General features: G+C 42.9%; 7 protein-coding genes across 8 annotated transcripts in view; 4 read left to right on the top strand and 3 right to left on the bottom strand.

The window, feature by feature from the left end:
* Positions 1-38,607: 38,607 nt before the first annotated feature.
* Positions 38,608-90,691, bottom strand: LOC117457027 (uncharacterized). The gene is made up of 34 exons (XM_034096895.2): positions 90,663-90,691; positions 90,191-90,290; positions 87,659-87,820; positions 86,882-87,061; positions 80,488-80,605; positions 80,293-80,397; positions 79,994-80,198; positions 79,733-79,895; positions 79,268-79,456; positions 79,018-79,192; positions 78,013-78,143; positions 77,030-77,206; positions 76,385-76,497; positions 76,131-76,288; positions 75,393-75,620; positions 74,488-74,826; positions 74,256-74,404; positions 73,768-74,017; positions 72,201-72,371; positions 71,924-72,081; positions 71,502-71,642; positions 70,963-71,104; positions 70,595-70,746; positions 70,204-70,329; positions 69,793-69,982; positions 68,980-69,054; positions 68,378-68,506; positions 68,022-68,084; positions 67,814-67,930; positions 67,516-67,673; positions 55,024-55,110; positions 40,220-40,366; positions 39,856-39,892; positions 38,608-39,656 (listed from the first exon to the last, which is right to left on the bottom strand). Exons 1-33 carry the CDS (start codon positions 90,689-90,691, stop codon positions 39,860-39,862), a joined length of 4,860 nt encoding a protein of 1,619 aa, XP_033952786.1. The 3' UTR covers positions 38,608-39,656; positions 39,856-39,859.
* Positions 49,013-51,488, top strand: LOC117457173 (uncharacterized). The gene is made up of 3 exons (XM_034097084.2): positions 49,013-49,677; positions 50,277-50,412; positions 50,623-51,488. Exons 1-3 carry the CDS (start codon positions 49,085-49,087, stop codon positions 51,373-51,375), a joined length of 1,482 nt encoding a protein of 493 aa, XP_033952975.1. The 5' UTR covers positions 49,013-49,084; the 3' UTR covers positions 51,376-51,488.
* On the bottom strand, positions 51,549-54,144 carry LOC117457174 (uncharacterized). The gene is made up of 4 exons (XM_034097085.2): positions 53,916-54,144; positions 52,993-53,187; positions 52,826-52,902; positions 51,549-52,708 (listed from the first exon to the last, which is right to left on the bottom strand). Exons 1-4 carry the CDS (start codon positions 54,009-54,011, stop codon positions 51,733-51,735), a joined length of 1,344 nt encoding a protein of 447 aa, XP_033952976.1. The 5' UTR covers positions 54,012-54,144; the 3' UTR covers positions 51,549-51,732.
* A 2,057-nt stretch (positions 90,692-92,748) lies between the features above and the next one.
* Positions 92,749-94,787, top strand: LOC117457075 (apolipoprotein A-IV). Its single transcript, XM_034096940.2, has 4 exons — positions 92,749-92,797; positions 92,970-93,028; positions 93,114-93,207; positions 93,352-94,787. Exons 2-4 carry the CDS (start codon positions 92,980-92,982, stop codon positions 94,220-94,222), a joined length of 1,014 nt encoding a protein of 337 aa, XP_033952831.1. The 5' UTR covers positions 92,749-92,797; positions 92,970-92,979; the 3' UTR covers positions 94,223-94,787.
* LOC117457074 (zona pellucida-like domain-containing protein 1) lies at positions 94,146-98,331 on the bottom strand. The gene is made up of 11 exons (XM_034096939.2): positions 98,300-98,331; positions 98,030-98,158; positions 97,542-97,768; positions 97,202-97,392; positions 97,029-97,101; positions 96,839-96,936; positions 96,628-96,711; positions 96,324-96,495; positions 95,527-95,626; positions 95,308-95,331; positions 94,146-95,204 (listed from the first exon to the last, which is right to left on the bottom strand). The coding sequence occupies exons 2-11, from the start codon at positions 98,121-98,123 to the stop codon at positions 95,047-95,049; spliced, it is 1,221 nt and encodes a 406-aa protein (XP_033952830.1). The 5' UTR covers positions 98,124-98,158; positions 98,300-98,331; the 3' UTR covers positions 94,146-95,046.
* Positions 98,332-102,586: 4,255 nt separating this feature from the next.
* Positions 102,587-111,172, top strand: laynb (layilin b). Its single transcript, XM_034097949.2, has 7 exons — positions 102,587-102,893; positions 103,961-104,267; positions 104,580-104,737; positions 105,282-105,326; positions 105,993-106,070; positions 106,268-106,388; positions 106,831-111,172. Exons 1-7 carry the CDS (start codon positions 102,821-102,823, stop codon positions 107,144-107,146), a joined length of 1,098 nt encoding a protein of 365 aa, XP_033953840.1. The 5' UTR covers positions 102,587-102,820; the 3' UTR covers positions 107,147-111,172.
* A 765-nt stretch (positions 111,173-111,937) lies between these two features.
* Positions 111,938-144,179, top strand: part of sik2b (salt-inducible kinase 2b) — a 46,065-nt gene continuing 13,823 nt past the window's right edge. For both annotated transcript variants that reach the window (XM_034097446.2, XM_034097445.2), the window contains exons 1-9: positions 111,938-112,440; positions 114,548-114,664; positions 119,887-119,950; positions 128,717-128,878; positions 138,493-138,617; positions 139,063-139,186; positions 142,331-142,557; positions 143,430-143,582; positions 144,007-144,165. In XM_034097446.2, coding sequence (XP_033953337.1) covers positions 112,303-112,440; positions 114,548-114,664; positions 119,887-119,950; positions 128,717-128,878; positions 138,493-138,617; positions 139,063-139,186; positions 142,331-142,557; positions 143,430-143,582; positions 144,007-144,165 — 1,269 coding nt within the window. In that variant the 5' untranslated portion in view covers positions 111,938-112,302. The remainder of the gene's footprint in view (positions 112,441-114,547; positions 114,665-119,886; positions 119,951-128,716; positions 128,879-138,492; positions 138,618-139,062; positions 139,187-142,330; positions 142,558-143,429; positions 143,583-144,006; positions 144,166-144,179) is intronic.

The raw sequence follows: 144,179 nt of genomic DNA, 5'->3' as shown, positions 1-144,179 counted from the left end.
TAGCGTGTTGTAAACTTCAAGAGCCTCCTCTCCTAGTGCATGCAGTAGTATGGCCACTTTAATCTTCCTGTCCTTACCATCTGCACCACTCGCGGTCATGTAGATTTGGAAGCGTTGTTCCCATCGTCGCCAGTTTTCTCCCAAGTTGCCAGTGAGTACCAGTGGAGATGGTAATTCGAATCGATCCATCTCTCTTTTTTTCTTTCTTCCAAAAAAAGTGCGACTCCCGCTCTCTGGGGACCGCACCTGTTAGCTTTAGGCTAACAAAACTTTCATCTGTTTAGCTCCGGCAAAGTGACGAACTGGACCGACTTCTGACACCATGTAATGGTCCTTTATGCTATATAGATGACCGCAGGTCATGGAGAGTAATGAGGTATCCGTAGACCTTTGTATGAGGTATCTTTATTGCTTGACAGGTCTACAGCCATGACACATAGATCGCTCATAGATGCGGGCTTGCATACACCAGTATCACTCCGCAGCCGCACCCCATCACTAACGTCCTGATGGTATATGTGCGCGGCACTATATACTACACACCCCAGGGTAAACGAGAGTGTTGTTGAAGCCCAACCCTGTCCTTATACCCAAGGTGGTTGGGTCATGTACCCCAATGGACATTGAGGCATTTCCTCCGCCGCTGGGTCCCTCCGGGGAACAGCAGCCGGTTTTGCTGTGTCCAGTTCGTGCTTACGCACCTGTATGGACAGATCAGGGATGCTTGTCATAATGACCAACTCCTGGTGTCCTGGGCTAACCGTTATAAGGGCAAGCCTGTTACTAAGCAACGGCTCTCCCACTGTTTTGTGGAAGCAATTGCTTTGGGGCCCATACGAGTCAGAGTTCGCAGGCACCCTCGGGTCCGCGAGGTCTTTCGACTCAGGGTCTGGCTGCATCCTGGGCTCTGTCCAGGATGCCTCCCATCCAAGACATTGGTGCAGCGGCGAGCTGGTCCTCGCCGCACATTTTTTGTCCGGCTCTTAACAGGCTGGGCGTTCTGCTCCCAGTGTGACTTAAGCAGTACTGGGCACCTGGTTGAGTCAGAGCTCTACCTGTTAAGATCTGGTTGGTTTGGTGATTTTCGAGATAAGCTCGTCTGGCAATACGGGAGCTACAATTTCCCATAGTGAGACATCGAACGAGAACTATAGGTTACTTACGTAACCCCGGGTTTCAGAGTAACATGAAGTGAGATGTCTCACCAGACGGCCCTCCTTGCTATGGTGAAGCGAGAAGAGGTGCTTATTTTGAATGACGCATGCTTCGTGGCGCAGGCTACTTATAGGGGGTGATTTCCCCTGACGTTGACGTCAAAGATCACCAGCCAATCAGGATTGGCGTAATGAGATTGATGCTTCTGTTTGCTCCGCGATGAGGCGCATCCATAGTGAGACATCTCACTTCATGTTACTCTGAGACTGGGGTTATACGTAAGTAACCTATAGTTACGCTGACATCAGGATCTAGTGATATCCAAGCAACAGAGCTTAATTTAGCATGATACTTGTGTGGGTTGTACATGAAACCACTTGGTAATATATAAAAATGTATATGTTGAAGCCTGTTATGATCAATTGTGAGTTAAAACTTTATCTAAAAAGTAAAGCTGATGATGGATTATTTCTTTTTGAAATGTGATGGAGTAAAAGGATAGTAACTTTGATTATTCATGTTAAGTAGCCCACAAGTAACTAAAACAATTGCAAGTGCAATAAGAAGCTACAGGAACGTTAATCTACGTCGGTAATATTAACTTTATTTAATACAACATTTACGGTACAAGATTTACATCATACAGCCCATGTAGTATAATATTTTACAAATGATGAATTACAGCCTACCTGCCTGTCAGCCTTCCATAGGGGCACAAACTTATCTCGTGCCCTCATTGGTCATGTGTGTGTTGGAGGAGGGGCTCTGTAAGGAAGTGGCAGATTTTCTCCGGTTGTGTATTTTCAAATTCTAGCGATCTCGAGCCGGTTTCTCAAACTTACTTACCCCACCTTTAAGCTTTCACAAGTGACCGTATTCAAACTGACAGAAAGGACCGTATTTATTTTTGCGAGCTCATTTCACACAGTGACATTTCTGCCGGTGTGGTGACATTATCCTGGGAACAGTCAGGTTTACCTCCAAACTGCACCTGCACAGTGGGAAGAGGAATCCGTCACTGGAAATCCAGTAGCACACCACAGTTTGGTGTGGAGATTGCCAGGTCCGCACACAGGTGGGGTGCATTGTCAAAGCCACATTAAGCCATGGGAGCCTGCCTGCAGACCTCCACTCTCAGGACAGTTCCGGTGCAGACCTCCACTCTCAGGACACCTCCACCATAGATATATATAAACACTAGATGGCTCATGGGAGATTTTCCAGCGTAGCTGACCGGCCGCCATCTTGCTACAGTTAACAGTTACTCTGATTCGTGTTATGGTAGCTGTTGTAAGGTGAGTGAACTGCACAAAAATACTCTTAACTCACTGAAATCTTGACTGATTTACAAACGGTTTGGTTTATTATAAACATGATTAGCATGGCTATGATACAGGATGCTTGGACATGTTGAAATTGCAGCTTTTCTTTGTGTATGTGGTTGTATTTATTAGCTGGCTAATAACAAGAGGCTGTCAGTGAGACCTAGTATTACAAAGTTGACCCAGCAACTTTACACCAGTGGGAGAGGCATAACTGCTCTTTCTTTTCAACACAACTTAAGTTACACATGATTTCTTCCAAGTGGTTTGGCTTGTTAAAAACATCTTGCATTATGATACAGGAATTTGCTGGCTTTGTGTTTACAGAAGTACCTGACTATGCCGGACTTTTGTGCAGCCTACGGATGCTCTAATCACCGCAGTCGGTCTGTCTGCAGTCTATATGAAGATCTCATGTCAAAAATAATTGTGATGAATTAGACAGAACTGGCCTGTCTGTGAGCACATTTTACGTTTGTTTGGTTCTTCTGATAAAGGTGTGAATATCTAAATAATATACTGTAGTGCCGAGAGATATGGAGTCAGAGGCGGTGCATCGAAGGTACAAAAGGGAACTTTAATCACAAGCTGCAAAGGACATGTTGTCGGGTCGCAGCCCGGGTCGACAAGAGAGAGAGCCAAGAGGGCACACCTATTTATAGGTAACCCATAACATGTCCGTGTGGGAACAATAACCGCAACTGTAGTTCCAGGTTTGAATTATGTCCCAGTGGTTAAATAGGTAGTCACCACACAAGCCCCCCCAGAATTCAAACATGGCAAAGAAAATAAAAATATATCCCCACGTCCGTGGAGGAAGCACCACAAGGGCCGAGGAGGGTGGGGCCGCAGGTGAGGACCGGGCCATGGAACGGGCCACGAAAGGGGGCCGCAGGAGAGGGCAGGGGCCCTAACGAGGGCGAGGGCACCCACACCGAGGGCGGGCCGTCGTAAGGGGGCCGCACTAGGTGTTGCGGAGAACCCAGCAGGAAAGAGGGCAACCCGGCCGCAGGCAGACGCACAACGGCGGCGGGCACGAAGTCCTCGGCAGGCGTCGAGGTATCCCCGGAAGAAAGGGCAACCCGGCCGCAGGCAGACGCACAACGGCGGCGGGCATGAAGTCCTCGGCAGGCGTCGAGGTATCCCCGGAAGAGAGGAGCAGTCCCCCCGGGAGGAAGGAGCACAACCCGGCCGCAGGCAGACGTGCCGCGGCGGCGGGCATGAAGTCCTCAGCAGGTGCTGAGGCATCACCGGGAAGCAGGAGAGGCCAGACAGGGTCCCGGAGCGCGTCACCCATGGGCCGATGGAGCATGGGCGACGTCCGGAACTGTCGAGGCGAGAGGGGGTCCAGGAGTGCGCCACCCAGGCGTCGATGAACGTGAGTGGCGTCTGGATATCCCCGGAAGGCAGGAGAGGCCAAACAGGCTCCGGAGCGCGCCACCCACGGGCCGATGGCAGCATGGGCGACGTCCAAAACCGTTGAGGCGAGACGGGGTCCAGGAGTGCACCACCCAAGCGTCGATGACACCGTGAGTGGCGTCTGGAACCGCCGTCGAGGTGGTGAAAAAAACGAGAGTGTCCACATGAGGTCAACCGGCTGGTCGAACCTCCTCTCCGGCACCGGAAAAAAAATTGTCAACAGTCAGATGTTAACAAAAATATGTCGACAGCCGTTAACAGCTAGCCGTTAGCCGCTAGCTGGCAGCCATGGGCAGCTGCTAGCTGTCGTTAGCCCCTCATGGTTAGCCGCTAGTCGTCGTCAGCTAGCGCAGCCTGGACGTGCAGCCGCACGCCCCGAAGAAACAAACCCACGAGGTAGCAATCGGGTTGCTGGTCGACCCAGCAGGTCGTGCATCGTCCTCCTGCTGGTTGGAAAGCCGATGCGGGAACGGCGAGCAACGTCCCCAGCTCTTCTGCGGGGCGCGCACCGAGCCTCAGTCCGCGTGCCGGTGGCAGCCACGGACGATTCCAAAAATCCCCGGCATTTCGAGAAAGAAACATGAGTTCCTTTTGCCGTGTTCGGGTCCGTCCCGGAAACTTCTCGAGACTTGTCAGGGTCACCAGTGTAGTGCCGAGAGATATGGAGTCAGAGGCAGTGCATCGAAGGTACAAAAGGGAACTTTAATCACAAGCTGCAAAGGACATGTTGTCGGGTCGCAGCCCGGGTCGACAAGAGAGAGAGCCAAGAGGGCACACCTATTTATAGGTAACCCATAACATGTCCGTGTGGGAACAATAACCGCAACTGTAGTTCCAGGTTTGAATTATGTCCCAGTGGTTAAATAGGTAGTCACCACAATACCAACATATGCTATTGTCATTAGTTGTGTCCCTGTTCTTAAAGCTAAGGCATTGCTAAATTAACAACTCTTGGCTTACAGAGTGGTAACATGAGACCGATTTTTATATATAAAATATAAATATTTTAATTTTATAATTTATTTTAAATATGAACAATATAATAAAATAAATGGAGATATATACACCGGCAAATATTTAATATAAATACCTTGTGTGTGTGTGTATAGCTATTGCTTTATCTGATTAATGTTATTTTCATATGAAAGTCCATGATTATAGGTATGCAGTATCATAACTACATCTTTGATGTTTATAAAAAACCAAACCGTTTGAAAATTGAGCAAGCTATGGTTATTTAAATAGTAAACCATAATGTTATGAATGAGAGAACTCCCTGTAGCAAGATGGCGGCCAAGTGGCAACGTCGGTCTCCATTGGCCAGCAGCGCGGGTGAGTCATCTAGTGTGTATATATATATATATATATCTATGCCTACAACGGCATTTAACCCTTCACATTCCAACAGAAATTGAACAGGCAGATTCGAAGGATTTATTTCTTTGGAAATATTATTTTAAATACAATTAAATCAAGTTATTTTTGTAAAACTAATGAAAAATGTAACAACAAAAACATATAAAAAAAATATTTTAATTTTTTTTTATGTTTTCAAATATTATATCTTAGAATATCTTAGGCCCTCACAGAGGGCCTAGAGGGCCCTGACGGCTCGCCACTGGATTGCACTGTATATATATGTATATATATATATATATATATATACTTATAATAATAAGTAATATTAACTTTATTTAATACAACATTTACGGTACAAGATGTAATCATACAGTCCATTTAGTATGATAATGAATTACAGCAAACATGTGCAATATATCCATTATTACAGCTCCGTGGGGTGGCAGTAAGACGATATGGGTCCGTTCTTATTGTGCATCCATGGGTAAAGATAAACGCAACTCACATTGGTTTCTCAAACAGCATCTCTGTAAACTACGTGTATAGAGAACCGCAGTGACGCGTCCTAAAACCTAGAAGTAAGTTAGCATTTTTAGCACTTCCGGTTCCTTCGTCAAAAAAGCAATGCATTTTCTCCATAAGGTTTTGGAAAATAGCTCGAAATAAGGTCTGTGGTTGACACAAATTTAAGAGATAAATCACGTTTTGTTCTACGTCATTAAATACATCAGCAGCAGTGTTGGGACTAACGCGTTACAAAGTAACGCGTTACTGTAACGCTGTTATTTTTGGCAGTAACTAGTACTCTAACGCATTACTTTTTAAATTCAGTAACTCAGTTACCGTTACTACATGGTGCGTTACTCCGTTAGTTTTTTATATAGTCAACAGCCAGGCGAACAGAGAAGAGAACTGTACTTAAGTACAGTACTTGAGTAAATGTACTTAGATACTTCCTGTGTCACATGCGGAGTCGGGCTGTGGGCGTGTTTGTGTTGTTTACTAACAAGACTATCATGGCGGCGGCGGAGCTCAAGTCTAGTTTCTCCACCTGGAGATATTCTCACTATTTCACTTTTGTCGAGCACAAAGAAAAGAAAGTTTCTGTTAAATGTAAGTTGTGTCCTGGCGGGTCCAAGAGCCTATCTACTGCCCAAACCAGTCATTCAAATCTCTTAAAATATCTGCAAACACAACATGCTGGGTCGATAAAGCCATTGCACGGTATGTTGTAGAACACATGCAGGCTATCGCTACAGTGGAGTCACCCGCGTTCAGGGAGCTAGTTAGCATGATAGCATGTCCGGGCGGCACACGGCATATGGGACGGAAAACTTTTTCCAACTACCTGGAGAAAGAATATACACAAATGTAAAGCCAGCTAATATCGATGCTATCCAGATTGCATAATGCATGTCAAGTTGATCAACAGATTGTATTATTCTCCAATGCAATAACAGTACTGACATGAAGGCTATAAGGGCATTAATATAATGGGAGCCCTTTTTTTAAGTAACTAAAAAGTTACTTTTCACAGTAACGCATTACTTTTTGGTGTAAGTAATCAGTAAAGTAACTGAGTTACTTTTGAAATGAAGTAACTAGTAATGGTAACTAGTTACTGGTTTTCAGTAACTAGCACAACACTGATCAGCAGTGACCCCACTGGTGATTTTTGAAGAGTTTACGTGTCTGAAAAACAATGGTTGTTACCGAGTGGCTGAATAGGACTACAGAAATTGTCGAGGCCGTTGTACGTCATTACGCCGAACACGTAAACAACTCCAGCTAACTTTGTTTTCCCCCGTGTTCTGCTTGAAAGCAAGTACCTGCCTATCTCTAGTATCTGTAGTATCTGTATATCTATATATCTGACCATTAGAATCTGTATTTTTTTTTAACACCGTAGTTTTACAAATTATAGAATAATTAATTACCAGTGTTTTCCAAGTTTACTCGGCAGTTTGTTTCGTTAGCTAACGTTAGCTAAAGCTAGCGCTACTAGTTAGCTACGCCAGTGGTTCCCAAACTTTTTGTGCCCAAGGCACACCAAAGGACAAGTACAAATCTCAAGGCACACCTATTGTGCAAAATAGCCCTTATAACACGTGTTATCACTCATATCATGTAAAATATCTGTAAATGTGCATAATTATTTACTAATGCCAAATAAAATGTGACAAAGACAACTATATTACTCATGAAATATTTATTAACGAAATATTTCAGAAATTAATTTGAAACGTTATCAAATTAGGCTTCATGACAGCAGCAACACACTCATTTAAACCAGACAGGTCACAACATTAAAAATGAGACAATGGAAATTCAGCACAGAGAACTGTCAATGCAAGGAAGCTGCATTGTCCATGGTCCTGAACTACAAATTATAAATGTAACATTTCAGCAGAGATGGGGTCGTTACTAAAAAAAAAGTAATATATTACACTACTTCGTTACTCTCTACATAAAGTAACTCGTTACTTTACTCGTTACTTTACTCACAGGGCCGGCCCGCCCCTCTCTGCAGGCAGATCACGCAGACTGCTAAAGTTTCCAATGTTCTCTTTAGTTCAGTTTCCATTGTCACATAAGACTGATCCAGATCCTGAATGTGTTCCTATCTGACCGTGGCTGTTCTCTGTCTCCTGCTATCTGTATATTTTTGCGCAGTCTACCTCTGCTCACTCTGTTGCGTCGGCGTGTTCTCCTGCGTGTTGGCCATGTGTTGCACTGGAACCAGACACCGCAAAGACTTCAGCCGAGCACGTACGAACTGCGCATGCGTGAGTGGCAATAACTCTCCTTACCAACAGGCGGCGGTAGTGTGTATTCGTCATTTAAAACAGGCAACAACCGGAAGACAGAGAAGAAGAACAGACTGTGATATAAACAAACAACAAATAGCGTGTGCGGTAGCTCCACCTTAGCATGTGTTCTTTGCAGGTGCTTGTTGAGGTTTGACGTGGTGTTCACAGCAGTGGATAACAGCTGGCCTGGACACAGTTTGCACCTCACCGTCACATTCCTGTCTATTCTTCGGACGAACTCAAAATAATGGGCATACCTCCACCCCTCGAGTGTTATCGCTGACTCAGCCATGTGTATGCAGCACTGCACGTGGAGATGTGGACGCGCAAGTCGCGCAGATTACGTACATATAAACCTACAAAGTACTGATATAGTAAATAAAAAAATAATTATTTTTGTGTAGTTGTATATTGCAATAATAACGTATGGTTATCACAAAATCCCACGGCACACCCGGACTTGCCTCACGGCACACCAGTGTGCCGCGGCACACCGTTTGGGAACCACTGAGCTACGCAATGGTTTTTTGCTTTGCTCCGGGTTCCAGCCACAGGTCTTCGCATGAAACGTGCTCGTTCTATCGTTTCCCGGCCAATGTTTTCCAAAGGAGAGTCTGGATTCGTGCCATGAGGTAAGCTGATGTTACATTTTTGTCCATGTCACGGTGAAATGTAAATGATGGGTAGTGACTGTATCGCCGTTTTAGAGATGGCGCTGCTGAAAAGACCGCAACATAAGTAAAGATAATGAATAAATCCTATTAAAAACCTGTGTCGCTTATATGATAAGTCTAATTAGTACAAGCAGCATAACGTTTCACCATGTAACTAAAGATTGTAGTCAGGGAAATCAGTTTGACATATTGAACTAATAACAAATCACCTCTGGCTGGCAGAGAACTCTCTGCTCCATAGCTTCTCTTGGACGTAAAATCACATGTACATTTTACATTTATATTCAATTTGATATTCCATCCCTCACATACTTTTGTATATATAATAACTTATATTTTGTTTTTCTTGTTATGCTTCTGCAACACAAAGATTTTCCAAATTGGGATCAATAAAGTAATATCTTATCTTAATTAAGAAATCTAACTATTATAATTAGTGTAGCAGCTGACACCTATTTTCAATATGGATTAATCTACCATTTATTTCTTTTAGTTCAATTTTGATCTATCAAAATAGTGAAAATGTTCACGAGACTTATCAAAGTGCAAGGTTATATCTTTAGATGTTTTGTTTTAGCCTATGTACTGTATGTCTTAATGCTCTGATATGTGACGGTGTGACTTCCATGAAACTAATATTTTATATCTTCCCAACAGACGAGCTGACAGGAAGCCCAATGCCTGTTCCCGCATCTGCAGCTGTCATTTTCTTTTACAAAAGAGAAAAAGGCCTGTTTCCTTTAAAGCACAGAATGTAGAAGAGCATACTGTCTGAGAGGGATAATTGATGGAATGGAGGAAGAAGCTGCGTGTCTAATGACTGAGGAGGAAGCAGGTCCATCAACACAGGCGGCTGCTAATGAAGATCCTCAACCACTATCTGAGAATGCCGAGGAGCAAGCAACCACGGTAGAAGAAAAACTTCAATCTCAGCAAAGACACATAATGCAGCTAGAGATCCAGCTAGAGGAGTCCAAGGCAAAGCAGAGTTACTGCCGTGACAAGTATTCTGCCTCTCAGCTGAGTGAAAAGGTTATTCGGATGGAGACAGGATTGCCAGATAGAGACACATTCAGTGCTGTGTGTGAGTATGTTGCTCGTTTTGAGGGTTCCATTACATACCCAGAAGGTTGGTTCCCCAAATCACTGAGTCTTGAAGACCAAGTTTTCATGACCCTCATGAAACTGCATCATAATTACACACACCTTCATCTGGCTGCACTCTTTCACTGCGGTGAAAGCACTGTCAGAAATGTGATTGTAACATTTATAGAGGTTCTCCATAAATTACTTTTTAAGGACATAATGAGTACTGTTCCCAGCCGGGAGAAAAATAAAACCAGCTTGCTTCATTTCGGCACATCCAAAACTGCAGAATGATAGTGGATTGTACGGACATCAAAATTGCTATCCCCAAGCAAATGGATATCCAGAAAGAGACCTACTCTGCTTACCGTGGCATGCACTCCTTCAAACTACTGCTGGGGGTAGCACCAAATGCTGTGATCACATACTGCAGCAAACTATACCCAGGATCAACAAGTGACAAAGAAATAGTATGGGATTCTGGTGTTCTTCAGCATTTCAAACCTGGAGATCTGATATTGGCTGACAAGGGATTCTTAATCCAGAACATTCTTCCTGAAGGAGTCACTGTCAACATTCCCCATTCCTCTGTCATGGCCAACTGACACACAGCGAAGCACAGGCTACAAAGCTTATCGCACAAAATAGGATTCACGTCGAGAGAGCAAATGCTCGTTTGAAAGAATTTAGGATCCTAAAGTTCATTCCATCTCACCTGAGGCACTTCGCAGATAAACTGGTGCAGGTATGTTGCGCACTAGTGAACTTCCAACGTCCTCTCATAAAAGAGGTGGCAGAAAAATAGTGTCTTTTCACATGTAAACACATATGTTTCATACACATCTTTTCAACTCTGTAAGCCCCCCTCCCCCCCTCTCAATCAACTTCCTCTTGACTGAATTTTCTGTTTATTTTATTTTACTATATTTATTTGTTTGCCTGTCCTTGTTTCTCTACCCTCCCTCATACTGTAAAGCGTCTTTGAGTTGTAGAAAAGCGCTATATAAATAAAATGTATTATTATTATTATACTTTGTTTTACATTTTGAGTTCATCATTACACTCAAACTGTCTTTTCATTGGGTGCATTTTATTTCTTTTATTTAGATTCTGCTGTTTAATCAATCCAGAAACATGTTTCATACTTTGTTTTACATTTTGAGTTCATCATTAAACTTAAACAATGTCTTTAAACTGGGTGCATTTTATTTCTTTTATTTAGGTTCTGTTTAATACACATTAATTTGACTCAGATGTGCTGATAATATCTGCAAATATAAATCTTTAAACTGTCTTTTTACCTTGAAAAGTCTGGCCTCTCGGGAAGGCTCATGTTTGTTTTCTGTATTTCTCCATCAAAAAACATTACTCCAAAGAATGGTTTGGGATTCAGAGGCAGGCTTGAATCAAGAAACCACAATAGTTTTCTGCATGGACTGCCTTTTTTTATTAAGAAATATTATTTTGTAAATATGTTATTCTCTGTAGTCAGAAACCTAACACTCTAACAACCACAACATTGCAAAGGTGAGTAAATTTAAATTAAAAACGATTCACAATTTCTTAAAATTACTATATTTGAAAATGATAGATTTATAACATATGAACGACTCAAACAAGGATCGCAGCAGCTACAAGAAAGATCTTCAAAGGGGAACCATAACATCCTGAAGATGAGTTTTCTCTAAAAAAAAAATATTTAATTTTATCAGCAGTGCTCTCTGAACTCAGAACAAGTCAATTAATATGCCTTTTTGTTTTTCTGTCTTTTTCAGAAAATAACCACAACAGTGACAAAGGTGATTATTCCGGCAGTGCCAGCTTTGGAAGCATGTGGGCCTTGAAAAAGTCCTCAAGAGCCAACAGGTTAGGCTGCCAATTGTCATCTCGGGCTATCGGAATGATGACACTGTCTTTCGTAGTCCAGACCACAAAGTAGCAAGTCTCTTGCAGTGAGGTTAAGCTGACCTTGCACTTGGTGCCAGTAAGGATGTTCCTCACGCAGGCTGAATGTTTCTCCCTCCTTACTGACACAGTGATTTGCAATGCTTCACTAAATGTCATTTCCCTGGCTCTGTAGGGACACTTTTCCTCCAGCACAGCGGAAGACCCTACCAGCAGTGATGTACCTGAACGCGTTCAATGAACGATCGCTCATGAACGCGTTCATATTTTGGGCGAACGTGAACTGAACGTACTGTATTTCCGCTAGATGAACGTAATTGAGAACGCGTTCATTCTCAGCGCTGTATAACGGCGTTCAAAAGTGCGTTCATTCTCAGCACTGTATTATAACTGCGTTCAAAAGTGTGCCAGATTTCATATGCCTTTCAGCCGAAAACCCAGTTAAAACACACCGTAAACAGGCTTCAAAATAATGCGGAAAACCACCCAATCTGGCAACAGCAATCTGCCTGTGACGCGTACGCGCCTGTCACCCCTGGCTGTCGCACTAAAATATAAATATACTAAATATATCAGACTCCTCACAACAAACAATGTGGAACCGCGGAACCGGCGAGCATGAATGAATGAATTAGTATGGACGAAGCCGAGAGCAGCTGCAGCAGCACTCGCTCAGAGTGAGACTCTACGGCAGGGGTGGGGAACCTCCGGCCGTATACGGCCCGCGAGACAATTTGGTACGGCCCTCGAGGTAATTTATAAACACACGCAAAAAATAAAAAAATGAAAGAAATCTAGACCGCAAAAAAATTAAACAAGTGAGTGCCTGTTTTTCCTGGCCAAGGTCAGGGTCCTTGAACACAACACGAGCCTAACGTGTCATCACGTGGTATATGTCTCGACTGACAGGGGTGCAGTTCTGACGGAGAGCACCAGAACGCCACTCCAGCACTTCAGAAATTGCAGTACCGATAAGTCCATACACATGCCGCAGTTTCTGCGTGTCTGTGTCTTTAGTTGAAAGCCCAGTGGCGATCTGCTCATCGGTCATACAGTCAATAACTGTGTTGTTATCATTAGCATCTGGTTAGCTAGCTATGCTAACGAATATAAGAAGCTTTGTCTACAACCAGTGAGGTAAAGGCAAATCTTTATATGATCATTATAAAAAAAATAAGAGAATAAAGTAAACAGGTATAAAATACTATATGACAGTTATTACTAAAGAAGAATACAGTTTGAAAGGGTAGTGATTTGTCAAATATCCATAAATTAAAAGAAAATCTGCTTACAGTTGTGTTTGGGTGTTGAGAGATGTGTCCATAGATCTCCTAATGTTGCTCTCAAAGTGCAACAAATCTTTCCGGGGGTGCATGCCCCCCGGACCCCTCTAGAGGAGGTTAGGCCCCCCCCCACTTAAATCATGTTCACATGGATAGGAAACTAAATACATTTGCACACATCTTGTGTCCATAAATTATCTTTCTGATTTGGTGGTCACGCCACACCCTGCACGTGCATGCATACGCGAGTCATGGTGAGAGAGGTTGTTTTTTCTTTGCACAGAATGAAATGAATGGGCTGTGATTTTAGTTTTTTTAAGCAGAGGTCAATAACGTGTACGGCCCTCTGAGTATATTGTAAACATTGAAATGGTACAGGAGACAAATAATAGCTCGCAGCAACGTATTGAAAAAATAACTATGAACTATAAATTAGTTCATTTTTGAAACCATGAACTTTAGTTCAACATTTTGAATTATGAACTATGAACTGAACTAGTTCATTTTAAAATGTGTGAACTGTGAACTGAACTAGTTCATGTAGAAAGTGAACTTTCCCAACACTGCCTACCAGACCATCTGGAGATGCCCCCAACACTCCTGACCACAAACCTGACTCATGGACCTGCATCTGGGTTGCAGTGGTGAATGCCCTGACGCCCTCACATTCATTCATAGTCCCCCACTGTACAGACAAAACACCATCAAGGGCCTGTTGTTGCCTAGTACCCTGGCAATAAGGGAAGCAGTCACACGCTTTGACCTCAGGACAGCTCCAAAGTAGCTGGCAGTCAACCTTCCTTTCCTGAACAAATGCCAGTTTGGGTTGGTTCGCTGACCAGTGGTAGCCACCTGAATTGCCCTCTGTTGCTCCTCAGACAATGCCATGCTTGCCACAATTGCCTCACGTCCCTGATGCCCAACAGATTTGATAATTTCAGAACAGTAAGTGTTTCCAAGCTGTAGTGTTCCTCTTCTGGCTCGGGGGAGAGAAGCCAAGAAATTCCTGAGAACCTGCCCCAGAGTCTGTCCCTCAGCCAGTCACGATCTTCGGAGGTGGGCTCTCTTGTCAGCGGGTTGAATGAGTTATTGGTTGGAGCTCCTCCACTGAATGCGTACGTTTAGCTGCCTTTGGCTTCTTCCACTGACAGGGGGTGTCAGTGCAGCTGAAATTGTGGATGGCAAAGATGGCTAATGCAGCTGCATGACTGCATTTCCATTCTCCACATGGGAAATCACATTTTGTGGAGAGAATTCCCTCTTCTCCTGTAGATACCTGTGGTGGTGGGATTGTTTTATTATTTAAAATATATTTACATTTGTAATGCCTTCCCAATTATCCCTTTAATTGTTTATAGCCTACTGTATGTTTATTTCATGGATATTTCTGTATTTTCTGGTGAGTAATATTTGTAATAAAGATTTCATGTGACACATAAAATGGATTTGTTGATGGGAATTAATGTCACTAATGTGAATAAATTAACTCTAGATTAACGGTACTCTTGCTATCACTACTCACCGACACTCTATAAACCTTGTCTCTCATGCTAGCCCTGACAACACCGGTAAGCACACCTTCATCTAGGCTGCACTGCTGTACGTGTCCTGACTTGTGGTTCTCTCCTCTATCTACACTCTTCTTGTCATCTTTGTAAAATGATATCAGACTGGCAATTGACACAGCCATGACTTCTAGTGAAATTCAGTGTGGCTCAAATGAAAAGCTTGGTTAAAATATGCAAGCGCGCGAAAGTCAATTGAAACGATCTAAAGTTGGCGTGACGTTGAAGTCGTGCGACCCTGCTGCTGTACTTTTTTGTAGTTCGTTTATAGCATAACGTTAGCATTTTGCTTCTGGCGACTAGATTTATGAGTCAAAAATTATAAAAGTAGGATAGACATGTGGATATTATCCGGTTGAACAAAACGTGATCCGTCTCTTAAATGTGTGTCAACCATAGACCTTATTTCGAGCTATTTTCCAAAATCCTATGGAGAAATTGCATTGCGTTTTTGACGAAGGAACCGGAAAGGAGTTTACATCCGGGTTTTAGGACGTGTAACTGCGGTTCTCTATCAATCAATCAATCAATCATCAATGTTTATTTATATAGCCCAATATCACAAATGTTACATTTGTCTCAGTGGTCTTCACAGTGTGTACAGAATATCAGTATGACAATACGACACCCTCTGTCCTTAGACCCTCACATCGTACAAGGAAAAACTTCCGAAGAAAACCCAGTTTAAAGGGAAAAATGGGAGAAACCTCAGGGAGAGCAACAGAGGAGGGATCCCTCTCCCAGGACGGACAGACGTGCAATAGATGCCGTGTGTAAATTGAAAAGATAATACATTTGCAACATAGGTAGTCCAAATGTTTGGAAATGCATGTGTGTATAATAGGAAGATGAATCCACGAGGATTTCCATCCAGGACCGATGATCCAGGACCACAGCCACGACTCGCGATCCAGGACACAGGACCGCAGGATCATCCATGACTCCGGATCCCGGCGTATATAGACACCAAAAAGAAAGAAATGTGGGGAAGCTGGGTTAATCGGAACATGAGAGTACACAGGTATAGACAGAGAGAAGGAAGAAGTAAGATGTCCCCCGACAAACTAAGCCTATATCAGCAAAACTAGGGGCTGAATCTAATCAGCCCTAACTATAAGCTTTATCAAAAAGGAAGGTCTTAAGCGCACTCTTAAAAACGGATAGGGTGTCTGCCGCCCGAACACAAACTGGAAGCTGATTCCACAAATGTGGAGCTTGATATTTCACTCTGCCTTTAACGGCTCGATGATATTCTGAAAGATAACACTTTACTACGTAAGTCTGGCGAGGAGCAAGCCCGCTACAAACGGAGGTGGAATCTGAGGATGAATGGTCTGCCTGAAAAAGAAGGAGAAAACACAAGAGAAGCTGTGATCGGGATACTCACAAGAGTTGTTCCGCTGTCTGTGGAAAAGCTGCGTGACTCAGTAGACACTGTCCATCGGCTGGGTATGAAGGGTAATGCAGCTACTTCCAACAACACACCGAGGTCAATCATCATTCAGTTCGGGATGAGGACTGTTCGTGACGAGATCTGGAAAAAGTCCAAAGATGCGAGAGTCTGCAGCGAGATGCACATTCGTTTCAAAGAGGATTTCTCCAAGGAGGACCGGGAGGCTCGCTCCAAGCTTTGGCCACTGGTTCAAGAAGCCAGGAAAAAGGGGAAGAGAGCTTTTCTGAAGGAAGGCTTCGCGCTGATTGACAACAAAAGAGTGGACCCGGAATAACGTGAAAAACACCGCAGTAATTAACTGGAGGGACAGGGAGCAGGTTTTCGGTCCTCAGTAGGTATGCAGAAGTTTTCAGTTTGAGTGTTTATTTTTATGTTTTTAGGATTGGACATGTCTCAGGTTATATTCAAAATGTTGTGAGCTATTGCACTAAATATGTTTGTTAAGGGCTACGTTACTCACTCCTGCGCATCGATATAGCATTCCTTTGCGCATTTTCTTAAGGTTTCTATCTTTGCTCTTTCAATGTTATCGTTCATATCCTTAAATGCTAGGGGGCTAAAAAAACAATGTGAAACGAAAGGCAATTTTTCTTTTTTGTAAGGAACAAAAGGCAAATTGTGTTTTTCTGCAGAGGCAGATACAAAGTTCTGGAAAGTACAATGGGGAGACAACATTTTTTTCAGCCATGGAACATCACATTCGGCTGGAGTGATGATTTTATTTAACAGGTTACCTGGAAATATAATTGACCACAGGAGTGATACAAACGGTCATTGGCTAATGGTTGTGACTGATGTTAATGGGACTAATTACATACTGGTGTGTGTTTATGGATATAACAGAAAGATTAAAAACAATAATTTTCTTTCAATCTTGTGCCAAAAATTAGAGGAATGGAAATTACTTTATATGACTGATAAGATTATAATCGGAGGGGATTTTAATGTAGTTCCTGATGAGTGGTTAGATCGTCTTCCTTTAAGGGGACATTGTCATAATTTTAATGATTCTATTATTCACTTGGCCTCTAAACTTAATTTAACTGATGTTTGGAGAATAAATAATCCCTCAAAGTCACAATATACCTGGTTTAACTCTTCTAACAATGGTCAGTGTTCTAGGCTCGATTATTGGTTAATCTCTACTAGTTTAACTAATAATGTCTCAAAGTGTGACATTTCAGCATCACCTCTGACTGATCACTGTGTCATCTCTTTGTCCTTTTTACAATGCAACTTCAGTCCCAATCTTAAACCTATATGGAAATGCAATAATAGTCTTTTGGAGAATGCAGATTTTTGTAAAAAGATCAAACAACTGATAAAAGAAACTCTGGCTTTGGATATGTCATCTCTCAGTAAATGGGAATGGTTTAAATTTAGTGTGAGACAGATTGCGATAAATTCCAGTAAATACTCCTCTAGATTAAAGAAACAAAAACAACAAGAGATGACAAGTGAAATTAATAATTTATGCCTTAAAGCTGAGTTATCATTGGATGAGCAAATTAAACTGAACAATTTAGAAACTCAATTAGACAATATGTATTTGGAAAAAGCTAAGGGCGCTTTTATTCGTTCGAGAGCCCGATGGATTGAGCAAGGAGAGAAAAACACTTCTTATTTCTTCAATCTTGAAAAGCAAAGACAAGTGAAAAAGAAAATCACAAAACTGAGTGTTAATGATGTCACTATTGAAAATCAAGACCAGATAAACGAAGAAATTAGACTTTTTTATAGCAATTTATATAACTCAAAGTTTTCTAAAGAAAACTGTGATAACTTTTTTAGTAAAATTACAGAATTCAAAAAGACAATAGATGATCCTTTTAAACAGTATATGGACGATCGACTAAAAATTGAAGAATTAGATAGTGCATTACTGCAAATGTCTGGTGGCAAATCACCAGGGCTGGACGGTATAACCATAGAGTTCTACAAATATTTTTGGTCAGATGTGCGAAAAATGCTTTATAAGGCTTTCACAGATTGCATTTCAGCAGGAAACCTTTCGCCAACCATGAAACATGGCCTTATTACCTTAATTCCAAAACCAAATAAAAATAATCATTTGTTGGATAATTGGAGACCTATTACCCTACTATGTAATGATTACAAACTGTTAGCACATGTTTATGCTAACAGGTTAAACTCAGGTCTGAGTCAACTAGTAGATGAATGTCAATCAGCCTTTATTAAGGGCAGAAGTATTCATAACCATACCAGACTGATACTGGATATGCTCGATTACCAGGAGTTTATTGATACTGAAGGTCTCGTATTATTTCTGGATTTTTATAAGGCTTTTGATACTGTTGAACATTCCTTTTTAATGGAAACTCTAACATTTCTGGGTTTTGGTGAACATTTCTGCAACATAATTAGGATGCTATATTCGGACATAGATAGTTCTGTATCTTTGAACCCTGGAATGAGCCCTAGGTTTAAGGTTTTACGTGGTATTCGACAGGGTTGCCCTATTTCCCCAAAATTATTTATTCTGACCACCCAAGTTTTAACAACGCTTATTATAAAGAATCACAAAATATTAGGCATTACCCTCTTTGACAAAGAATTTAAAATTAGTCAATTCGCGGATGACACATCCATTTTCCTAAAGAATAAATCCATGGTAAAGGAAACTCTTAACACAATTTCAATTTTTTCAAAAGCATCAGGGTTATCTCTTAATCTTTCAAAATGTGAATTACTCCCTATCCATTCATGTGATGATTCCGTTATTGACTCTATTAGAGTGGTACCTGAAGTGAAATATTTAGGAATAACATTGTCTAAAAATTATATCAGGAGAGAAGATCTTAATATTTGTAACCGTATCACAGATATGAAGAAATCTCTCAGTCGTTGGTTAACTAGAGATCTTACTATTTTTGGCAGAGTTCTTCTTACTAAAGCAGAAGGTATATCTAGACTGATTTATCCATGCCACTCATGTTTTGTCTCTTCGGCCAATATTAAAAAAAACAACTCAATTATTTTCCAATTCTTGTGGAGAAATAAAACTCACTACATTAAAAAGTCACAGCTTGTTAAAGAATATGATAAAGGTGGAATTAAAGCTTTAGACTTTGAATCAATGATTGGAACAATTAAAATAAAATGGTTGAAAGCTTTTTTGTCCCAGCCAGAATCCATGTGGTTCCATATTCCAAAGGCCATATGTAAACGTCTAGGAGGGTTTGATTTTCTTTTAAAATGTGATTTTGAGGTTAATAAGATTCCGACCAAATTGTCAAATTTTCATAAGCAGATACTTCATTATTGGAAAATGATATTTACCCACAATTTTTCTCCTCATGGATCTACTTTATGGAACAATAGAGTGATTATTATAAACAGAAAATCCTTGTTTAGGAGTGATTGGTATGAGAGGGGTATTTTGTTTGTTAGTGATTTACTAGATTGCAATGGTAAACTGCTAGATGTTTTGGCTTTTTCAACGAAATACAATATAACGTGTACTGCTAAAGATTATAACAAAATCTGTAAAGCAATTCCTCTACCACTTATTGAAATGATTCATAATACTTTACTGTACTCAAATGTTGTATCAGTTTTACCTAATTTGGAATTTATTGGCGATACTCTTAAGAATAACAAATCTATTAATGCTTCTTTGAAATCCCACTTTTTTCACAATTTGAACAGAGGCTTATTTCCACAAGGGACCGATTTAGACACTTTATCTGTAATGGAAAAAGCTCTCACTTATTTTATAAAATGGCCTATTTCTCCTAAAGCAAAAGAAACTCATTTTAAAATTGTTCATAAAATCTACCCGGTTTCTACTTTTTTAAATTCAAGATTTAAATTTGAAGTGGAACCATGTTCCTTTTGTAATCTATCTGATGAATCGTTGGAACATTTATTTTTCTCATGCCCTTTTTCCAAATTGTTTTGGTCGAATGTGAGAGATTGGTTGTTACTTAAATTAACAAACATTCCGGCCTTCAAAATATATCACATTTTATATTATATGGATAATTTGGATTCTCCCATATCTGATTTGGTAAATATAATTATTATTTTGGGTAAATATAATTTACATTGTAGTAAATGGAGAGGAGGCAAGCCCTCCTTTCACTGTTTCATAAATGAGTTCAAGTACTTTTTTCTGTCCCTTAGGAAAATACAATCTTGTAACATGTCTATAAAGATTTGCAATGACATTTCCAAATGGTTATTATTTTAAGTAAGCTTAATGCCTCTCAAATGTTTTTGTGCCTTTATGCTTTTTTCTCTCCCCATGGCTCTTATTGGATGTATTTTTTTTTTGTCTTATTGTGAATGGATGTCTTGCACTTATGTTGATAAGTTGATGATATCCTCACCGAGCTTTTGTATGTTTTAAAAATGTTCAATTAAAAAAAAAAAAAAAACACATCTGGTACCTACTGTCACTACCCGATCCGTCCCCCTGCCCGATCGGTACTGCGCATGTGCGAGATGGTCCGGAAGTCCGGACGGCAACCGAAGATGGACACTTGACACAGTGGCTTTTAGCAAAGCTCAAAAAGAAAAACCGAGAGAGATGAGTTATTGTTATTACAACGTGACTTCACTATTATTTAACAACTCTTTTTATGGGGTTCTTTTATTTAGGGTTAAGTACATTGTCAGAATAAGTGAGAAATGAATTTAAATTCTGTTAGACAGCCATATGCCATACATCTTTGTATACATTCACAGTAAATATGTATTCAGTATGATAGCTGTCTAACAGAAGTTAAATACATTTCTCACTTATTCTGACAATGTACTTAACCCCAAATAAAAGAACCCAATAAAAAGAGTTGTTAAATAATAGTGAAGTCACGTTGTAATAACAAGAACTCATATCTCTCGAGTTTCCTTTTTGAGCTTTGCTAAAAGCCACTGTGTCAAGTGTCCATCTTGGGTTGCCGTCCGGAGTTGTCCAATATGGCGGACCATCTCGCACATGCGCAGTACCGATTGGGCAGGGGGACGGATCGGGTAGTGACAACACCTACACCGGGGCTGCTTCTCAGGTCAATTAAATGAAATCCTTGCTTCCCTCACTCGCGTCGTTTCCCTGCGTTTAGTCCCTCCCACAAGGGAAGCATGGAGGGACGCAAGGAAACCACGAGAAGCAGGGAAATGAGTTTTAAGAGCAATGGGACGTCCTTTCCTCCGGAGCGTCACGTGAAGCGACGTCCGTTTGTGATGACGCTGCACAGCTGTTCGTCTGGCAGCAGCCAGCTCTGTACCCGTTATTTCCACAAACACCCCCGCCTCTGTTAGTGCACATTTACTGACATAAACATTAGTATCATCTGTTGTAGATCCAAATACATGAAATAAAATAAGAAGTCATTCTCAAAAAAGATAAACGCCATTCTTAAAATGTATTTAAACGAACAATAGTTTGATTAATGCCTCAGCTGTGATTGAATGGAAATGACAATAAATGAAACTGTAAAACGAAAAAAGCGATCATGAAAATGTTTCCAATAATGATTTTTGACCACTTTTGCTCAGATCACATATTTGTAACTAAATGATACATTAATTGAAACAAAACACGGTATAAACTGAGGAGTGAGTCCCGTGAGGTTCATGTATTTTCTTCACTCCGCTGGGGTATTGCTCTCATGTCAAGAAGCATCAGATCAGTGCATGCACTGCCTCGTCCAATCAGTGAGTGATACACAGTAAGGGGGCGGGGTGAGTATCTGAGGATTTCATCTGAGGATGGTCTGGTGGTTCCTCGGTTATCGCTCCTCCATGATCGCTCCTCGGTCCTCCGGCAGATATAAGAGCCATGGGACGGTACTCAAGATGGCGCAGGCAAATCAACTTCCGGTGAGACCGAGGAGCGAGGAAATGAAAATAGTCGACCTGAGAAGCAGCCCGGGACGCGTCTATCGTTATTCCAACCCAGTTTAGATCCCACTTCCGCATTACGCAAGCATCGACGCGGGGTTACGTCACAGCATCAACCTGGCGTTACATCTGTCACTACCCGATCCGTCACCCTGCCCGATCGGTTCTGCGCATGTGCGAGAGGGTCCGCCATGTTGGACAACTCCGGACACCAGATGGACACTTGACACAGTGGCTTTTAGCAAAGCTCAAAAAGAAAACTCGAGAGAGATGAGTTATTGTTATTACAACGTGACTTCACTATTATTTAACAACTCTTTTTATTGGGTTCTTTTATTTGGGGTTAAGTACATTGTCAGAATAAGTGAGGAATGAATTTAACTTCTGTTAGACAGCCATATGCCATACATTTTTGCATACATTCACAGTAAATATTTATTCAGTATGATAGCTGTCTAACAGAAGTTAAATCTATTTCTCACTTATTCTGACAATGTACTTAACCCCAAATAAAAGAACCCAATAAAAAGAGTTGTTAAATAATAGTGAAGTCACGTTGTAATAACAATAACTCATCTCTCTCGGTTTTTCTTTTTGAGCTTTGCTAAAAGCCACTGTGTCAAGTGTCCATCTTGGGTTGCCGTCCGGACTTCCGGACCATCTCGCACATGCACAGAACCGATCGGGTAGGGTGACGGATCGGGTAGTGACAACATCCCATATGGTTACGGCACACCCGCGAAATCTGAATCTGTACATCTGTGTGTATACATGAATAAATATGTGTGTGAGTACATATAAGTGTGTGTTTATATGTTTATAAATGTGTGTGTATATATATATATATATATATATATTAGTGCTGTCAAAATTATCGCGTTAACGGCGGTAATTAATTTTTTGAATTAATTGCGTTAAAATATTTAACGCATTTAACGCATGTGCAGAATGGCCCGCCCCATACGTGCCACCAGTGGCAGCGCCAGGGTATGGCTGGGGTAGGCTACACCCATACCAAGAAATGGCTTAGCCCCACCATGAAAAATGATGTTAAAGTAAGCAAAATAAAGTCTGCCAACTCGCGCGGAGTAAATTGCACAGACAGCAGTTAGTAAGATTGATTTCAGTCGCCACGGTTTTGAAAACTTTTGTCACGTAGTGATCGTCTTCTCAATAGAACATCTTTGATAACGGCGTGGTGTTGTTGCAGGAAGTCCCGACGGAGAATACTCTTGCTGTAGTACAGGGCAGAGCCATATAATAGTAATAATATGGCTCTGATACAGGGGTGCACATAACTGGTACGCAGGTTATGTGCGTAATCTGAAATGCGTACCGTCACTTGTGTCACAAAGCGCATTTGCGTACCGACGTACTTGTGAAGCTTTTCCAGAAGGCGGTTAGATCACCGGACGACAGAGTCGGTCTCCGTGTGCACAGACAGGGCTGCTGTTAACGTCGGTCTGTACAACGGAACTGTGCCAAAACTACGCCAACCGGCTGCGGAGGGAGACTCCCCCCCCCTTCACTGGAGAACTGCGATAAAACAGCTGATCACAACGTTCACACTCTGTGGTCACGAAGTACTCCACTAGCCGCCGCCGCCCCCCCCTCTGTCGACTTTCCTGAAGTACTCCCCCGTTGATAGAAATCAACACGTAATGAATTAAGACCCCACGGTTTGATGATTGATAGGTGTGTGGGTTGTCTTTCATTTTGACATGCAGAAAAATGTTATAATAAACATAGATACTGTATGTTAAATTGATATATCCGCCTTCTTTCATTTATCTTTCCATTCCCACAACAATATACATAAATAAATGGCATTTTTTGGACATAGTTCGAATGGTGATTAATCATGATTAATTAATTTTTAAACTGTGATTAATCTGATTAAAAATTGTAATCGTTTGACAGCCCTAATATATATATAAAACAGTATCATTAAATAATGCTGTGTGTGTATAAATGAATGAATACATCTGTGTATATTTATGAATAAATACATGTGTGAGTACATATAAGTGTATATGAATAAATGTATATATAAAATAGTATCATTAAATAAATATATAAAATAGTATCATTAAATAATGCTGTCAGATAAATGAAGTACACAGTAATAGTCAAGGTTATATTCAATATTCTGCACTTACACCAGCTGATAAGATATTTAAAACGTCTTTTGTTTGTCCTGAAAACGACATTTGAGAATACACACAGGCTATTTATAGATGATAAAACACCAGTAATACAATCTCAGGACTCTTCGATATGGCTTTGATTACAGGATCGTTTACTTTCAGTCAACAAATCCTTTGGAAAGACAAAAAACAACTATTCAATATCCTGCTCATCCTGCTTTACCGCGACCGCTATAACTGCCGAAGAAGAAATCTATGACGCTATCGCGTAGAGCTACATTCTTGCGTAATGCGGAAGTGGGCGTGGTTAAATCTAAACTGGGTTGTAATAACGATAGACGCAGCCGGCGTCCCAATACGGAAGTGCCACACACTGCAGTTCATCTAGTGGCCAGTAGGAGCAGGCTGCAGAAGGGAGCAATTTCCATAGACCCTCATGTTAAAATGCCCAACTTTACAGCAGAAATAAACATGTTTACATCGTGGTTCAAAAAACCATATTCTCTGTATAGTTAGATTCCCCCTTCATGACTACTGTGTGGGGGGTGAATTTGTTCTCAACTCATCTGTTTAATTACTATTAAGCAGTGGCGAGCCGTGACTTTTCTACCTAGGCCCTCTGACCCCACCCCCCTCTTCCCTTGAAAAAAAAAAATGTTATTACGTCACAGCCTATAGTATACTTCTTCAGCGGAATATCAAAACAGCGGCCCAGGGTGCAATACGCAAATTAACGCGTGCGCACCCACACACACACACGCACACGCACACGCACACGCACACGCACACACACACACACACACACACACACACACACACACACACACACACACACACACAGCCTTCTACTTGCTACAAACTTTAAAAAAAAGACGACGCACACACACATCATCTCGGCTCGCGCAGCACACACACAGACAGACATAGATTGCGCAATAATGTATTGCGCACCTTGGAGGTGCAGCGCAGGCAAGAGATGCGTAGTTCATTTGGAAAACATGTTTTTCTTTTAGCCTATTTACCTCGTTAACGTAAATAATACTCTTTCATGCTATCCGTCATTACACTTGCGACAGCGCTGATCAGGTCATTCTGAATCCTTGAAGATGTGCCGGTAAAGACTGTTGATGTGGCGAGGTGTGTGTGCAGGTCGCTGTCATATTCTGCCACTAAATCCAGCAACTCTATGTAATTCCCCTTGTTTGATGAAGTTACACTCTCATCGTGACCTCGGAACGGCAACTCCTGCTTGCCCAAGTACACCACACAATTTATGAGGCGTTTCAAAATTCCTCGGTTCCTCTTCACCTTTTCATTATGAATGATGACACCCCGGCGTTGTTGCTCATCCAGCTGGAGCTCTATCCTGGTGTCCCCAAATGTTTTAAGCCGAATAGTAGCTCTGAGGTGACCTGAAGCATTCTGATGGCGATGTGCTGATTTGGATAAACTTCCTAAATCAGAATATCCATCTTTGGCCCATGACCCACTGTCCGCTCCAAAAAGCAAGCAATCCCAGCAGTACAGCTTTTGTTCCCTGGTTGATCCGGTCATCCAGTTGTATCTGGCGTAATTGCCGATATTAAAATGCCTCTCGAACCGTTTGGTTTTTTGAACCAAAATAAGCTGTGGTGTTGGTCGCCCTTTGGTAATTAACTCCAATTTATCCGTGTAACTCATTCTTGAAAAAGACTCAGTTAGTAGTTTCGCAACGATGTCATCACTATCACTAACGTGAGCCATCGTGAATGAACGTATGCTAATTATCTAATTCCTAGCTTGACCCGTTGATATATCACATGCATAAACTTGGCAGCGCAGCGGGCGGAACCTGTCATAAAGTCCGCGATAATAAAGCCCTCCCATTTAGAGGGGAGATATGATTGGTCAATTGGACTGTCACTTGACATTACTCTCTCGTTGAGTTTACTATAGCGGGCCCTCTGTGAATCGCAGAGAGGGCCAGACGAGCTTTTTTCATGTAACGGTTAAGCTAACCCTTCACATTCAAACAGAAACTGAACAGGCAGATTCGAAGGATTTATTTCTTTGGAAATGTTATTTTAAATACAATTAAATCAAGTTTTTTCGGTAAAACTAATGAAAAATATAACAAAAATAATATTTAAAAAATATATATTTAAAAAAAAGATATATTTTTTAAATGTTTTTAAATATTATTTTTTAGAATATCTTAGGCCCTCACAGAGGGCCTAGAGGGCCCTGACCGCTCGCCACTGCTATTAAGCCTTAAAGCTTTTGTATAAATTAGGGCGTGGTCACTTTGATGGACACGTACATGCCTCACTGTCAGCTAACAGCAACATGTCCACTCTGCTAGCTAGGCTACAACCATAGAGGCTACAACGTTAGTTAGTTGTAGTTACTGTACTTGACCCTTTAGCCGTGTTCGTGGTGATTGTGCCTTTTAGGGAATATTGTTACAAATACCAGACAATTAAAATGTTGTGCTGTGCGCTTGAATGTACTAACAGAACTTCCAAGAAGTCTAAAATTATAATATTATACATGTTAACCCCATTCGCAGGTGTTTGTGTGCTTGGTCGCTTAGCTTTATACATACATATACATTTTAGTTTATGATTCAGCCTTGGGTAAGACTTTTACAGTCTATGGCTATGACGCCCATAATGCTAAACGGGAGCAAATGTTAAAAGGGGACCCAATTATCCCAGTGGTGGCCGCCGGAGCTAACGGAGCCGCAGGGGGCTAGCTCCAGCCGGCGTCCCGGAGCTAGCCCACTGCGGCTCCATTAGGTCCGGGCAGTGGAGTCCGTCTTTTCTCAACGTGTGAATGACAAGCATTAAGAATAACAAAATATAGCTAATTCTCTTGCAGATTGTCTCATTTGATTATGAATGTAACGTTTATATAGGGGAACTACACTGTTAGCAGTAACTTGGTATGCATGTATTTCATGTTAGCTTAGCTTCTTAGCCTGAGCTAGCTCTGTTTACTTCCAGTTCGGAGGCAGCAGGTCCCGCCTCGGCTCCGCCTCTTTGCCCTTATTTGGAGCAGGCGGGATTAGACTCGAGCCGTTGTCGGTACCAGATGTGTTCGGGTGTATTTCCGTCGCATCCGTCATATTCGTCATATTTTACGGCAACTCAAGAGGGCCATCACGGTCAAATTCCGAACATTTAAACATAGCCGACACTTCATTCTTTACTTTGTCCGTTATTATATGTAGAAGATTATACTTTTTCTCCGTCATGTTGTTTCCATAGCAACAACTTCAAACAGGCATAGCCTACACTTCATTCTTTACTTTGTCCGTTATTATATGTAGAAGATATTAATTTTTTCTCCGTCATGGTGTTTCCATAGCAACAACTTCAAACAATAACAACTAATTGCTAGCCGCAAAGCTAGCATCACAGCCGCTGCTCCGTTTTCGGAGACTTTGCACACGTTTTTCACAAACATTTTCACACGCAAGGAGTACTTCCATTCGTTCAGATACTATATAAATATACTTAAATGTAAATAAAACATTAAACATAATGACAAAATAACAACCTGAAAGATATGTATTCTCTCTACACATTTCGTAATTATCTAATCTAGTGGCCTTATAAAATGGTTGGCTAAAGTAAATATATATATTTTTTAATTGCAAATAATTAGAAACATTATGTATGTGCACATGTACATGGGACCCCACCATAGCACCCCACACATAACAAGCTGTCCCGAGTTCCTCCGGCTGCAGTTCCGCAGACGGCCAGTGTATGGCAGCAGAGCGCTGGGAGCAGAGGGAGGTTAGTATATGACGGATATGACGGATGCGACGGAAATACACCCTAACACATCTGGTACCTACACCGTTAGTGGCCGACTCCGCCTACTAAGGGCTTCTCTGCAACTCTGCAGAATCCTATGGGTGACGTCACGGACACTACGTCCATTTATAGATACAGTCTATGGTCGGGACACGTAACATGAACGTGCCGGGCGGCGCGGTCGCGTGGGTTGGATGCGCGTTCATAATGCAGAGGGAAATAACTCTCAGAATAACGTTATTAGCACATTATTACAACTTGAGGAACGAATGTTTTTTAATAAGGGCTATACAAGTGTTCATACTGGATAGTTTAAAAAAAATTATCCAACGATCTACAGACCATTCTTTCCCCATGTAAGTCAATGGGAAAAAGTGTTTCCGGGCCTGGCAACCAAACGGAAGTGTAGTACCGCCGTTTGGCCAGCACGAATATTTTCATCTGAGTCCGGCGCACTTCCTGGGGGCTTAGGAGGTATGCCCATTATTTTGAGTTCGTCCGAATAATAGACAGGAATGTGACGGTGAGGTGCACTGCAAACTGTGTCCAGGCCAGAAGCTGTTTTGTTAGTCTGTTTTTCTTCTCTGTCTTCCGGTTGTTGCCTGTTTTGAATGACGAATACACACTACCGCCACCTGCTGGTAAGGAGAGTTATTGCCACTCACGCATGCACAGTTCGTACGTGCTCGGCGAGTAAAGTAACGAGTAAAGTAACGAGTTACTTTATATATTACTTTTTTTTTTTAAAGTAATATGTAATATGTAATATATTACATTTTTTTAGTAACGACCCCATCTCTGTTCAGTACTACATGAGTTTTACCTTTACCCATGGATGCACAATAAGAACGGACACACAGTTACCTAACCCTAACCCTAACCCACAGTTACTATCCTTTTACTCCATCACATTTCAAAGAGAAATAGACTATTGTTATTTTAACTCCACCACAGTAATCCATCATCAGCTTTACTTTTTAGATAAAGATTTAACTCACAATTGATCTTAACTCAAAATAAATATATTTGTATATATTACCAAGTGGTTTCATGTACAACCCACATAAGTATCATCCTAAATTAAGCTCTGTTGCTTGGATATCACTAGATCCTGTTACATCAGCGTAATATAAAAGTGCATAACGATTGATGTATTCCAACATTAGCATAATTACTAGCTAGCCGCTAGCTGCTAACTGCTGCGGCCGCCTCGTTAATATCAAAATCCATCATTTAAAGGGGAAAGGAAACACCAATTACAGTTATAATATTCCGGTAGTTTATTCATTTTACAATGGATATTGATCGTAATATTTATTGTATATGATATTACTCGCCAAAAGAAAATTAATTATCCGCCGGCCGGGTGGGGAATTCCGGGACCAGGCCGCCGCCATTAGGGGAGTCCCAAATGGTGACGTCACTGGCTGTGTTTTCGCTCCACCGAAAGTCAACACAACGTAGCAGATATGGCAGCGATGGAGGAATTTTGCAATGAGATCGACGTTTTGAACGATGAATTTGACTATTCGTCGGGAGATGACATTGATGTGGAAGCATCTACAGTTACCAGGCATCCCATGGCCTATGCTTATGAACCGATTCGGTCGAATAGAGTGGCATACGATCCGGAATAAAAAAATTAAAAAAACACAATGCTAACAGTGAGCCTCTGAATTAGCCCCGAGCGAAAATGCTAACCTATTACTGCACCGATAGCTCCCTTATTACTTATCCTAGCCGCACATCCAACACATCGTTTATGATCGCAAGGAGACACAGAATCTAACGGTGCCCACCTCAACACTGGAAGATACAAACTCGCGAGGTTATCCACAAAAACGTACATCAAAACAAGTGGCGCTAGGTACTAACATACGCCAGGCTAACGGCTTACCTTCCTCATTGTCTGGTCTAAACTGGTCTTCAATGGCATTACAACGATAAAGACGATGATGTAGTTAATCCATAGGTTAATATCCAATGGGGCTGTGTCCCCTTTGAAATGTTCTGATAATCTATAAGCAATACAACTGCAATTCCGTTATCTGCTGTCCGCTCTGTGCTCCATGCGCTCTGGGTCCTGCAATACCATCCATCAATAGCAATACTAGCCTTTTTAGGGCTGTTTTCGACAGATGAGCGTGTGTATGCCAGTTTAATTAGTTGAGCTATAGAACACCCCCAATTCTCTATTGTGCGTCATAATAATAGCTACCATTTAGTTTGGACGCGATTGCGTTAATTAATAAGGTCACACTGTGTCAGTAAATACATGTGTGAGCTAGTAATCTGGTAGTGCTGCAATATTTACCTCTCTCTCGGCAGCTGAAGCAACTCGTTTGGTGGCTCGAACTTCACGTTTGTTGACACTGTCATTGTCTTGCGCGGCTGACGTGCTGGGACGGTCGGTGTTCCCGACTGCATACGCTGAGAAATCGAATATTGTGGGAACAGATCCTGGCTTCAAATCCAATGTTTTGTATTGAACCAGGCATCCAGACTGGACTTTGAGCAGCTTCTCATCCTTTAGTGGCAGCCTATGGAAATGTACTTCTTCCTTCTTCGTATAAAATCCATTTGTGCAGCCTGGGGCAATACAATAAACTCCTGACGACGACCGTTTTCTTGTAATGTAAACTACTGGTGCATTGCACGCCATGTTGTTTGTTATTGAGCTTTGGCCCAGGAAGCCGTACCCAATCAGTGACGTCACTGGAAAAGTCCCGGAGCAATGGAAGCGCCCATGGTCATTAGGCACGTATTTCAAAAAGTAAATTCGCGTATCTCGATCGTTTACATTGGAAATAGACTAGATAAATACATTTCCTAATGGTAATATTGTCGCATGGAAAGCAGTTTGAAAAGTGTTTCCATTTCCCTTTAACAATCCAGTACCATGCTGTCATGAATGCACGGTGCTGTCACGTGTACAAATTGACGTGCTTGATGTGAACGAGACTTTTGGGGGGCTGAACAATCGACCTATATGGTCGTTTTTTGTAGGAGGACAGGCTGGATTTAGCAGGTCGTCTGAATTGAAACAGCAGTTAATTGAACCTGGTTCTCCAGGAGTTAATAGAGGTGAGATCTTGCTGACGTTGGTGGATTTGAGCCAAGCAGTAAACGTACATAGACTCAATAACTTCTGTTAGGTCAATTAGTAGGTCTGAGTAATTTGCCGGAATAAATTATCAGCCCTCCCGACTCTAACAAAAGGCAGCACAATGCTGTCACTGAATTCTCTCTTTATCTGCCTCTGCTCATGGCTCAAGTATTTCTTCTGACTGAGGTTATCGCAAAAGATTAACCACATTACAAAACTGCACCACAAGCTAAACTTAGTTCTCATTCATAACACTCCGTTCGATGTCTCACTATGGGATGCGCCTCATCGCGGAGCAAACAGAAGCATCAATCTCATTACGCCAATCCTGATTGGCTGGTGATCTTGACGTCAACGTCAGGGGAAATCACCCCCTATAAGTAGCTTGCGCCACGACGCATGCGTCATTCAAACACCTCTTCTCGCTTCAGAGCACATCTCGAACGGTAGCCGGGCTAGCTTAACAGTCCACAGACTGAACCCAAAGCTAATTTTCGGTCGACGGGCGTTAGCCGGCTACCCTATTCTCTCACAGAAGAAGTACTATAGTCAACCTCGCCGAATTCTTCCTCCGGAAGTAAGGTAAGATTTTGACTTGCAAGTTAGCAACACACCAGTTGCTAGCTTGTGCTTTTTTCCCTCACTGCCGACACCACGGTAGCGAGGACGTTTTTTATTCTTTTTTCTTCCCCGGAGGATAAAAGGATTTAAAGAATATTGCCACACCAGGTAATATTCTTTGAGAGGAAAGGACCCACACTACCTTTTTTCTCCGGATAAAAGACAGTTTGGGACACTTTTCTCCACATACCTGTTAAGAGCGGGTCCTCTCCATGGACGCCTCTCTCCCTCACACCAGAGGAGTCAGGGACTCGAAGGCTCGGCTCTGCGGCTGCGGCTTGAAGATAGCAGGCACAGACTCACACCAGGTCTGCTCGTCCTGCCTCGGGCTGGAACACGCCCAGGAGGCTATCGACGACCCCGGCTTGTCCGGGCATTGTGCCCACCTCACCATAAAGAGCCTTCGCCGACGGTTAGCACGACAAGCTAGCCTGTCGGGACAGGATCCCCTCATGTCCACTGGTTGGCCGGCTGGCAACTAAGACACGGGGGCGTCCGCCGCAGAGACTGAGTCCCTCACCTTCACGGCCTGGGGCTCATCAACCGCGGCAGCCGCGGAGCCGGTTTCCCGCGCCATATCAGGCCGGGTCCCGGTGGCGGCAAAGGACGTGGGAACGGGACCCCACGCTATACCAAGCTGGGGCTCCCGACTGGACCTCACCATGGTTTCACCCGCGGAGGATGTCCTAGAATTGAATTACATGGAGGACGAAGAGGATGCCTCTGAGTTCCTCCTGTCTGATTCGGACGAGCAAGAAGACGACGTCTTCGTGTCACCAGCTCAGGCTGCAAAGCTTGGAGCGATGGCTGCTCTCTCGGGCGATAGCACACCAGCTTCGCCCTGTCTCAGTGTGGACCTACAAGCCGTGTGTCAACGTGCTGCGGCCAGACTAGACATCCCATGGCCCGAAGTGGCCAAGGAGACCTCCAGGTCCCGTTACGAGGGAAAACTGTTTTTCCAAACAACGAGGACAAAGAGGCAACTCCTCCCGGTCTTCCCGGAGATGTTGGATGAGGTGTCGGTCTCGTGGAGAGACCGGCCCTTTAGCAACAAGGCCCCAATCCAGGGAGCCTCCTCCCTTGACTGTGACGGTATGGAGAGGCTCGGCCTGCTCCACATACCACCTATGGAACTGCTTGTGGCAGCCCACCTCCTACCGAGGATGGGCCCGTCACCGAGCAGGAACCCCACACTGCCAGCAAAAACAGACCGATTCCAGTCGACCATGACGGAACGGGCCTACAAAGCTGCAGCATTGTCCGCCAGAGCTCTGAGCGTTTCCTCGATGCTAACCGCGTACCAAGCGGAGCTCTGTGAGGATCTGTCGAGCAATTCTGGACCGGCCACTCTGGACGAGATAGCCGCGGTCACAGACATTTGTCTCCGTGTCCAACGCTGCGCCGTCCAGGCCACGGGCAAAGTGATGGGGATCATGGTGGTGCAGGAAAGAGCTAGATGGCTCAACCTCACCAACCTCCCGGACCGAGAAAAAGAAGATGTGCTGGATATGCCCATCGTTCCTGAGGGGATTTTCGGCTCCGCTCTCGCTTCCATGCAGAGGAGGTGTGAGTCGAAAAAGAAGGAAGACGAGGCCCTCCACCTCTGTCTCCCTCGAAGGGTCCAGCCGCTGCCTCCGCAACAGCGACCCTTCGCCCAAGCTGCTCCGAACCCTGCTGGATCTAGAGTACCAGATCAGCAGAGGTCGCAGCCCGCCCCGAGTCCCCAGCCCAGGCAGGAGACGAGGGCGAGTTGGTCTAGAAAATCTCCGGTCCCGGCTGCAGCCCAGGCGCAGCCAACCCAGAATTTCGGCCAGCAATCAAGGAGGAAGAAGCGAGCGGCATGACAGCCCCTCCTTCTCCCCTCTGTGACAGAGCTGGAAGTTCCTTCTCCGGCTCGAATTGTGTTCCCGCTGCCTCGAGAGATGCCTCAACGCCATCCTCAAGTCCGCACAAAACACATGTCACATCATTATTGTTTGAATAAACCATTTTTCGCTGACGCATCCAGGCTTCGGCCAAGGGCGCAGCTCAAAAAAATGAAAAGAAAAACAATAAACAGTCCGTTAACCATAAATCCCCTTCTGAGAGCAGCTACGGCCTCTCTCAAAAGGCGGATAATAAACGGGTCTGTGAAGGCACCACCGCCACGCGCATGCGCAGTGCCGGTTGGGGCTTTAAGGGCACTACCGCCACGTGCGCACGTAGTGCCGGCTAGAGCTGTAAAGAATGGCCCGTCAATCCTTTCCCTTTCGAGAGCAGCTACGGCATCTCTCAAAGGACGGATTATTGACGGGCCCGTGAAGCCACCGCCACGTGCGTGCGCAGTGACGGTGGGGACTGTTGAAATGGGGTACCACCGTGTTCAGACACTAGAGGGCCCCATGACACAACAAACAGAGTCTCAGAGGGCAAGAGATGTGACATCTCCGCTGGCTCTAAGGAGCACACAGTGGAAGATGCTCACAACATCTGCTTGGGTTTTCAAGACAGTAACACGGGGTTACAGACTCCAATTCGCTGTCACCCCCCCTCGTTTCTCGGGCATTTTGTATTCACAAGCCCGGGGAGAGTCAGCCCATATTCTAGAGAGAGAGATCCTCTCACTTCTAGAAAAGAGAGCTATATCTGTTGTACCTGCCGAGCAGAGTCAGAGTGGTTTTTATTCCAAGTACTTCCTCGTCCCCAAACGAGGAGGGAACGGAATCCGGCCAATACTGGATTTGAGGGTTCTGAACAGATATCTAAAAAGATATAAATTCAGAATGCTCACTCACACATCTCTGCTGCGTCTCGTGCGACAAGATGATTGGTTTACATCAGTCGACCTGAAAGATGCGTATTTCCACATCCCAGTATATTATCCACACAGGAAATATCTGAGATTCGCATTTCAGGGGATCTGTTACGAATACAGAGTACTTCCCTTCGGCCTGTCTCTCAGTCCAAGAGTGTTTGTACGATGTACGGAAGCCGCGATAGCCCCGTTAAGACAACAGGGTATTCGCTTGGCGACCTACCTAGACGACTGGCTGCTTCTCGCACAGTCGGAGCACGAGGCTATTACGCAGACAAATGTTCTCGTAAAGCACCTGCTCAACCTGGGGTTCATAATAAACACAGAGAAGAGCATGTTGGGCCGCGCGCAGACTATAATCTTCCTGGGTTTACACCTGAACTCGGTGCCCTTTTCAGCTCGCCTGTCAGCGGAAAGAGTGAAAGCTTTCAGAGCTTGTCTCGCTTTATTCCAGCGTCGCAAACATGTTCTCTTCAGAACATGCCTGCGGTTGATGGGGCTCATGGCGTCAGCCATCCTGGTCGTACGACTAGGACGCTTACACATGAGGGAGTTTCAGCGCTGGGTAGCCGCCTTAAAACTAAACCCCGCGCGTCATGGCGCGCGGAGGGTAATGGTTACTGTGAAATGCGTAACGGCACTGCGCCACTGGCTGCACCCGACTTTTCTGTACGGGGCGTGCCTATGGGTGCTGTCCTTTCACGAAGGGTGGTCACCACAGACGCATGTCTGACAGGTTGGGGAGGTATTTATGAAGGCCGTCCGGTGAGGGGTCTCTGGAGCAGAGACCTCCAGCGGGCACACATAAATTACCTGGAGCTTTTAGCGGTGTGCCTCACCCTAAAGCACTTCCTGCCTTTTCTCAGAGGACACCATGTCCTCGTGAGGACAGACAATACGACGACAATATCGTATATAAACCGCCAAGGGGGTTTGCGCCACTTTAAGGTACACCACTTTATGCAGACTGGACTCTACATCCAAGGATTGTGAGCCAGCTGTGGGTGCGTTATGGCAGAGCCATGGTGGATCTGTTCGCATCAAAAGAAAATGCTCAATGTCAGCTGTTCTTTTCGATGCGCGACTTAAACGCACCGTTAGGCGTGGACGCACTCGCACACGTTTGGCCTTCGGACCTTCTGTACGCGTTCCCACCCTTGGCTCTGATTCCCCAAACTCTGGCAAGAGTGAGGGAACAACGCCACACACTTATCCTGATAGCTCCGCACTGGCCCGCTATGTACTGGCTGGCGGAGATTTATCAGCTGCTGTGCGGGCAGCCATGGCAGCTCCCACTACACAGGGGCATACTGTCGGGGGTGGGGGGTGAGATTTTTCACCCACACCCAGAGCGCTTGGCCTTATGGGCCTGGCCCGTGAGTGGTACAACCTGAATATAGTGAGACTCCCTCATAGGGTGTTAACACTATTCAGAGTGCGAGAGATTCCTACACCAGGTCTCTCTAACATAGTGCTGTTACTGACCCTGGCTTCCGCCAGGCGAGCCAGTAATGTTTTCAGACACTGTCTGTACATGTACCCAATGGATATTGAGACATTTCCTCAGCCGCTGGGTCCCTACGGGGAACAGCAGCGGGTTTTGCTGTGTCCAGTTTGTGCTTACGCACCTGTATGGACAGACCAGGGGTGCTTAATGGGTCATAATGACCAACTCCTGGTGTCCTGGGCTAACCCTTAAAGGGGGCAAGCCGGTTACTAAGCAACGGCTCTCCCACTGTCGTGTGGAGGCTATTGCTTTGAGACCCTTACGAGTCAGAGTTTGCAGGCACCTTCAGGTCCGCAAGCTCTTTCAAATCAGGGTCTGGCTGCATCCTGGGCTCTGTCCAGGATGTCTCCCATCCAAGACATCTGTGCAGCGGCAAGCGGGTCTTCGCCACTCACTTTTGTCCGCTTTTACAGGCTAGGCGTCTCCGCTCCAAGCGTGGCCCGAGCAGTGCTGGGCACCTTGTTGAGTCGGGACTCCACCTGTTAAATTCTGGTTGGTCGGTGGTCTTCGAGATAAGCTCGTCTGGCAATACGGGAGCTACAATATCCCATAGTGAGACATCGAACGGAGTGTTATGAATGAGAACTATAGGTTACTTACGTAACCCCAGTTGTCAGAGTGACATGAAGTGAGATGTCTCACCAGACGGCCCTCCTTGCTATGGTGAAGCGAGAAGAGGTGCTTATTTTGAATGACGCATGCGTCGTGGCGCAAGCTACTTATAGGGGGTGATTTCCCCTGACGTTGACGTCAAGATCACCAGCCAATCAGGATTGGCGTAATGAGATTGATGCTTCTGTTTGCTCCGCGATGAGGCGCATCCCATAGTGAGACATCGAACGGAGTGTTACTCTGAGTCCTGGGGTTACGTAGGTAACCTATAGTTTCTGGTTTGGCTAGCTAACAGTTTTCACACAAAAAAAGTAAAACACTAATGCAAGTAAAAACAAGAAAAAAACAAGATATGAAAACATAGAAATAATGTGGGATAGTTTCTCGGTCAAAGTTATATTTCTCAGGTACTGGAGTCAAACAAGAAATTGTCAAATGTAAAAAAGTGTTTCAACTGTATGTGAAGATTTAATTTCCACAGTAAAACACATTGTTTCTAGCTGATTCTTTGATGTCTCCTTTTAGAGGCACACCATGCTAATACTGTCAGAGAATCAGCTCTAGCTGTGAAAACAAGGAGCCTTCTCAGGACTAAATGCATTGCTGCATGACCTTGAACAAGGTGAATGAGCATCGCTGTTCCAGTCAGTTTATGCCAAACTCTAACTCCCCGAATGCAAACATGCGTCTCTTACAGCCCACTGTCATACATGGTTCAGATATTACCATGCACATCTGATTTACGAGCACTACAACTGAGACATGACAAATCTAGGCAGTTACCTGGTGCAGTAAGCTGTGGTGGTCTGTCAGCTGTGCTCACTCAGGGGAAGCTGATGCAGTTACTCGAGCATGGCACCTATTCTTATACACCCAAACATTAACAGCTGATTCATCAAAATATCCTAAATTGCTGTTCAGAATAATAGAATCTCTATTGTTTGCCAGCAGAATAAAATGCTCTCTAGCAGAGCAATTAATTAACTGAATTGGCCCCGATTATGTTATTTTGTTGTTGTGAAATTAGCTATGAGGTTGTTCAGATTTTATTCCAAAAACAACAGAAAACACTAATGCTTATCAAGAGATTGAATTCAGAGTGAAAAAGTTAGATCTCAAAACTGAAAAATTGAGAAAGTACAATTATTTGGTCGTTCAACTTTGCAGAAGAATGAAGGAATTCATTTTTGTGGAAATTATATTATTGGACTTGGCATGACCCAAACTTGGATTGAAAAATATATATGTTTTGCCAAGCTTTGTTCAAAATACACATTTCTTAGTTTGCAATGACCAAAGTGTTTTATGAAAGAAGTCATTGTCTGAAGGTGTTGGGTCTCATGTGGAATTACTTGCAGCTGCATGAAAATAAAAAAACATAACTGTCTACTAAACTTAACTTTTGTTATGCATTACAGTTATACAAAATTAGCTCATCTATCGTGTGTTAAGCTGAATGTAAAAGCAAGTCAAATCAAAGTTCTAAAAAAATACTTTTAGAGATGTCGTGCAGCTAACTTCCAAGCAACTAATGACTAACGCCTCTGTCACACCACAAAAACACCCATTTCCGTTGAATGTCAGATTCTTTATTTTTTCCCTCCTCTGGCTCCACACAAACAACTCTTTAAACCACACCCAAGGAGAGTAAAACGGTCTGGGTCACATCCCCCACCAGCATTTGGATCCAGGCATCAGCCAACCAACGTATAACTCTCATTTACTCAAAGAACAAGAAAGAGACACCATGGAATCAGGCCAGACCCGTGCTGCGGTTCCAACTTACCTGGGATGGTCCATTTTTAACACCATATGCTGCTGTCTGCCTCTAGGAATTGCTGCCATTGTCTGCTCCTGTAAGGTGAGTTAATTATTTTTCCTGTTTTTTCTATTGTTGGCAGGTTTGTTTTAAATGCTATGATTATTTAAACTTCAGTCAAACTACTTTTTTCTAACAAATGACTTCTGACACTTGCTTTTCAAAGGCACAAAATGCCAATGCTGTTGGAGAATCAACTGAAGCTGCAAGTGCATCAAAGACAGCCAAGACCCTAAATGTCGTCGGACTTGTCCTTGGAATAATTATGATCATCATAATCATCGCGGTCAAAGCCACGATGTGAAGACAACATTGATGAGGACTGTTTTTCCAGCACATGAGTTGGAATTTCAGCAATGCCTTTGTTACTTTAACCTTCCCATCCCCCACACACGGGACCCCCTAAGTAAAAACAGATGTAAGAGAGTGAGAGTGAGTGTGAGTGTGTGTGCGCGTGTGTATGTGTAAAAACACAGATTCTACATGCGTTTGTATTTGTATATCTTCTGATCAAGAGCCCATACAGAAATGCCACGCGTAAAATAAAAATAAAACATCAAGGAGAACACTGTTTTGTTGTCAATTTAGTTTAGTATCAATTTAAGGGTCAGGTTAGAATTAAAGTCTTCAATCAAATCAGTGAAATCTGAAAACCTTTAAAAAAGAAATAGAGTTTTTATATATGATTGAAAATAATAGTACATAGTAAAGTTTATTTCTATAACTGGTGTATTTTTAAACTTTCATATTAACATTCCACAATTGTATGGAAGCATACACGTCCTGAGTTATGTTTAACCAATTTTTTTTCTCTCTATGGCCTTTGTGGGACAAATATTACTTTGCATTCTGATTGTAACACTTTATAGAGTAAACTGTGCCTTGTTACTTATTGTCGCAATGATCAATAAGTAGATGTCAGGTCATACATTTTGGTAAAGTGACTTCATGATATGTAACATTTATGTGTTTAAACAATATTTTTAATCAAGGAGAATGCTTGCAAAAAGAGTTCTTAAAACATTGAGCACACAGTGGCATGCTTTTTTCTCCGTGGAAGGAAGGAAGTTCTTGTAATGCAAGGATGTTTATTCTGTCTTCTTGGAGATAAATGTTTGTCTGTAAAACATCTGCCAATCCTTAGGTCTTCTTCTCTTTGTGTAAAAAATGCATTTTCCTCAGCCTTCATCTCTGAAGTGCTTAAAATAAAGAATAGATGTTTTGTGAGATGTCTTTGTCTTCTTTCATAGAAGAATTTCCCTTACACTTCAGAGCTCTTGTGCCTTAAAAGTCCTTCAAGATGGGAGAGCAGTGACGCTTATCTGTGCTTCCTCTGAAGATCCTCCACTTCCTGATGCCATAATCACAAACAGACACACAAGAGACACACAAGTCAGCTCTTGTTAGCCCCCCGACACAGAAAAATGGTATACTGCAACTAGAGAACTGACAGACAATACATGAAAGAGCAATCACTCTGAGAAATCTTAAAGATACATTCTCAACGCTCAGTGGAAAACAATCAGAGGGAGGTCATATTTTGTTCTTACATTTTCAGAAAGCAATCCTCTGCTTGGTTTGGGAGACCTGTAAAGCAAGGAGGCAGCATAAACATCTGAAAGTGTTCAATTTAAGAAGGGGCCTCTTGGTCCTGAATAAACAAACTCAAATTGGCTTCCTGTCCAGTGGAAGGCAAGCCCAGTATGGCCTGAAACAACTCCCCCAGACATGCCTGCAGTATCTAAGATATACAAAAAGAGAAGACAATTAAAATGAACTTCACATCATGAAAACGTTAACCCACTCCCTGAGTTCAGCTCAATTCAAGCTACACTTGGAATCAAAATGTATTTTCAAACTACAACAGTTTCCAAAACCCTTAATTATTGAGTCACATAGAGTGTTTCTCTGTACCTTGAAGAAAAGTCTGTGGAAGGCAGGACTAGAGTCAGAGCTCATGTCTTTAATCTTGATGTGGGACAGACAGTGGAGCAGCAGCAGAGAGAATCCACCGACCGACTGTAGCCTCTGGCGGCGGATAAACAGCGTCTGCTCGGCCTCCTGTCAACAGAGCAGCCTTTCACAGTAACACATTACAGCTCTACAAAGACATCTTTCACTGATTAAAAAAAAAAGCAAGCATGGCATTCCATGTTCAATACAACACTTCTTGGCTGCTATTTGAAAAGAAATTAAAGGATTAGTTTTACATTAAGTTTTATGATTGACCTCAATATATAAATAAGGAAATGCAGCAAATGGTAGCTAAGAGGGTAAAAAGTGCCTGCCAATACAAACGTCTTTAACTTCTACTAGAATCCTTGTGTGTACCTACAAGGATATCACTTAATTTGTGTAATCAATGTACATTCTAAATGTGAAAAAGGGACAATTTTAATTATTGCAAACTCTTAATACCAGCATATGTGTACAAGGCCATCGCATAAAATGGCTACAGCTGGTTTTCCCCTTCAATTAGGGAGTATACAACAATCTGAAAGAATGTGAAACAAGCAAAAACGCCCAAGGAACAAACTTTATAACCTTGAGATCCTGCAGGAAATCTGGGGGTTGACGAATTGCTGATTATTTCCTATTTTGAGCGGCCTATTATTCTGAGCTCTCTAGCCTGTGAGCGGAGTAGGGTGAGGGCAGTCGGAGTCTTTTTGTGTCCAGATATCAGCCGGGCTAAGCAGGATGTTAGGATATAAAGCCTTTACTGTTGGGATGTTACACTTTATCGCCCCTTGGGTTACAAAAGATGTTACAGCAGATAGACAAAATAGGGTTCTGTTGCTGTCTGAGATGTTTTGCCCTAACATTCTGGTGGATACAAGTTTAGTGCAGAGGGACTGTGGTTGTTCCACTTTTGCTTACTGTCTCTTGTTTAAACACCTTTTACTATTACCTCCTTTCCTCCATGAAAGATGATCTGCATTACTTTAAACTATTTTAGGTCGCCATACTTTAATATGCTATTTAGGTCACTTTTTTCTTAAATTGCTGTCACCATGTGTACTTATTTGTCTTTTTGTATGCATCTACACTGAACAAAAATATAAATGCAACACTGTTTTTGCTCCCATTTTTCATGAGATGAACTCAAAGATCTAAAACATTTTCTATATCCTCCTGGGACCCAGCCCATTGAAAATGTCCACTGTAGTGGACATTTTGTTAACATGAATCTCCTTTTACTCTTTTGAGCTACTCTATCAATCCCTGATGTGCTGTACAGAGGACATCCTGGTATTTCCAGTGATATGTCATTGGTTAAAATTGCATGCTGGGAAGTTCCTCTTTCTTTTCATCCAAAATGGCTGGCATACGAAAAACAAAATGGTATAGAAGCAGTAGGAGAAGTCAAATATTGTTGAATAATTGAAATTTTTACGATGAAAATCATATATGTTCTTGTTTATTAACATGTGAGGAACTATATAATTAGTTCTGAAAGCAATTAAATAATTCAAGTTTTCAAATAACAGCCCTTTTATAAATGTCCATTCTAGTGGACGTCAGGACTATCTTCATGGACTTTATGACTCAATATTGTTGCAGGAGATGGAACTGAAGCAGACATTTTCTGTACCAGATAGTTAAGGGAGATTAAGATTTTGAGCTCTCAGATGATGAGAGAGATGAGACTTTCACACCTGGGATAGAAGAGGGTCAAGAATAAGGGGGGGAAAGATGCAAGATGCTCCATGAGCGCACAGATAGATAGATATAGACAGATAGGGACGAGCTGGAAAGACATGGCCCTCTGTGTGCCAAGAGTAGCACGTATGTCTTATTGTTGTTTTAATTTTAAGTGGAGCCATGAAAAATGAGAATTGTCTCAGGAATGCAAGCTTTGTTTCTATGAGCATGGTCAAATGGAGACCACATCCATAAAATTAGTCAAGATGACCCTACAGCCCGTGCTGACTGGAGTCAATGAGGTACTTTCCCACTACATTGACTACAAAGTCTTTGAAGATCTGGAAAGATTCACCAAAAACCAAGCTAGATTTGTATTGACCAAATAAACAGCAATGTTCAGATCAATTACTTATTCATGTTTTAAATAAAGGTGAATGTATTATTGCATTAATATCACTCTATAACCATAATACGTTACATAGTCCATCTGTTAATTTTGGCTGTCTTTTCAAACTAATATGTTCCCGACGTCCTCTACAGTGGACATACTGTAACATTTAAAAAAAAAAAAAAAGTCTAAATTGCAAGATGTTTTTTATAGGAAGTAAATCACAAAAAAAAGGAAATTGGAAGACACTTTTTTTCCTCGGGTCCCAGGAGGATATACACAAAATAACCATTTCTCTCAAATATTGTTCACAAATGGGGCGAAGCCTGCGAGCTAGTTCAGGCAGTCAACTCGACCACTTATGCTGCATTCATACATAACGCCCCCTTGCCGCTCTACAACCAACCAAACAGAGTCTCCTTAATATGCCGCTCTATTTAACCTGCCAGATCTCTCTCCATGCATTGCTTGCTGCTGCTATTGCTGCGTTCATTTGCTATTGCTGCGTTCATGTTCGTGCTGCTGTGTTTCATGTTGCTGCTGCTTGCCTGCCGGTGCTGTCCTTGCAAATGTCTATTGCAATCTCCGACTCCGGAACCGAATCATCATACGCAAGAAGCCGTAAGAAATGCCTCATTCCCGAAACACAGGCTAGCTCAGAGCATGGTTCAGACGCCGCTGGAACGAGCCACAGCTCCCGCACGACACACATTCAGGTGTCCCTTCCGTCCTCATCTGGAGTCACTTTTAATATCCTTTGGGCCAGAGGAAGTCCCGAGTTCTACGCCAGCTCTGGTAACAACCCTTCTCTTGTGTGTCAGCTAAGAGTCGCACTGTCTCTCGGTCGGTGGGTATTTAAACACCAAAAAAGGCAGGAGCAAGCTGACTCCTGCATTCCCAAAGTACCTGCCATCCTGTCCTACCTTCTCGAAGTAAAATCAGCGCTTGAAGCCTTTAATTGCACGATATATTCCCGTGAACAAACTCGATTTCCTCTACCTGCAATGTAAACAAATGTTTCTACTTCCGCGTTCAACCACGTTGTGCCGCTGACGTCACACTCCCAGGGACCCATGTCTGTTGAAACCTGCACTCAAGACTGAAGTTTGCACTGAAGGAGCCAGGAGTATTAAACGTGCTGCTATTTAAACGTTTAAAAACACAACAGGCCCCTAGCCTAGTGCTAGGAGGAATTATTCTAGCAACGTTTCTTTATTGAGCCGTTAGTTCCTCACAATTATTCTGTTAAGAGTATTAACTACTAAAATTGTTCCCGTTTCTTTGCTCTGTAGATGACATGGCAGGGAAAGCAGACATCCCATATGCCTTCTGTGGCATATATATTTTAAGGTTTTACAATCAAATGTGCATTTGGTTGCCATAGTAGCCCACGTTTCTTTGACACCAGAAGCATTATGCTGGTTTCTCTACGACACACATACATTGTCATCTCATTTAGAAACACCGGAAAAGTCTGCGAGAGTGTGATTTGAGCTTAAGAAGCAGTCCTGAAGAACCATCATCGCAGGAAAACAAAAAAAAGACAAACATATTTTGTCGAGCAGATTGTCTGTGACAAGGCAACCGGTAATTGTTTGAGCAACACATCCGAACCTTTGCAGGGGATGCCCACTGCGGGTGGCAGAACAGACCTGAATCCAGTAGACTTCTCAGAATGACTAGAGATCTTCTCATAGTCCAAAACAGTTAACAGGCACAGCAGAATCCCGATATGGGCCATTTTCCCAGACCAGCACACAGTATCCGCGATGTTCCTGGAGCAAAATCAGCACAGCAGCAAAGGACAGGCGAAAACAGCAGCGTGGAAGCGCTCCGGTCCCTCCGTGGTATCCCCGGGGTGAAAGCAGGCTCTGCAACAGCAGAACCAGGACAGGTGGAAAGCAGGCCCCAGCGGTGGTAAAATCCTCCTCCGTACAGCAGCACACGCCCGGTGGAAGCAGGCCAAGCCCGAAGCGTGGATCCACTCCGTCTCTCCGCGACGACTCCAGGGTAAAAACCTCTCCAGTACAGCCGTATTCTACAGGTGGGAGCAGGCCTCCGTAGATCGCAGATCACAGGCAGCAACAGGTGGAGCCGCTCCGTCTCTTCGCTCCGTCTCCGGAGGTAAAACACCTTAGTACAGCCGGCCTCGGCAGATCGCAGACAACTAAAACTACTACTTGTATAAGCAGGGATGGCCAAAAGTTTGTAAGCAGGAGAGCTAGATGCTAACAGATGCCAGATGCTAACAGGTAGTGCGAGCCTGTAGAAATTGCGACTGCCTCCAATGACGTGATGACCTTAAGGCACCATAGTCTTAGGTCACGTTCACACCTGCTTGGTTAGTACTATTGAATCGGTCCCTGTAGCGTTAACCCCTTGATGCGGTTCGTTGGATTGGTGTGGAAGCAGTCCGATACCTCTGCTCCGCCTAAAAGAGGTGGTCTCGGGTCGCTCGCTAGTAAACTCTGGAGAGGTTCATTGCTGGTGTGACGTAGTCCGCATCAAAACATGGGAAACAACTATTTGCGCGTCATCGCTTGTTTTGCTATCTATGCTGTGAACATACAGTAACCTATAGGGTCATGCATTCATTCTGGTGACTGCTTACCTCACTGGTCCCCTGTGTACAGAGAAAAGGCAGTGGTACAATCTCATCAGAGCCACCTGTCATCGGTGAAACCTCCTCACTGCATAACGTCTCATTATGGGTTATAATGTTTTTAATGCACGTTGTCTGATTTATAATCCTATGCGCTGGCCGCAGAGTCTGTTGAAGCACTCTCCAGATTAACAGCAGTATGAAAATAACCTGCCAATGATGCAGGCTACTGTAGGAATTGCTGGGATCTGCATTTTATCCGCTTAATGTCCCGCCAATTGTTGAAAAAGCATCTCTGTACAATGACTTTAGTGTACAGTTCATAGTCTGTTTGAGGTTGCCTGGGTGTACGCAAACCCAACCTTCTGCAAATGAAATTATGTAATACACTTGCGTCTGGTGTAAAGACGCGGACTATTCAGCATGAATGCAATCTTAGAGATGGCTATTGCTCAGATCTTTGGTCTTAGCCCCTCTGCGATGAGTAGAAGGTTATGTTCATTCTTTTATAATGACCTTGCGGTGTCCTCAGATCCTCTCTAGTTACTTACAGATGCTGCGCCTTCTGCTGGTTCGGGGGATTTCACAATGAGTGGTTTGCCCCACCAGCTTGCCATGCCCTCGTTCAACCAAACGACTCTGGATCTACACGTCAAGCCCTCAAGGATTTCCCATATTATGCCTCCAACCAAGAGCATGATTCAAAGCATACAATTCAGCTTGGTACTTTATCTTCTTCTGTCCCAACCTCCTCTGTGTACTTATGCAATAGATATAATAGTTGTTCATGCATTAATTGTATTTTCATTCGAATCCTGCAATCTTCAAGTGCTAAGTATTAAGCCATGCTAGAGTTAATTAATTTGCTCCTCAAGGGCCTTTAGAAGGCCACGCAATAATAAAGACTGCCTATTAACTTTGCACCCGTGCAAAGGTTAATGTATAAATTCAGGCAAAGGGGTTTCACTATATATTGATAAACGTCAGATGAAGTTGTTACAGCTTTCTATTGGTTTCTCAGGTGGCGAATATACACAGACCTCTCACCTTTTAATCCTCAGCATAATCTCTCCCATACTGAATTAACTTTGGAGATCAAATATACACACTTTTTTGAAACATTCAATGTCTGACATTTCTGATTGGGGAGTCAAGGAACCCCGAATAATCATTGCTAAAACTAACACTGTTTTCTTTGTCCTTTATCTTCCATGCTGAACTTCTCGCATCATTGCCCTCTGACACATGCGTCGGCACCCATGTGTATTCGATGGCTGCAAACCCAACGACGAGGGTTCTCCTCCAAGCTGCGTGATCTCTGCCTAAGCTGCGACCTGCCCCCAGATCGCTATTCCCACTGTTTAAGAATCTGCACAGCCACAACCGCAGCTCTATATCCGCCTACCTCAACCCTGAGTATCCTGGGCCGTCGGTCATCTTCTGCCCACCAGCGCTATATCATGCCTCACATGAATGAGATCCTTGCAGCACAAACAACCATGAGCTCTTGCACTACTCGATGATAAGTAACGTTCAAAGATGTATATCTGTAGAATCCTGTTATTGCATACCAGGTGGTTGCTGGGTTAGATTATATTTATTTCATTATAGTATATTCCCCTCATAGCTGCATGCTTGGGGGGGAAAGCTCATTGTCGCTGCCTCAAAGACCTAGACACGGCAGTCTTGATAGGTAGTATATTCCCCTCAAAGCCGCGGTGCTGGGGGGGGGGGGTCGGCACTGGTCACTTCCAGGCCTACACATAGCAGTCTCGCTAGGTAGTATATTCCCCTCAAAGCCGCGGTGCTTAAGGGGGATGGCTTTTCGGGCTGTTCCCGGGCCTTCACATAGCAGTTTCATTAGGTAGTATATTCCCCTTAAAGCCGCGGTGCTTAAGGGGGATGGCTTTTCGGGCTGTTCCCGGGCCTTCACATAGCAGTCACTAGTATATTCCCCTTAAAGCCGCGGTGCTTAATGGGGATGGCTTTTCGGGCTATTCCCGGGCCTTAACATAGCAGTCACTAGGTAGTATATTCCCCTCAAAGCCGTGGTGCTTAAGGGGGATGGCTTTTCGGCTGTTCCCGGGCCTTCACATAGCAGTTTCATTAGGTAGCATATATAGGTAGTATATTCCTCTCAAGGCCGCTGAGCTCAGGGAAGAATCGGCTCTGGGCTATTCCTCAGGCCTACACATAGCAGTCTCACTTGGTAGTATATTCCCCTTAAAGCCGCTGTGCTTAGGGGGAATGGCCACATGGCAGCTCGCCAGGCCCTCTACTTATCAGTCTCACATCACCAGCGTCAGGCTCGGGCTACGCAGTTTTGGGGGATAGTATCTAATCTCCACGCAGTTTTGGGGGTTAGTTATTTAATCATCACTCATCGTGCTATGTATATCTATGGAGTGATGATGCCCGAGCCTAGTCGCCAAACTCAACTATATGCTGCTTCTAATAAACATGTTAAAGGAACACGTGAGTTGTCTGACTGAAATGGGGCGAAGCCTGCGAGCTAGTTCAGGCAGTCAACTCGAGCACTTATGCTGCATTCATACATAACGCCCCCTTGCCGCTCTACAGCCAACCAAACAGAGTCTCCTTAATATGCCGCTCTATTTAACCTGCCAGATCTCTCTCCATGCATTGCTTGCTGCTGCTATTGCTGCAGCTACGTCGCTGCTGCTTGCCTGCCCCACCACCACCCCAGCTTCCACCTGTAGGCTCGGGGGTTAGTTATTTAATCATCACTCATCGTGCTATGTATATCTATGGAGTGATGATGCCCGAGCCTAGTCGCCAAACTCAACTATATGCTGCTTCTAATAAACATGTTAAAGGAACACGTGAGTTGTCTGACTGAAATCTGAAAAAATCTGTGATAGTGAGCACTTCTCCTTTGCCGAGATAATCCATCCCACCTCACAGGTGTGGCATATCAAGATGCTGATTAGACAGCATGATTATTGCACAGGTGTGCCTTAGGCTGGCCACAATAAAAGGCCACTCTGAAAGGTGCAGTTTTGCTTTATTGGGGGGGGGGGGTCCGAAAACCAGTCGGTATCTGGTGTGACCACCATTTGCCTCACGCAATACATCTCCTTCGCATAGAGTTGATCAGGTTGTTGATTGTGGCCTGTGGAATGTTGGTTCACTCCTCTTCAATGGCTGTGCGAAGTTGCTGGATATTGGCAGGAACTGGAACACGCTGTCGTATACGCCGATCCAGAGCATCCCAAACATGCTCAATGGGTGACATGTCCGGTGAGTATGCTGGCCATGCAAGAACTGGGATGTTTTCAGCCTCCAGGAATTGTGTACAGATCCTTGCAACATGGGGCCGTGCATTATCATGCTGCAACATGAGGTGATGGTCGTGGATGAATGGCACAACAATGGGCCTCAGGATATCGTCACGGTATCTCTGTGCATTCACAATGCCATCAATAAAATGCACCTGTGTTCGTCGTCCATAACATACGTCTGCCCATACCATAACCCCACCACCATCACCATGGGCCACTCGATTCACAACATTGACATCAGAAAACCGCTCACCCACACGACGCCACACACGCTGTCTGCCCTGAACAGTGAAAACCGGGATTCATCCGTGAAGAGAACACCTCTCCAACGTGCCAGACGCCATCGAATGTGAGCATTTGCCCACTCAAGTCGGTTACGACGACGAACCGGAGTCAGGTCGAGACCCCGATGAGGACGACGAGCATGCAGATGAGCTTCCCTGAGACGGTTTCTGACAGTTTGTGCAGAAATTCTTTGGTTATGCAAACCGATTGTTGCAGCAGCTGTCCGAGTGGCTGGTCTCAGATGATCTTGGAGGTGAACATGCTGGATGTGGAGGTCCTGGGCTGGTGTGGTTACACGTGGTCTGCGGTTGTGAGGCCAGTTGGATGTACTGCCAAATTCTCTGAAACGCCTTTGGAGACGGCTTATGGTAGAGAAATGAACATTAAATTCACGGGGAACAGCTCTGGTGGACATTCCTGCTGTCAGCATGCCAATAGGCTACATGCACTAGGGTCTGAGACGTACTTCCGCCTTAGCCGTAATACTGCTTGGGAGCTTCCGGTTTGCGTAGCTGAGCGTCCACAAATGTTTTACTGTTTAAATCTATGGTTTAAATATGAGTCGACGGAAGATTTTCAAAACGGAGCATTTGCAAAGACAAGTAAAGAACTACTCCGAGCACTGCTGTGTCCCACTTTGTACGGCATCAGCTAAATTTAACGGGGTCCTAAGTTTCCATGGCTTTCCGACCGAACTCGAGCTGCGAAGACAGTGGCTGGTTAAAATACGACGCGATAACTTCACAATCTCCTCTCACTCCAAGGTCTGCAGTCGTCACTTCGCTACGGATCAACTAATAGAGCCAAAAACCCTTGATGGCCGTAGGAGGCTTGTGAAAGGTGCTGTACCAACTTTGTTTGAGTGGAATCACTTCACTGCTCAAACACCGCGGGGTAGTGTTTGGGAGAGAAGGGAGCGGCCCACTGAACCAGTCTCTCGGGAGGAGCAGGAAGAGCACATGGATGTCCGTGACCATGATTACTGCTCAGCCCCTGAACCAGCTTCACTGGACATGTCCTCTCAAGCTACAGAAGACAACTCCAAAACAGTGGAGGATCTGCAGAAGCAACTGCAGGAGTTAAGAGTCCAGCGAGAGTTTTGCTTACAGCGGTTTGCTGGCTCCGACGACAACATCCGATTCTATACCAGGTAATGTTTTGGCTAAATTCTATCCAAGTTTTTGAGATGGGTTAGCTTATAAAGAATCCTGTTTACCTGCCGTTTGACTGCTGACTATATGCATGCAGTGTTGGAATAAGTAGGCTACTCAACTTAACTGAAGTATAAGTACAAATACTATGGTTTGAAAATACTCCTGAACTGAACATGTAGAATCATAAATCATGTGTTTTTATAAGTAACTAGAAACTATGAAGGTTAACTAAATGTGGTGGAGTAAAACATACTAATACTAACAACATACTGATAATACTTTACTACAAGTGGAAATCTTCAAAACCTTACCAAAGTAAAAGTACATGTCAATATCCACTGCGTTTCTCCCAGTTGCACACTTAAGAATGAAGAGTAAAAGTAGTCATTCTGTGTAAAATGTTCCCTTTATGTTTTAGATTATTACTGCTGCTTTAATGTAGTTGTTACTGCTGTATATTACTATACCTGCACCAAGTGCCTTCTTAATCAGGCTATTTGAATTGTAATGTATTACAGCAAACAAGAGGAAAGCATTAGCCCATGTGTGTCAGTTAACGAGTCATTAATGACTGACATGTGTCTTTTGTGTACAGATTCCCGAGCTATAACCACCTGATGGCCTTCTGGTTTCTGATTGAGCCTTCCATTTATAAAATGGTTCGTGTCACAAGAGCGATATCAGCTGCCAAGAGGAATGAAGAAGTGGTTACACACGCACGTCCATCAACGGTAGGCTACGTTTCTTTTAACACACACTCTAAACACAAACTGAAGGGAAAATGTTTCTCTGACATTTCATTGCTTTTGTGTAGGCTAAAAGGCTATAGTACTCAATCATTTTTGAATACATCAGAGAACTAAAACAACTTAATGTTTTTCCCATCGTGTGCTACTCTCATGACATTAATATAGTACCCTTTTTTTGTTTTTATCTTCCAGAGACAGCTGCTTCAGCCAATTGACGAGTTCTTCCTTTTTCTCTGCTTCCTGTCGGTGGGTTTGAAAGAAAGGGACCTTGCAAACCGCTTCAACATACACCAGTCCACTGTGAGCCGCATCATTGCAACATGGACAAGTTTTCTTACAACTTTATTGGGGTCACAGTGCATCTGGCTTACACCTGCAGAAGTTCAAGCCCACCTCCCAGAGGCCTTCAAAGATTTCCCAGACACACAGGTGATCCTGGATTGCACAGAGCTGAGGTGTCAAACACCATCCTCACTCCTCCTCCAAAGTGAAATGTATTTTACATACAAATCTCACTGCACCATGAAAGCCCTGGTTGGCATAGCCCCACATGGCGCAGTGACATTTGTTTCCAGTCTGTATGGTGGTTCTGTCAGCGACAAGGAGATTTTCAAACAGTCTGGAATAGCTGCGTTGTTGACTGAAAACATGGCAGTGATGGTAGATAAGGGCTTCCTGATCAGCGATTACTGCAAATGCAAAGTGTACTGCCCACCTTTTCTGTCGAAGCAGAAGCAAATGCCAGCCTATCAGGTGAGGGAGACACAGGCCATTGCCAGACTGAGGGTTCATGTGGAGCGTGTCATCAGGAGGATAAAAGAGAACAAACTTTTTGATGGCGTCATCCTCCTGTCCCATGCCTACAACATCACCCAGCTGTTTGCAGTAGCATGTATGCTGTCAAACTATCAGAACAAAGCACTGGTCAAGAAATGGGTGAAATAAGACAAGATGATGACACCTGTGCAGGTAGCTGTGATTAAGCTGGGTGAGCACACCGTTTTGCCTGACACACGCTAGTGTTTTGTTTGAATAAATGGTAAATAGCAAATTACAATGCGTTGATGATTTCTTACAAATGCAATGATTTACTATTCATTACAAAAAAATCACTTCACTTTATTGTCTTTTTAAATACAATTGTATATTTATTTACATATATGAAATGTGAACAAACAATATATATCAAAAACAAAATATTAAATTCACATTTTGTTGTCATTCAGAACACATGATTGAGGGATTGCCTCCTAAAAACAAGCAGCTAACTGCTCACAGAGTTATCAATGGCTGCAGTGCCCACTACTTTTGTAATGACAGGTACTTCGGCATGTATGTGTAAAAAAAAAATAAGTCTACTATTTCTCTGATTGCTCTTTGCAATTCTGGATCTGTGTATATTCTTTGCACCAGGTAGTCCTCCTGTGCCCACACTACAAAGTCACACCACTGCATCCCAGACACAAGAAGTTTACCCTGTACTTGCCAGTAATAGGCATGGCTTTTCTTGAGCTTATGGGAGCCACATTCCATCTGCACATATTTGCAGTCGACATAATTTGGGACATTGGGACATTTGAATTCAACAAGGCCAAATTGGGGATATTCTGTTGGGTCAAATACAACTCCATCAGGGGAGGCACCAAGCCAGGGCGTAGAGGGGTGAATGACAAGGCCACAAGGGGAGTAGTTCACGTTTGCCAGTCTACTGTATTCAGCTGCTACTGTGGGCTCCATCTCTGCACCTCTCCTCATTTCTGCAGTCTGCCTTGTACCTTTGAGTATTCGCTCTGCAAGAGAGTTAGCAGAGCTCTCACCTCTGACGTGACAAATCTCTCTAAACCTAGAGGCAGTAACCCTGGGTTTGCGGAGCAGATGCCACTCTGAGCTAGAGCTTTGCTCACGGATAGCCTCCTCAATTTTGTGAGACATTTCTAAATCAACAGATAAGCTGTTAATATGCAGTTGCTCCTCTTCTGAGCACACCAGCGGTAAATCACATGGCAAGATCACATACCCCTCTATGGGCAAGTGGGGTGTTGGTGGTGTGTCAGTGTGAAGTGTGGTGTACCGAGACGTCAAAGCAGGCATCTGATAGGACAGAACACTGCCCTCCTGCACAATCCCGAAGGCACTTTCCACAAGGGGCTTGTCAGGTCTCATGTTCATTGTGGTCACAAGCGGTCTGTCTTCAATGCTGAACGCTGAGTATGCCTCCGTAACTCTGAACAGGCAGGGATCTGGTAATGGCCCCACCATGCCTCTGTAGAATCCACTCCTACAAAGAATGGCAAAGACAATATAGCACATTAATGCGACAATAAAGGTTAGGAATACAGCACCAGAATTATGAATTTAAAAAACACAGGAAACACAATTTTCCAGCTAAACTGACCTTACTCCAGTCTGCACCATCCTATTTGGTACAGGCTTGGTGAAGACCATGGAGTTGATGGGCCCTGGCTTCACACCCTTAAGGAAAAGACAAGTACTGTTCGTTGAGTCACTTTAAAACAAAAACTCTGTGAAAGATTACAAGTATTTGAACCTCATTGAAATTACCATTGTTCGCGGCTTGTGCCATTGCTGTTCCGATTCAGTACAGCTATGCACAGGTGGCACAACTGACATGTTCAGTTCAGTGTAATGTGCTGTTTGGAACAGCAATGCTACTGTGTGATTGCACAAAACAGTTCCTGCAACACAGGAGCACTGGTTGTGCGTGAGCACCACTGGTGATGAGTCACGAAGCGTTATCTAAAAAAGAGAGAAGAAATACTAGTGATTAGTAACCTCACTTGTGGTAAATGAGCCAGGAGGTTATGAGTAGAATTATTGGTTATTTTTACTGACCCATTATCCTAGAAGAAGCATGTATTCCTGAATGCTTAGTGTTACCCTCTTACCCTACAATACCACAATGAACTTTCTTTGGAAACTAAGATGCCTTGAAAATGAACTGAACTGAAACTGAACTGAAACTCAATAAACAGGGGGGAACACAGTGGCAATGTTGCCTGCCTACACTCAAACTGTGTGCTGTCTCGCTCTTCCTCATTGACCTGTAGCACAAGGCTCTCACGCTGACCTGCCCTGTCAGCCTGTCTTTATTGGACACTGAATGAAAAAAAACAGAGCAACAGCGTTAGATCTATACTCACGTCAAAACATCTATGGCAACATTGCTTTACAAAAGCCGATACCATTATGCAGTGTGGCTAACAACAAGACAACCTTGGCTAGGCTATAAGGCTATTAAACGATAGTATTTGTTAGCAAAATGGCTAATGTTTTAAAGAATTAACACCAGAAACAGTACATAGCGTTACCCAGAGCCCTATAGTAGTCTACTATAGTAATAGTATAATAATAATAATAATAATAGTAGTTATACTATAGGGCTCTGGCGTTACCTAGCTTTTGACAGCTAACGTTAGCATAACCCGGAGCATAAGCTAGCTGGTTAGTACCTGTTACCTTCTTACCTTCATAGTTGTGTATATATGACGCAGCATATAATTTGAAGCCTTTATCGAGTTTGCTGGCTGGGGCTTTAGTCGTCCGGCAAATCCGATGAACATCCGACATTTTTAATTTCGGAAGCTCTTGTAGGCAGCGGGTGTAGAAGGTCGTCATTTTTCATCAACAGGAAATGCATCAGCAGCTCTGAGTAGAATGCGGAAGTGACTGTGCATGTAGCCTATTGCACGCTCCCTTAAAACTTGCGACATCTGTGGCATTGTGCTGTGTGATAAAACTGAACATTTTTAGAGTGGCCTTTTATTGTGGCCAGCCTGTGCTATAATCATGCTGTCTAATCAGCATCTTGATATGCCACACCTGTGATGGATTATCTCGGCAAAGGAGAAGTGCTCACTATCACAGATTTTTTCAGATTTGTGAACAATATTTGAGAGAAATGGTTATTTTGTGTATATAGAAAATGTTCATCTCGTGAAAAATGGGAGCAAAAACAAAAGTGTTGCATTTATATTTTTGTTCAGAGTACATTATTCACTACCCACTAAAATCAGTATTACAGGCCATAATCCACACAGGCATATCCAAGCATCTGCATACCAATTCCTTTTTGATACGAATTTCCAGAAAAGGAAATCCTGAAGCCCGGAGAATATCACTCATATGTTGTATATTGGATGTAGAGGTTCACAAAAACATCTCCGTACATCTCAAAGGAGCCAACTAGTTCACAACATTAACAGAGTTGCTTCATACTTTAGACAGATTATTCAACAAGCCCTGTGAAACATCTGTTGGCCACATGTTTACAATACTTGTTATGGTTTATTGTGAAATATATCTTAATAAAAAAAAAGTCTGGGAGCTGCAACACTGAAAGCCCTGTCACCTCGGTTTTTTTTCCTGCACTCGTCTTTCTAACAAAAACAAGTATTATCTCCTTTCAGACAACCAAATGAAGCACAGCCATGCAAAATGTTGTAATCATGGAAGTATTTTTCACATCCATTTCTAAGGCACTTCAGTGGTTTTAGTGACTCAAGTTGTTTCTTGTTGAAGTTATGCAACACACACTAGAGCAATTTTATTGAAAAACACATACTGAAACCTTGCCTGGTAAAAGAAGGAATTTCTGAAGGTGTTGCTGAAGTAGTTGTTGTTTGGAAGACTAGCTGCTATCTGAAGTGAAATGACTGGAGCCTGTTGGAAAAGAGAACAACAATCTAAGCATGTTTTAAAACAGCCTACTAGCTGAAACTAAGCTCACAGTAAACCTGAAAACACATACACACAAAAGATCACAGAAAGAATAAAAGTAAATTAAAAAAGTGTTGTAAAATGAGATTTATGGAACAATATCAGCCTGAGGCCAGCAACAGAGCTCTGACACCAAAAGCCAAGTCACATTTGGTCTTTATCTGGGACAGAGAGATAGTTAGAGGCTTTCCTGCCTTTGTACTTAAGGTTTCACAGAGGCGCATGAGATATGTAAAGGTTAAAAATAATTTAGGGCCAGGCATCTCAAAGCCTTAAAGGTCCCCTATTATACTGTTTTTCTTCAATATAGTCTAGGTCTCAGATGTATACAAAACATGTCTCTGAAGTGTTTGGCTCAGAATATCAAACAGATAATTGTAGCATCCCATAAACCCCTCTGTTATATCTCTCACAGGCTCTGCCCTCTACTGGACTCTACTACCCTCTATGCGAGGATTCACCTACTGAGATTTCTATAGACGTAGTCGGCCTTGGGGCGGGCCTACCTGAATGCGCGTGCATCTCAACGTATAAAAGGAGGCCTCGCCTCCTGACCGTCATCCCTTTCTCTTCAGCGAGCGGGCAACAACTGAAGCAGAGATCGAGACGTTTGAAAGAAGAAAGAATTATCATACCTCCAGGGAGTCACCACTGCTAGAGGCCCGGGCCTGTCCTTCGTGCCCTGGCTTAAAGAGCCTGTGACACCATCCCAACAACTGTTGTGCAATGAAATATTGGGCTACTAGTAATCTCGAACCGTCAGTTTAAAAAAGAAAAAGCGATACCGTTCCGTTAAATATCAATAATTTCGAACATCGCGGGGAAATTCCTTCACTCATTTTGAAGTTTTGGGGGAAGCCGGAAGTGACGTCAATGCGGGAACGCTTCGAGAGCCAAACACGGACAAAGTGTGTTGTTATGCGTAGAAATGGTGAATTACTGAGATTAGGCACGTTAATAACGTTGTAATGAAGTTGACTACAGTATATTCATATTTGTCAGTGCTTTCATGTCAATTCGGCGACATAAACATAAATGATCGTGGTGAAGATGATGATTACATTAGGATTACAAATCGGGAGTGAGAGCTGGATGTGATATAAAACAAATCGATTATTTTTGTGGTTGTAAACTCAAGTGGATGAAACTACATTTATTAGTGCTTTCATGTCAATTCGGCGAACATATGATACATTAAATGATCGTTTGTTTGAGCCGGTCTGCATTTCCTGATGAGAAAACAAACCGGTGCTTTTTGTAGTTGTAGTACTGTACACCAACATGGATTAAACGTGTGTTTTTTTTACCACAATGTTGGGGAAATTAATGGATAAAATGCACGGATTATTATTATTATTCCCACTCCGATCGGGACACTAGGTCCACCGTTTCCCCGCAGCGAGGCTCCCCCCGTTGACAGTTTACGTGGGCTGGGTGCAGTGGCGGACTGGCCATCGGGACGAATCCCGATGGGCCGGTACCGAAGTGGGCCGGTCGGATAAATCACCAGCACATCCCCCATAGGCGGCGCGTGAGGCTCAGGTTTGAGAAGGCTAAATAACTTATTTTACCTGACGCTGCCCGCCTCCGGTGTCTATAGAAAAGAGATCCACTCAGTGTGCGGAGTTTAAATCTCTCAAGTAATATTACAGGATAAAGGAAATACAGTTTAAACTGCCGTATGCAGAGAAGACGCCGACGTGTCGCACTTATCATTCATATTACATCATCAATCAGTCGATCATCGATCATATAATATCATAATATATCATATATTTCCTTATCTGAGTCAGCTTCTCCAGCCTCATCTGGCCGTGCAACACTCACAGTGTCACAGACTGGATGCAGAAGTATTATTTAACACATTATGTTGACGAAACACTCGAGACAAATGTAATTAAAGTCAGATCCACTCGTGTCTTAGACGTGAACGCGCTCTCAGCTGGAGAGAGAACCCCTGGCTTGATTTACCGAGTTGATAACCAGCGTCGTCGGACCGCTTAGCGAGATCTCGTTTGTTAGTTTGTTTGTTACTCAAACATATCCAGGGTCTGTTGAACTGGCTTCGTAGTACAGGGCACAGGTGGCTAGCAGCGCTAATGTCAAAGACACAGACATTATACATTATATTTGTATTTTAACAGGATGCAGTGACACAAATATTTACATATTTACATTTACTATATACAGCACCTGCCGCCCCTGACATCCCCACTCCCCCCGTTGACAATTTCCTAGCGGTACCGAAGTGGGCCGGTCGAGATCCCGGGATGATTTGTAGTCCCATTCCACCACTGGCTACATGACCATATGATCGCCCATATTGACGCACCTCATTCCTAAACTTAGAAGATACAACATAAACCGATCCTTCAGCCTCATATGAGCTCTCAGACACGTTCAACATTAACCTGTCATCGCTGTCTGAGCTTGCTGCTGTGTGCACCATCGTGCGTTTACATCTGACTGTATATATATATAAAGGTTTACATGCAGATGCTGGGATCCTGGACGGTGCAGCTGGAGCGCTGTGCCCGCAATGACGTCACCCATCATTTGGCGGGACTTGAAGAATCCGCGAGAAGATCCAGAGAATTGTCAACATTGAAGGCAGATTAATGGTTATCAAAGTACAAATATCCAAAATCAGTTCAGTAACGGTTTTCAAGGGGACAATATGTACTCAAATTGATGGGTTTGGATGATGGGGGAAAACCGTGTCACAGGCTCTTTAAATAGCGGGCGCCGATCCCCACCACCTCTGCTTCGAGTGTTTGGGGGACCAGGATATGGCCGAGGCGGTACCATTCACGTTCGCCATTTCTTCCGGGTCCGGCGTCCATGGAAGTCCACCGCCCAGGGCTGTACTCTCCCTGGGTGATGATCATGGCGGCAGGTGTGTGGGCTACTCACTCATTGCTAGAGATGCCCCCGCCTCACCAGGTCAGAGCGATTATTGGACCGTAAGGCCGAATTAGTAGCTTGGTCCACGGGCCTTGCCCCAGGCCCGGTTCTCCCGGGGACCGGTGTTCGGTGGCTTCACATGATATAGGGTCGAACTTACTTCATCACAGGCCGCTGTCTGCCGTGTGATGTCCCTGGGGGATCACGCCACAATTACGTTCCCCTCAGAAGAAATGGCGAATGTGAATGGCACCGCCTCGGCCATATCCTGGTCCCCCAAACACTCGAAGCAGAGGTGGTGGGGATCGGCGCCCGCTATTTAAGCCAGGGCACGAAGGACAGGCCCGGGCCTCTAGCAGTGGTGCGTTCAAAGACTTCAGTAGTGAGAAGAGTCCTCAGGCACCGCAGCGCACTCCTCCACAGGCTTTCCTGCAGACGAGGGACCGCAGCGCGACGGTGAGACGAAGGGAGACTTGCCGGCACGGAGATCCCGCTGCGCCCTCTATCTCTTTGGCCCATCCCGTGGAACCGGCGTGCCGGCACTCACGGGGACCGGCTACCCAACCTCGGCAGGCTACGCAGCAGCAGAGAGCGGCCGAGTGGGACGCTCCGTCTTCACGGAGCTGACTGGCGGGGGGAGAAAATCTCTCCGCCTGGGACGAGAGGGCGAATCCCGCCTCCTCCCTGTATAATGCACAGATCACTACGTTTTCTAATAAGAATGAGGTTGATCTGTATCCAAATCTAAGTGTCTTTTGTTTCCACAAATGCTACACTTACACACAATGTTAACTGTACAAATTCCCCATTCGCTGCCCCAGCTGTAGCTCCTGTAAAGGAGGTAGCTAGTGGGCATGCGCAGATGAGAGGGATGAACCGCAGGGAGTGCTATCTAAAGGAAAGCGCTATGCGGGTACAGGGGCATTATGGCCGGCGTATTACTGTCAGAGAACACACTACGCCTAGAGCAAGGACTCAATTAATGCAGTTTACCGCAGTGGTAAAAACAGCATTATGGCGGAGCGCGCGCTCACACAAGAGCGTGCGGCGGTGCGTTCAGGGACCTCAGTAGAACACACTACGCCTAGAGTAAAGACTCAGATTAATGCAGTTTACTATAGTGGTAAAGACAGCATTATGGTGGAGCACGGTGCGTTCAGGGACCTCAGTAAATAATCGGCCCTTTCTGTGTCAACCCTCCATGGACACATTTTCCATTCACGGGGAGTGTTGCGGCGGAACGGGTCACCAGAGAGTATCACAGCTTCATAGCTGCGGCCCCACAGCTGAGGACCATTAACACAATGTTATGGGAATGGAAACTGTGTGCTAACAAAGTGGATGGACAGGACAGGACGCTGAAACGGGGCTATTCACTCCAGTTTTGAAGCATCCCACCTCCATTTATGGGCATGCGAGAGGTAAATCTGTCATCCCAGGAGGAGATGGGTTTCCTCTCAGCAGAGATTCAGGCTCTGGTGCAGATACAAGCTGTGTCTGTTGTGCAACCTCAGCACAGAGAAAAGGGTCTTTATTCCATGTACTTCCTGGTTCTCAAGAAGACAGGGGAATTCAGACCTATTCTAGATCTCCGCAGCCTGAATCGCCACATTTCCTGCAGGAAATTCTGCATGTTAACTATGAAACAGTTACTGGGGCTTGTGCAGCCAGGCGATTGTTTCACCACCATCGTCCTGAAGGAAGCGTACTTTCATGTAGAAATTGCTCCAGAGCACAGAAAGTATCTGCGTTTTGCCTTCCAGGGGATAGCCTACGAGGCTGGCTGCCGTTCCGCTATATTCCCTATCCCCACGCATATTCAGCAAATGTGTGGCCACAGCGCTCCAACCGCTGCGCGCCAACGGCATGAGAGTTTTCTTTTACTAGACAACCTCATAGTCATGGCTGGGTCCAGGGAACAGGCAATGTTTTGCACAGCCCAATTGATCCTACACCTGGCCAAGTTATGCTTTCCGATCAATTGGAAGAAGAACACCCCCATACCTCACCAACAGGCGTTGTATTTGGGAGTGGTGCTCAATGCAGGTGCGCTCCGTGCCACCCTGTCAGAGAGCAGACGCGCGTCCCTGCTTCGGGCGGTTCGCAGGCTACGATAGGGGGCAACAGTGAGAGCTTTAACTGTCATGCATACTACATATGCGCCGCCTGCAGAGGTGGTTCTCCAGCCTGCGTTTGGATCCCAAAAGAGACAAACGGCGCTCGGCGATCTGGGGGTCCCCAGATCACCTCTGGAGGGGGTCTCCACTGATCTCGTGTTTCTTTGTGTAAATCTAAGAGTTTCTGACCACTTTCTACTGCTATAGTTTTCTAACTATTCTGTGGCTTTTGTGTTCTGATCTGGACATATTTGTTACACCCGATTGCCATTTTTGACGGACGCTTTGGTTTTCTACCCTGCTACACCTGCCATTGTAGCCCACCTGCTAACGCTGCTCCATCCATCAAATAACCAGAGGGCGGATTCCACCGCCCTCTGCTCAGAGCTGGCCCAAATACCTGCAGTGGATTCCACTGCCCTCAAACCGATAATAACACACTTCCTTCCACCTCCTTTCCGTTCCTCCCCCCCATCTCACATTCCTCCCCGCACTGTCAACCTGGACAACCTCTTACCTCTTCAGCCTGTGACCACACCACGCCCCTCCCACTCAACTAACATTGCTAACAATATCCGATCACTCAACAAGAAAGCCCTCATCCTCCATGAACTAATCTTGGAAAAATCCCTTGATTCCCTTCTGCTCACCGAAACCTGGCAACAGCCGGATTACTTCTTCTCCCTCAACCAAACATCCCCCCCCGGCTTTAAATACATCACTAAACCCCGCCCCTCCCGCCGTGGTGGCGGCCTTGCTGTAATCCACAATCAGAACATCCAGATCACAAAACTAACCCTCCCCATCAGTATCATCCTTTGAATTCATTGCCTTCAAAGCCCCTCCCTCACTGACAGTCATCCTCACCTACCGGCCTCCTAAACCTCATCCCTCTCTGATTTCACTGAATTCCTCACACTTGTCTCATCCCTCTCTCAACGTCTGTTACTACTTGGTGACCTCAACATTCACATTGACTCACCCACCTGCAAGCTGGCATCCGAATTCACAACCCTACTGGACAATTTCTCTATCACCCAACATGTCACCTTCCCCACCCATGACAAAGGACACATTCTTGATCTCGTCTACTCTACCAACCTCCCAGTGATTGACCTCCACCCTTGCCCATTTCCCCTCTCCGACCACAAACTCATACAATTCACCATTGCCCCCCCCACTCGAAACCCCTGCCCACCCAGAAACATCACCTTCCATAATCTACACTCCATTGACCATAACCATCTCTCCGTACTGCTATCGTCTAATCTCCCCCTGGACGCAACCCTCAGCTCACCTGATGATCTGCTCAACCACCTCAACTCCACCCTACTCACCTCCCTCAACACTTTAGCCCCCCTCAAAAATAAAACTGTTACTTTCAAGACCTCCTCACCCTGGTTCACACCCGCACTGCGTAAAATGAAGCAGCGAGGCCGCCAACTTGAACGTCTTTCAAAGAAATCATCCCTCACAGTCCATTACATAAGCTACAAACTCCATCTCAATGCATACAAAGATGCTCTTATTGCCGCTAAATCTGCCTACCTCTCCAACATCTTCACTGACCCCTCCCGTAACCCCAGGACCCTCTTCTCCACAGTTAACAAGCTCTTCAAACCCCGTGCTGATAACCTCCCTACTTCTACTTCCGCTACTTGCAGCTCATTCCTCCAGTTTTTCCGCAGACAAAATTAATGCCATTAACCACTCCTTCTCAGCTCCATTTGACATACAAGCATCTCCACCAACCTCCACCGCTACCATTTCTCCCCCCATCTCCCTTGACCTCCTGACTCCTCCTCCCCAGCGCTGCCTCTCCCAGTTCAACCTGGTTACCCCACTTGAAATACTCCATCTGATCGGTTCCTCAAATCCCACAACCTGCTCCCTTGACCCTCTACCCGTCCTCTGCCCCTATCTTGCTAACCTTTTCAACTCCTCGCTGTCCCATGGAACCGTCCCCTCTGCCTTCAAAACTGCTGCCGTTACCCCAATCCTCAAAAACCTGGTCTTGATCCCTCCTCCCTCACTAACTACCGCCCCATCTCCAACCTACCATTCCTCTCAAACTCTTGAACGCATTGTAGCCAAACAAATTCACTACCATCTCCAAACCAACCAGCTTTATGAACCCCTTCAGTCTGGATTTCGTCCTCACCACAGTACAGAAACTGCACTCGTCAAAGTCCTCAATGACCTCCTCACCTCTGCTGACACTGGTTCCCTCAATATTCTCATCCTCCTCGACCTGAGTGCAGCCTTTGATACCGTGAGCCACAACATCCTGCTCACCCGACTCAGGGACATTGGAATTGAAGGTATTGCACTCAGATGGCTCCAGTCCTACCTCACTGAACGATCCCACTTCATCTCCCTACCCAACCACTCCTCTGCCACAGCCTCAGTCACCCAAGGCGTTCCTCAAGGATCAGTACTTGGCCCCCTCCTCTTCATCATTTACATCCTCCCCCTCGGTCAGATACTCCGCCACTTCAACCTGGACTTCCACTGCTATGCTGATGACACTCAGATCTACCTCAGCACCAAATCCCTCCATAACCCACCCCTTACCCACATCGATTCCTGTCTGACAGCTATTAAAACTTGGATGCAACATAACCTCCTCAAACTGAACAGCAACAAAGCAGAACTCCTCCTAATCGGCTCCAAATCCACCCTTAGCAAGGTCACTAACATAACACTCACCATCGATGGCACCATTGTTTCCCCCTCCAATCCATGGGAGCCTGCCTGCAGACCTCCACTCTCAGGACAGTTCCGGTGCAGACCTCCACTCTCAGGACACCTCCACTGTCAGTACAGGAAGTGACAATTCTGACGCGTTTTTTTCCCGCCCACCGAAGGACTCGTGATGGAAGTTTTCAAATCACAATGGAGACCGTGCACTTTGGGTCGGCCTTGGTCAAGCCCTTTTGACCCCCCCAGCCTGCTTCTCGTAAAAGTTTTTCGCTCAAATGACACCATGGAGGAATGTAACGGGAGTTGACAGGGGACTCTGCCCGCCTCACGAGTGCCTATTTTCGGACACTTTTTTTCACTTTTCCCCGGTGTTATTATTTTTTATAATTTGGCTATTTCGCCCGGTTTTTACCGGGGACATTGCCCGGTCTTGGTGTCCCCCCACGGCCTGTGTCCAGCCCCCCCCCCCCACGACCCACTGTCGTTGGTTGGTTCCTCTGAACTGCGGGTTCGACTCTGATGGCTGGGAGGGTGTGCTGCGTTGGGGTGGGGGACTTCCCCCACTCTGCGTGTCTCTTCCTTCCCGGGCCGGCCGATATGAAGCGTGACCAAGACATACCGTCCAGGAGTCACACGGGTCCCGCAGCGGGGTGGAGGTTTTTTTTGTATTCGCGTGCATTTCCTGTTTGGAAAGTGGCACTGTAGTGATAGTGGCGATTTTATTTTGGAATTCTTAGCGTGCACTTCCTGTCCTGAGAGTGGAGGTGTCCTGAGAGTGGAGGTCTGCACCGGAACTGTCCTGAGAGTGGAGGTCTGCAGGCAGACCCCTCTCCTCCAATCAGGCACGCAACCTTGGCGTAATCTTTGACCCCACCCTCTCCCTCGAACCTCACATCCGCCAAACAGTCAAAACCTCATTTTTCCACCTCCGCAATATTGCAAAAAATCCTACCCTCTCTCACCCGCCCCGCAGCCGAACAACTAATCCATGCCTTCATTTCCTCCTGCCTTGACTACTGCAACTCACTTCTTTACGGCATCAGCACTACATCCCTCAACAGACTCAAAATGCAGCTGCACGTCTCCTCACGCATACCAAATCATGGCATCACATCACCCCAGTCCTCAAAGACCTGGCTTCCTGTCTCCCATCGCATCAACTACAAAGTTCTGGTCCTCACCTACAAAGCACTCCAACATCTGGCCCCCCCTTATCTCACAAACCTTCTCAATCCTTATCAACCCCCACGGTCCCTCAGATCCACCGCAGCCGGACTCCTATCCATTCCCACATCCACACTCTGCAGCTTTGGGGACAGAGCCTTCTCAGTGGTAGCTCCTAGGCTCTGGAATTCCCTCCCCCAAGATCTCCGTGACTCTGAGTCCCTCACAGTCTTTCAGTCCCGCCTCAAAACACATCTTTTCAACTCTGTCTACCCATAAGGCCTCCCCCTCTCAATCAACTTCCTCTTGACTGTCTTTATTTTATTTTTTTATTTTACTATACTTACTTGTTTGCCTGTCCTTGTTTGTCTACCCTCCCTCATACTGTAAAGCGTCTTTGAGTTGTGAAAAGCGCTATATAAATAAAATGTATTATTATTAATTCAGGGGAGACATGTACTGGTCAGGAGCGACAACAGCACCACAGTGGCATACATCAACAGGCAGGGCGGAGTCCGCTCCGCCGCCTTGTTGACCACAGCGGAGAAACTGTGGTTATGGGCTTCAGAGGTGGTGTTATCTCTGAGAGCCCTCCACATCCCGGGACAGGAGAACAGAGGGGCCAACCTCATGTCGAGGGGGGGCCCCCTGCCAGGTGAGTGGGTGCTTCACCCAGAGGTGGTGAAGCAGGTCTGGGCTCAGTTTGGGAGAGCCGAGGGGGACCTGTTCGCCAGCCGGCGCAACAGCCACTGTGCCCTGTAGTTCTCCATGGCTCCGAGCGACGACCCGCCCTTGGGGGTGGATGCGTTCGCACACGAGCCATGGCCAAGAAAGCTGCTCTGCGCCTTTCCACCGCTCCGTCTCATTCTTCCCCTCCAGGGGAGAGCGAGGCGGGAGCGTCTGTCAGTCATCCTAGTGGCTCCGGACTGCGTCAGGGCGCCGTGGTACTCAGAGATGACACAGATGAAGGTGGGCCAGCCCTGGGCGGTTCCCCAGTTCTGGGCGGTTCCCCAGTTCTGGGGGGCGATGTCTCAAGAGGCAGGTGCAATCGGGGCATTACCCACTCTCGGCCAACCTCTCCAGGCTTGGCTCCTGAGGGGGACAGGCTGAGACAGGTTAGATTGTCTGACAGTGTTATTAGGTCTATCCAGGCAGCTAGAGCTGGATCCACCACAGCCTGTTACAGGCCAAAGTGGCTGGGATTCCAGCGATGGTGTGAGGAGCGGAGAATAGAGCCCCTATCTTGTGAGTTAGGCTCTATTTTATCCTTCTTACAGTTATTGGTGGACAGAAGGCTTGCACATTCCACAGTGAAAGTGTATGCAGCAGCCATCTCGTCCTGCCATGAAGGATTTGGCGGAAGGTCAGCTTTTAGTCAACCACTGATGTCACGGTTTTTACAGGGGGTCAGGAGGCTGCACCCAGTAGTGCACGCCTCCACCCCGCAGTGGGACCTATCCCTGGTGCTCGAGGCGCTGGTCTCAGAACCATTTGAGCCTCTGGAGCTCTCCTCCCTAAAAGCACTGTCGTGGAAGACAGCTTTGCTTCTTGCCTTAACCTCAGCTAAAAGAATGTCCGAGTTAACCGCTCTGTCGGTGCATCCGAGCTGCTTGCTCCCCGGACGTAATGCGCCTTTCCCGGGCCCTCTGAGGGGTCCTGGGATGGGCGCGGTGCGCACTGGCCCATTACGAAGCGGAAGGGCTCTCCCCCCCCCTGCCGAGACGCAGGAAGGGGGTAGCCCTCCACACTATAGTCCACACACACTCTGCACGGAGTCAGTGTTTGAGTGTGGTGCATGGGCACTTGCACTCTCCCTGTGATCCTTAGGGACTCGGAGAGGTGGTGCACAGTGAGCCCATACAGGGCTGGGGATTCTCCCCATCTGCCTATGGGTGGAGGGGCCCTCAGCATTGTTTTTCAAGCACACTTTCTGCGAGGCAAGCGCAGCAGAGTGCGCTCTGTCAGCCGCAGCCCAGACTTTATCCACGGTCACAACCGGGGTAAAGGAGAATGTGGGGCAGCAGCTGCTGACCAGAAAAGCCGGTCAGGGGCAGTGGGGTGGAATGGTATTGTTGGACGACAGTGCGTGTATACATCAGGGCTCCACCCACTGTACCCATAGAGTCCAGTAGAGGGTGGAGCCTGTGAGAGATATAACGCCGGGTTACGTATCGTAACCCGGCGTTATATTAACACAGGCGGAGCCCTCTACTCAGGGCACTGTCTGTCCTATTCCGCTCGCTGAAGAGAGGTGTAGGATGACGGTCAGGAGGCGAGGCCTCCTTTTATACGGTGAGATGCGTGCGCATTCAGGTAGGCCCGCCCCAAGGCCGGCTACGTCTATAGAAATCTCAGTAGGTGAATGCTTGCATAGAGGGTAGTACCCATAGAGCAGAGTCCTGCACGGGTCTGATTTTCAAGACCCGCTCCCGCCCCGCACCCGCGACGTGCAATACCGAACCCGCCCCGCTACCCGCACATATTGCCAATTAGTTCCGCAACCCGACCGACCCGTCGGCACAAGATCCGCAACCCGACCCGAACCCGCCTATATATATATGAGCAGTGAAAACGTGCAATTATTAACACACGCAGTTGCATATTTGTCCCAAAAAGCGTGGGATGTTGGTTATTTTCTCCATCTAGGATGACACCAAAAGCCTCCCAGACGTTGGATTTCGCTCTTGAGGAAGTGTTATTGAAAATGCTGTATTCTCCACTAGAGAGCTTCACCTCAGCCATTTCGAATGTGGCGCGCACAGCAGCAGATTGATGCGCTGCAGAGGTTATGATTATGCGTGGTCCCGCGGGGGAGAGGTGTGAGGATTTTAAACATTAAACTAAATTATTATTATTTTAATATATTTATTATGCAATACCCGCGACCCGACCCGCATCATCTTTGTTTTACCCAGAACCGAACCCGGAAAAAAGCGTTTGAAAAAATACCACCCGCGAATCACCTTTTTTGCGGGTACCCGACCCGATGCAGGACTCTGCCATAGAGTACAGTAGAGGGCTCCGCCTGTGTCAATATACCAAGGGTTACAATACGTAACCCGGCGTTTCAGCCCCGTTTGAAAAGTGCTGATTCTCTGTTTTTTACTTTAGATGAAAATAAAGTGCAACTCCCAACGCCCCTCGGCAAGATATTTGGTTAAAAATAACACAATGGTGCTCTGCACAAGCCAAAAAAACGTTATGACATCATAAAGTGGCCAAAATCTGATCAGCTCATTTTCAGACAGGTTTTATATAAATGGATCAGGACAAAAAGTCAGCGAATCTTTTTTCCTGAAACTTTCAGAATCTCTTTACACAAAGGGGACACATGTTTAAGTATAAAGTACAGGAAAAAGTGGATTTTGCATAATAGGTGACCTTTAAAAATTCAACAGTAGGAGCAGTTAAAAATAGATAACGAAGAAAGGGTTAATAATTGTCAAACTGCAGCACCAACCAGTTTTAGATTATTCAATGTGTCTATCAGGAATAGTCCGTGTTGGTAGACCAGGAACTCTCTGGGGTTAAGGGCTGAAAGGTCCAGAGGGATCAGCTCTCCCTCACATTCCCACTGTGCATCCAAGACGTCTACGAAACTCTTGCCTCTGTCTGACTCTGGACAAAACACGGAAGAAGACATATGCCTTGTTCTATTAAATATATGTCACCTCAGTAAGAAGCAAAGTGTTACGGTCACCTTTTTCGACCCGCGTGTCTTACTGCAATAAAAACAAACAACCCAAAGTCAGACTTACCTGAGAGCTCTCCTCTAAGAAGCCCAGCCCCACAGGCCCAGCCCTTCAGCTGAAGATCCATCCCCTTCAACAGCTGGAACAGAGGAGAGAGCTCCAGCAGCTTGGTCCACTCCTCTTCTGGGTAATATAAGCAATGTTGATGGATAACGTTAGTGTGACACACCACATGTGACGTGTTCAAACTGTGTATTATTATACATGACCTAACCTGGAATAGTGGGGACAGTGATACTTCTTGAAGGCTGACTGGACTCTTTCATTGGCTGGCTCTCTGTCAGGAAAATAAGTTACAATTAAAATGATTAATTTACATCAACGGATTATTACGATATTTTGTAGAGGTTAGCATAGCTGGAAACAATAAATGTGGGAGAAAAGAGGTGGTGCTTAAATCCTAAATGTGCAGGTATGGATGTATGAATGTCCTTTCCCAGAAGTCTATAACCTGAATCTAGTATAGAGCCCTCCAAGTAAATAGATCGCTAACACAGCACTGAAGCAGAGAACAGTACAATAGAACACAAGGTGAAAGTGAGCTGCTGGGTAATTTGTTCTTGGGCTCACCCTGGGAGTGAATGCCAGAAGATGCGGTGTGTCTTTGTGAGATGTGTGCTGGTGTCGAGCTGGCCTGCAGAACAGTATCCTGGGATTGAGCTAAATGGAGAGGCTCCCTCAAAGACTGGGTGGAGATTCCTTCAAAAACACAAACTGTGTGAGACCTTGCGAGCCACAACAAGCTGACAATCAAGCCAATTCATAAACAAAAGAATCCAAGTATCTCCTCAAGCAGCTAGGAGGCTTTGTTTGTGCATTATTTTGACGCACTTTACTTTAGAGGGCTAGTTTTCACAGGAATGTAAGATATGACACCTCATTTGTCATTCTTCTTTTATCTTCTGGCATTTTAAAAGACATAAAAAAACAGAGCAGCACTCTGGAGCCATTGATTTCTTTCTTCTGCAGACATCAACAAGGTTATATTTTTTGACTACACACTGGCTGTTTCCCCTTCTCTTGCTGCATTTTGACAATAAACATTTTTCGTATTATGCATTCGAAGTACTGAAACCCTTTCTGAATTTCCCCTCGGGGATTAATACAAAATAATGTCTTCTCCACACATACAGATGCTATTACAAGGCTTAAGTGGCTTGAGAAGCACATACCTTTCACCACAGGCACAGAGGCTGTCCAGACTCTAGACGCTAAGTCCAACCCATATGCCATCTTTGTTGGAAAACCTGAAACAAGTCAGAAGTCATGATGACAAGCCTGCTTATAAAATCTATTATTTTCTTAAAAAGACCAAAACCAGCTACGAATTGATACTTCTAACAACTGTCTGTTAAGTCGAAGTCTGATCTATTAGGGTTCATTTTCACCAACGAGCTCAATACTGTTTTGACAAACCATAGAGAACACACTGGTTAACATATTCCTTACATTTCATAAAGGTACTGTTTGCGAAGAGTCAATCACAAATACACTACTCTGTTGTTGATAACACTAAATAAAGCACCATATGTGTATAAACAAAAAAGACAGAAAGCTGTCCTGAACAAATGCAACATTTGACCCTGTTTCAATTGTTTGTTCAAATCTACAGTGCCCAGCTTTTTTGGAAAAGTAGTTGACCTTTTGGAACATTTAAGATGTTGGTCATTTGAAGACATCATGGGGCTTGGTTTTGGTCTTTTCAGGGGATGAAAAATAAAATGAAACCACCAGCATTATCCTTTGACCGCGATAAGAGAATGTGTGGGAAAATGTAGATAATTGCTTTAGATGTAGTCATTTGCACGCTCACTTGGAGTATAAATACTGTACCAGGAAATGTGCAGAGCAATTTCATATAATAATGTCACTATTCAATGGAGGCTTGTCCTTTCTCTGGGACAATATGTACTGCATATCTGTTTGCTTTCTATCATATAGGACCCTTAGCATGTAGTATATATAGTACCCTACAGATTAGGTACCTGATATGTGCTGATTGCAGGTGTTGGGGGAGAAGCAGGCAGGCTGTTTATCTTCCAGGAGCTGGTTCAGTTTCTCCAGCAGAGGCAAAGCCATCTGCTGAAGCAAACCCCTGACCTCCACAGTCGGTGTGCGTCCAATGCACTGGACCAGACCGTATTCCTTGTAGCAAAAGTTCCCACATAATACTGCCTAGACAGAGAGAAAGAGAGAGGAAGCTCAGCATACCACTGAGAGACACAGAGATACCCATCTTCTGTAATAGGGCACATTTTGCTTTGATTGTTAAACAAACTTGATGGCAACATGATGAAGAAATCCAAACAAAATTAGCCATAAACTTCCTTCCATCATATACTTAAGTTTATTTATATAGAGTGTTATTAATGTGGTGTGACTGAGTGTGTCTTGACCTGCGCAGTGTCGGCACGGAGCTGAGAAAGGTGCCTGACAAAGTGCAGAGCATTAAGAGCAACCTCCAACTCTGTCTGTCTGGAACAACACTGCTCCCACAACTCTGTCTGCCTCAGTTCTCTGTCCTGGAGGAAGAATAAACACTGGCTTGAGTGAGAAGAACCATGAAGTCTTATTTACATTTAGACGTTACAATGTTACAGAGAGCATCCCATAGCACCGGGTTGACATCAAAGTTTAATAACTAAACTTTTAAAAGCTCCCTATATCATAATTAGTCATATGCATTTGGCACTGATGTGATGAGAGGGATGTCAACATCTGACCCAACTGTGTCACAGACAATTGAGCTGCAGGGCGTAAAATTGACCAGAGAGCCATTAATCGGACCATAACGTGGACGGGTGTATTCCAGTCTCCTCCATGGGTTGTCCATTTTTCTTTGTCTTGTTGTAGCTGCTCCATACACACATCAAGCTTATCAAGGCCTGACACAAGCTCCGAGTGCCAAACGCACTGCCGATCCCACTCCTGCTCATCCCCTATACACACAGACAGATACACAAAGATATGCTGCCAACCCAAATAAAACATTGAAAAGTGAAATTATGTAAATTATTAAACAACTGAAGGGTGCGATATGAGACACTGGCATGAAGCATCTCTCTTTTGGCAAGCAATGAATATAACCGCAGAGGAGGTCATGAGTGTGATATCCCTTCATGCTCGTCACTCGTTCAGCATGCCAGCCAATTTACCCAGTGTGAGGATGTCTAATACATGCAGAGGCAAGATCAGAGCCAACTGGGTGTGCTGAGCCGCTCTCCTTTGCGCCTCGTTCTGCGCCGATTCCTGCAGTTCCAAGGCTGCTTCGTTGAGCTGCCTCCCTGACCCCTGAACCTGCAGCAGAGAACACAATTACTGTATACTTTGAATGTAAAAAAGAGAAGGTACAGATTTGAATAATGGCACACAAAAAGACACACTCAATTTAAGGACCAAAGGGATGGAAGGCACATGCACACAGTCATACACAGAGATGCAGTGACAGCACATTGCTTTAACTCTACTTTTGCACAGTATGCCCTAACCACACATGTGCTTCCTTGCAGTGCACAAATAGGCATGAATAGCTTTTCTAGCATTCCTTTCTAATGATGTTTTCCCCCGGCATTCATACACTCCCCCTCATTCCCAAATGCTCAAAAAGGAACCCCTTTGAATTTGTTTCTCCTTTATTCAGAGGCCAGGCTATATAAGATATTTACAACCAAATCAGCAATCTCCCCCTGCTGACCTGATAAGAGTCTTCTTCTATGGCTCTAAAGAGACACTGGAATAGAGCCGAGTCCAGATCAGAGAAAATATCTTCCTCTCGCTGCCTTTGCTGCTGCCAGTAAGTGTTTCGCACACACACCTCTCTCTGCAGCGCCTCTACCTGGCAAATAAAAGAATAAATAGCAGCAACAAAGGAGAGTACATCCGATTTCCTTAGTTCAAACTGAATTCAATGGGCTGCTAAATGAAATGCTAGAGATTTAACACATGAAAGATTTGAGTAGCTTTTATCAAATTCACACAAGTCTCTCCTGCTGAATTAACAAGGCTGTAAAAAAAAAAACTAAGTAGAAATGATTTAAATGTTATAGTAGACTATAGACTATAGTCCAATTGAAGGTTTCTTGTGTTTAATCATTTTTGTTAAATGTATTGCTCTACCTGCACACTGTCAGTTTGATCTGCCACAGTTAGCCAATAGGAAGCTGTGACAGGTACAACGTTTTTTCTGGACACGTCCAGTCTGACACCAACCACGGGGGCCAACACGCCTGTCACTGGGTCGACAGTCTGAGATCCATAACGGATGGCCACTAGTCCTGTGAAGTGCAACAGCATAGTAACAGAAAAGCATACGTGTTTATTTCGGTACTGTTTAAAATAAGTGGATTAAATAAACTGTCTGGTGACCTGGGCATTTGTTTGTTTTTCAAAGTACCTTTTCCATCTGGGTCCTCCATGGTTCCTGCCAACGCTGTTATATTCCCAGAGACAAGGTCAGTCTGACACCCCAGCACAGGCACACTAAGACCAGATCCCATTGGGTCAGGGTACTCCATCCCCAACAAAGCTGGTACAGACATGTCTGAACCGAAAAGAGGCATCTCTCCTGGTTGGAACAGCACAGGAGAAATCAAAGGGTTAGTATAGAGGAAACAAAATAGTGTTTGGATCGAAAAAAAGAAAACTCGAAGTATTTCAACAAATTTGAATTGGCAGCGCATTACTGGCATTATAGAGATTCAGAAGTAGGCTTTTCAATTGTATTTTTTCTTTTAATGTTTATTTTATTATCTTTTCTTTTTAATGACTGATTTTAAATGCCATTTTCTTAATGTCTTTCGTTTTTTGTAAAGCACTTTGAATTGCCTTGTGTTGAAAATGTGTTGTGCTATATAGATAAACTTGCCTTGCCTTGCCTTTTCTCTCCAATACAAAAGACAGACAATTATACAGTACATTACTTCAGTGCTATTTTAGGGTTTATGTGGTTTAGATCAAACAAACTCTAAACTAAAGTAAATACAGAAAGAGCGACATACATGAAACAGAGTCGTGGCTGCATGAAAAGTCTGGCAAAGCATCATCTTTTTGATGAAGCAGATCTCTTAAAGTGCATTGTTGGTACTGTGGTGAACTGCTTGTTATTGCAGTTTGATGACTACAACTTCAAGTTAAATGTTTTCATGTCTTTATCTTTATCAATCAATCAATGTTTATTTATATAGCCCAACATCACAAATGTTACATTTGTCTCAGTGGACTTCACAGTTTGTACAGAATATCAGTATGATATGATCTCATGCATCCATGTTAGAAATATTGATGGTAATAGTTCTGTATTCCCCTTGGGAGAATATAGATATTTGTAATTATATTATATAATAATGTGTTTATGCTGGACAAGCTGGTCACATTTCCAGTTCCTGGTGTGGGTGGTTGCTTGTGACAAATAAAGGTTAAGTAAAAAGTGTTTAAGGTCGGAAAATGTCATCCTCCTCATGAAACCTTTCAAGGGCTAAAAAACAAATAAGAAATGTTATGCCTTAAACTATTTGTGTTCTCGGTTGCAGAAAGCAAATAAGGACAGCATTGTGGTATTCAGAAGGGCAACAAGTGTATGTTAAAAAGTTAGGTACATCTGAAATATTGTCCACTCCAAAAGCAGCACCAGCCTTCAATGGATGAATTACTATTAAAGTATCAAAATAAAGTTGTGAAGAAGGAACAGATAACATGTAAGCAAATACCCAGCACCATGTTTTCTTTCCTAATCAGCAAGTATGGCAGTGATGACACGTAAAAAGGAAAATAATAGCTAAAAGAAAAAACAAGTGTTTCCTACTTTATGTTATGCTCTTAAATACTTGCAAATATTTTAGGAAAATAGGAGGACAGTGACCACTTAATTCTTAGCAACAAAAAGTGAAGCAAGAGATGACTCAGACACCACAAGAATTAAATTTGACTTTGCAAAGAATTGCCCTCAGGGGAACTTTCCTCACCAAGACTCCCTCCATCCTGCTGGAGACCTGCGGTCCAATCCAGCATGAAACACAGTCTGGTCTGCAGCTGCAGCTGGGAGTACAGGCTCCTCCCCCAGGCCTGCTGAAGCTCACTGGCTGCAGCGAGAAGATGTTCGTGTGGACCGCTCCCTCTCTCGCTGCTCTGAACCCGCTGCAAAGTCTGGTCTGATCCCCACTCCTCAGTCAGTGGTTTCAGGATCTCCAATACTTTGAAAATCACTGCCAGAACCTAATTGAGAAACAACAAAAATCTATCTCTTTAACTTTCTGTTATGTATCATATATCTTTTTCAAAGTATTAACCTTGTGGTTTGATTTATTTGTAAGCTGCTATTTTCCAGTTAGAGTGAAACTAAAACTAAACTCTGCAGCCAACATAGAGGGAAGAAGGACCTTTAGGTCCTCAAAAATAAGTATTTAAACAATATGTTTTGCCTAAATCCAAGGCCTTCAAACTTATCCCGGACCTTGCCGTCTAGAAGGGCCTGGTACCCTCCTCCGTTAGGCAGCAGTTGCCCAGCCCGTATGTTGGCCCCTCCCACTCTCACCATCCGCCCGCTCAGAGGTTCGATGAAGGGCTCGGCCAGCAGAATACCACCTACTGGCAGCACGGCTCCTACACATACACACAGAGCAATGTTAACTCAAAGAAGGGAACCCTGACACAGGCTGTGCTGCAGACTCACCAGCACAACTAACCTGCAACTGGATCTAGACTGACCCCGACAGTGAGCACCACATCCCCCGTCCTGGAGTCCAGCATGGGACAGCCCATCTGTATGGGCTGCGGCAGGCGGGTGAGGGGACAGACATGCAACCCTCCCAGTGGGTAGACTAGTCCTGTCTGGGGGTGGATGGTTACAGCCAGAATGGGCACTGGGACCCCTGTGTCTGGGTCTGCCATGGGACATCCCAACTGCAGTCTCTGGCCCGGCCGGAGGCCTCTGAGCCGAGCGCTGGGCAGAGGCCGGTCTGAGTGGCAGGAGGTCGGGTAAGGGATGAAAGGAAGGAGGGGACTATCCCACTTCCTGTTATCTTCTGAGAGTAAGAAAAGCAACAGGTTAAAAATATGTACACCCTTGAAAACTCTTTTTTTATTTCATGAATAAAAAACTAATAAAAGTTATACTGTGTTCAGAAAATGTAATAAAAGAAATACATTTGCTTTCTAAGCTGAAGCCACAATTTCAGTGGTGCCTGGCTTTTAGGGGGGCTGACAGCAAAGCCTTACCTAGGCCTACTATAAGCTATTTGAAGAAAAAGGTGGCTGAGCTGCATTAAAACACCTCTACTGTATGTAATGTCACATCCTGTGGATGACTAGTTATCAGCAGTTTAAAGTACAAGGGCATCACTTGTGATTTGCTTTCATCATGAAATGCTTTTTCATTAGTTATTTAGTCCTGATTTAATTTTAGGCATTAAATGTGGGTTTTTTTCCCTTTGAATTCTTATGAAGGTAAGATTTGTATTATAACTCCATATGATATTATCTAACCTTCACAACTTGTTTCTTCTGTTTGGTTGTTGTGTTTCTGCAGCTCAAATGTCTTATGCAAAAATAAATCTCACCCCCCAAACCCCACAAGCGCCCCTCATGTTACCTGAACATGAGTCAGTTGTGAAGACTAAAGTTGAGCTTGCAGGATCATAGGCCACATTGCCAGCTATGGGCATAACCCTGCCTGTCTGTGGGTGGAGGAAGAAATCTGGTGGCACCGCCATGGTGTGGCCGCCGCTTAGCAGCATATGGCTGTGAGCATTTGGCCTTATGAGGCCTGTGACTGAATCACAATGAACCGCTCGACAGACACGCAGAGACCCATCAGGACCTGGAGTGAAGCAGAAGGAGAAATAGCTTAGGGCAATCCTCAAACTGTAAATAATTATGACATGATTTAAGCTGTTTCTGAGTCCCATACTGGGTGACAGATTTTCATGCTGCCTTTTCTCTTAAATGGATCACTCTAGTCTAAAATCTTGAATCAAGTAGAAAAGCATGTGTCTTGATCATTTCCTCCCATTGAAGGGATAGCAACAGTACGTTTTAAAAAACACATATTTCATTTTTATGAATTATTGTTTGAGAAGAAAATACATCAGTGTACCTAGAATGAGAGAAAACTTGAAAATACAAGACATAATGTACGGACCTGTGTGGGTGAGAATGAATGCTGTTAAAGTGTGGGTGTTTTCAGAACATAAACCTAATTTTAATATAAGGGAATCTTGTTGTTGCAGTGCACATTTCTACCAACAGATGGTGCTCTCTTTCCAATTTTCAAGAACATGTGTTTTCTTTTTAATATTTTAGTGATCAAACCCAGGGGTGTTAGACTCACCAAAGATGTGGTCCTTGGTCAGCACAGTTCCAGTGTCAGGGCAGAGCAGCTTGGCCCCTGTACCCTCACCCAGAAACCCCCAGGCCCCCTGACGTTGGCACTCTGCTGACACCAGCTCTCCCATCTCCTCCACCAGGGAGGTCAGCCTCTGAAACAAACTGAAGACAAGAAAGGACAGATTAAAGGGAGATGAGGATTTACTCCATTCTGAATGTTTTTTCTGACAATTTGCAAAGGTTGAGTAGAAGATTTACTTTAGCTGGTGGTTGTTGCTGTAAACCTTGGACAGTATTCTGGTGCCCTCTCTGAGCTGAGCTGTGAGCAAACTGTAGACCCTCTGCTGGGCCTGCTGCTCTCGCCCCAGAACCTGGAGAAACAAAAAATAAAATAAATAATCACCCATACTAAAACATATTACACAGTTAATAGAGAGAACCACAGCTGAGACAATTGTTAATGTATACATTTATCAGGAGTCATTTTTCAAGCGAAAGAGCTAAACATTTCCTAGTTCCAGCTGCTAATTTATAAGCTATTGTTGCTTACTTAAAGTAAAAACTAAATTAATGGGTTTTGGGCTATTTCTTTAACAAAACAAGCAAATTGGTGGCATCAACTCCGGCCTTTTTTCCACATTGTACATTCTGTACAAATCTACACAGATAAGCATTTAATACCAAAAATAATTAGCAGATTATTGAAAATAAATTACAATACCATTGGAGCCCAAAATATATGATGTATTTTTTTATATATATATATATCTAGAACACATAAATACACATATTTCTCTTTTATCTTTAACTGTTCTTGTAAATTAAAAAAAAAGTATTTAAATGTTCTTCACTTTTATAATAGGAAAAGGAAATATACAGGGGTGGGAATGTTGCGTTATGCACCTGCAGCTGACTGTGGAGCAGAGTCCTCAGCTGTGAGGCAAGAGTCTTCCTCCGCAACACCTCCCTCTCCACCTCCCTCCTCATCCTCTCATAGCCCTCCCCGATCCTGTCCTCGGTGATCGAGCGTGGGTGGAGTACCTGCAGTTTCCCAAGCACTCCCTGATATAGCTCCTTCACCTTCACACACAAAGATACATACATGAAACCAAAATGACTGGCACACAAAAAGGGCCTTCATGAAATTATAGTATCAGATCACACATTTGACCGCACCCTAATGCAGTTAACCCGCATCTAACATTGGTAAGACGTTCACATTTATGGGATAACACAGGGTGTCATGTGTGCCATCCCCCTTACACCTTCATCACTTGAGCTGTCCTGAGGGCTGTAACAACAACCTCCGTCTGTCCTGAGGGCTGTAACAACAACCTCCGTCTTCTAAACTTCAGCCAGCAGTTTGGTGGTAAAAACAGGAAGAACACAAGGACAGATGAAACAAAAAAAAGGCTCCTTCTAATACGGCTTCAGTTCAGTTAATTTCATGATTGACGATGGGACAATGGCAGTGGAAAAGCGAGGCATAGAAAAATATGTAACTTAACTGAAGCTGCAATATTTGATGGATTCATGAGAGGATTTATACCGGCTATCATATTTACCAGCCGAGACAGCAACCCCCTTATGGTTTTCACCTTATCAGTCTGTATGTCATCATGGCGAAATGTGGTTTGTCTGTCTGATACCAAAACCGTTTGCTTTCCTCCAGAGGTAGAAATATATTTTTATAAAACAATAATGTGAGGAGGAGTGGGATATTAAGAATTTTGTACAGTATGTGAAACAGTCATAAAGGGGGAAACTTTCTGCTGTCACAGGAAAAGGAAACATCAGAGTGTGTGTAACAGAAAGAGGGAGTATCAGAAGGTCAAAACAATCACATGCTGTATGTTTATTTTGCATTTAAATTAAGAGCTACAGGCCTCAGATGTGAGCTGTCCCAGCCGTGTGGTGACAGACAGACTCTGTTTGAGCAGGAGGCTGTAGAAGGTGTTGCTGCTGAAAGCCTCCAGATCCACCTGGTGCTCGTAATCCCAGAACTCCTCTAAAGATCCTGCACAGAAATTGGTCACGAGAGAGAAACACAAAGAGATACAGTGAGAGACACAAGTAAATACACATCTCTCATAGATCACTTTTACTGTAATAGCAAGCATAATGTCTACTTTGACTAAATCCACTTTCCAGTACCACAAAAAGCCTCTGCTAGTGTTCTCCCCGGCCAATTTGGAAGTCCCTGTTTTAGCCAAAGCATTTATAAAAATAACCGGCATAAGAGAGAAAATGGTATATGTTCCTCTTGAAATAAAAGCCTGTCTTATTTTTACGCTATTGAACAGACAAATTAACAGATATATTGTTTTTCGAGGTGGATTTTCAATGTATTGTGGCATTTTAAACTTTTGTTTATCACGGCGCATGATTTCAGGAATGTCATAATCGACTTCACAAACGTAATTGGTAGGGTGGGATAAACTGCCAGGGGTCACTGTTAGTGTTATATAAGAGGCCACAGGGGTCTTCAAAGGCCAACACGATATCAGTGTGTTTCTGTGATTAGGTAGAGATAGTGTGAACTTTGCGCGCAATTAATTAGCTCAGAGTGTGTGTGTGTGTGTGTGTGTGTGTGTGTGTGTGTGTGTGTGTGTGTGTGTGTGTGTGTGTGTGTGTGTGTGTGTGTGTGTGTGTGTGTGTGTGTGTGTGTGTGTGTGTGTGTGTGTGTGCACTGTGCATTTGAAATTGTGTGTGAATGAATGTGTGTGTGTGTGTGTGTGTGTGTGTGTGTGTGTGTGTGTGTGTGTGTGTGTGTGTGTGTGTGTGTGTGTGTGTGTGTGTGTGTGTGTGTGTGTGTGTGTGTGTGTGTGTGTGTGTGTGTGTGTGTGTGTGTGTGTGTGTGTGTGTGTGTGTGTGTGTGTGTGTGTGTGCACCTGGTTGAATGGAGTCCTGTGTCATTCTAGCTTGATGATTTCTGTGAATCTTCCTAAGTGAGATCACCCTTGAGCCTTTTGATGAGTAGTCGTCCATGTTGTAGGACAGCTGCAACAAGCGGTACCACGCTTTGATTGGCTTCTTCTCAGGCCATCCATATTCACGAAACAGGATCTAAATATGGGATCAAGGGATGAATGTGAAAAAGGTCAACTTTGAACATGTGATCATGTGTGTTTGTACACTAACCAGCAGTGTCACACATAAACAGAGGATGACAACAGCTCCAAATAGCAGTCCTCCGGTCACCAGCCAATCAGGCCTTAGTAACAGGTTGCGTCTCCTACTGATTCCCAGCCTGGTCACATGACGAGGGATGGTGGGGAAAAAGGGGCTGGTCTCATAACACTGACCGCCTGCTGGCATCACCCGCACATACTGAGTAAAAAGAGAACACAAGTGTATTAGTAGTTCTCAACAAGCAAATGCATGTGGAAGCCCTTGTACATGAGTAAAGTGGTAACATGATTTCATTTGCACCTTCATCTCAATTTCTTACAAAATGGGCTTATGTCTATGATAGGCAGCTACAAAATAAGCACTCAGAAAGGCGGTTTCGAATACAAAATGAAATTTGGTAAGGAATATTGAACGTCAAAAAAGTTAAATGTGTCTTACTCATGATAACTTGCCTCATTATTTCATTTTAGTTACCATGTGTTTGTGGTGTTGGCTGCTCAGTGTAAAAACGTATACTCCAGCCTGGCTGAAGACCAACGCAAAGAAGTTTGGAGGAGTCCAGGACAGAGTCAGCTCTTCTTTCAGCCGTCTGACTGCCCCCCAGTCAAAATCTCTGTTTGTGTTGTATAAATTGTCACTGAAAGACAGGTAGTAAGGATTTAGTCAAAGCACCATTTCATAGTGTTAAAAATGGACATGAAAATCAAACTATTGTACGCCTGGCATCTGACTTACAGATCATACTGAGGATAGTGATGTGTGTCAACAGTAAACAGGATAACATCGCCCAACTGGAGACACGTTGTGGGGTTCAAAACTCCGGTTACACTCAGTTCTCTTATTTCTTCTTTGACATCACTCTTGTTTCCATCGTTTTCTCTTCCTTCATGACTGATATTTTCAACTTTAGTGACTTCCCAGAGCATATCAAAATCTCTTTCTATAAAACAACAACAGTGCAGTACTTTCATCATGGATTATTCATTTTAATTTGTGTTTTATTCATCAAAAGTTATGGTTTTGCAGTGACAAACCAGCTGAGCTCTGAGTGTTCAGCTCCGCATTCCTCTCTGTGGTAACAGTAAACAGTCGCTGAAGTTCCTTTGGGAGGCCGCTGAGGAGGCCGAGAAAACCCGCCTCTGCAATCAGACAACAAAGGAGAGAAAGGTGTAGGAGATCAACGGGAAGAGCGATAGAGAGATACCCAGAAAGCCAATTTGTGTCTCTACCTGTTGTCTGAACAATGTAGACAGCATGTGAGGAGCTGATATGGCTGTTGCACAGAGTTCCATCAGAGTCTGAGCGTTTAAGAAACGTCTCCTGCAGCTTGCCTGAAACACCCATCACCTGAAAGAACAGTGTTTGCAATTAATAGATCACTGCAACACAAAAGACGCTTGTCCTGCGCTTCCACTTCTGGTGTGATAATGCCTGTTCTCATTCATAACACTCCGTTCGATGTCTCACTATGGGATGCGCCTCATCGCGGAGCAAACAGAAGCATCAATCTCATTACGCCAATCCTGATTGGCTGGTGATCTTGACGTCAGCGTCAGGGAATCCACCCCCTATAAGTAGCTTGCGCTACGTCGCATGCGTCATTCAAACACCGGGCTAGCTTAACAGTCCACAGACTGAACCCAAAACTAACTTTCGGTCGACGGGCGCTCGCCGGCTACTCTTCTGCTTCGCAAGAAGACTGTTAATGCTAACACACCAGTTAGTATTACAATCGACCTCGCCGTTTCTTTCCTCGGAAATTAAGGTAAGGTTTTGATTTTTTCAAGCTAACAACACACCTGTTGCTAGCTTGCTTTCCCTCACTACCGACACCATGGTAGCGAGGACGTTTTTTCTTTTTCTCTCACAGAGGAAAAGATTAAAGAATATTAACACACCAGTTAATATTCTTTGAGAAAAAAATCTACACCGTCCTTTTTTCTCCGGATTAAGGACAGGTTGGAAGAATTTTTTTTCTCGACAACGTACCCGTTACGAGCGGGTCCTCTCCACGCCACACAGCGAACAAGATGGACGCCTCTCTCCCTCACACCAGAGGAGTCAGGGACTCGGAGGCTCGGCTCTGCGGCTGCGGGTTGAAAATATCAGGCACAGACTCACACCAGGTCTGCTCATCCTGCCTCGGGCTGGAACACGCCCAGGAGTCTATTGACAACCCCGGCTCGTGCGGACATTGTGCCCGCTTCACCGTAAAGAGCCTCCGCCGACGGTTAGCACGCCAAGCTAGCTTGTCGGGACAGGACCTCCTCATGTCCGCTGATTTGCTGGCTGGCAATCTGATTCGGATGAGCAAGAAGACGATATCTTCGTGTCATCGGCTCAGGCTGCAAAGCCGGGAGCGATGGCTGCTCTCCCGAGCGATAGCACACCAGCTTCGCCCTGTCTGAGCATGGACCTGCAGGCCGTGTGTCAGCGTGCCGCGTACAGACTAGACATCCCGTGGCCCGAAATGGCCAAGGAGACCTCCAGGTCCCGTTACGAGGGGAAACATTTTCCCCAAGCAACGAGGACAAAGAGGCAACTCCTTCCGGTCTTCCCGGAGATGTTGGATGAGGTGTCGGTCTCGTGGAGAGACCGGCCCTTTAGCAACAAGGCCCCAATCCAGGGTGCCTCCTCCCTAGACTGTGACGGTATGGAGAGGCTCGGCCTGCTCCGCATACCGCCTATGGAACCGCTGGTGGCAGCCCACCTCCTACCGAGGCTGGTCCCGTCACCAAGCAGGAACCCCACGCTGCCAGCGAAGGCGGACCGATTCCAGTCGACCATGACTGAACGGTCCTACAGAGCCACAGCGTTGTCCGCCAGGGCTTTGAACGTTTCCTCGCTGCTAACCGCATACCAAGCGGAGCTCTGCGAGGATCTGTCAAGCAATCCTGGACCGGCCGTTCTGGACGAGATGGCCGCGATCACAGACATTTGTCTCCGTGTTCAACGCTGCGCCGTCCAGGCCACGGGCAAAGCAATGGGGTTCATGGTGGTGCAGGAAAGAGCTAGATGGCTCAACCTCACCAACCTCCCAGACCGGGAAAAGGAGGATGTGCTAGACATGCCCATCGTTCCCGAGGGGATTTTCGGCTCCGCTCTCACCTCCATGCAGAGGAGATGCGAGTCGAAAAAGAAGGAGGATGAGGCCCTCCACCTCTGTCTCCCTCGAAGGGTCCAGCCGCTGCCTTCACAGCGGCAGTCCTTCGCCCAAGCTGCCTCGAACCCTGCTAGGTTCAAAGTACCAAAACAGCAGAGGTCGCAGCCCGCCCCGAGTCCGCAGCCCAGGCAGGAGACGAGGGCGAGTTGGCCTAGAAAATCTCCGGTTCCGGCTGCAGCTCAGGCACAGCTAGTGCTGCGTACCGGTACGCCGAACCGGTACTGGACTTGTAAAAAGTTTCGGTTCAAGTCCGGTTAAAACCGGAACGTCGGGAACCGGTACTTGGACTCGCAAAAAAACTAGCACTTACGTATATTCTGGTGTCTGTGGTTATTTAAACATTCCCTGATAAACGTTATTCAGCGTCAATAAATGAGTGCTAATCCCAGTGTGCTCAGTGTACAACATCACATGTCATTTCACCTTCGATTCACGGTTTGAAAACGTAACATTTCGCCACATGCTAATGCTAACCGGAAGTGAATAATTTTCAGAATAAAAGTATTAAGTTAATAGTGTGAACTTTCGGTGTTTTCAGAATAAAACTGATTTAAATTAAATAGTGTATTTAATTCAAAATTACGCCATATCAACATTGATTTTAATTTCTAACAGTGTGTATGTACATCACTATGTATGTAGTATTTACTGTATAATGTACACATGTAGAGTTGTAGAAAATACATGGTGTACAGACAGTACAGTACACTCTGACTGTACAGTCACTACAGTGTATACTGTATAGTAGGTGTGTAACAGTGTAATGCGTATAGTCTACTCTACACTCTACCTTTCAGCAACGTTTTAGGGATTTAGGCTCAGTCAGCTCAGGGACTGTTTGGTTACTTTAGTTTGGTAAATGAAATAAATGTTTGAACTTTGTAGTAGTTCACTGCTGTCATAAGTCATTTGTAGACTAAGTGGCAAAAAGTGTTTTTTTTACATTTGTACTTTGTAGAGAAATGTAGACACAAGTTGGAAGGGAGCACAATAAACCTGATGAGTTTGAATTTGAGTTGATTATGAGTTAATTTTCAATTGATAATTAGCTCACAATAAGTTCACTTTAGTTACTCACACAACTTGACACAAGCCATAGGTTCAGGTCCGGACTTATAAGTCCGGACCTGAACCTGAACCTCTGGACTTGAGTCCGGACCTGAACCTGAATGTGAGTCCAGGTACGCAGCACTAGGCACAGCCAACCCAGAATTTCGGCCAGCAGTCGAGGAAGAAGAAGTGGGCGGCCTGACAGCCCCCCTTCTCCCCTCTGTGACAGGGCTGGAAGTCCACGGTTCCCCAGCTCTAGATGTGTTCCCGCTGCCTCGAGAGATGCCTCAACGCCATCCTCAAGTCCGCAAAAACACATGTCACAATATTGTTGTTGTTTCTCACATAAACCATTTTCCGCTGACGCATCCAGGCTTCAGGCCAAGGGCGCGGCTCAAAAAAAAAAAGTAAAAACAATAAACAGTCCGTCAACTGTTCCCCTTCTGAGAGCAGCTACGGCCTCTCTCAAAAGGCGGATAATAGACGAGTCTGTGAAGGAACCACCGTCACGCGCATGCGCAGTGTCGGTGGGGATTGCCGAAATGGGGTACCACCGTGTTCAGACACTAGAGGGCCCCATAACACCACAAATAGAGACTCAGAGGGTAAGAGACGTGATATCTCCGCTGGCTCTAAGGAGCATACAGTGGAAGATGCTCACAACATCTGCTTGGGTTTTCAAGACAGTAACACGGGGCTACAGACTCCAATTCGCTGTCACCCCCCCTCGCTTCTTGGGCATTCTGTATTCACAAGCCCAAGGAGAGTCAGCCCATATTCTAGAAAGAGAGATCCTCTCACTTCTAGAAAAGAGGGCTATTTCTATAGTACCCGCCGAGCAGAGTCAGAGCGGCTTTTATTCCAAGTATTTCCTCGTTCCCAAACGGGGAGGGAACGGGATTCGGCCAATACTAGATTTGAGGGTTCTGAACAAATATCTAAAAAGATACAAATTCAGAATGCTCACTCACACATCTCTGCGTCTCGTGCGACAAAACGACTGGTCAGTCGACCTGAAAGATGCGTATTTACTGTGAAATGCGTAATGGCACTGAGCCACTGGCTGCACCCGACTTTTCTAGTACGGGGCGTGCCTATGGGTGCTGTCCTTTCACAGAAAGTGGTCACCACGGACGCATGTCTGACAGGCTGGGGAGGTATTTACGAAGGTCGTCCGGTGAGGGGTCTCTGGAGCAGAGACCTCCAGCGGGCACACATAAATTACCTGGAGCTTTTAGCGGTGTTCCTCGCCCTAAAACGCTTTCTGCCTTTTCTCAGAGGACACCATGTCCTCGTGAGGACAGACAACACGACCACAATATCGTATATAACCCGCCAAGGGGGTTTGCGTTCTCTCCAGTTACACATGCTGGCACGCAAATTGATCTTATGGAGCGGCACCCACGCCCAGAGCGCTTGGCACTATGGGCCTGGCCCGTGAGTGGTACAATCTGAATACAGTGGGACTCCCTCAGAAGGTGATAAACACTATTCAGAGTGCAAGAGCTTCCTCCACCAGGTCTCTCTATGACTGTAAGTGGAGGGTGTTTGGAGGGTCTCTTTTCAATGTCCTGTCGGGGTGATTTGATCATTTCTACAGGACTTGATTGATAAACACAGAGCTTTCTCTACGATCAAAGTGTACCTGGCTGCTATTGCTGCATGCCATGTGGACTTTGAGGGAAAGACGGCTAGCCAACATCCTTTGGTCTGCCGTTTTATGAAAGGGGCTCGCAGGCTCCTCCCTGTTTCCAGGTCACTGGTGCCCTTATGGGACTTGGCAGTGGTTTTAGATGGGCTCACTCTAACCCCATTTGAACCCCTTGAAGAAGCTGACATGAAGCACTTGTCACTCAAGACAGTGCTGTTACTGGCTCTGGCATCCGCCAAGCGAGTCAGTGACATTCATGCGCTATCTGTACATCCTTCATGCACTCAGTTCGCCCCAGGGCAAACGAGAGTGTTGTTGAAGCCCAACCCTGCCTTTATACCTAACGGCCCGTCCACACAGCGGCGTGCGCTGACGCTTGCCGGCGGGTGTGTCTGAAACTCGACCAACAACCAATCACATGAATCTCCCGCCCCTGACACACAAGCAGCGGTTTGATTGGCTAGAGCTTGTACTGGCATATGATTCGATTGGCTGACGCCTCGCCGAGGCATCAAAAGTTGAACATTGCTCAACTTTTGCAGCGAGCCACGCCAGCTACGCTCCACGTCGCTTCCCACGATGCATTTCGGCTAAAAGTGACGTCACCCCATTCAAAGTGAATGGGGAAGCGTCAACGCACGCCGCTGTGTGGACGGCAAGGTGGTTGGTTCATGTACCCCAATTGACATTGAGGCATTTCCTCCGCCGCTGTGTTCCTCCGGGGAACAGCAGCCGGATTTGCTGTGTCCAGTCCGTGCTTTACGCACCTATATGGACAGATCAAAAGAGTTTCGTCATAATGACCAACTCTTTGTGTCCTGGGCTAACCCTCAGAAGGGCAAGCCCGTTACTAAGCAACGGCTCTCCCACTGGATTGTGGAGGCGATTGCTTTGGCCTATACGAGTCAGGGTTTGCAGGCACCTTCGGGTCTGCGTGCTCATTCGACTCGTGGTCTGGCTACATCCTGGGCTTTGTTCAAGGGTGTTTCCATCCACATTTGTGCAGCAGCGAGCTGGTCCTCGCCGCTCACTTTTGTCCGCTTTTACAGGCTAGACGTCTCCGCTCCAAGCGTGGCCCGAGCAGTGCTGGGCACCGTGTTGAGTCAGAGCTCTACCTGTTAAATTCTGGTTGGTTTGGTGAATTTCGAGATAAGCTCGTCTGGCAATACGGGAGCTACAATTTCCCATAGTGAGACATCGAACGGAGTGTTATGAATGAGAACTATAGGTCACTTACGTAACCCAAGTTCTCAGAGTAACATGTAGTGAGATGTCTCACCAGACGGCCCTCCTTGCTATGGTGAAGCGAGAAGAGGTGCTTATTTTTGAATGACGCATGCGACGTAGCGCAAGCTACTTATAGGGGGTGGATTCCCTGACGCTGACGTCAAGATCACCAGCCAATCAGGATTGGCGTAATGAGATTGATGCTTCTGTTTGCTCCGCGATGAGGCGCATCCCATAGTGAGACATCTCACTACATGTTACTCTGAGTACTAGGGTTATGTAAGTAACCTATAGTTTTGTGTAAAGGTTTAGTTCATATGGTCTGACCAGATAATGTTACTTAAACTATTCTTTGTTTATGTAATGGAAATACTGTATGGATAACATGAAGAACAATTTTTGGATACAGGAGGTTCAATTGTATTCCCAAAAAATACTAAAATCACACGTTCCCATTGTATTTCTTCCTATTTAGTGCTTGGAAATGTTCCTCTGTGTGTGTCTTTATCTATTTGATGCTTCTCTTCCTCACCTGGTGGCCATAACTCCACACCAGCTCCATTTCTCCATTTGTCCGGCATAGCAACTCCAGTTCAGTAGCTGGCCTTCTCCTACAAAGGCCTCCACGCAGAGCTCTTCCAGGAGGCTCTTTGCAAACACACAGACCCAGCTCTCCATCATAATCCCTGTAGTCTTCTGCAGATTGACACACCTGCAGGAAAGCAATGCTGGGATTTAAACAACTCTTCTACTTCTTTTTTAAATGTATCTTATATAATTTATCTGCTTGTACCAGCTTTTTCTGCGTGTTGTATTGTTTAAATTCATTTTAGTGGCAGTATTCTCAATTTACGCTAAGTATAAGTGAGTATATAGGTGGAAGGTCATTTGTACCAAAGTCTGCTATGGACCGCAGGAACAAAAATAAACACTGCATGCAGAGAAAAGTGAAGGCCTTGCACAGAAACAGTCATAGGAAGCACTTTGTGGTTAAATATTAAGTGGGACTAAAATATTAAGTGGGACTAAAACAAGCCTCTACTTGATAAGTATGTTCACGTTCATAGAGGAAAGGGCAAAGACATCTAGGTTGTTCTCATTAGCCTCACACTGACGCACACTGACGAAATATACTCGTATATTTCGTCAGTGTGTTTTGTAAACAGATTACTTTACAGTTTATCAAAACCCTCAAATATCATTCAGACAGATATTTGGGTTAAGTGTTAGTAAGTGAATTACACGATTTACTTCTGCTCTACTTTAGTTTGTACGTCTAACTGTGATACATAATTGCAAAAATTCTAACCTGCTGCATGCAGTGAAGAGACCACTGATATCTGTCCATACAGTTTCCATACTGTGAACGAGTTTTTCCATCGCTGCAGACGTCGTACTGTTTCTGTGCACACACATCTCCGTTGTTAGCAGGTTGGTAGCCGATGGTGCAGTGGCAAAGCCCGTCACTGGTCTGCATAAAAGGAGGCAAGGTTAAAGGAATGGTATGCTCATGACACTCGTTTTTTTTAAATTATCATCCGATAAAACAGACCAGTCTCTGCCAGTCTCTCTTTTTTTTTTTTTAATCCGATGACATTATCAGTGATTTTAAACTGATTATATACCGAAATAACATCAACACTGTGGGCGCCGCCATTTCCCGGACGTGACGTAATCCATGCGTTTGGTTTTCGAAGACACGTTGATCTCCATGTTATTTACTGTAGTTTCTCTCTTCAAATATGCCTCACTGTATCGCGAAATATTGCCATAATTCGGATAGGAACAATCCACGGAATGCTCGGTTCCATCTGTTGCCAAAAGGTAAGCATAAGAAGTATATTCGGAGGCAGTGGCTAGCGAAATGTGGCCGGCCCGAACCGAGAGATTTACAGGCTCATGTATGCAGCGAACATTTCACATTTCCGGACGACTACTCTGAGAGTATGATCAAACATAACATGGGATTTAAAGAACAACCATTACTCAATGGAGATGCAGTACCATCGGTCTTTCTGGTGTCATCACCGACCAGGACACCAGTTCGGCCAGTAGAGAAATCGCCCTCTGCAAGTGTGAAGCGACGGAGGAGCAGAAGTAGTGCTCGGAGTAAGAATAAGGTATGTTATAGCGCATTTCCATTGCAGCGGCTAGCCCCGTTTTAGCGTCCAGGCCAGGACAGTTTTTGGTGGCCTTTCCATATAGCGTAGTACCGGCTAGTGTGTATTTCCCCCCAGTTTTTCCGGCCCCATAAAATCGTGATTCTATGGCCAGGGACAACGAAGCTGAGTATGCTAAACTAGAGAGGGAATCGCTAGCAAGGGTGGTACTACATGCATACATATAGTATCTTATATCATCTTCCCATTATACACACATGCATTTCCAAACATTTGGACTACCTATGTTGCAAATGTATTATCTTTTCAATTTACACACGGCATCTATTGCACGTCTGGGAGAGGGATCCCTCCTCTGTTGCTCTCCCTGAGGTTTCTCCCATGTTCCCTTTAAACTGTGGGTTTTCTTCGGAAGTTTTTCCTTGTACGATGTGAGGGTCTTAGGACAGATGGTGTCGTATTGTCATACTGATATGTATGGCTGAATTCCCCCATCCAATCTCTTCACATTGGTCAAAACTTGTTCCTCTGCTGACGAGTCCGAACTGAAATACTCCACCATATTTCCGTGTGTTGACAAAGTGAACGCATGGATGACGTCACGACCATCACGTGACTACTGAAAATGGCAAACATGGCGGCGGCCAGACGGAATATACAGGTCTTGATCAAAAAGAGCTATAAAATCATTATTTACCGGGGAATATCGCTGATTTCTTCAGGGTATGGTTTAAACATAACGTTTCACTAAATACTGAAGTTTTGATTAATTATCTAATGAGTATGTGGAAGGCATTTCAGTTTGGTCAGGCTGTTAACTCTATTATGCTAATCCGGTTATATAATAATAATATAATAATAAATTGTATTTCTATAGCGCTTTTCTTGAACCCAAAGACGCTTTACATTTGGGAGGGAGGGTAGACAAACAAAATATAGCTTATAGCATATAGCTGTCCTGACTTTTACATCAGTCAACTTTACTCTTATCATCAATATGTACTTCTTACTGGTCTAAGTAGCAGTTGTTGAAACATTTGTAAAACAATGTAATTAGTATTTTGAGTGAAGCTTACGGAAAAACTACCAGGTAGCAACAGAGGCTACAGGGCTAGCTGCCATTAAAAAAAATAAAAGAAGACGAAAAAACGAGTCTGACTGAGCATGCGCAGTATTTAACCTTCAATTTTGAAGGCTTTGCTTTTTACTATTTCAGTAGTCTAAAGTTTTAATTTGAAGATTAATACCGTACTTCATTCATTGTTTCCTTTTCTTCACCATTCATTCATTTATTTTTTATGTATTTAGTTATTGCATCTTTACCCTTGCAATAGTGTGAAAAAATCTCATTCTTATTATGAGTCGATGAGTAAAGGACTTTGCAAGTTCCAACAGAATAGGAAACCTGACTCTACTGCGAGGGAACTTGATCTAGAGCTCTTTCAGCTTGAAGCTAGAGATTGTACAGTGTAATGTTTTCTCAGTGAGAAAGCTACTTTCATATTGAAGTGAACAATTTATCAAAATATAAGCTTGAGAAATTTAAGTTTTTCTTCAAGTTCATAGAATAAAGAAGGATACTGCAGGGCAAAATACCAAAGTGGGTCATTTGTATTGTAGTTGGCTGTGTTGATGTAAAAAATGTCACAAAAACAAGAGGAAACTAATTTGTTGGGCAATAAATGGGTTGATCCTACTATTGTGTGAAATATCTTTGTCACCTGGAAAGTCTGTCCTTCTCCCATGCAGATGCAAGTGTCCTGACCAGACAGAGGCTGCTGAGCCACAGGGCTACAGGGCAGACAGGCAGACAGGCCTGGTCTGGGAGAGTAGTGTTGAGGAGGACACTTAAGACAGCTTTCTATGGACACAGCATCAGCTGCTGGTCCATAGGTTCCCTTGGGACAGGGGAGTGGAGTGAAGCTCCCCAAGGGGCAGTAAAAACCTATTGGAAATAATAAAATATATACAAAGAAGTGTCCAGGTTAACATCAAAGTCAGTGTTGTCACCAAACTTGTTTAAAAAAAAGTGGCTAATCATATGCAGAAAAATAATGTAATGTTTATCTGATTTAGCTGAATGTGTGTCAAGATAGCCTACCTGTCTGGCAGGGTGGCCTCTCCTGGACCTGTTGGCTCAAGTTGTTTCCATGAACCAGAGTAAGAACCAAAGCACTCAGCCACCACACACACCTGAAGCTCTTGTCGCATCTCCTCACCATGGTTAATATGTCCACCTGCAGAATTAAAGGACCAGTCCACAAGTAAACAACGTTTTTTTTTTCAGACTCAGGGAGAAGTGTTTACATTTTTCATCCAGGATCTGTAAAAAGTGTCTTGGTTGCCTGCCTTGTTTGAGTCATAGCCAATAAAGTAGTTTTGGAGATGTTGTTAAAACTTCACTCCCTTGATAAACCTCTCCTGTCTGCTTGTAATGCAGCATACCTGCAGTAGGAGAGTTTGTCTGCATAACTTTTTTATGGCATGCTGAATGATTTATGAGGCCTGCGAGGTAAGGTGACAGTGACAGTGGAGGGACTGAATGCTGATGAAAAGTAGCCGGGAAAACAGAGAGTAGGGCTGCCTGGTGCTGCAGGCTCACATTACGGCATTTGTTCTTCTCAGTCCTATCATGAAACTGATTAAAGATTTGGCTTCCAATGTACATCAACGCAGCTTTGCTTTATAGGAGTCTACTCAGCAGTTTGTGCATCACAGCGCCACTGTATTCACATTGAAATCCACATCAAGCTCAGATTCAGTGCCTGACTATGCAAACCAGCTGCCACTCTAAACTTCACTTCACATATTGAATATTTATACTGTTGGTCTTTGTGTTTTACTTGATGGTAATAAGAGTCAGAGTCTGTTTGACCCATAACTGACCTGTAATATACAGCAACATATGAAGGTTTTATCTGTTAACTGAAAGTATGCAGTAATATAAAATACAAGTATTCATGTACTCTACTTATGTAAGTAACCTGCATTTGCACAAATATGTTACTTGTTTGGTTTAAAGGAAAAATACTTTTGTCAATTTTACAAAAGTAAAGTTTTTTCTTTATTATGTAAACCTTTGACCCGCAGTTCCACTGATGGTAATCTCTGCACACCTGTGTAAAACAACCAAGGGAAGATTGTTGCCCTTTGCTCCAAATTCAAATAGAATACGATACCTAGCCCTAACTTATTATCATATAAAGTGTATCGAACAGTCCAATCATTTCAAAAAGATTGAGAGTTATAATAATGTCTTCATGAACTAGTGTTGCTTATTACTGCATGTGCATCCATGTGTCTAACAAGGTCTATGTTGGAACATACAATATGTCAGCATGGCAAACTGTTCTACAGTTAACTGTAGCCAACAGTGCTGTTTTTATGTACAGTAACCAAAGTCTTACTCACTCTGTTATTGTATTGAAATAAAGTTGGACTTTAGATAAGCGGAATAACTCTTTAATCACGGTAGCCATGGACTTTGATCCTTTAATGACGTCTCGTAAGTTATCTAACTAAACACAGTTCAACTTTCACCCACATTTCCATGTCACTGGTGCACAAAATCCTCCACATCGCATTCAGAAATACTCTACTAGTTGCTGAAATACAGAGTGTTCACAGATGGGAAATGATTTGTAATATAAAACAATACTATTCATTTTGTATTCATTAACTATGCAGGCAAATGCAGAAATGTCATTCAAGACTCAATAATGCACTTAAAGTTGGCTTGATTTATTTGTAAAGATAGAGCACAGAAGACACAGTCTAACATTATCAGTAGTGTTTACTTACTTTCAATTTTACTACTTATTTCCATTCTATCATATTTGTTATCATGGTACTTTCTCCTTTTTACACACTATCATCACTAACCACTAATGTGATGCATCCTTATTGACGTGACATAAGTACATTCAAACAATGCTGCAATAATGTTGGTAAGTTCACATGTGTGTGTGTGTGTGTGTGTGTGTGTGTGTGTGTGTGTGTGTGTGTGTGTGTGTGTGTGTGTGTGTGTGTGTGTGTGTGTGTGTGTGTGTGTGTGTGTGTGTGTGTGTGTGTGTGTGTGTGTGTGTGTGTGTGTGTGTGTGTGTGTGTGTGTGTGTGTGTGTGTGTGTGTGTGTGTGTGTGTGTGTGTGTGTGTGTGTGTGTGTGTGTGTGTGTGTGTGTGTGTGTGTGTTGTTGTGTTGTGTTCTGCCATTAGTCTGACCCTCCACGTGTTGCCTGTTGACACAGGCAGTTTGGGCTGATGCTCTGATAACAAGGACCTTTATAAGTCAGACGAGAGAACACGTCCCCCTGCAGACCTAGATCCTCAGGTAAAGGCCAGCCACTTTTTCACATATTAGTCTTTCGCTTGTCTTCTGTCTAGACCCAACAGGGAATGTACATACAATGAATCATATATCATTATTTAATCTGGAAATGTTTATGTTTTTTCTAATATAAAATTGTATGTAAAGTTTTTTTGTTTCTTCTGTTCCTCCACAGAAAGATAAACATGCATCTAAAAGTTGTGATCTTCGCTCTATCGTTCTTGGCAACTACAGGTATACATTTATCTTTAAATACTGTTTAACAGCCCTTATTTAGCAATGTATTCATTTTTTTAATGTATGTTTTCTTTGTCTTCAGCATACCCTCTCCACCGTCGAACCAGGGAGGCACCCTTGACTGATTTAAAAGACAACCAGTCTCAAGACAAGACAGAATTCACAAAAGATGTTGAGTAAGTTGACTGAACAAGTACTGTAAACTAATCTAAGACCATAAAATTCATTTGCAGCCTTACGCTCAAGTCATGGTAATATATTTATAGATAATACAAATGTAAACCCTTATTAATGTTGTACTTTTGTCTCTCTTTGCTCAGTAAAATATACAAGAGCCACATAGACAGCAGTGGCCTTTACAACCATGATGATCAGAGCAAAAACCCTGTGGCAAAGGAGATGCAGCACAAACTCAACCTTGAGTCGGAGCGTCTGCGTACCCGTCTGCGCCAAGAGCTGGCCGAACTGCGAGAGAGGTTGTCTCACTCTTCGGACCACCTCAGCTCCACCCTGGCCAGCATGAGGGAGCGCTTGGCTCCCCTCATCCAGCAGCTCCAGAGCTCTCTAAGCAGCAGCACCCAAGACCTGTGTGGCCATCTGAGCCTCTATCTGCAGGGTCTGGAGCCAGCTGAGGCTCAGGCAGAGGCCACTCCGGCTTTGTACCAGGAAGCCTTCCACTGGATGAGCCTAACGCTGGAGCACAGCAGCTCCAAGGTGGCTGACCTCATCAGTGACTTCCATACTAAAACCATTGCGGTGATCAACCATCTGAAAGAGACCAGTGCTAGTGAGCAAGAGGCAGCAAAGTCAGACCACTGGCAGGAAATTAGCTCCAGGATGGGACAGGAAGTGAGTTCTGTGAGGGTGGAGGCACAGAACAGGGTGGGGGCTCTCAGAGCAGAGCTTGCTGCTCTGCTAGGAACTTCACGGCCCGGTAAGGCGGAATTGACAGCCAGTATGGAGCGCTTCTGCCAAAATGCAGCACTGCAGAGCCAAATGTTTCAGGCCCGGATGGAGAGGCTGTTTAAAGGGCTGGAAGATGAGTTAGAGGTCAGAGGAGGCACACGACTGTCTCCTTCTTCTTCTTTTTCTTCTTCTTCTTCATCGTCTGTACAGACAGCTGGACATTTGCAGGAGGACTTCTCAGTTAAACTTTCTGCTCTGCTTGAAGACATTCTGCACTCAGTGTAGTGATAGTCATATTTTTTATAATAAAAATGCCAATAAACTGCTGTTATTATCTTATCAAAGTGTATAATGTGAGTAATTACATTTTAGTTCATTTTTTACAATATATATTATGCAATTTGACATATTTTATTACAGAGTAAGAACTGTTGTTCTGCCACACAGTGGCACATGTTCAACTCCTGCCAAGTTGGGCTTTTACATGCAGAGTAGTTTGAATTATACTTGTCTAAGTGTTAGTTGTTAACCATTATTTTGGTTGTTGTTTGCTACTGTACCAGCACAGTAAGATGCTTGTAAATATTTATGAGTGTTTGGTTTTGATTGATGTATTGGTTTCATTCTGTATATATCAATTAGTTTGTAAATATGTTTACTGTGCAATGTAATGTCAACCACAGAATGCAACGCCAACATGATTTGACTTTTATTTGTAATATTATCAAAACAGATATGACCTATATACTGCAGATTATAATGTGTATATATATACTTTATCAAATATAAGATTCTGTACGTGCAAATGTAGAAAAACATAAAATATTAAAATGACTTTGTTCTGAAATGACTTCCATATTTCATGTTTCTTCCGTTTAGACAGTTCTGGTTTGCCTCTTCCTTCATAACTGATAAATGAGTGCAGATGCATCAAGTATAGACAGAAGAAGTCATATCAAATACTAATCTTTTTCCCTAGTTCCAAAGGTCACCTGACAAGAACATGTAGTTATTACCGACAAATCATAACATTATCAGATACTTGGTTCCCAGAATAAGACACAATATAGTATGAGGTGACAAGGAGAAGACAATTTGCCAGTTGTCTGTCAGTTAAAAGCACGAGGTAATCCTCCTGCCCAATAAAACTTCTTCAGGGCGAACCAGCCGCCCAGAATCAGCAAGGCACTAGCTGCAGAGCCGAACACAACTCCTACCACCAGGCCAGTCACGTTCACGTCATCCCTCTCTGATGCCACGTCAGAACCTGATGCACACAGATGCAGATCATTGGGATTTCTTTATGAGTTATACACATTCAAGATAAGAACATGTATTTCTAGTGGTTCATTTGATTACAATATACTCACTGTATGCAGCTGCATTTGGCCTCTCTTTGGAAGGGGTAAATAAAAAAGGGTAATTAAGAAAAAACGTGTTATCATTGTTTACTATATATATTTATTATATATATATATATATATATATATTTACTATACAACGTATTATAATAATAATAATAATAATAATAATAATAGTAATAATATAATAATAATAATAATAATAGTATTGTGTTTGCAGGGACTTACCTTCTCTGCCAGTGTAAAGAGGTCCAACTGAAATAGTTGCAGATTCACTGCTTTCTTTCCCATAAGGAGTCACAGACCTTTTTCTTCTGACATTACAGGCCTGAAAAACAACACACGTGCATTTGGGTTTAGTTTAATCCATTTTATATAGTGTCAAAGTATGACTTCTCTATACAAAATGTAGATGTTAGAAATAACACATGTTTTGTTTTTATGGTCAAATTGTAAAATATTCACTTTAAAGGCAAATGTGGGTTACCTGGTGGCCCGGGATTCAAACACTCTGGACACCTTCAAAAAACACCTCAAACACCATCTGTTCACTCAGGCCTTTGGCCTCAACTAATTTACAGTCACTTATTTCCTGCTATTGCTCTGTATGTTTATTATTACCTTTTGTTTTGTTACTTCCCATTGTAAAGCGTCCTTGGGTTTCGTGAAAGGCGCTATATAAATTGAAATTATTATTATTATTATTATTAAAAAAGGTGCCAACCATCAGTCAGAATTTCCCCAAAATATTTTGACTCAATAAACTTGGTTGCAGTTTCCTGTCTTTCCGTACATTTCCTGTCACCTATACTTTTTCTGTCTCTTCAATACTACAGATAAAACAAAAAAATATTTTTTTATCTTTATATCTATTTCTTTCATGACCAAGATGCAAAAAACAGGTCAATTCTATACTTCAAATCTTTATCCTAAAATATAGTTTTGGTTAGCCTTTGAAAGCTGATTTAGCATTACCTTTTCATGTCTTTAAAGCAAAGTCATTTGTTCTTGACTTCTCAACTTACAGACAGCAGCTCTTGGCATTTGCTTGGTTCACAGAGTCTTAGTATGCAGTGCAGATAGATGCTGGACTTTGCCTGGTCGCGGTGCTGAACAAAGCGGAAGGCCTCGAAGTTAAAGCGGGCGACCTTGGAAAGGCCATTGCTTGTCACAGATGTCCTTTGGTCCAATGAACAGCTTGTGGAGAGTATGGAGATTATTTAGATACACTTTATATTTAAAAAAAAAAATAGATGTGGAGTTTAGATTATTTCCCCATGCATACAGTATAGCAGAATTTACACTAATGATGCATGTGTGCGTCCATACCCGGTGAAGAAGTTGTGCTGCTCACTGTTCGACATGGTGTAAGCAGTGGGAGTGCCAAAGCAGTGATCCAGCAGTATATGGAAACTGAAATAAGGACAGTGGGCCAATGAAGTACTGTTTGCTACAAGAAAACAATTTTCCCATTTTTATTTCACTATCCGTTTTTCTGATAAGCACATTCACTCTGTGCGTCCAGTAATCTGTCACTTACGTTCCTGTGAGGTTAACAGCCTTGACCTCCACATGGATCCTGGTTCGGAGCTCAAGTCCTGTCGAAGGTACTACTAAAGGGTAGATACTGCCTGAGTCCTGGAAAAATAAGATGTTAGAGTGAAATACATCAAGTGAAATATGTTTATAGCAGAGTAGAGTTTGTCTAAGGCCACTAAATGCCAACTTACATTAAAAACACTCATTTTAAGTGTATCAATGAAGGTTCCATTGTTATCGCTGGTCGCAACAGACACTGAGGAGCTGAAAAATCATTGAAAGAAATGGCTGTGTTTATGTTATGTCTCAAGCTAAAGTGATAAGGTATATTAACAACACTTTTTTAAGATGGTAAGTTACTCACGCCACAATCTGTGTGTTGTTGATCAGGTATTCCAGCGGGTATCGGCAGGAGAAGTGATAGTAGAGGTCTGTGGAGTAGCTGATCAGCCCCAGGTCAGTTCGGGGTGTGTCAATGAACCCGGTAATGATAACTGACTGGATACTTGAAAAGCTGCTGAAGGGACCTGAGGGGTCCGGGGCCTCATCCACAATCTGCAGAAACGCAATTGTAATATAGTCCACTAAACTGCAACATCATCCTTAATAAAGTGATATGTATCTCTAAATCCCTGTTGCAGTAATATCACTATTTGTCCAGTAATTTAACAATATTCAACGTCCTATACTAGAGACCTTCTGACCTGCAGAGACTGGCGGCAGGGATTCTGCTGACTGTCGTTAACAGGAAGCTTGTAACGGATAACTGCAGGGTCCACACTGTTGTCGATGGTGCCCTGGCACTCGGTGGTGTTGTGCTTCCCGTTCAGAGCCAGGTCTGTGGTGTTGAAGCCTGCCCACTGAGCTGTGCACAGGTTGATCTCTAGCGTGATCATTCCGGCCCCACATTCAACTGTCATGTCTGAATTGTCTACGTAAGAAAAGTAAAAAAGAAAAAAGACCAAGAATTATTTAATTATGTGTGATTTTTTCCCATTTTGAATCAAAGGGGAAATGAAGATTATAATGCTGATGCAGAGACAGAGATGAGGTAAATAAATGTTACATTGAGCAGGACGAATAGGTAATTTTCTCATTTTGTGATTGTTACTTAACACCATCTGTTCTAATTTGTACATAATGCGCGTTAAAACCAAACTATCTGGCTCAGTGAAAGAGATATTCAGCCTACCAGGGATCCTCTGGTAGTCAGACGAGCAGTTGTTGAGACACACAGATGGCTGCAGGAGCACAACCAGCAGAGGGAGACAAAGATAGTGACTCATGCTGTCTGGACCAGGGTCAGTCAGATCAATAAATCCTATATAAATAAAGAAGAAATCAATATCAACAACAATGAAAACAATAAAGTAACATTAACAACTGAGTCAGATCAAAAACACAAAAGGGATCATTTAGCAAAACACAAATTGGTGGTGTAAATATAGAGAGCTGATCTTACGTTAGCTGGTACCTGAGCAGGTGTCACATAAGGAGTTGTGCAGTGTGGCTTTTATAGTATGTGACATCCTCAAGACACCTAAAACCATAGAGGTGGGACTATCAAGCCCTCCCTTCATCTAATTATATACCCTTTTGAACACACACACACACACACACACACACACACACACACACACACACACACACACACTCACACACACACACACACACACACACACGCGCGCGCACACACACACACACACACACACACACAAACACACACACACAATCCATGTTTCTGTGACTCCTGATTTAGACAGCAGCAGATTCTGGCAGTGTTTGCTGTCAGATTTAAACCGAGCAGATTAAAGTGTCAGTGGGATTTGATACAGATCGCTCAGGGTAACTACAACTGCTGTTTTAGGTTTCTCGCTTAAAAAATGACTATTGAGAGGGAACGTTATAGCTGCTGGCTAGATGTTCTTAACCTAAAATCATATAATCATAAAAGCTATGTACATACCTAGTACATACACTTTGAAATTCAGAAAAAGGAAATGAATTTTGAAACTATCAACATAATAATTAGACATCAAATGTCATCCACATTTCACTAACTTAACCTCAAACCTGCAGATGAGCATACATGAACACCATTTATGCTTTTCCTAATTATACTGTATTGATATCTTCTGTAATGAATAACTGAGATACTGTACACCATTACAAATAATTTGCAAATCTACCACATTGCACCAAAAAACAAGTACATTTTCCAAAGTCCTTGAGCAAAGACTCACTGTCACGAATAGAACAAATTGTTTTTTTGAGAATAAAACACCTTGAATGCTTGAAAGGTGATCATGTTCGCCACAAGCGATGAAGTCCTTAGCCTGCCAGGATTAACCTTATTTTCTTTCCTTTGCATGACAAACATCACCCCCTTTTGTCTCCATAGAACTGCCTTACACGTAATGTATACAGCTATAGGCCTCAACTGTTGCCTCTCTACTGAAAGGCACCATTGTCACTCAGACATGTGAAAAAGGAGCATCCATGTTGTTGTGCCCCTGGTGAGAGAAGATATTTGTTACACGATCCACAGATGCGTCACTTTTACATTCTCTTCGGTCCTCGTCTGTGTTCAAGGATTTTTCCTCCCAGGACACCTGTTTGGAAACAAATGGTCGGCTTCTCTTATTAACTCTAATCCTATACTTTGTTTCATGTTGCTGTAATTCCCCTGCATGCATAGCTAGACACAATGTCTGGATGGAGATATCTGAAAATAATGCTAACCTGTTGGGTCGATGGATTTGGACAAACCCTTGATATATAATCATGTAAACATCTTACAGCAAAATATAAATGCAACACTTTTGTTTTTGCTCCCATTTTTCATGAGATGAACTCAAAGATCTAAAACATTTTCTATATACACAAAATAACCATTTCTCTCAAATATTGTTCACAAATCTGAAAAAATCTGTGATAGTGAGAACTTCTCCTTTGCCGAGATAATCCATCCCAGCTCACAGGTGTGGCATATCAAGATGCTGATTAGACAGCATGATTATTGCACAGGTGTGCCTTAGGCTGGCCACAATAAAAGGCCACTCTGAAATGTGCATTTTTGCTTTATTGGGGGGGTCTAGGGGGGTTCGAAAACCAGTCAGTATCTGGTGTGAGGGGTAGGATTAGGGTTAGGGTTAGGGTTAATGGTAATGGATAAATGTTGTGAATCGAGTGGCCTGTGTTCGTCGTCCATAACATACGCCTGCCCATACCATAACCCCACTACCACCATGGGCCACTCAATTCACAACATTACCCTAACCCTAACCCTAACCTAAGACCATGATGTTTCATAAACTGTCACTGTTTCAAGGAATTGGGAAATATTTCCCTCTGAAATCAGTATCAGTAAGTAAGTAAGTTAAATACTTGGGTAAATGTACCACTGGTGTCATTCAACAAAAACGAATTTCAAAGCGAATGGGAGTTCGCCCGATTTGATCAGGAGTTTGGTGTCATCTGCTGGCCAAAATTAAACAGAGCTCAATTGCCTTGTGCTCTGCGTGTGATGGGACACGTGATTCATCGGGGTTGCTGAGTGCAACCAAAAAGAGACACAACATCCTTCTTATTGAACAGACAACAATGACAGCCATTGTTTATATCCATTCCAGTAAACGAGAAAAAGCACAAATAATGTGGAATAAACAAATAAACAAAGAAATATGTATACATTGAATCAAGAAATCACACCAAATACCAAATCTGGATTACCAATTTACCAGAAGAAATATACCCCTTTTAAGTAGTATCAACTAACGATATATTGGCTTTAATGTTGCTCAATATCCATATATTGAGGTTCTGGAAGAGGGTTTCCTTGTCGAAATATAGTTGGAGGAAGCTTTCATTTTTTAACTAACATTGTGTACTTTTCTAATATAAAAAACCTGCATGCATTTCACAGAGAGTAGGAGAAACAGGGCTTGCAGGCAAGTTAATTTTTGCCTCAGGGTATCTGAGCGTGTTTATCTGACAATGTGTCTAGTCCTGAAGGGATGTGCCTCTCTACAAAAAGACCTTCCAACTGCCATTATTGTTCATTGAGCTATTTCTAAATGGCTACCTTTTTAATTATTATGGCCACTGTGGTTGTTGATGCATTTTTTCAAATGCATAAGCCACATTCAAAATGTTTACGACAACATCTGGATACACAGTTTAACATTACTGTCAAGGTCATGCTGTGAAATGATATGTGATACATTCCTGATTAGGACAGATAATCTTTAAAACAGGACACACACAGCTCTTCATCACATGAGAAGCATTTGCACAAGTCTACACTTAGTTTAACAAACTTGAGTGACTTTGATAGACCAAAACAAGGAAAAACAATTCAAGGTCACTAATGACGAGGATCCGGAGGCTCAGTCTGATAAAAAGAAGACGCATGTCGCACCTCCTTGTGTTAAAAGCAGAAAAGAAAACAGATAGACAGATGGCCTGAAGCCAGGTAAACTGCAGACAAATAAACAGCTTGTGATTGTCAGTCGTCTCAGCTCTCCATGGAGAGGAGCTGGTGTTTATTACTCTCCTTCCAAGGTCATCTGTTGGTGGATGTTGTTATAAATTATACAACACAAGATGAGGATAAACTGCAGGTTGTGTTGGGATTATAGCTGATTTCTGTTACTGTTACAAGTCTAGAATTGTGTGCCTCTGACATTTTTGAAATATTTGATCATTCATCCATCATTGTGTGACAGCACTAGCCAAAGCCATAGCATAAACACATGTGTATCTCAGTATTGTAATGTGGTGCTGCTGACAAAAACATAATAGTCAACAGTAACTGAAGCAGGCCGATGTTTAACCTGACAGTCTTCCAGTCTTTTACTATATTTTTGATAGGCAGTGTAAAATCAATATTTTTGTTACGTAACCCATTAAACTGCTCCAAAGTTTCCCAATCACACATATTTTGGAAATGAAGCAGCATTGCCTGGAAACTAAACCAAAGCAATGAACAGGAAGCATGGTTCTGAAAAAAAAAAAACTTTCCGCTTCCTTCTCTGGTTGCATTCCTGTTCAAATCTTTCTCTCTCCTCCTCTTAATCTCTCTGTTCCCATGTCACTTTTTGTCCTTGCTGTGTCTGTCTCTGTGTTTTCAGCGTGTGCTTTTTAACACTTACACTAAGACATGCACTTCAGACATGTTGTTATAGTGCTGCTAAAGTGCTGCGAAACTCACATCACATGAGATGAGTATGTTCACCAGAAAAAAAGGAAAAATGTAGTTGTGCCTTTAAAAACGCACCATTATTGTATTGACCTTGTGTCTCTTTCTGATTCCTCGCTTCATTTTCTCCTCTGAGCTCTTTTCCCCAGACAGCATTTAATCTGTGTGTGTGTGTGTGTGTGTGTGTGTGTGTGTGTGTGTGTGTGTGTGTGTGTGTGTGTGTGTGTGTGTGTGTGTGTGTGCGTGCGTGCGTGTGTGTGTGTGTGTGTGTGTGTGTGTGTGTGCGTGCGTGCGTGCGTGCGTGCGTGTGTGTGTGTGTGTGCGTGTGTGTGTGAAAAAGAAAGAGAGATACTTATTATTTATTTTAATACTGGAAGCATGATGCATGTTTGGAACAAGGTACTCTATTCATACCATAATGACATTACTACATGTGAAGTGGGATTTTCCTAATTAGGAAAAATACACAGGCTGTACACATTCATACTTTTGTGGTTTGAGTTTACGTAGAGAGTAAAGAACCACTGAAAATCCACAAAAGCCTACTTTCTGTTCAAAGCTAAAATCTTGGACAGTGTCACTCTTGTTTTTTTTTCTCCGAGCCAGACGCCATATGCACGCCTCCACTAGTAGTCACCCCACTTCTGACTGGACAGACTAGACTACTCTGCTGCCTCTATTTTTAGCCTGTTTACATGCAAATATAACGCTAAACTCGTTAAAAACTCAACTACCCTTGATTGTAACACTAAGTGTGCTACACATTCGGGTGAACATGTAGCAATGGATTTTATGAAGCTGTTTGGCACCGTTATCGCCGTTTTTTTCTACCCTGGATCCTCGTCCAAAATAAATGGTAAGAATTCACTTCGGAGCAAAGACACAACACTTTTAAACTTTGTTGAAAGTGTATTACGGTATATTTTATTTCCAAGTTAAGACTTCGTCATCTTATTTTTGTACAGATAACGTGTTTTGTTGGTCTTTGAAGTTTGCATGCAGTGCTGAACGACGCGTTGCATTGTTGAGAGGAATCCAACATTATACTTTCTTATTCTTAAAAAAGTAGTTTAGAGTAACGAGGTTGATACCAGAAACATCGTAAAGAAGCCTAAAGCAGTATACATGATGTGAGTTATAATGATAAACAGACTGCAGTCACACAGCAGCACGTGATGTTGTGGAAAATGAACATCAGCAGGGTGTTCATGCAGTTTTTCTACTTTAAATGTTAAGACTACTTTACAAATGATTATGCTACTGACTATGATATTAACAGCCACAAAGATGTCCCTTCTAACTACACAATTAGACATCTGACGCCCAAATATATTCAGAGCACTGTTTTTCAATGTTTTAAGGTTGACATAAAAATGATAAAAGTCTGAGATATTTGTCATTATTGTATTGGTTGTTTATGTTTGCCCTCTCTGAAAAAGTAACATTAGAAGCAATTCTCATCATCGTCAACTCATGTTTTTCAACTGAAAACTACATATATGTGATATGACATCAGTGCCTTAAGACATTCAGACAACAAACTTCAGTTATGAGTTCCCCCTCAGCAAACCACTGCATTTGACGTGGTCAGAATCTAAGTATATTTAAAACATGTCAGAGTTTACCAGTACTACATCCAAACTGTTTTAAATGGCACAAAACCAATAACGAAGAAAACAACACATCTTTTTCCAGCCCTTAAAAATATAGGTTTTACACTGTAATTGCACTACCAAGTTTACTCTACCCACGCTGCAGAAAAGTGTGGGAACACTTTGGCAAACATCTCTGGTTCCTTATCTGTTTTGTTGTAGGTTGTTGATTATCTTCCTGCCACCTAAGGGCCACAGGAAGTCCTCAGAAAACAAAAAAATCCTTTACTAATCATCTTGTCATGTTCCCTATTTTGACTGTGGTGTTCAGGCCAGAGGATCTGTCGGCGCGGGACAGAGCGCCCATGCTACAAGGTGTCCTACATCCAGGAGAGCAGGCGGAGGCTGACCTTTGAGGATGCCAGGCAGGCCTGCAGGTCGGATGGAGGAGACTTGCTCAGTATTGAAACAGAAAGCGAGCAGCGCCTAATGGAGAGGTTCATACAGCAACTGCAGACTGGAGATGGAGACTTCTGGATTGGCCTCCGCCGCAGCCCACAGCGGTACAGGCCCGGGAGCACAAGCCCAGGGTGCCCCTCGCAGTACTATTGGCTGGATGGAAGCAAGGCCAAGTTCAGGTATTTTTCTTTCTTTTTTAAAACCCTCTCACTATTTATGTATGAATGTTTTGGGTGCATCAGTGGAAATTGTATGAGGGATCTTCAGGGACACAGAACACTAGAAAATATCGGCCAAAAAAAGGCTGCAGTTCAGTTCTGATTTAAAAGGTTATTGGATAAAGTCATGCGTGTGGGAGTGATGGAATGTCTGCAGTCCTTTGAAAGAATTTTGGAATGACATATTCAGAGTCAAAACTCTGTATGCTATAATGCGAGTTCTGCAATTTAATAGTGGTACATGTCTGAACCGTTGCATCCTTTTTTCTATAGGAACTGGCATTGGGATGAGCCATCATGTGGTATTGAAATGTGTGTGGTTCTGTACTACCAGCCCTCTGCACCGCCCGACGAAGAAGGACATTTCCTTTTCCAGTGGAACGATGACAACTGCAACTCCAAGAACAACTACGTCTGCAAATACCCAGAAGGTGAGCCAGGAGATCACTGACACTGCTGTTGTACCTCACTGCTCTAAAATGAACAATAACATAAAGCACACTTTTGTTTTGTTCTTATGTCCAAAACAATATGAGTTGTATCTGTCAAAACCCAATACTTAAATATTGCCACCAAATAGCTAAACCTGCAATGTGCAATTTGGTTGTTAATTGCCTGAATACAATTAATTCTTTACCCAAAACTAAATATATGCCTGTGTTAGGGTATACTGTATGTCTAATTATTTATTTTTAAATCAACCTATTGTTTTAAATACCTATTAAGAGATTCAAAAAATATGAAACAACCCTTTACTGAATGTGTGTTCATCATTTGTATACAACCATAGACATATGTTTCACTTTATACAGTTAACTTCTCTGAATATCGTTTGAGGCTCAAATATAATTTTGTTTAATTAATTTTCACTCCTTTTTTCTAATGGTTTATCCTGTTCTTTATCTTGTATCTATTTCTGTCTGATGTGAAATGTTTCTTGAATGTGTGCTTTATATATTGAATCTTTTTATGCAGAAAAAGTACAAGTGTTTACCGAGGAAGGGGACAAAGCACATGCAGGTACAACATGCACTTGACTATCCAACACACACTCTCCTTGTATGCATGATGTTGCTGTTGCTAAAGTAAACAAGGGACTTATGATGTGTTTATAGTTAGATTAAGAAAAGACTAAACCATCACATCACTATTTTGTTATCACTTAAATGCAAACTTCCCTCTTGTGTAAATGAAGAGAGGTCTTCATTTACACAAGAGGGAAGTTTGCAGTGGTTGAAATGTATGTGAGGTTTGGGTTGTTTAACGTATAATCTGCAGGTCACTTCATTCAGCAAAGTACATGTATGATGTATTCAGTTTTGTAGCATGTATATCTTTACGTTTCCATTGAAGAAAGATGTTAATCAGGAAAAAAGTGAATTATCAGTGTAAGTATTCACCTACATTCTGAAAAAACGTCAAACTACCAACAATATCTACTTCAAACGACTACTTTAGACTAATGTGCAAAAGGATGCATGTGATCAAATGAACTACTAACAAGGACATTTAAATGGGAACATTCTAACAATTAGGTACAATACATACATTTGTTATACATGAGGCTTTTAACATCTACGCTCATACTGACTCCTGCTTTGATTATTTATTTTGGTAGAAATCAAGAGTATACATTTGCAAAAAAATATAAACTGATGATGGTCATTTTTTATTGGATTGTTCTAGTTCCATCTCTGAGGCCAAACGTTTCCTCAACTACAGAAAGAGATGAGAAGATAAAAATAGGACTACCAGAGTCATCAGGTAAGAAACAAATCTAAAACATAGATTAAATTATATTTTATTGTTGATCCTTTCACTAGAGTGGAAGCCCTTTATGTTTTTAGGGGAAGACATGCCCTCTGACATGCCCTAACTATTGAAGGATACAAGTCTTTGTTCTAAAGCCATCCTAAAAAAAAGTTGTGCTCTACTAAGAAGTATTCCTCTTTCCTTTGCAGTATCTTTCTCAGAGAACACCCTGTATGTCTCCTACATCCTGTATGCAACTATTCCTGCTCTGCTGCTGCTGCTGCTGTTTGCAGCTGCTGGGTTCTTCTGCTACAGAAAGCATGCCAAGAGGTAAAAGTAGAAAAGTAAAAGCTGTTCTACAAAAAAGAACAATACCATGTACTTATCTGTTGTACTTCAAATATGAAACGAGATGTGTCCAGATCAGAGATTACAATGACATATTAAGAAGCTTTTTAAAAAGGCTAAATGGCCTTTGTTCTGCATTAATCAAGTCATTAATATAGTTGTGTGATATGCATTATTGATTATTTAATAGGTCACATCAGTACAGCTCTTCAACCTCTTCAATGTAAGCAAAATAGTTTTCAGGTTATATACAGTATAACTTATAAAGTACACTTATGGTGCCTTTGCTCTGAGAAAAGTATGCTTTTGAAAACGTATAGCATAATGTGTTTTCTCCCTTTCAGTGACCTGTACAGTAGGAATTTCTAGGATGAGCAGCACAATGCATTGATCCTATTTTAATGTATTTATTTGTTATATTCAGGAGGAACACAAAAACCGATGGCTACCCCAGCCGATCCAAACCGTGGAAGACAACAACAGCTTCACCTTATGCCGTACAAGGACCCTACGCCTTCAGTGACATTACCAAACTGCCCCACACTGCTCTGGACAGCAGCATGCCGGCAGACATCATGAAAAAGTATCCTTGTGCTCCTTCCCAGGAATCCCAGTGTGATGATTATGAGAATGTGTCATCCGTGGTAAAGGAGAGTGGCTTTGTGAACAATGACATCTATGAGACCTGCAGAGGTCAGAGCCGGCATGCTGGTTGGGTTGAAAATGAGATTTACGGATAAAAAAATGTGGGCTATGTTAGTGTCCATCAACCTTATACCAACTATCTACCCAGCTAGACACAGGAACACCCTGCTTTCCATCCCTTCATTCCTGTACACCACATGCTGGTGTGGTGCAGGATAACTAAACATGTGGCTGTGTCAGCCTGAACTTATGTTCCAAAAACTTTTCACCAGTGTGTATGTATCTCCAGTTTTTGCATTCTGAAGCAGCCAGCATTAAAATCTGCAAGTCAGATAAATTCTTGAAGTGGGGCATCCCAAAGATTTGCCAATTGTAAGGCTAATTGTGAAGATGTGATGGCATAAGGTTGGAATAAAGTGTAAAACACGGGTTACATTAAATGCTAGTCTATTCCCAATACGTTTTATTATTAAACTCGACAAAGCTTCAGCAGAAATGTTAGCAGCCCTGCAGACACTGTCCTTGTCCACTGTCACGTGCTAACAAAGGCTATTGATCAAATGTAGATGTTTCATAGGTGCACTGCAGAGAACACCTGAGGCTCATGGGCATGTCAGATTAGTCTTTCAGATAATTGGTAACAAACTAAAGGAATTCTTAGATTAAATGTTTGTGTATTCAATTTAATAGATGTTGAGACACTTTTCTTAGAAAAACACAAATATCACCCTTATGGTGGCGCTATAACATTAACATACATAATCTGGACAAATTCTCCAACAAAGGATGTCAGCAGCACGAAGGCTTTGGCTTCAAAGAGGTATTAATGAACAAAAATAAGCCATACTGATTCAGGTCAGGTTTGCTGAGCAGTAGTGCTGATATATTTGGCATGGATTTTTTTACTAACCCTAGGAATAAATGCAAGTATTGAGGACTCACGCAAGGTTACTCATCTCTAAACAATCCAAAATTAAACTACTCAACCTTTTTCCACTGACGTCAGATATTATGAAACACAAGGACAAAAAGATCCTTTTGTCTTCTTACTATATGGCCGTGGAGATGTTCTATTTATGGGCTGTTCTGATCGTTTCTCTATAACTGAAGAGTGGTGTCAGCCCAGTGTAAGTCTTCCTGTTTGGACTCTGATGTCAGGGAACAGGATGACTGAACTTTGTTGACCCCAGTCAACCTCAAAGCTGCAGGCTTTTCCCGACTCCACCTGACCGTGTTGGAAACTAAACCATCATCTGAGTATTTCATGTATTCATTAATCAGTGTTGGTGTGTAAAAGCATATGACTTTCTTTTATCTGCAAATAATCATGGACATACATCTGAACACAAATGCCTGTGTTCTTTGTGAGTGGGCTGCTAGGTATGTGTTTTGGAAAGATAAAGCAAGCCCAGTAAGGAGAGGCTAGAGCAGGCATCCTCAAAGTGCGGACTCTGGTCCGGATCCGGACCGAACTACAACTGTCTCTGGACTCTGAGCAAATTATACTTTTCATATGTATTATCTGTGTTATCTGCGAGACATCTCCACAACGCAACGAGTCAAAATGATCCGCTATGTCCATAGACTGCAAACAGCGCTCATCGGACATTTATGAGAGAAAGTCTCTAATGTCCGAGTGCAAGTGAATGCAGCACAAGATGCACGTCATGTAACCCCTCCCCCGGTCCTGGCGCGAGCGTGGACATATGATTGGCGGCGATTTTATTTGAACGGGACGGCGCAAAACGAGAAGCATTCGGACCCAAGCACTGAAGCAATGAGGTATTTGCGGTCTACACTGACAGAGAAGATACTGTCAGTGTGGCTGTACTCAGCATTGAATCAAAACGCACCAAAGCTGTTGATCTTAATACGTTTGTGAGGCGTTTTGCTGAACAAAATGGTAATCACCGCATTCAGCTGCAATAGACATGTCAACTTGATGCTCTGCTCACGGATGAGCATACAAAACTATTAAGATGATGACCTTACGTGTGTAAATATATTTTTTTCTTTGAGGGGGTCTGCCCCCAAAAAACAGTTTAAGTCCTGAGAAAGTCAAATAAGACGGTGTGTAAAATTACACTGCCCAGCCAAAACAAAGTAACCACTTTGATTTAACTAGGCCAGTAGGTAAGAACTCTCCACTGGATAATAACTGAAATATAAAAGAATGCATGACTGAAGTGATGGAGACCATGTTGAAGGCAAACAAAAAGAGGAAATGACAGGTAAAATCAAGCAAATCCCCCTCTCAGATTCCACAGCAACCAGAAGAACATAAATACTGGCTGGTGATTTGATTAATCAGCTTTGTGATGGAATAAAAAATGCACAGTGCATTTCCTTAGCTATGGATGAGTCCGCTGACCACTGACATTGCTCAGTTGCTGGTGTTTGTGAGTTTTTATGATGAGGCAAAGGGGGAGTTTGTTGAAGATGTGTTGGGCCTGACGAACCTCAGTGGACACACAAGGGGGCAAGACATTTATAAAGCAATAATGGGAATGCTGAATGAAAGAGGGTGCAGCTGCCTTTATTCATAACTGTGCAGCTCTTACACTGCGACTCTGAGGGATCAAGCACAGACACAATAACAATGAAAACTGCTGCATACAGATTATTTTTGTTTTTGCAACCTCGTGTTAAGAATCTTGTTGCAATTGTTTAAAAGTTTGAATGACCGTAATAAACGGACCTTTGTCTTATTGAAACATTTATTTTGGACCTTTAAGATTTGTATTTGAGTACCCCTGGGCTAGAGGCTTCTCAATACTCAAATTTCCCTCCTCGACTCCTCGGTCCTCCGGTAGTGACCCGGAAATGAATTTCAGCGCGCCATTTTGAAGGACGTCTCATTTCTCTAAATGCACACCGAGGATCGAGCGTCGAGGAGGCTCTCTGGAGGAGCTATAACCGAGGATACACTGATGGTTCCTCCGCGGATGCATTTCCGGGAACGGTGGAGGCGTGACACACGGCCGGACTTATCTCAGCCAATGACAGCTCTGCATGCATCCCCTGGATATTATTTTAGAAACGGCTTTCATCGCGTCGTGATATTTCCAGAGAACCGCTGTGAGGTCCGTGCAGAAAGCAGAGCAGTGTGTAGAATGTATATCACTCAGTACAGAGCCCTAGATGGCTCTGACTCAGTATAACAGGCCTACTCTCTTTATTTACTTTAGTTTAGTAGATATCTACAAACAAAGAGTCAATATTTTTCTAAAACCATTTAGTGCTTCACATAATAAAATACACAACGGCTGTAGCCTGATTATATGCTTTAGGAACTGTAGGTGTGTGTGGTACAGTGTGTGCGTAGATGCGGCGGATAGACGGGTCTCAGTTGGTTTGGTGTCCTTACTTTTAATACTTAAATACAACTTTTGGCCCGTAATTTCAATTCCCCATTTCAGCGACCAGAGAGAGGGGGGGATATATCCAGTCTCTGATTGTGTTACGTTATTATGAGAGTGATCTCATACTTTAAATTGTATATATTTATATACATAGCCTATATTTGTGTGTGTGTCCGCATCTGTAGCCTGTTATTGTCTCATTATACCGCACTCTCAATTAATTGAAAGTAAATATGTGGGGGAACAATGTTCAGCTGATCTAACAGAGATTATAAAATATGACAAAACACTCGACAGCTGATGCAGCTGTTGCTATGTAATAATGAACGGACGTCGCTTTAATATGACCGCTCAGAGGAGAGGAGTTCTCATTTCTTTAAACGTCTGCTGCTTCCCCTCCTCTCTCCTCGGTTCCCCTCCTCGGTCCTCCGCTCGCATCTCCTGTGGGCGGGACTAAGTCTCGAGGAGGGGAGTCGAGGAGGGGAAATTTAAGAATTGAGAAGCCTCTGCTGACTGTGTTCTTGGAGAATCTTAGACAGGAAATGCCAAAAGCACATCTGGAACTCTTACATTCAGGAAGTGTATGCGTGACAGCAAAGGCCTTTGGAGCGATGCTCTGCCTGCCCGCTTAGTAATCCTCTGCTCTGTGTTGGTCTGTATGCACTGCATGAGCTGAAGCAAACCACTGCAGGGTGTGAATGCGTGCTTAATTTCTAACATGACATGATCTTCGGGTGTCAAATAAAAGTTTGGTTGCAATGTGTTGTGGTTTCATTACTTTTTTAATTATTATATTAATATGTTCAAATGTGTTTGTACCTGTATACATGTGTTGGGGAGTGTCTGTGTCACGTTAGATGTGTGTGAATAAAGATGTAAAGCAGAAATACCACCTCTGAACAGTATTAGTAGCCTTGCTGCAATTTTCTATTTTTGCCAACAGATGGCGCTGTTATACACGTAGCTGACCAAATTGTGTTTGTCGCTGACGAAATGTCTAGTATCACATAAGCTCCTGCCATGTTTCATTATACAATGTTTTATATTATAGTAAAGAGATTCGTAATAGCAATTTAAATGTATCTGGATTATATGACTAGATTTAGAAATCATGTGAAATGTACTTTTTTCTATCTTGTATTAATTCCATGCATATTATTTTTGGCTATTTTCTTCATTGATTCTTGCAGATGCCAGATGCCTTACTATTAACAAGTAAAGGTGCCGTTTCAGGGGGATTTAGAATTAATTCTATTAAGATTTAATAATAAAATCATGTTTTCTTTGAGTCTCTGTCGACTCAAAGCCTAACATACACCTGCAGCACGAAACTTAAAAGTTACCTAAGCGTGCAATCAAGCAGGGCAGGCAAGCAAACAGATTTCAGAATAGCAATTTTACCGGTTGACGTAAGAGGTGGGTCTGGTTGTCTTGGCAACCAATTGGCACTGAAGTGTGGAGCGGCCCGGTGGCCCCGCCCCCTGTACAAATACCCCTATGCCTCTGACGTCAATACACGTCAACCAGAGAACATGATGCCTCTTTGCAAGTCAACTCGTGTGCTCTGTGGCTGATAGAGGCACCTCGAGCTGAAATATTATAGCTCTATTGTATTGGAGAACATGGCGTGACAGCCCCCGGGTTCAGCAAATGGCCTGCTTCGTATCGCTGCACTGACGGGAGAGTATCGCCACATTGGCGATCAAGCTGGCAGGGCAACACAGAAATCAACTTTGTCTATTTTTAATGGACACGCTTCGAACAGCGGTGGTGGCGGCGGCTGCGGGCGGTTTGTTTTCCTTTCGTCTTTATCTGTAGTTGTGAGCCCCCAGTGTGTCCCCTGCTCGTCTGGCTGCCTCCTACTTACAAACAGTCCCATCCAGAACAGCATGGTCATGGCTGACACTGTCCAAAAACCGCTGACCCGGGGTCCGGTCCGAGTGGGCTTTTACGACATCGAGCGCACTTTAGGAAAGGGCAATTTCGCTGTGGTGAAGCTGGCTCGACACCGCATAACCAAGACAGAGGTGAGTGTGTCTGTAAACTAGTTAGCCCGAAAGCTAACTTAGGCTACTGTTCGAATGAGTTACATAACTTTTTATGTACTAATTGACACTCCAGATATTCATAGCAGATACCGACATGCTGTCCACATCAGGCACTAATATAAACTTGGATCAGGTAACTACCGGTCACTTAGCGGTTTAGGGCCAGCAACAGCTGGTGTGTTTTAATACCTGCAGGTACAGGAGCAACGACTCCCTGCACGGTCACCCCCTCAGACCACATCACTGCCAGTAAGAGGTCTGACCACACCACTGCCAGTAAGAGGTCTGACCACCAGTGCTGCTGGGAAACACAAACTGTAAACATGCGTGCTGTCTTTGCTCCACCACACCAGCATCATGCACCTGCACTCCTGTTGGTAATGACCCAGACAGTGCCACCGTGTACCATCTCAACAGTCTAGCAGCTGTAAACATGGCTGTATTCTGGGGCATGCAGCATGGGTCGGTGGTCCCATTATCTAATCCAAATAACGATGTGATGTAGTGGTTTCTTGTCATTGCCAAGCGCTTTGCGAGGAGCAGGATATGTCAGCCAGAGCTCTGTAATTGGAAAGCAAAGTGTTTTGCACGCATGCATGCAGACAGAGACCAACTGACACTGCTCCTGGGTCTGCAGTTAGTGTGGACATGATGCAGAATGTTCAGGGTTTGGATTTGTCAGACTAGTTTTATTTCAGCTTCGAATGCAGGTTTTAATTTCAGCCAAACACTACACCAGTTGATTTCACTAAGTGGCTGCACCTCTCCCTCAGCAGGTGTTGTATTGCATTAAAACGTGCATGTTGTCTCTGGTTTGGTAGAGGTAATTCTGCGCTGGTCACTACAGAGAGCCATTGCAGCTGTTTGACCCGGTCAGGCCCATGGGTAGACTGTATGTTAGAGTGGCCAAGGTCAGCTGGAGAGGCAGGTCATCAACATTATGTGGTGCCATCTGCCTTGGGAATTTGCCAGGGCAAAAGAGATGTTAGCCTAGGAGGTGGTGTGTGTGTAAAGAAAACAAGAGTTGAACGATTCATGAAACAAGAAGTCTCTGTGTGCATATTCCTAGAAAGGTGTGTGTGTGTGTGTTACCTACTTCTTCTACTCTTGGCCCCTGCTATTATACCGATCCATTGATTTCATTATTTACATACCGCAGCTCTTGGGTTCACATAGTGCTGGCCCATTCCCATGTGGTCCTGCCTGTCAGGTCAGTGGGACGGACATGTATTACATGTATCCATATCTGAGCACAGCGTTGCCCTGCATTTTTGCTCTCATTACTAAATGTATGAGATAAATTCCTCTGTAGCTCATTGTCCTTAAATGACCTCGTGCCAGCAGAGTAGGCAATACGGTGTTTGTATGTGTGTGTCTGTGTTTGGGTTAGTATTGTTGACAATGTAATCAGTTGCTTGTCTCAGATCTGTTCATGCTAAGTACCCTGTAATCCTTGTACTAGGTTAGCGATTTAAATGTTATGTCCTTGAGGTCTCCACTTGCTGCTGGAGTGCCATTAAATGATTTAAGAATTTCCTCATTGTGTGTGTGTGTGTGTGTGTGTGTGTGTGTGTGTGTGTGTGTGTGTGTGTGTGTGTGTGTGTGTGTGTGTGTGTGTGTGTGTGTGTGTGTGTGTGTGTGTGTGTGTGTGTGTGTGTGTGTGTGTGTGTGTGTGTGTGTGTGTGTGTGTGTGTGTGTGTGTGTGTGTGTGTGTGTGTGTGTGTGTGTGTGTGTGTGTGTGTGTGTGTGTGTGTGTGTGTGTGTGTGTGTGTGTGTGTGTGTGTGTGTGTGTGTGTGTGTGTCAAGGCCTGTGTTTGCCTTTGCTTTACCTTCATGTGATATTTCATCTTGGCGCACATTTTAAGAGTGTTTATGAAGGTTTCAGCATGGGCTGCATTTAAGTATTTATGTTGCGACTCAGAAGCAATTCTCTAGTAAGAACACACTATCTTTTTGCTTCTTGGTTAATATTAAATGACTGTCTGTAATAGTGTTTGTGTGAGTGTTGGTAGTGTTTCTATCTAGAGTATGTTATTGAGAAACGGACTGATAAAGCTTGTATCGTCGATTCTTGATCATTTTGCAGGTGGCCATCAAGATCATCGACAAGACCCAACTGGATGCTGTCAACCTGGAGAAAATCTACAGGGAAGTTCAGATTATGAAGATGCTGGACCACCCACACATCATCAAGCTGTACCAGGTGAGTCTGAAACATGATTCACAAAATGAATCATCATTTTAGAGATGCAGCTTCCCTCTATCTGCTTTCACTGATTTAGACTTCAGTACATAATGATTTGAACTCGGCCTGGGTTTAAAAGTTGTTGCTTGCAGTGTTGTAATGATGTCTATAAAAGGTTTATTCTGGGTTTTAATATGTTTTTTTTGGAAATGTATTACAAAATTAAACAGCAGTTGGGTCATCTTTTCCCTGGTTAAAGGGGCCACTCAGAAAGCAGCTGAGCTAATATTATTTGCAACAAACATGGCAGTGGATGCCATATATTAACCTGTTGAGCGTGTTAAAAACAAATGCGATTCTTCAAGCAGAATTCACCACTGTTTCTTGTTGATATTCTTTCGTTATTTAGGGTCAGGGTGTTGAACCGCAGGATTAATCCAGGTCATTCTCTAATGCATTATCAAACAACTGTTGCCTAGCAGAACCGGCCACCCCGGATACTTTTAAGATATGAGAGCATAGTAAATAACTGACTGACATTCTGCACCGTGTGAACATGCTACTGGTGGGGTTCAAACAAGATTATATTAATAACATACTTAATTATTGTCCTACAGCATCCAGCTCTATTTAAGAATGGACTGCTTGCTTGGTAAACACTGTTCATTCTTGTCAGTGCCTCCAGACTTAATGTTGAAATTAGCTGTCTGAGGACTAGGTCACATTTCAGCAAAGAATTTCCACTAATTTGGTGTTTCTATAAGTAAAAACCAAACTAAATTGTTGCCAGACACAACATAAACTGGTACTGTGAAACACAAATGTCATAGTTACAAAATCACACATTGAAATCCTGGTTTGTGGTATTGTGATACTGGCCATTTCTCAATGTCGAGTAAACCTGCTGCAGAGCCACTATTTCAAGTATACTACGTCATCGAGTGGCGCCGAAGGACTGTTTAAATGCATGTTAAATGCCCAGCATTCGGCGCCACTCGATGACGCAGTATACTTGAAATAGTGGCTCTGCACCAGGTGTACTCGACATTGAGAAACGGCCAGTGGCTCACTGTCACACTGTCATGGTTTACAGCAGGGATGTCCAAACTGCGGCCCGGGGGCCAAATGCGGCCCGTGGGCCGTTTTGAATTGGCCCTTAGCCAATTCTGAAAGTGTAACGAAATATGGCCCACAAATGAAACTTGTGCTTGTGCCCCTTCCCTTCAGATTCTATTACACTTGTCTTGTATTGTATTGGACTTCCTAAATATATATGTAAACATATATTACACGCTATTCATGTCTTAATAAGCTAACTTTTAAAATAAATTCAGTCAATTACATTTGAAAACATTTTCTAACAAATCTAACTTGATAAGAAAAACTCATTTACTTATTTGTATAACAAGCGTGAAATATACTGTACCCTTCATATTTCCCCTTTATTATAAGCAATCTAAGGCTCCTGTTTTAAGGGATGAGCTGCCAACCAAATAAATGAAACCCTCTGGAGAGCTGGGTTCTTGGCTGTTTTTTCTTAAAGCATATTCAAGTAACAAGCATAATTTACCTACAGTGTATGCATTTGATTGATTTTGCTGACTTATAGCTTATCTTATGAGGCAATACACCTCACCTCTGTTGACTGGCCCAGCCCTTCTCATATTTTTCTGTATGTGGCCCTCGGTGAAAAAAGTTTGGACACCCCTGGCTTACAGGGACATTTGAATATAACAGAGCTTATGTTATTAGTGACACCTGTTCTTAACTTAACTAATATGTCAAGTCACGGTGTCTGCTGTGAAAAAGACCTGATTACATCCTCTTTGTCACTTTCTGTTATCCAGAAATGCATTTAACACCATGGCTTTCTTTTTTTAAGGCTAATACAAAAATAATCTTGCTGTGCTATTTTAATTGCCTACCCTCCATAACTCAAAAAGTTGGTGATTTAGTCGTATTACATAAGCCTTTGGGGTCCTGTTAGTTTGTTTATGGAAAGTAAATGAGTGTTCATTATCATTACACAACCATTTGGCACCGTTCCAGTTTTGTATTTTGGTGTGTATCATTATTTCCAACAGCACATCCATCCAATCAGCTCAGGTCAATTAGTGATTTCCCTTCTAGTTTTGTAAAGTTTGGTCTGCTCAAAGAGAATCCTTGGCTAATGAAAAAACACAGAAAACCCAACTGTGGACCCCATTCTAGTTCATGTGTTGTGTGGCGTCTTCTTTGAAGTTCACTCCTGTGCCCTGATTTTCTAACCGTCCTCTGCAGAGTGTTCAGCTTCCCACTTTCCTGCATACTCTACTCTCTCTACAAGTACAACAACTTAAAACAGACAAAATAAACACTTAATGTTGTTTTCAGAGTTTTGTCAGTCAGTACTTTTGTCAGAGTCTATAACGAGCTAATCACAAAGTGCAGCTTGCATTTCGTGGGATCTGGAATTCGGACTATATTTATTAAATTACACAGATTTAGCTTCCCCATAGCGATTTTTCAAAGTCAAAGCAATCTGGAGCCAGACATACTGTATTCTTTCAGTATAGCACTGTATAATATGTACTTAATGTATTATATCCGCTCTATTGAATTGGTGTAGAGATTATTAATGGTGCAGGAAAGCTTTTACTAGATAGCAGCTGCAGACATGATAAATAAATGGTTTCAACAATTGTTACATTGTAGCAACAGGGTTCTGTAGCAAAATCTGAAACACAGAAAATGATCATATATATGTAGTAGGGCTGTCAAACGATTAACATTTTTAATCAGATTAATCACAGTTTCAAAATTAATTAATCATGATTAATCACCATTCAAACTATGTCCAAAATATGCCATTTATTTATGTATATTGTTGTGGGAATGGAAAGATAAATGAAAGCAGGCGGATATATCCATTTAACATACAGTATGTATGTTTATTATAACATTTTTCTGCATGTCAAAATGAAAGACAACCCACACACCTATCAATCATCAAACCGTGGGGTCTTAATTCATTACGTGTTGATTTCTATCAACGGGGGAGTACTTCAGGAAAGTCGACAGAGGGGGGGGGGGGGCTAGTGGAGTACTTCGTGACCACAGTGTGAACGTTGTGATCAGCTGTTTTAGCGCAGTTCTCCAGTGATGGGGGGAGTCTCCCTCCGCAGCCGGTTGGCGTAGTTTTGGCACAGTTCCGTTGTACAGACCGACGTTAACAGCAGCCCTGTCTGTGCACACGGGGACCGACTCTGTCGTCCGGTGATCTAACCGCCTTCTGGAAAAGCTTCACAAGTACGTCGGTACGCAAATGCGCTTTGTGACACAAGTGACGGTACGCATTTCAGATTACGCACATAACCTGCGTACCAGTTATGTGCACCCCTGTACCAGAGCCATATTATTACTATTATATGGCTCTGCCCTGTACTACAGCAAGAATATTCTCCGTAGGGACTTCCTGCAACAACACCACGCCGTTATCAAAGATGTTCTATTGAGAAGACGATCACTACGTGACAAAAGTTTTCAAAACCGTGGCTACTGAAATCAATCTTACTAACTGCTGTCTGTGCAATTTACTCCGCGCGAGTTGGCAGACTTTATTTTGCTTACTTTAACATCATTTTTCATGGTGGGGCTAAGCCATTTCTTGGTATGGGTGTAGCCTACCCCAGTCATACCCTGGCGCTGCCACTGGTGGCACGTATGGGGCGGGCCATTCTGCACATGCGTTAAATATTTTAACGCAATTAATTCAAAAAAATAATTACCGCCGTTAACGCGATAATTTTGACTATTAAACCTCAGTACCTTTTTAGGTACAGTAACAACAAGATACTGTAAGTCTGCAGAATAGGGTAGGCTATATCAGATGGAAATTGCAGTGATTGTTAAAAAATAATGTCTAGTTTTTACATAGGACAGTTCGCTGTTAAAATTGTATTCATATTTCATTTGACTCTGTTTTTAGTTGAAAAAAAATTAGGGGGGGGGTTACCTTGTTTGGTTATTGGCTAATGGTTACACAACCGAGGGGACACATGTTTATGTCTAAAAGCCATGAAAAAGTGGATTTTGCATAATAGGTGACCTTTAAGTTGAAAATTCTACCAACAACACCTGCTGTTTCCCTGATGTTTGGCCAATGCTGTCCAGAATGGTGTTTTAAACTTATGAATAATCAGTTTAGGATTGCCAACAGATCGACAGACAACATATGAATCTACTCGGAGTCTAGCTGTCTGTACTGTACGAACTAAATATATATGATGGAAAGATATCCATTGTAAAATAAAAATATGCGTCTCTGAATGTGGATCCCTATCTTGTCAAACACAGATGTAATTAAGTAGATTAGTAATGGCTGCATTCCATTCAAGTGTGCCAGGGCCCTGCCATTGTGCACGCTGGTTTACTGACACTCAACGGAACCATTGATAATACCATTAGTTACTCATCTGCTCTTCTTGCTGTGACATGTCAAAATGTCCGCTGTGAGGAAGGTTTATTCCCCAGAATAGATGCTGTATGTCAAAACGCAATGCCACTTATTTTGACTGATGAATTAAGCCCGGTATGGGTAGGCTCCTCATTATCGCTGAATCAGTTGGATTCCAGCTCGACAACACCGAGAGGACAAGATGTGTTTTTTTTACACAACCAGGGCCAACCAAAAAAAAAATGGCTTTAATTTCCTAAATCTATGAATCGGTCAGTGTAACAGATGGAAATTTGATCATAAACAATGAGCGTGGGATTTCTAGTGTGAACGTCTGGCTCACTGTGTCTGACTCATCCTCTTCTCTCCATGTGATTCTCCCCTCCGCATTTAATTCTGTTCATCTCCAGAGTGTTTCTGCTTCTAAATCTGTTCTTCTCCTACACAACACAGCACGGTGTGAGGGCTGAAAGGTTTTAAGTACCATTCACCATCCGTCCACCTCCATTCTCTTACATGGATGCCATATTTAGACCCTGTGCCATTCATAACATTTTGTTTTGCTCTGTGGAGGCCAGGCACTGTGGTTTTACTTAAGAGAAATGTGGACAATTGTGCATTATATTGGGTTATTTATTTGTTTGTTTGGTTCCTTTTTCCCTTACTCTAATTATCTCTTGATGCAGCAGACTTTTAAATTATCTAGTGAGATGGCTATTGAAAATGTGTCGTCTGTTTGGATTCACTCGCCCTCTCTCTTCTCCCCTCTCTCTGCACCTGTTCCTTCGTCCTCTCCTTATCTCAGGTGATGGAGACGAAGAACATGCTATACTTGGTCACGGAGTATGCCAAGAATGGGGAGATCTTTGGTGAGTGATTTTATATTATTTCTTAAACACAAGATCAGTATGTCCGCAGTTTATAAAAAATATTGCCCCCACCCAGTTCATGCACATTTTCCCTATCTCGGTTGCACAAAATCTGAACTGTTGTGTCAGTAATTTTTCTGACAAACAAGGAAGTAACAATGTCTTACACTCCCAATCTCAAAGGTCATATGATTGACGGCATAATCCTGGCCCTTGTCAGGTGCTGCTCATGATTGCTGTGCTAAATGTGCTGACACCGCTTACTTGTCATATAAAGATCTCACTGAGAAGGCCGCAGAGAGGCAGCCTCAAAGAGAAAAGGTTTAATGTATTACCATATGTGGTGTAGAAGCACTTTCTGTTCATTGCTTTACTGTACTACTCAGATTGTGCAAGATTACTTTTAACATGCCGGCCAATTACGTAATTTCTCCACTTTCACTGACATGGGAGTTTGATTATATGTTGAATAAATACTGTTAAACTATTTTTCTGTCCTTCAACCTAAAACGTAATCATTTTTTAAGAGCCGATCAGCACAAATAAAATTAAAATTCCCATATTTTGAGCCTCCATTTTAGAAACACATGTGACATTGAAGATTTCTAAATTCTCTAATTCCCCTCCTCGACTCCTATCCTTGTGTCTTACTCCCGCCCACAGGAGGAGAGAGGAGTGGAAGCAGCAGGCGTGTAGAGAAATGAGAACTCCTCTCCTCTGAGCGGTCATTTTAAAGAGACGTCCATTAATGATGACAGGAGGCACAGCAGCTCTGTCTGATGGACAGAACTGTGTTCATGACGACTTATATATTACTTTAATTAATTCACAGTGCGGTATAATGAGACAATAACAGGCTATAGGTGCGGACATATATACACACACACATATATATATGTGTGTATATAAATATATACAATTTCAGAATCAAAAAAGTATGAGAGCACTCTCATAATAATGTAACACTATCAAAGACTGGATGTCCAGGGGATGCATGCAGAGCTGTCATTGGCTGAGATAAGTCCGGCCGTGCGTCACGACTCTTTTAAACATCAATGTTGCCGGAAATACATCCGCGGAGGAGCCATGGAGGAACCATCAGCGTATCCTCGATTATAGCTCCTCCAGAGAGTCTCCTCGATGCTCGGTCGTCGATGTGCATTTAGAGAAATTAGATGTCCTTCAACATGGCACGCTGGATTCCATTTCCGGGTCACTACCGGAGGACCGAGAAGTCGAGGAAGGGAAATTAGAGAAATGAGAAACCTCTATTGAATTGGACAGGTACAGCTATTTGTTCAGTTTACTTATAAACAGCATAACTGATAACAACAGTAATACACCTAGGGAAGTGTAGGAACATTTTAAATAATTTTACAAAATTAAGTTAACAAAGTAAAGGAAACATGAGGCATTATATAAACAGTGCTGTACCAAAACCTGATTATTGCATTACAACTATTAATATCACATTTTCCGGATAAATTAAACACCTTATTTAAAGATTTTTTGACAATAACAAACTCTTTATACAATTTTTTGATCGCACTCCATATCTGTGCACCCCAACTCTCAGGTAATGCTGACTGTCTGGTGTAGCTAACCTTTATTTATTTATTTGTGTTAAAATGTAGGACTGCAGCAAATGTATTGTCATTTTCAAAATTAAGTGATTTGATCTTTCTTGGTTAATCAAAATCCTCACATTTGAAAAGCTGGAACTATGAAATACATTGCTTAATGTTATATTAATTATTTGTAATGTTTGCGAAACATTTTTGTTATTTATATATTTATTTGTACTTTTCCAAAATGCAATCACATCTTTCGGTAACCTGTTTCACATTATGAACAGAGAACGGCTCAACGTCAGTAGTCTTAACAGGAGCCAAATAGATGTCGCATAAAAAATATTCTATGATTCATCTTGGCTGCCTGAAGGACTTTCATAATGATTTAAAAAGGACCAGATGTTGTCATTTTGGCAGAAGCAGATTACAGAGAAGAAAAAACACCTTGCCTATTTCATTTTTGGACCTTTGGGACAGATGGAGGTGATTCTTTCAGTAAAGATAATAATTTCCAGTCATTTACCAAGTTTTTAAGAGCCTAAACATAACCTAGCAGGCTCAGACGTTCATAAAACATGATGCAAGATTCCAAGTGGACAATAACAATAATTCGTTTTCACTGTAGAAGTGGTTTACAATGCGTAAGAGTAAAACAGACTGTATAAAAAATATTACATAAAGATACGAAATTATCATCTACTGCAACATATTTCCTGTACCTATCGCTACTACACACGCACTCAAACTCAATGTTTAAAATGTGTACATACTGCAATCTCAAGTAAACTGGACATAAGCTCCCCAAAAAAGTGTTTTAATTGCAAAGGAATTCTTTTTTTATTTTCAAATTGCAGAATTTTCTTCTTTTTTTTTTAAAGCTAATAAAAACCCTTCAATCCTTTCTTTTGTGAACATGCAGACATGAACTAATCATACATTCAAATATTTCAAGCATTAATAACACAAGTATAGACCTGTCTGACGTGGACAACCTGCAATCCTGTGGATTCATCATTCACTTCTCACCTATTAGACAGTCTGAGAATGACGCAGATGTCGAGAGGATTACTCCAGCGATAGTCTACGGTGAACCTAATAGCCTACGTGTGAGTGTGCGTGTCTTTGTAACTCTGAGGCCAGTGTTCCACTTGTGATGTTGACTCAGCAGCAGCAACTCCTGCTCCTGTGACCCAGAGAGAGCTGTGAGGATGACACAAGTACAAATTAATGAGTGTGGTTGAAAATAAAAAGGAAGTACAGAAATGCGCAGAGATAAAACAGAAAGACTCATCTGTATCTGTATATATGTGACAACTACTGCAACTAATTGTGGTTGGACCAAGCAGAAGCTTCTGCTAGCCTTGCACAGTATACTGTAGTACACTCTTAAAGGAAAGGTTTTGCAATATAGGCAAAATGCTTTTTTATTTTGTTTTTCCTGTCTGTTAAATATAGAGCTACATACAGGAAAATGTGTCTTATTTAAGCATGCAAACTGGAATCAAGGGGCAGCAAGGACAGCTAGTCTTTTTTCTGCACACAGGAAAAATAATATCAACCATTGTTTCTATATTTCGTTTCAGGAGAGATTTGACAAATGAAACTAAGATACCACTTTGTGAGATCATTTTTTTTCCGCACAGATCTCTGTATGCGTTTCCCATTGTTTCCATTCTTTTTGCTAAGCTAAGCTAACACCATCTCTTTAACTCTGGTCAAGAAACCAACTGAGCGTATTTCCAGAAATGTCAAACTATTCCAATAAATAACCAATCTTGGTTGGTTAACCTAATATTCCTTCCATAGATTATCTCCTGGATCATCTCACAGTATTATAAAACCATTGTGTCCTGATTCCTCAGACCCCTCTGCTCTGATTGCGCAATGTAATGTAGTTATGCAAGACATTTATGTCATCACCAGCTGCAGCAGTAGCAGTTTTGGCTAAGCCAGTCAGACTGCGACTGGTAGCTGCAGCACTAGACTAGTGTTACACTATCAAATCTCACAAAATTGAACAATCATTTCTGATTTCCAAATACGTCTTCTGGAGATGGATCAAGTCTTTCAGTCATGATGCACCCAGACATATGGATAAGCTGCCAAGCAAGCTCACCAGCCTCTTCCTCCACAATCACCCCCCAGAGAGCTGCCTCCGCTATTCTGACATGATGAATTTTCTAAGGTCTGTTCCTGGCCATAGGTTACGAAAAGAGAGCAAGATGCTAGTTGTTGAGGATGCTCAGCAGCCCACACTCTTACAGTGAAACAATAGTGAGACAATGGATGAGCCGATTCAGACCAAACAGTAAATAGTCTTGTGGTGGAGCGTGAGGGGGTTGTGTATCTGTATCTGTATGTGTATCTGTGTTTATCTGGAGCCCTAAAGACAAAGAAGCTGAGCTGGGTTTGGCAGAAGGAGGCAGAGAGTGATGAGTTAATGCTCACAAAGGGGTGGGTGGGCACAGCAGAGGCATCCCTGCCAGTTTGGTGATGTGCCTTTGTGTCTGCCTGTCAGTCAGTCAGTATGCTGCTCCACAGTCTGCTTCAACACCGCAGTATGGATCAAACCTGGAAATTGGGTCAACCACAAATACAGCAAAACTGCAGAGAGGAGAGCGGAGGCAGGAGGGGAGAGGAGGCAGAAGAGAATAGAGGCGAGAGCAGGGGACATCCATTTGAATTTGAAGGTGGTGGGGAAATGTAGGGCATGCATATTTAAGAAAGCACTGCTGGAAAGAGGGTAGTGTTATAGCTGGCAGTGAGAAAAACCACTTATACAGATATCTTGTCTAATTGATGGAAAGGAAATGAGACGGGGACACTGTTGACTTCAAAGATATACTCAGGCTGATTTTTGAGACACATTCTTATTTACTTAGGCTGTCTATACTATTTCACCATAAACCGTCCTGCATATTGATTGGGTAAGTTTCCTGCCCATCTTTTAGTCAGCAGGGTGTGGTTGCATTGACTTTGATGACCGGTATAATTGTATCCATGACTAACTTAATTCTAATTAATTAAGTTGATACTATAATGAGTTGTTGATGCTTGAAAATAATAGACTAACTCCCTATTAATTAAAAGAAAATGTTGCATGCAGCCAGGGCCAGCCCTGACCAATTTGCTGCCCTAGGCAAGATTTCCCCCCACCGACCGCGGCCGCTTACATCACAGTAAATTCCAATGTTAATAAAAACACACATATGTTTTTTGGGAGTTTGACTTATTTTAAAGTAACACAAATACAAAATTAAAACCTATAATTGCACACTAAAACCATTATTTCAAAAAAAGAACTATTTCCCATAAACCTCTGGCAGTTCAACTTACCTGATTTGGGGGGGGGTGCGCCATAGTTTATGGGCGCTGTACGCAAGATAGGCGTAGTTCTGTTAGTATAAGATAATAAGATGTACTTTGTTGATCCAAAATCGGGAAATTGTTTTGTTCTGAAATTTAAATTAAAAATTCTTTCCCCCAATTTTCGGCGCCTCCCATGGGTTGATGCACCCTTAGCATTCGTCTATACTGCCTCTGCCAAGGGCCGGCCCTGCATGCAGAATCTTAGATGGCAGCTTTCTGGTATCGACGTGATGAAAGATGAATTGCAAAAAGGAAAATGTTATGCGAGAATAAACGAGATATTTGTCTAAGTTTGAGCTGAGGTCATTTGTGTTCATCTTCTCCAGTGATGGCAGATATTTGGAAACAGTGTAGTGGTTTAGTAAAACATAAAACATGTTTAAATAATGTAGTGGTTTTTTTCCTATCTGCACCTGCACAAAGCATCAGTCCTACAGTATTAGCTAAACTAAACTGAATGGTAAAGTCCTCCAATTTCATCGTAGGATGCCATTTAATTCTTAATTATATTCCTTAATCAGTTGTGTAGGCTTTAATCATCCATTAAAGGTAAGCGTGTAATGTGCTCTGCTCTATGTTATGTAAGCGGGTATGCCAAACCATTTCAAGTGTCAGAACTTAATTAAGTGTATTCATTAAGTGGTGTTTGCTGTTGTGCTAAAGTCATAGTATTTTGAGGCTGGGGGTGTAATCTCCTGCTGTCACTTTAATCACTGTTGTATTAACACACTAAAAATAAATGTGATAATGGGATTATAACATACCTTGAATCTTCACCAACCATATAGATATTCGGAAGTTGGTCATGGAAACCGACATTTAACCCTTTCCAAGAGGAATTCTCCTCCCCTTCCACTATCTCAGCTATCTATTTGACAGGGCACCATCGCTGTGCTTAGTGCCACCCAACACAATTGTGATTGGTCTAAACAAGCATAAACTAGCCATAGTGTTTTTTTCCGCTATACCAGCGTGATACCATGTGGATCCAGACCTTTCTGTAGCACTTACAAAGTGATGCGGCAATTATAAACTGCTCAACCTTGCACTGACTAGATGCTGGGGAATATAACCCAAAAGTTAAATGGAAATGGTCTTATAAGTGGCTCAAACATGCAACATGTAAGTTAGCAGCTTTGTTTTTCAGGATTTATTTTTTATATCTGAATACGCGATAAGAGAAGTGGCCTGTCACAACCAGTAGCTGCAGCTGATCTTTGGAGGCGTATAACTTGGATGAAAGGGCAGTGTTCCTCTCCCGCTGGCTCCAGCCCAATTTACTGCCTGAGGGTGTCTATCAACACGCACATCGATGTGACATTAAAGTTTCTGCTGTATTTAAGTGGTTTGGGTGTCTGTTACTGATGTGGGAACAGAGTGTGTGTTTGCCCCTTGTCCCTTTCACATACACTCCCCATGCTGCCCCATGGTGTTGTCTGAAGTCCAGCCAGAGATCTCGCCAACAAGCCAGTTTTCACTCATGATGTTTGTCCCCTCCAAACCTGAGCAGCTGTTGGGAGACTTCGGTCCTCACCACACTCTCAGCAGAAGCAGAACACAGCCGTTGTTAAGCTCTTCCCTAATACCCCTATGATTAATTCTTGTTCTGCTCGCTTTCCTAGAATGCCCCTCTGCATCCCTCTCTGTTCTGAGGCCCTTGCCCTTGCCAACATTGTATCAGCGGAATACTCATCCCTCCACGGGGGGGGGGTTGGGGGGTGTGTGTGTGTCCAAATGGAATTCTGTTTAGACATGAGATAAGTAGTTGATCAATCAAATAGTCAATTTACTTAAATTATTCGCCAACAATTTTAATGATTGATTATTCCGTGCTATATTGAGTCATGCAGGGCGTAAGAAAATAACTACTAATGCAAATGTGATTATATTTTTTGTCAGATGTGGCCAACCTGGTGGGGATATGCTTGAATCTAAAATGTGTCTTTTGTACTACTTTTTGTCCCTCCAACAAGCTCTTCAGTTAAATCATACTGACACCTGAGAGGTTTGATCCCAGAACGGTTATTATTTTAAAGTCATGTTCTCCTGCCAGGTGCATACTTGGATGTCTTTGACACATTCCCCTCCCCAGTGTGTTTTTTGATTAGCAGCGTTACATGAAAGCTGCCCTGGTCACTGAACGGCCTCTTCTGTGGAATTTGCCAGCCACTATCTAATCAGGTTTTCTTACTTGGTCAGGTGTTGGCTATTTATCAATCACAGCAGCATGATATCCCTGAAACTTCATGGTGTTAATGGCCTTTAGTCATTTTTATGGAACAGTCTTTGTTTCAACACAAAGCTGACCCTTCAGTCAACTCCTAGTTAGTTGAGACGACCCAGAGTTGTTGAGATGAAGTGTTTACCATGTGATGTATGTCGCTCTCCTCAGGATATAAGCTGCTGTACTTTAAATAGGTTTTATGTTTACTTGATGGCAGTTTAGTTTGTCTAGTTTTGGGTTGTGAAATTGGCTTAGTGTGACTGCTCTGTGCATCTTGAAAGAAGCCTAGTTTGAAAGGCTGTAAGAGATATTTTCTTTAAGTAAATGTGTGCACACAGGGAGAATCATAACAATATTACTTCTGTCAAAAAAGTAATAAATATATATATTTTAATTATTTATCTTAAGCAAACTAAGCCTTTGTGACAGAAAATGTTCTTTTATAGAAATGACCTCAAGGGTCTTCAGATAATTGCGTTCCTTACTGTATATGTTTTAGTTTACTCTGAAATTGTGTTGTTGTCTAACAGGTTTGTTGTGGTCTTGGTGCATTGTCATCAGGTTAAGTCATCGTCTGTATCCATGCCAGCTGTAGCAAAGCCAACACAGTGTCCTATCTAGTTTCCACAGTGTGAAATGAAGAGTTAGCAAGCTATCTGGACAGAGAGGTGTGAAGAGGAACCCTGGCGACAGAATCAAACACTTTTCCAGTTCACAGGGTTGAAAAAAAACATGCATCCTGAATAGTCTGTCAGCCCACTATGCGAAAATTAGTGAACTTTGGGTGTGTGAAAGGTTAGAAAAACAGTGAAGGGGGTGTTGGAGCCAACAAAGAGAAAAGGTCAGTGATCTGAATTTATGACTTTAGCCCCACGAAGAATGCATATGCTTCTTTCTCCACAACCACAAACTCACTCGCACAGCTTGTGCTCAGCCCATAACAGATAAATCAGATGTTTTGGTTTCCCGTTGGGTGAAAACCCAGGTTCATATTTACACTTGGGTCTTGATTTCTCCCAATTAATGTCAAGTTTGTATATGTGCACTGCTCTCATATACCTCCCACTAACCCCCGACTCACACCCTGCTCCAACTTGTACTAGTGTAGACATAATGTAACAGAAGTCCAGTTCTCAGAAAGCTCGTCGTCAACCTCTCCTCCTCCGGCTATGACAACACAGTTTCTCCACTGTCAACCACTGCCTGCTCTCTCTATCTCTCCACACGCACACTCACTTAAAGACACACAGGGTAAGAACAGGGTTTACTTTCAAAAGAAAAATAGCATTGTATATCTTGACCTGAATCCGTTTACAAAGCATGCTGTAATGTAGAACAGCTGTAAACTATTGACACCAGGCCTTCAGCTAATCAAGAAGAGTAAATTATAGTTTCAACACAAGCACTAACCCTTTGGACGGTTAAAAAGAATGTTTCATTGATTTAACATACAGTAGGGGGACACCTTATACTGTGTTTGAAAGACCTGAAGAGTCATGTTATATAAGTGAATGTATAATATTCTCTGCATTTACTTCGAACATGACACATGACCTCTCTCAACTGTCTTTGTTTCCCCTCTCTCTCTCTCTCTGTCTGTAGACTACCTGGCAAAGCATGGCCGTCTCAGTGAGCTAGAGGCCAGGAGGAAGTTCTGGCAGATCCTGTCGGCGGTGGAGTATTGTCACAACCGCAACATCGTCCACAGGGACCTGAAGGCTGAAAATCTGCTGCTGGACGGCCATATGAACATCAAGATAGCAGGTAATGTAACAACGTGGTGCAGAAACTCCAACTCATTGATGGATGAGATATTCAGGGTGGAATAATTTAGTTTTAATCCATTGCCTGCCATGATCTCAGTGCCGGCGCAGCTCAGAAATGTCTTAACTACCTGCCCAGGCCATTTGCACAGTGTTGAGAAGTGGTCCGAGGTGGCTTGCGAGATATCTGCTAGCTGAACGATGCCAGATCTTGCAATCTCTGCAACAATCCAAAGTCTCGTAGAACATTTTCCATAGTTTTGATTAGAGGAGATCAAACATAATTTCCCATTGTAGCCCTCTTTTTAGAGGAAGACACATTATAGATGGAGCACAAAAATACATTTTGAGACTTAGTCTGAGGTCTGTAGTACAAGCTAACAGGGTGTGATTATTAAGCAACTGGCATTTAGAGATAGCTAGTGAGAATGTCACCCTACCTCTGTTTTCGAGAGTGAGGGAGGATGGCAGGGAGACGGAGGGAATATAATTGGGTAGAGGGAAGAGTTTGGGTTTAATTAGAGGACTAGAAAAGGTGATAAATTGGATTGGCTACTTCAGTGACAGAGTAGCTGGTGAAAAGATGAAGGGAAAATGATAAGGAGTGCTACATAGCAGGGAGGCAGCTCTGACAACAATCTAAAGGAGCTGAAGTTTATCTTAGGCTTTTAGAAACTGATACTAAAAGGTGAGCAAATCACATGTGGACTGTATACAAATATACCAGAGAAACTTAGCATGAAGGTGTGTTACAGGAAAAACAGTATCTTGTCTTCAAAGGACTCTGTGTCATGGACTTTAGAATCTTATGTTTAATATATATCTTATCTGTAATGTTTTTTTCTGTTTTGTATGCATACTTCTTGTTAAACATTAAGCTGTCTTTGGCTCTTTTTCTGCTGGAACAAATTAGGCGTGCAACAACTAATCGACTTAATCGATTAAAATCGATGACCAAATTAGTTGCCAACTGATTCAGTCGTCGATTCGTTGGTGATGTCATCACGTGTGTTTTACGCGCTGTTAAGCTCCAACGTTATCAGTATTTTTATCGGTACTGGAGACATTTAAAAAATATATGTCATATGTATTATTGCTACATAAACATTATATCGCAGTCTTAGTGTCGCCAACTCGTTTCTAACATGCAAAAAGACAAAAAAATGCGTCTATCATGTATTTTCGATCCTTCCAATCCAGACGAGAGATCTCTCTCCCCGTCTGTGTGCGAGGGGGCGGGGCAGTTTACACACACGCGGCTGCTACATGCAGCAACACACGGCGGAGATGGCGGAGAGAACTAAGCGCTCCAAGGTGTGGTTAAATGTCTTGAGGTGGACAATGCTTGTTGCCAATAGTGCAATAAGAGTTTAGCATGTAAAGGGCGGTAACACAAGCAATTTGTCTAAACATTTAACAAAAGTGCACCACATTCAGACGGAATAATGCACCGGGTTCGACTACGGAGTTAAAAAAAGTATACAAACATGGGTTAATGATTAGAGGTAACTGAGTTATTTATTTTGTTAAAGTTTCAGCTATTCTGTTTACAGTTCTGTCATCACATTATTTAATATGATTTGTTAAAACATTGTTGTTTCTTTTGATGTGAAATATTATTTATTTATTAATGTTAATTTTGTTCGCAATTTGTTTAGTTAATTTAATAATATATGTATTTTTCAATCAAGTATTCATCTTTATTGTCTTCATTGTTAGTTTCCACATGCCTAAAACAACCTCGAGCTAAATCTAAAAGTTGATGGCTAAATAAAAGCGTTTGAGAAATTGTGCAAGGCATAATAGTCCGAATAGTCGATTCATCGTTTCATTAATTGATAAGATTAATCGATTATCAAATTAGTCGTTTGTTGCAGCCCTAGAACAAATGTACATTTCCCCTCTGTGGGACGAATAAAGGTAAAATAAAGTCAGAAAAAAGTGTCCCAGGGAAAAATGACAGAAGAGCATCCTGGTTAACCTTCATACAAGTGATGGCCAGTTTTCATTGTCTTTGATTTGTTCTTTCAGGTTAAATTAAATGTGGAAAAAATTACACGGAACCTATCAATAACTGACGTAGGACCGAGCGTTTCAACTGCATTTAACTTGCATCATCCTGTTAAATGTTTCTAAGAAGGGTCCAAGATGATAAGTTATTACCCCAGCAGTAATTTCCCTAAAGATGTCTGACTCACAGCCGATTGTCCTGCACTGCAAATTAGGTTTGAAGCAGGAATAAAATGAACAGAACATTACCTGGCTTGTGATTATAGAAAACATCTCTGTTTAGGACATCAGCAGCAAGGTACATTCTGTGCTTCACTTACCCACAACACACTCAGACATGTTTTGGTTAAAGGTACATGAAGTTAAGATATGTACAGTACATGTGAAAGACAGTCTTCACCTCAAAGTTCTTTCTGCATCAGTAACAATGGTGTCATTTAAGATCAGCCTTTGTAATCTGCATCCGATTGTTATCTTCATCATTTATTAATGTGTTGATTATTTCAGATCCTAAAGGTGCCCTCTGGGTAAACAAACAAAAGTTGTGTTACTCACTAAATTAATTGTGTATATCATTGAGATCTCATGAATGTGATGAATGTATTCCCTTACTCAAACCTGAAAATGTTAACACAAAAAAAGGCATATATCTTTTGCTGACACATTCCTGCATATTGGAACACATCACCGCCATCTGTAGATCAGTGGTAAAGTGTGACACAGCTGACATTTGCATGTTGATACCACATACAAACAGGAACCCACACTTGTGGATTAAAAAAAAACATGTTACCTTTTTTTAAATGCCATTTGGAGTGGGTTACCAATGGTTTTAGGTTCAAATCTGACCCGCAGACCTTGCTTGCATGTCCTCCAGTGGCGGATTTAGGATTGTAGGTGATCCGGAGCTTAGCCCAGAATTTTGATGTTGTTGACCGGGGGGGCTAGTGGCGCACGCTCATGAACTGTGAACTCGCCGGAGCCTCGCAGCGGGGCTACTGCGGAGCGCATACAGCACACTCTTCACACTAACGAAGGATCACTTCTTCTTCAAGGCAGGGAAGGCTACGCACATTACTCACGAGACGTTTTAAAAAACAAAATGGCTTTAAGTGAAACATTCGAGCTTTTCAGAAAACATCCGGGGCATGAGCCCAAGTAGCCACCCCCTAGTAGCAATGTCATCCTCTGTCTTTTAGTTCATAATTATAGTCTTATTTCAATGAATCAGCTAATAGTTTCGGCATAGTCTAAACTGATACCTCTGGGTCTTTCCCTCCAGTTGAATGATGTCTCCCTGCTTCCTAAAGGCCACCTCTGGTCAGTCTGTATGGAGCTTAACCAGGCAGCCGCAGCGGTCAGTCAAAGAAAGGTCAGGCTCAGGGTGGCTGCAGAGGAGAGGGAGAGAGGCAGCGGGGAGTGGCCTTCATGTTTTACTTCAAACAGCCCCATTGCATTTGACAGATTGAAGGGGATGGAAAGGAAGGAGAAGAAAAAACAAAAGTGTGTCACTGGATCAGAGAAGGAGGGGAGGCAGCCTTTGTGTATATACACTGAACACAAATATAAACGCAACACTTTTGTTTTTGCTCCCATTTTTCATGAGATGAACTCAAAGATCTAAAACATTTTCTATATACACAAAATAACCATTTCTCTCATATTGTTCACAAATCTGAAAAAATCTGTGATAGTGAGCACTTCTCCTTTGCTGAGATAATCCATCCCACCTCACAGGTGTGGCATATCAAGATGCTGATTAGACAGCATGATTATTGCACAGGTGTGCCTTAGAATGGCCACAATAAAAGGCCACTCTGAAACGTGCATGTTTGCTTTATTGGGGGGGTCTGGGGGGGTCCAAAAACCAGTCAGTATCTGGTGTGAGGGGTAGGGGTAGGGTTGCAGTAGAAAATTCCACTGTATCGACAGGTACATTAATGGGAAACCCTAAATGTTTGAGCACCCTCTATGAAACGTCAAGCTACCCCACAGCACCCCCAAAATAAATCTCTGGCGCCGCCACTGAGCCTGACTTTGTGTTGAGGGGGCCCGACTTTTTTTTTTTTTTCTCCAAAGGGGGGGCCTGACTTAAAAAGTTTGAGAACCACTGGTTTAATGAAATGAAAAATACTTAAAACCTCTATAAAGTTGATTGCAAATTGTAAATAAATAAAAACACATCCCCTCTGCTTCATAAGGAATGTGTAGATGTGCTTTGATGATTAGTTCAATTGGATTGACAGTTTGGATTGAAATCTTTTTTTAACGTTGCAAAATCCTGATCCAACATCAACTTTTCCAACTGAACCCCATTCAAACCAGTTAGAAGAGCACAGAGATAAACACACATGCAGGAGTTTCTTATTCTAAAACTACAAAAACTACTAGGAAGTCATTTTTGGTAGGAAGATTATTCAAAGTTGTAATGTAGAAACATATTAGTTGTTGCCCTCTCCTAGCAAGCATTACATGCCGTCATCTTAAGACCGCCCAGAAGAAGAAACAGGCATCATGTGACAATGATGTGTCAAGGCTAAATAAAGTGCAAGGAGCGAAGAGTCCTTCAGTCAGTACAATGAGTCACATCCGTTCTACATGGAAAATGTTTCTAACATTAGCCACCGTAGACTCAGGGTCATACAAGACACCAAGTAAGGTTTATCTGGTATATTTAATGGAGCAAGTTTGTGTTCTATTGCATATAAATTGAACAATTCATGTGTTAAAATTATATAGTTAAATCAGTCAAATATAATTTTTCATAAGAATTTACGCTTGGGTTTTTGGAACCTGAAGAATACTAGGACAAAGAAGAAGACAGTTTTAGGATGATGAAAAGTATAAGAAAAAAGGGTCCTTCAGTGAGAGAAATGAGTCACATCCGTTCTACATGGAAAATGTTGATAACATTAGCAACCGTAGACTCAGGGTCTTACAAGACACCAAGTAAGATATTTATCTGTACTGGTATATTTAATGGAGCATATAATATATATTATACATATTATATTGCATATAAATATTTATATATAAATATAAATATATATATATAATATAAATATTGCATATAAATTGAACTATTCATGTGTTAAAGTTACATAGTCTCACTTAAATCAGTCAAATATAATTTTTCACAAGTATAGACACTTTGGTTTTTTGGAACCTGAAGAATACTAGGAGAAAGAAGAAGAACGTTTTAGGGTGATGAAAACTGTGAGAAACGGGTAAAAAGATGTTCTCCTCTTTATGCTTCACAATTATATCACTCATGTAATTTCCACAAACAAGCTTTTAGCTTAAGGGTATTTGCGGTATGACATGTTTAGGCTAAAATTATGCTAATAATTTTGTGTTAAACACTCACACTCCACAACCCCACCCTTCCTGTTGAGCTCTGAGTGCTGTTAGTCGCCTGCAGCGTGCTGGAGCATTTGACGTCAACCAGTCTGCTCAGTATTCAGCTCCATGAAATGGGTCACAGCTTCTGACGATAAACCAACTGCACTGCTCCGCTCTGCTCTGCTCTGTCTGCATCTCACCTTCACAGCCGCATCAGACAGTAAACATACTTGTAATAAGACCCACTATGTTGCTCTGATGTACCCTCTACTTTATGTCAACCACACCTGCTGCTTACTGCACTGCAGTAATTAGATGGATTGAATACATGCACTCACATTCTTGGTGTCAATTTTCCTCTTCAGGTGGAGTTTGTGCCAATCTCTCAAACCTAATTCCTAGATGTGATTCCCAGGGAACTTACATTTCCTGCACTTTCTTTTGTATTGCATGAACAGGCAGGTCTTTTGCCAACCCAATTTATGTCCACTAGACTTAATAACATAAACACATCATTGTTTAACCCAGTGCAATGTAACTGCAGACTCCTATCGAGTGCCACAGTGAGGCGTCCTAAAACCCGGAAGTAAACTCTTTCCGGTTCCTTCGACAAAAACCACGTTTTGTTCAGCTGGGTAACATCCACATGTCTACCCTACTTTTATAATTTTCGAATCATAAATCTATTGATCATAAATCTATTGATTAGATTTATGATTTGAAAATTATAAAAGTAGGGTAGACATGTGGATGTTACCCAGCTGAAAAAAACGTGATCTGTCTCTTCAATTTGTGTCAACCACAGACCTTATTTTGAGCTATTTTCCAAAATCCTATGGAGAAATTGCTTGGTTTTTGTCGAAGGAACCGGAAGTGGTAAAATGCTACTTCTACTACTTACTTCTGGGTTTTAGGACTGTGGCAATCTATGGCTGAAGTCGAATAGTCCATTTAGCTTAGGAACCTTCCTAACGGAGTGAAATGACCCGGAAGTCCCTCAGTGGCAGCCATGATAAGTGCTGTTTGAATTCTCTAGATGATAGGAAAGGAGGTTTCAAACTTTCTTTATAACCTCCTTTAGTTTAGGAACCACTGGACCTCCCTTGACGAAAGGAGAGGAGAAAATGCTGCCCCACAATGCCTTGAAGCCGCAGCATTTGCCGTCACTCAACAGTCATGGAAACAACCGATTATGACCGAGAAATTATATCATGAAAGTTACGGTGCTTATTAAGCATTTTAAAACGTATGAAGTAAGTTGCCAAAGTGCTTTGCTCTGAACGTTCATCAGTATTATAATCAAAAAGAGAAATATAAACGTTAGTTTTTACTGAAATGATCAAATAAAGTCAACATTTCATTTCATACTGAGCTGTGTGGGGTTTGTTCAACTTTTAAAAGATGTTTGAATGGTGATCTACACAGTGATAGATGTTAAGGACTAATGTTTATAATAAATACATTTGTATTTATTTTAAGGTCTTTTCATAGTTCTTACAATCATACGTATTGGGATCATTTGTATTAATGTGGACCGGAGGGAGAGGGTGACGAGCATAAGTTTCACTTTCCTTTTTTATTTCAATTCCAACTTTGGTCATGAAGAATATGTTTCTCTGTTGTCCACGTTCATAAAGCAAAGCAGCAGCATCAGAGCACGGTGCAGAGTCTCTAGATGAGTCCCTCGTTCTTATTAAACATCCATGTTGTAGTCCGCTGTATAGAAAACTGTAGTTTCCATAGTTTCCCCACAGCAGCAGACGCACATTCATGACGTCCGCTGGCGCATCATAAACACGTCGGATAGTGAAAGTGCAGTCGGATTCTCTAAAGTACCGCAGTCTCTTTTCCTAAGTCCTTTTGAATTCTCCTATCCACTATCCCTTAACCCCGTGACGTTTCACTCAGAGGTCAAGGAATAGACGATAGGGTTAGACCTTAGACCTATGGGTTAGACGTTAGGAGCTGATTTTTGGATTATCCGACCGCAACCTATATTCCTATAGTGACGAAGTCCCTCCCTTTCCGGGGGACCTCCATGGGACCTTATTTTGGAGAAGTTATGCATTGAAGTCAATGGAGAGAGAAAGATTATCTTTCGATCCCGTTTGAATTGTGCCACGAATTACACAAATGATGTTTGTCAATTTAAAAGATCATTTTGCAAGTCAAAAAAATAAAAATGTGTCGTAAAACTGTGAAGTAACACTTTTTTTTGTGTTAACCGCTCAATGACCTACATCTCCCGTCTCGCACCACACACCAAGACGGCCGTCACGTTGGCACATTTCACCTCTTTCTTTCAGAATGAGGCGAAAAGTATTAAGAGGTTAAAATCACTACAAGTCTGGGCATGTTGAGAACTGTACACACATACAAGGGTCTTATATTCAACAGTTTTACGACAAACTGTGACTTTTTTGACATGGAAATGATTTTTTAAGATTGACAAACATCATATGTGTAATTCGTGGCACAATTCAAACGGGATCGAAAGATAATCTTTCTCTCTCCATTGACTTCAATGCAAACTTTTTCAGAGATAAGGTCCCATGAGTCCCACCGGAAGGGGAGGGACTTCGCCTCTCTATACATAATTTTTTCTAAATAAGGTCCCATGGTGGTCCACCGGAAGGGGAGGGACTTTGCCACTCTCTCAAGTCGAATCAATGCCTCTCTCAAACCAAAGAGAATTCATGCATAACTAGATATTATACTGCACTATCATTTAGCATTACTGCTGTGTACTTCAGAAATGTTAAACTGAGCATGTCTTTGTGTTTTTGTCTGGATAGGTTTTCTTTGACGGACAGGTTTTTGGAAGTCGACAACTTGTGCTCTTAAAATTGTTGTTTTCAATCTTTTTCTATGATATTATTCACTACACAATCAATACAATAAACGATCTACCTTATCTGCTGTTACTGTGAGATTGTCTGGCTGCTGGCTCAGTGTGTCGATTGTTCCTTGTTAATCATCATGATGCAGAAGAGGACAAAGGAAGAGGATTTAGTTTCACATTCTGTCGTGTGTGTGTGTGTGTGTGTGTGTGTGTGTGTGTGTGTGTGTGTGTGTGTGTGTGTGTGTGTGTGTGTGTGTGTGTGTGTGTGTGTGTGTGTGTGTGTGTGTGTGTGTGTGTGTGTGTGTGTGTGTGTGTGTGTGTGTGTGTGTGTGTGTGTGTGTGTGTGTGTGTGTGTGTGTGTGTGTGTGTGTGTGTGTGTGTGTGTGTGTGTGTGTGTGTGTGTGTGTGTGTGTGTGTGTGTGTGTGTGAGAGATCAGTTATTTATTTGTTTTGAAATGCATTTTTTTCTGTTTATATAACTGTTTCGAATTATGGAGAAAGGGTGGGGGTGGAGGGGTAAGTGACCCTGATTGTCTGAACCTGTAGCTCTCAGATCCCATGGCAACATCAAAGGGTCACAATGATCATGAGAAAACTAAGGGAGAATAATTCTTCCTTTTTATTATCTGTTGATTCACTTTTCTGGATTCCTAAATTAATCCTTAAACTCTCAAATTTCACACATTGAAAAGATTCCATTTACAAAGATGAATGAATTTCCAAATAGTGATTAAGGACATTTCTGTGGATGCACTAATTGATTAATCTTAGCAACAGAAGTAAACACTAGTAGCAATTCTTATAAAGTTTGAGAGAGGGGGAGGGGAGGGAGGAAGAATGATACGAACTTGGGTGGCGGGGTTCAGTATTTGCAGGCCCGTAAATTGGCTCTGTTGCATTCAGCAGATATGACTGCAGCTCTCATTTTAATGAAAGGCATACGTAACTTTATGCAAGTGTAAGTTAGACTTGCTTGTTCTTCTGAAGAATCCAATCGGAGTTTTAAGTGACCCTCAAGAAAACCAATCAGAGCAAGCATTGATGACCTCATTCCAGTCTCCTGGGGAGATTACCTCATACAAAGACCTCAACGTACAAATATGTGGATAACATATTACCTTATGCGAAACCTTCTGACCCCAAGGAGACGCTTATTCTATAAACTCTGAATCATCAGACATAACCTGCCTTTGATCTGGATTTCTTCCTTGAACTGTTTGACGTTTTCCACACATCACTACTAGCAGATAGATTGGACCCTGACCTCTTCCCTTTTTACATTCATAAGTCATTACAGGATGCCTTTTGTACTGCACAGGGGTTATTCAAGGGATTGAACTGTTAATCCACTTAAATGTTTGAAATGAATGTGTAGATGTCCTCACAACCCAACTACCCCACTGCTGTCTTTTGCTTTGTAGATTTTGGATTTGGGAACTTCTTCCAGCCCGGGGAGCCTCTGGCCACATGGTGCGGCAGCCCGCCTTATGCTGCTCCAGAGGTCTTTGAGGGCCAACAGTATGAGGGTCCACAGCTGGACATCTGGGTCAGTTAAGTGATTGCATAAGTAGATAAAATGTACCTCTTCTTTTTTTTACTAAAAACCCGAATGTTTCACTAAAAACAATGAAACATACTTTGAACTTACCTGCCAATAGTATCAACCTCCTTCCTTGTTTATAAGTTATTATTTACTTACATATGAAATAAGATAATGCTATACTTGGTAAAGTGTTTGATATAAATATGTAACAATGAAAACAAATAATTGATAATTAAGTCAGACGCTTTGGTTTCTGTGATATGGTATTGATTCCACTGCCACAGTTGGCAACCTTGTTGTAAATAGCAATCATTTACCAAATGTATGTGTTTCTGTGTGTGTGAAGAAATAATAATCTTAAAACCTTATTTACATCCAGGCCCCCTCTGGTTGATTTAGCTTCTGACCTGACCTTGTTCTCTGTTTGTGCATCTTTCCATGTTCACAGAGCATGGGGGTGGTGCTGTATGTGCTGGTGTGTGGTGCACTGCCCTTCGATGGGCCCACTCTGCCTGTACTTCGACAGAGAGTCCTAGAAGGAAGGTTTCGCATCCCCTACTTCATGACTGAAGGTAATAAAGCCCCCCTGGGATGTTGAACACATAATAAGATGAGACTTATCCCCTTGCGTTACTGTACATTTGTGAGATGCATAATTCAAGCTAAGGTAAAAAAGGCTTGACATTTCTGTAAGGGACACTTCCAGTCAGAAGGATGGATTCCACCTTCCTATTTGAGTCACCATACTGGTGATTGGTCTCCGCAACCACTCAGGGGGTCATTTAATTAATGAGAGAGCGTCACGCTCATTTGAAGGGGATACGGTACAATACACTCTGTCATTGTCCCCTGTAATGTGTATACGTGCGTCAGTGTGCATGCAGGCTGCAGAGTGAGTCAGGTTGGCTAACTGTCACAAAGCAGCCCTGCTGTTAGCGGCTGTGCTAGCTAGCTGGCAGCAGATTAACTCTAGAGCTGGAGCTGTTTATGTAACCTGGGGAAGAGCCAGTGAAGCCTTCCAGCAGGTCGCCTGCCTGTCTGTTTGTTTGTCTGACTCACGCTCGCTATCTGTGAAGCATCTTCCTCTGTCTGTGGCCCATCTTTTTTCTCTGGGACCCATCTGCAAGTCTCGAACACTTTCTCCACAGGGGGTGTGGTGAGAGAGTCGAACAGATTTGTTCAGGACCTTGAAACAATTAGGACTTAAAGGGGAATGTAGGAGTATAATCTCAGCTGCATGGCCAGACTGACACTCAAACCCACTTACCCACCCACCCAGCCCCTATTCTCTGAAAAAGGAGAACAGAGTGTGCTTATTTCTTCCTCCAGAGACAGTCCATCTCATCTCCTGTTGCTCCTCTCACAGGCCAACACTGTGGTACACAGCACAGCCTAGTACCGCACACTGAACACTCACAACGAAATCTCAGCACTGTGGATGTTGTTGTCTACTCCCAACTCACTTAATAACAACATAATGTTGTCTGATGTCACCCCTGATAATTTATATTACACAGACAGATCTGGTAAATAGTACTACAGAATAATAAATAACAACATACTTTATAGCTTTTCTCAGGAACACAGTCACATGGAGTAGCCTGGAGTCACGTTATCAAAAAGGCCATCACAAAGTTTGTAAGTCCATGGTTGATGTGCTCAAACATCTCTATTCAATTAAATGTTGGCCGTAGCTGCCTGTGGCATTTTGTTTGTTTTTCTGTTCATTGTGGAAGTAAAAGTTACTACACTGAAATTAAATGTTTTAAGTTTAAGTCAAATCAAGTGATATTTGAAATCTTTTGATTGCATTTTATTTAGAAATGTCTGTATTATGGATTATGCTAATGCTCACATGAATGCATCATGGTAACATTTTACATATTGGTTTATAATCCGTTTTTTTATTGGTCTGATCAATTAAATAGATAAGATAAACTCAACCACAGTGCCCTTCAAAGTCTTGCAACATATTCCTGTACTCCTTCATTGGGGGACTTTTTGCAACTCTACACCACTGGGACATTGCAAGTGTTAACAGGGATGGTTCTGTGGTTTAGTCATTGTGGTGTAATGTACTGGCTATGAACAGTGTGTCAATCAATCAGACAACTAGACGGTTACGAAGTGCTGGCCCTTTTACATAGTCCAGCCTTCCCTGGTGGTACGTAGCTGTAAAGAATGTGCTTAGCTTCAACTGTTGCTATAAACATGGCTGTAGCAACGAAAGTGTATTGCAGTGAACTGTATATGAAGCATGTTGTAACGTTAGCAACTCACCAGGGATAAGAATACGGTAAAAGTGCGAGGAAGGGCAGACTGGTTATGTATAACGGGGAAAACATTTATTTGGCTGAACCACCAGGCACGAGGTAGGAAAAATGTGATTCAAGCAGACATCAGTAGATCAGCACGGCAACTGGGAAGAATGTGAAGCTGGGAGTTACTGTTGGCAGCCTGGACATGGGCTTATGAACTGCTCTGTCTCCTAACTCTGTGACAGAAGACCGGATATCTGTGGACATTGGTAGAGCAGGAGAATGAAGGAAGAATGTTGCTACAATGTGTAAACATTTACTTCAACTCTTTGTAAACTCTGAATGAGTTGAATGATGACGAGTGTCGCTTATTTCCAGTGCCTCTAAAGTGTCCAAGTAAATATATTTTAAAATGTTCTTCCAAAAGAGAACAACTTTAGTCACTTGAGCAGAGCAGCAGCATTGATTTGATGTTGAACTGCAAAGGCACATGAAAGACCAAACAACATATCGCATGTTAGAAGTTCTGTAAACGACATTCAGAACATTTGCTGTGTAGAGAAGATATAGTGGATATAGTGTGTGTGTAATCATAGACTTGTTCCTTTGTTTACTGGTTGTTTATATCCACTGGCTCGATTTTTCGTTTCACTCTGCACTGCGTTCAAACAGAGGCTCACTCTGAAAATGCTGTTGAACCACCGCGTTGTTGCAGAAGCGTAACACCCCACTCCCATTCCACCCCAGTTTAACACAGTTAGCTATGTGAGTACTGTTGCTGTTGTTAGCGTAGCACGGCCAGCTGCAGCAATTATGGCCCAGTCCCTTCCATGAATGCTTGTGACGTCAGGGCTGAGAGATGTGAACCATAATGCATGTATTTGCCCTGTGATTTGGATCCAATCCAGATCTAACTTGGCCCATTCAACACCCTTTTGTGCTAGACAAACACATTGAGTGGAGAACATAACCTCCTTGATAAATAAAGTATTGAAGATCAAAGAAATAATGACCATCTGCAGGGCTCATTTGGAAAGGACACAGTGGTTAGTCTTTAGCACTGCAGCAGCAGAGTATAAAGTAAAGATGCGTGTGGTGGGCAGGAATGCAGTGCACACAGTGGGGGTGCAGGCAGGGGAACTGTAATCCCGTTAAGAACCCAGCTGTGTCTGACGTCAAACTCATCTAGCCTCTAACTAGAGGTGAGAAGCTCTCATTAGGAGGGGAGGAAGGAAGAAAAGAGTGCAGACACGCTGCTCAGAAGTGATTGCAGGAAAACCAAGCACACAATTCAGCTGATTTAAAGCCCTTTCAAGTTATGTATGCCTTCTCATCTGCTTTTTCGATAAGGACATGACCCTTTATGACTTAATTTGCATTATCATAGCTTATACATACAGTTCTCAGTCCTATCCAACATAAACCATCTCTATGATTGTTCTCTCCCTCTCCCCTCAGACTGTGAGCACCTGATCCGCAGGATGTTGGTTCTCGACCCATCGAAGCGCCTGTCTGTGGCTCAGATCAAGGAGCACAAGTGGATGGCTCTGTACGCCCCGGTGCAGAGGCCCGTCCTGTACCAGCAGCCTCTGTCTGATGAGGCCGAGGCGGGGGTGGGGGAGTACAGCGAGCAGGTCCTCAGGCTGATGCACAGCCTCGGCATTGACCAACACAAGACTGTGGAGGTGAGGACTTTGCCGCCATTATTTATTCAACAGGGGTGTGAACAGGTCAGGTTTAAAGATCAAACTGTGACGTAGATAACAGTTCGAGTGGATCCTCTTTATTATCTTTCTATGATGTACATCTCATTAATATACATTAATATAATCTGTTCAATATTTTATATTTAATATTCCATGTCATATATTTATGTATATATTTGTATATATAATATCTTGTCAAATTCAACATGTATATTTTCTATTTCAACATGCATATTTTATTTTTTATTTTCTTTATTTTCTTGTTTATTTCAACAAAAACAATTTCCCAAATTGGGATCAATAAAGTACCATCTTATCTTAAACACAATATTATGACATTTCTTCACTATACTACAGCTTTTTGGGCATTTTAATGACACAAAATACCATACTACTTTACTCCTTTGACTTTTATTTAAATTATTAACTTTATAATATGCAAAGACGTTTATGACCTGCTACACATTTAACCGTGACGTTTTAATTACATTTAAATGATAGTTTAAGTATTTCTGACATGTTCTGTCATTTTACTGTGACTTTTTTTCATACAATTTTTGACATTTGTCCATGATTTTTTCATTGCATACAATACTTAAAGTTTTTTTATTATATTTGAATCACACATTTTACAACAATTTGATACTACTAAAAATATTATTCTTTGACAGATTTTCTGCCCTACAATACTATAACGTTTTTCCACCTTATGTTGATGTTTAAATATAATACTATCCTATTTTTTTTTTTGTATCATACTTTAATGTACTTTAAGTCTTTTAACAGAAGGTGTGCTTCAATTATATCTTCAATTACAGACGCCGCCATTAAAGTTGTCTTTCATCCTCCAGTCTCTGCAGAACAAAAGCTACAACCACTTTGCTGCTATCTACTATCTGCTGGTGGAGCGTCTGAAGGCCCATCGCTGCAGCTTCCCCGTCGAACAGCGGCTCGATGCCCGCCAGCGCCGGCCCAGCACCATTGCCGAACAGACGGTCGTCAAGGTAGCCACGGGGCGTCACAGCAACAAGGGAGTCCTGAATAATGTGTACAGAGGTTACCATCCACGCCTCACTGATCAAAGCTACATTATTCACACCTGCATCCACAAACAAACGGAGGGACACGATCCATTCATGTATTTATCCGGCTGTCTTCACCTGCTTTTTCTCAGTCTTTTCCGCCCAGCCTTGATCTTAATGCGTCTCCCTCGGTTACATTATTCATCATGTTCCTTTCTTTGCCCACTGTCCCTCCTTAGGGACAAATTCTCTTTCATTTCCCCTCACCATCTACGATCTGGCTTTTTTGTCTGGCTCGGATTACAAAGTCCAATTCGTAATTGCGTTTCTATTAAGGATGTTGCAATGAATTGGAGAGGATGTTTTTGATGTAATGTCAAAGTCTGTGTTTTCTCCCTCTCTGCAGTCGAGCAGTGGTTCAGCCCAGGTGGGTTTGCTCTCACAGTGTGTCCGTCTTCTGCGCTCCCCTGCTGTGCCCCAAGCCTCCTCAGATGCTTTCCCCTTCCCCCCGACTGCATGTTCCCTGGAGCAGAATTTCATGGTAGAGGACGTCAACACGCCCAAAGTAGGTTTAACTAC

This window comes from Pseudochaenichthys georgianus, chromosome 13 (assembly GCF_902827115.2).
Source record: "Pseudochaenichthys georgianus chromosome 13, fPseGeo1.2, whole genome shotgun sequence".
NCBI lineage: Eukaryota > Metazoa > Chordata > Actinopteri > Perciformes > Channichthyidae > Pseudochaenichthys > Pseudochaenichthys georgianus.
The sequence above is the reverse complement of the archived record's forward strand: the minus strand, read 5'-3'. Positions and strand labels throughout refer to the sequence as shown.

Bases quoted from the DNA above. Each gene is read 5' to 3' on its own strand.
- laynb (XM_034097949.2), top strand. From the start codon at position 102,821: ATGGATTTTATGAAGCTGTTTGGCACCGTTATCGCCGTTTTTTTCTAC. The intron at 105,327-105,992 runs GTACAACATGCA...GGATTGTTCTAG, and splicing joins AGGGGACAAAGCACATGCAG to TTCCATCTCTGAGGCCAAAC. The intron at 106,071-106,267 runs GTAAGAAACAAA...TTTCCTTTGCAG, and splicing joins AGGACTACCAGAGTCATCAG to TATCTTTCTCAGAGAACACC.
- LOC117457027 (XM_034096895.2), bottom strand. From the start codon at position 90,691: ATGGTGAGGAGATGCGACAAGAGCTTCAG. The intron at 80,606-86,881 runs GTGAGGAAGAGA...CTGTTCTTTCAG, and splicing joins TGTGGAGTTATGGCCACCAG to GTGATGGGTGTTTCAGGCAA. The intron at 75,621-76,130 runs GTGAGTCTAACA...GCTTCACTCCAG, and splicing joins GACCAAGGACCACATCTTTG to GTCCTGATGGGTCTCTGCGT.
- LOC117457074 (XM_034096939.2), bottom strand. From the start codon at position 98,123: ATGAGTCACTATCTTTGTCTCCCTCTGCTGGTTGTGCTCCTGCAGCCA. The intron at 95,627-96,323 runs GTAAGTTGAGAA...GTTGTTTTTCAG, and splicing joins AATGCCAAGAGCTGCTGTCT to GCCTGTAATGTCAGAAGAAA. The intron at 95,332-95,526 runs GTAAGTCCCTGC...CCCCTTCCAAAG, and splicing joins TCTTTACACTGGCAGAGAAG to AGAGGCCAAATGCAGCTGCA.
- LOC117457173 (XM_034097084.2), top strand. From the start codon at position 49,085: ATGAGTCGACGGAAGATTTTCAAAACGGAGCATTTGCAAAGACAAGTA. The intron at 49,678-50,276 runs GTAATGTTTTGG...TTTTGTGTACAG, and splicing joins AACATCCGATTCTATACCAG to ATTCCCGAGCTATAACCACC. The intron at 50,413-50,622 runs GTAGGCTACGTT...TTTATCTTCCAG, and splicing joins CACACGCACGTCCATCAACG to AGACAGCTGCTTCAGCCAAT.
- LOC117457075 (XM_034096940.2), top strand. From the start codon at position 92,980: ATGCATCTAAAAGTTGTGATCTTCGCTCTATCGTTCTTGGCAACTACA. The intron at 93,029-93,113 runs GTATACATTTAT...CTTTGTCTTCAG, and splicing joins ATCGTTCTTGGCAACTACAG to CATACCCTCTCCACCGTCGA. The intron at 93,208-93,351 runs GTAAGTTGACTG...CTCTTTGCTCAG, and splicing joins GAATTCACAAAAGATGTTGA to TAAAATATACAAGAGCCACA.
- LOC117457174 (XM_034097085.2), bottom strand. From the start codon at position 54,011: ATGTTCATCGGATTTGCCGGACGACTAAAGCCCCAGCCAGCAAACTCG. The intron at 53,188-53,915 runs GTAAGAAGGTAA...TCTCTTTTTTAG, and splicing joins ATATATACACAACTATGAAG to ATAACGCTTCGTGACTCATC. The intron at 52,709-52,825 runs GTCAGTTTAGCT...CATTCTTTGTAG, and splicing joins ATGGTGCAGACTGGAGTAAG to GAGTGGATTCTACAGAGGCA.